General features: G+C 40.6%; 1 protein-coding gene across 1 annotated transcript; it reads right to left on the bottom strand.

Annotated features, from left to right (window-relative positions):
• Positions 1 to 10,336: 10,336 nt before the first annotated feature.
• RAB10 (RAB10, member RAS oncogene family) lies at positions 10,337 to 99,848 on the bottom strand. The gene is made up of 6 exons (XM_035000728.1): positions 99,094 to 99,848; positions 41,348 to 41,408; positions 24,340 to 24,478; positions 18,205 to 18,294; positions 17,587 to 17,688; positions 10,337 to 12,869 (listed from the first exon to the last, which is right to left on the bottom strand). Exons 1-6 carry the CDS (start codon positions 99,218 to 99,220, stop codon positions 12,786 to 12,788), a joined length of 603 nt encoding a protein of 200 aa, XP_034856619.1. The 5' UTR covers positions 99,221 to 99,848; the 3' UTR covers positions 10,337 to 12,785.
• Between the last annotated feature and the right edge of the window lie 26,088 nt (positions 99,849 to 125,936).

Raw genomic sequence — 125,936 nt, 5'->3', positions numbered from 1 at the left:
TTTAATAGCATCCTATTTTTTTAATTCTTTTTAAAAAATATTTATTTATTTGAGAGAGAGAGAGCATGAGCTGAGGGAAGGGCAGAAGGAGAGGGATAAGCAGACTCCCCCCTGAGCAGGAGCCTGATGCGGGACTCAATCCCAGGACCCCAGGATCATGACCTGAGCCGAAGGCAGATGCTTAACCGACTGAGCCACCCAGGTGTCCGGCCCCCTTTTATTTAAGTAGCTTCTACACCCACCACCGGGATAGAACTCGCAACCCCAAGATCAAGAGTTGCGTACTCTACTGATGTAGCCAGTCAGCTGCCCCAGCATCCTATTCTTGCTTTATGAATCCAATATCATGTCGTATCCAAGGATATTCATTAAAGTGTGTTTGAGGTTTCTCTTCGGTTTTTGCAGTTTTTTTTATTTCCTTTGTTTTTTTATTCTCTTTTATGTCACCATGCAGAACTGAATATCTGATTGAATGCAAATATCTGTTCAGTCTGGGTATCAGGTATGTGGATTTTTATTGTCTATGCTTTTTATATGTTTGAATGATTTCATATATGTTTTAGGTAGATTAGAAACTTTACATATGTTCGTCTGCCTTGGTGACTGGAACGGTTCAGCTCAGCACAATCTGCAGGGAGCTGACCTTTTAGTTGGTGTACCTCCAAGTGACACTATTTGTCAGTCTTTTCTCTTGAGCCAGGTTTTCCAGAGACCTTCCTAATCTGCCTGGGTACCTACGTCTGGCTGCCAAAGCTGGGGGAAAGGAGGGGAGAAGGCAGGAAAGAGTCTGAGAAGCCCATCATTTAAGATGCAGCTGTTGGGGCGCCTGGAGGGCTCAGATGGTTAAGCCTCTGCCTTTGGCTCAGGTCATGATCCCGGGGTCCTGGGATCGAGCCCCGCGTCGGGCTCCCTGCTCAGCAGAGAGCCTGCTTCTCCCTCTGCTTCTGCCTCTCCCCCTGCTCATGCGCTCTCTCTCTCTCTCTATCGCTGTGTCTCAAATGAATAAATAAAATCTTAAAAAAAGAGAGAGATGCAGTTGTTCACTGAACCTGCTGCTTTCGATCCTGTGCCTCATCCCCACCTTTCCCTCCGTCCTCCTGGTGCCCTCGAGTCTGGAGCCTCTCTTGTTCCATTTTTGCAGATCATAAACCTTCAGAAGGGGTGGCAGCCACTCCTGGCTGCGAGGGGTGATCAGGGACACCCAGGGCTCCCATTATTTTTTTTTTTTTTAAGATTTTATTTATTTATTTGAGAGAGAGCATGAGAGGGAAGAGGGTCAGAGGAAGAAGCAGACTCCTCGCTGAGCAGGGAGCCCGATGCGGGACTCGATCCCAGGACTCCAGGATCATGACCCGAGCCGAAGGCAGTCGCTTAACCAACTGAGCCACCCAGGCGCCCGCTCCCATTATTTCTTAAAGAGACTTCCTACCGGCCCCATGTTCATCTACTATCTCATGCCTGACATCTCAGTGGTACCCGGCGCTCCTAAATCCTGGAACTCTTGGATTTAGGGCGAACCTGCTCACTTTTTATCGGCGTTCCTCTCGGAAAACAGGGAGGTTGTAACTTCTTCTCTAGGACACTTAGCTCTAGCTGTTCCCCATCTCCCGTTTTTAAAAGATTTAAGTTCAATATTTGCATAAATAAACCTTTTAATTCTCACAGATTGCTTGCCTTTTAACTTTTTTTTTTAGTATAGTTGACACAAAATGTTACATTAGTTTCAGATGGACAACATGGTGATTGGGTGTTATGTTGTGCTCCCCACAGGTGGGCAGCTACGTCCGGTACCAGGAACGCTGTTACGGCATCTCTGACTAGGTTCCCTACGCTGTGTCTTTTATTCCCGTCCATTCCGTAGCTGGAAGCCTGGCTCTCCCACTTAATTTTGTATGGCTGTGTTTACCAAACTCCTACAGGATGGGACCTCAGACTGAAGGGCTCTAGGGGAGTTTCTTGTGACACAATGACGACATGCAGTTCTCAGAAATGGTCACAAGGTGGCTCAGTGACTCTATATTTAATTTAAAGTTACTTTCTCCCTACTCCTGGGCCAACCCACGAGAGTTAAAAGTCTTGAATCTTGGTTAATCCAGCATAGGGTATTTATGCTGGGCGGAGGTTCGGCGTGCTTTCTAGTCCACCTGCTTCTAGAGACAAGGGAATGGAGAGCCATTCGGAGTCACCCAGTCTGTCTTCTATCTGGAGGGGCTCCGTGGGAACAGGCCCTAGGCTTGAATTTTAAAATTCTTTTAAAGTCATATTCAAAGCTGCCTTCAAACTGTAATACTGGGTGAGTGCATGAAGGTGGCAGGGGGCACGAGGAGGCCAGCGCAGCCCCTGCTGCATGGGGTGGCGTGAAAGCAACAGGAGTCCCTGGGTCACTTACCACATGTCCTGAACTCTTGCCTCGTGCCACCAAGCACTGTGAAGACACAAAGGGGTCAAGACAGGGTCCCTGCCCTCCAGAGTTTACAACCTGGTAAGGAGATGAGCCCACAGAAGACACGTGACTGCAACCAAGGAAGTCTGCCACAAATGCCCGGCGGAGGAACCGGAGATCACAAGTGCTCTTCTCGGTGTGGGGATGCGGGAGTCACTCCCCTGCTCCGGAGTGGAATGCCCTTGCTGGGCGATGGGGCTGGCCTTGGAAGAACGGTCTAAGTCAACCCTTCTCAAACTGGAATACGTGCCGTAGGCATCGCCTAGGGCTTTGGTTTAACGGTAGATTCAAATTCAGCAGGACTGTGCATGCGTGCAGAGTCTCACCTGAAATATACTGTGTTAATTGGGCTGGGTGCAACCTCGGCGTTCGGTATTTTTAAAAGCGCTTCCCAGGTGATTCTAACGCACGGGAAGGTTCGAACATCACTGACCTGGGGAACATGCATTACTCCACCCAGCATCTGAACCCCCCAGCTAGAGTGAGAGCCCACCCCACACTATGGAAGCTGCACGCGAGACCCTCTTTCCCCCACTTCCCTAGCGTCTGGGGCTCGAGCATGCACTTCGGGCTTCACCAACCAACTTGACCATCTCAGACTTCGCTCGCAGCAAAAGCTACTGAAAGAAGCCGAAGCTGCTCAGTACCGACCTTAGCAAGGATTTTGGCCTTGGTGGCAGCTCTACTGTTCTCAGAGGCGGCGGTGACCATTCCAGGGGCATGATGTTCAGCCGCAGTCAGGCCTCGGCAGACCAATTCTGCTAAGCCTGACTTTGAGCAGTGGTCTTGGCCGCACAGCCTCTGAAACTGGTCCTATGGTCCTGGAGATTGTGAGCTACCCCAATATATTAAACCCACCCAGAGTCCTTTATGATTAAATATAATACACCCTTTAAAACCCTGTAACACAAATGTGTAGATTAATGAATTGGTTTTTGTTGTTGTTGTTGTTTGTTTGTTTTTTAAGATTTTATTTATTCGACAGAGAGAGACACAGCGAGAGAGGGAACACAAGCAGGGGGAGGGGGAGAGGGAGAAGCAGGCTTCCCGCTGAGCAGGGAGCCCGATGCGGGGCTCGATCCCAGGACCCTGGGATCATGACCTGAGCCGAAGGCAGATGCTTAACGACTGAGCCACCCGGGCGCCCCAGATTAATGAATTGTTATAAGGCAAACACCCTTGTAAACATCCCTGCAAGAAGAGTTTGCTATCCCTGAAATCCTCCATGTGCCCCCTAGCATTTTTTAAAAGATTTATTTATTTATTTTGGGGGCAGGGAAGGGCAGAGAGAGAGGGAGAGACAGAATCTTTTTTTTTTTTTTTAAGATTTTATTTATTTGTCAGAGAGCACAAGCTGGGGGAGCGGCAGGCAGAGGGAGAAACAGGCTCCCTGCTGAGCAAGGGCTTGATCCCAGGGCCCTGGGATCATGACTGGAGCCAAAAGCAGATGCTTATCTGACTGAGCCACCCAGGTATCCCAAGAGACAGAATCTTGAAGAGGACTCCGTGCTGAGCCTGGAGCCAGACACAGGCTCTCGACCCCATGACCAGGAGATCGTGACCTGAGCAGAAACCAAGAGACAGACGCCTAACCGACTGAGCCACCCAGGCGTCCCAACCCCTTACCATTTATAACTCCTCCCTCCCTGCTAAGAATATCCCTACCCTGACTTTTAGAGTAATCATTTCCTTCATTTTCTTTATATTACCTCTGTAGTTCCCTAAATACACTATAGTTTTACCTTTTTTTTTTTTCTTTCAGTCTTTGATTCATTTATAAGCTCTCACTCTCCCTCCATTGAAATTTCATTGTTGAAGAGACTGGATCAGTTGTCCTGTAACATTTACCAATCTGGATTTTGTTGATTGATGTAGTTCATTATGTTCCTCTGTCCTCAGATTTCCTGTAAATTGGTAGTTGGATCTAGACCAAAACTTTGATCTGACTGATGTTTGAGACTTTGTTTGGCATGGCCTCGTCGTAGGAAGTATTGTGTTAGTGGTCAGAGGTACATAGGTGTTTGGCTCTATTTCGTTGGATCTCCCTTTGTGATGTCAGCCTTTGATCATTCCTAGATCCATTAATTCATTAGCAGTTACAAAACAGTTATATTCTATCATTTCTTCTTTCTTCCTCTGGTGGAATACTTCTCCATAGACCCCCTTCACCTTACTATTTATTGGGAAGAAAAACTTTCTCTATCCTCCTAGGTGCAGTGTTTGGAAGCTTGCAAATTAAACTGACAAAAGACAGATTAGTAAGAGAAAAGCAGATTTTTATCCACTATGTATCTGTGCGTTCACAGAAGAATGTGTCTCTTCTAATTTGGGGCTTATATGCCACCTTAATAGGGGGTAGGGAAGGGCAGAGAGGCACTTCTTACACGGGGAGGGGGAGAAAGGGCACTTACGTGACTTTTTGGAGAGATAAACAGACCCTTAGGAGGACGGGAGGTCAAACAGTCCATGTTTGTGACCGTGTTTGGGTGTGTACAAATCTCTCCAAGAGCTTTGAGTTGCTCCTTAGTGACCAGTGAGTTCTTTTGGGAAAAGCTATGCTTTTAAGCAGATAAGGGATTTCAGAAATTTAGAAACCTTCAGTTCAAAATCATTTTTATGCCCCAGTGGCTTATTCTGGCCCCCTTCGCTGTTCAGTCACCCAGTGATATAGTCTATAGAGGGAAGTCAAGGTAAGTTCTTGATTCTTTTATTTACCAGGGAGGGTGTGGTGGGGAAGAGAGCTGTTTCCCAAGCACCTCCCGAGAGTGACCGGTTAGGGGGGCGTGTGCCTGCATGGGTGTATCCCATCATTGTGGAGCCACAGATTTATAAGTATTTGATGTGTTCAAAGTGCCCTCTCTCTAGCCAGAGCAGGTTGGCTCCCAAGCCCTATTGACACACCCTTAGATTTTCAGTACTTCTCTGTCTGATGTGACAAACATGGACTCTGCTATTTCTTCACGAAGCTCTGGTTTCTTCTAGTGGGAAAAAGGAACTTCTTAGGGCAAGGAACTCGCTTGCCGTTGGAACGCGCAAACCCCTCTGAATATCCGCCGCAGCTCTAATGTTGGCTTGCGGTGTGTTTTCAAGTACTTGCAGGTTATTTTGGAGTTCTTCAGTCCACCAGATGGCCCGTTTCCTCCCTACGCTTTCTTCCTCACAGACACTATTATGCAGTTCCTGTTTCTATCAGAAGTTTGCCCCAACCTGCTTGTGTTTGGGAGTGTGTGGGGGTACCCTGTCAACTGCTTTGGCTGCATACACTGCTCATGGGTTTTCCTATCCTACTTGCTGCGTTTTTATGGAGGGATTTGCGGAAAATGAAAAATCAGGCCACCGCCACCACCTTCATATAAAAATGCAACTTTAGGGGCGCCTGGGTGGCTCAGTCGGTTAAGTGTCTGACTCTTGATTTCGGCTCAGGTCAGGATCTCAGCGTTGTGAGATCGAGCCCCGCACTGGGTTCCACCCTCCGCAGGGAGTCTGCTGGAGATTCTTTCTCTCCTTCGCCCTCTTCTCCTCCTCCCCACCCCCGCTCGCACACACTCTCACTCTAAAAATAAATAAATCTTTTTTAAAAATGCAACTTTGGGCGCCTGGGTGGCTGGGTTGGTTAAGCGACTGCCTTCGGCGCAGGTCGTGATCCTGGAGTCCTGGGATCGAGTCCCGCATCGGGCTCCCTGCTCGGCAGGGAGCCTGCTTCTCCCTCTGACCTTCCCCCCTCTCATGTGCTCTCTGTCTCTCTCATTCTCTCTGTCTCAAATAAATAAATAAAATCTTTAAAAAAAATAAAAATAAAAATGCAACTTTAACACCCTTTTACGAAATGTCTTCCACTGTTTAAATGAAGCAAATTTGGTTTTTACTATTTGCCGCTAAGAACTGCACAGAGGGATATTAAGCCAAGGGATGGAAGATGCAATTTGTTGCCCGACCTGTTTTGAGGCCTACAGAGAGCTAAGGAAATTTGTGTAGCACTGTGGGTGGACCATTAAGGCTGTAACGTGGATTGGGGCCTGGAACGTCCTCAACTGTTGGACCAGGTCAACTCACTGTTTTATTTCCCGGGAAGCTTGGATGATGACAAACTATGGTCAAAGCATGACACATCTTTGCTGTAGGCGACAGAGCCACCGTAGATTCTCGAGCAGGACAGTGGGGTGCTCAGAAGACAAACCTTCTGAGTGTGCAAGAGGGACAAGGGGAGTGAGCGGGAGAGCAATACTAGGTGGCGAGTTAGGCAAGTAACGCCTTGGTCTACAAAGAGAGGACGACGTATTGAAACAAGAGCGGTGGGAATGTCAAGGGGAAGACAGGTGACAATGGAGGAAAACTGAACGGTACTAGGTGACCATGAGGGGAAGAGTCATCACTGGGTGAGGTCTCAAAGTTGGGTGACTAGAAACAAGAATAGTAATGTCACCTCCCACATGAGTGACCTAGAGTTGAAACTGGAAAAGTGATCCCTATCCTAGGAATTTATTCTTCACACAATTCTCTTCAAGCATTTATTTCCAAGGTGACACGTAAGTGGCCTGTGTTGATTAAGAGGGGTGGGACGAGTGCCTCGCCCGTGCTCGGGGGTTCTCCCGGCCGCAGGGATGTGGGAGGTGCCCCAGTGAAGGGCACAGCGTAGAGGGACTTCAGAGCCGGCTGGCTCATCCCAGCGTGCTGTCCACTGCAGCATCTGCCTTCAGAACCTGCCAGACCCGTGGCTTCTGTAATTGCCCACGTGACACCGAGGAGGCTTTAAGCACTTCAGAAGGGGCCCAGGTGAACGGCCTCTCCTATGAGTCCGATCATTTCCAAGGCCACATCCACTCTGACCCCTGCACATCTGGTCTAAAGTAAATAGACCTTTTCCACTTACCACTAAAACCCTGCACTTCAAGCACTCACGGGAAAGCTCAATCTTGGACTGACTACACTCAAGCTCCAGTCAAGATGACTGCGATCATTTCAGAATCAAATGAGAATGGTAATTGCCCTTTCTTGAAGAAGCAAATGAACTCTGTCTGTAGCAAGTTATATCACCAGAAAGCTACAAGTCTACACTCATTGCTTCAGCTCCCTGCAGAAATGCCACCACGGGTTTTCAATGTACTTTTCTGTTTTACAGAAATTAGCAAAAATGATAGAGCAAAATGACAAGCAAATTTATGCATTTTATGAACTTGCATTGGAGACATTTTCACTTTGATAGCCAATAAGCCTTAATGGTAGAAATTTCTGAATTTTGTACTGGAGATTTTTTCTTAGCAACCGTTCTAAGGTGCCACAGGATGACACCTCTCTTTATCTTGGTGCTGGAAATCTCAGATCTAAATTGTGTCCCAGAAAAGCTTGAAGTCCTCAGTTCCCCTACAGGACCCTTCAGCTTGCATCAAGTTATACTGTACTAGTCATTTATTACAACCTATCTCAAACCTAAGAATTTGGCATAAACTATATCCAACTGCCTACTTTCCCCTCTCCTGTATTTTGAGTTTTTTCACCATTACTTGTGGTAGTGATTAATAGACAACACAGGTGCCCCTCGAAGTCTAGCTTTAGAAAGCCAATTAAGAGAAATGTGAAAAGCAACTACCTTACTGTTTACTTTCAGCCAAAAGATGGTTTGGAGTAGGGGCGCCTGGGTGGCTCAGTCGTTAAGCGTCTGCCTTCGGCTCAGGTCATGATCCCAGGGCCCTGGGATCAATTCCCACATTGGGCTCCCTGCTCAGCGGGAAGCCTGCTTCTCCCTCTCCCACTCCCCCTGCTTGTGTTCCCTCTCGCTGTGTCTCTGTCAAATAAGCAAAATCTTAAAAAAAAAAAAAAAAAAAGATGGTTTGGAGTAGGAGGAAACAAAATTGTCAGGGTGCGGGGGTGGGGGTGGAATATGGGTTTAAACTAAAACTGTTAACTGGGCTAAGTACTTTCAAGGGCATGACTGTTGGAAGGGGCCAATGTTAAGCTCAATGGTTACATTAACTAGGTAAGACTTCATTCTAGAATTCTTTGTTAGCTCTGGCACAGAGCCCATATTACCTCCATTAAAATCATAACCAAACCTTAAGACCTTATCCTGAGAAACCGTGAGATGGTGAAGGTGAAAACAATGAGCACTGGCGTCAGGCTTGGTTTCAAAATCCAACTCCAGCACCAATGGGATGTGCAACCTTAGGCAAAATACTTAATCTGAGACCGTTTTTTTGTAAATAAACGGTATTTTGGATACCATCTCACCAGGTCGTTGGGGACATAAAGAACACAGAACAGTGTCACAAGTAACTAGTAGGATCCCTAGGAGGCAAAAAATATTCTTTCCCGGGGCACCTGGGTGGCTCAGTTGGCTAAGCGACTGCCTTCAGCTCAGGTCATGATCCTGGAGTCCCTGGATCGAGTCCCGCATCGGGCTCCCTGCTCAGCAGGGAGTCTGCTTCTCCCTCTGACCCTCCTCCCTCTCATGCTGTCTCTCATTCTCTCTCAAATAAATAAATCTTTAAAAAATACATATATTCTTTCCCTTACACATATTTGAGCTTAAAACCCTGGGTTGCCCTCTGCCATCATTTTAGCCTGGTCCTATTCAAATTTCAATTAACCTACTAACTTCCTATGTGATCAATCTCCAGAACCTTCCAGCTTCTCCCTCTTCCAACACATCTAGACTTGTTTTTCCTCACACACACACTGCGCTCACCACTCTTGAGGGCTCACCAGGATTCCCCATTGCCTATCGTTGTCCAGCTGGACTTCTGGTTTCTTACATAAGCAAAGCCTGTTTCGAATTTACCTGTGGTCCCGTCTTACCCTCCCCCTTAGCCAATCAGTCTACTTACCTAAGAACCAATTCATGTCCCTATTCCCTCAAAAAGCCAACTATTCCCATCAACTGAACTTGCTCTTAACTATTAATACAGTACTTAAAATCTGAAACACATCTAGTTGGATCTTTTTTAAGAGTAAGCTCTACGCCCAATGCATGGCTTAAACTACTCCCACCCTGAGATCAAGAGTTTGCATGTTCTATTGACTAAGCTAGCCAGGCACGCCTTGTTGGCTCTTATATACACTTAGCTAATGATCGCTTTTGCTTTCTAAACTAGATCTCAAATTTAAGGGCAGAGACCATGTTCTATTTTCCTATACCAGGTCTCAGAAAGAAAATCATGGGACTCACCTTAGACACACGAAACAAAAAGTTGGAGAGTGATGGGGAAACCCCTCTGCCAAATCAATCAATCTTTAAAAAAACAAAAAACACTCCAGGTGATTCCTATCAACACTGCAGGACCTTGTCCTTCTACACATTATCCTTCCCGCAGAGATAATCTTGTCAACAAATACTTATTTCTGTTGACTAATAATGCCCTAATAGGGGATTAACCTTTTCTTTATATAAAACAAATTTGTCAGGGCACCTGGGTGGCTCAGTCGGTTAATTATCTGTCTTCGTCGCAGGTCATGATCCTGGGGTCCTGGGATCGAGCCCCGCATCACATAAGCTGCCGCTTATGGTTCACAAAAAAAGTAAGAAATACTTTTTTCAGATAAGAGGATAGTCACTGCTAAAACAAGCATTCACTCTCCAGGCTGGGAGCCTACCTTGGAGCCCCTGGGTAATCAGCTGTGTTCAGCTGCAGTTGGCCTTGGCACATTCTAGTGTTGTTGGCTGGGGAGTGACTGACTGGTGTCTCTTTTGACACCAGGATGATTTTGCTGAGATTTCCATTTTTTATGTAGTTTCTTACCAAAGATAGTTCTTGAAATTGCTTTCTGGTTTCCCTAGGCTGAGAAAGTTATTTCCCTTCTATTTCTGCTCCTCTAATATTCAGTTGGCTATTTTGTATTGTCTTCAGAAGTAATCCTCCATCTTCAACTCCATAAATAAATGAAAACCAAGTCACACAGTTGGAAATCAAGTTTTGTTTTTATATGAACAGAAGTAGACCATCTAGAAATATTTCAGTTTATTTAAATTGTTAAGTAGAATATGAAACCGAATTTGTAGCTAGTACCAGAGAATGGACTTAACTGTTTGGTGTTTAATGAGAACAGCTTCTACACAGGATCCCAAGAGACTTACAGAAAAAGGGGCAAAGCCCTAATATTAAGCAAATAAAACTCATGTTTCAAACAGGTTATACAAAAATTGATTTATACTCCATTTCCCTTTTTTTTTTGATATTTAGAAAGTGCAGATTTAACAAAAGGTAGCCATATCCTTTCTATGTACAATGCCGATTATAATTATGCAAACAAAACTGTCAGTCTTTTACCCAAAAATCCCAGTGTTTAGCTCTCAAACCTTAAGTCACTGAATTGAATAAGGATTAAAGAGGGTTAAAAATAAAAAAGCTATTGCCACATTCCAGATGAAGGAAAGCAACACATACATTAAAATTAATCTAACAATAGTAGGTTTAACCTATAACTTTTTGAGAAGCTTAACATCATTTCATTATTATTTTTAGTGGAAAATTAGGGATTATTTGGCAATGCTGCTTTTACTAGTAAACAATGATAAAGTCAAGTGAAGGAAAAACCTAAGAACAACCAGTGAGGCATATAAAACTGTTTTTAGGGCACTATCTGAAAAATTCATGGATGTTTACAGCAGATACGTCCCTATGCTGTGGACGTGAGCCAAGAGGGCATTAAAATGCTATCCACGACACAAGAGAGACTTTTCAATGGAAGCTGCTGTCCTAAACTCAGCCTCTGCTAGAAATGAATCATGCTATTCACAATTATTTCAACAAAGGTATCATCTTAGGATGCTAGCAGCATAGCAAACTTAACTTACCCTATCCTGATGATAAGCAATGAAGCAAAACTAGAAAAATGACGTGAAAAAAGGACAGGGTTAGAGATAGCTGGAGATCTTATCTGTACATGAAAAGCCTTTTGTTGTCCTTTTCCCAAATCCATGGTAATACACATTTTCCAAAGGGATGTGAAGACAGCACTTAAAATTAATAATATTCTAAAGTATTTCTAATCTTAAGGTAAAGACAACTTAACACTGAAAAAGTGTTCTTCAAAGGCCAAATCTCAGGATATTTGGCAAACATGTTAATCAATTTCACTCCTCCTTCCCACCATTTAAAACAAAACCAAAACCAAAAACAACCAAACCTTTACTGGGCTACCAAACTGCGAGAGGAGTTGCCAGAATGGAGACTCAAACTTCGGTTACAAGATTTATTCTAGGAAAGTGAATAGGCTATACACCTAATTAGAAAGACAAACCACAACACCCTCCAAACACTAGTGCATGCAATTAACTCTTCCATTTCATAAACTCAGTGGATAGAAAGGGAACAAAGAGAGAAGGAGAAGAGGAGCATGAAGTAAGAGAGCGAATGGAGGAATCCGGGGCAGAAGTTTTAGGAGAGAGAAAATGAGGGGGAAGACATTTGATAGTAGTAGGCAGTTAGAATTTATCTTTCAGTTTACTTATCAAGGTAAATCAGTACTTTATGTTAAACTTGAAAAACCTACTAGTTTGCCCCTTTCATTTTTAAATAACTCATACCATTGGGTGGTGGGGGAAGGAGAAGCAAATAAAGCAGCATGCAGGAAGACAGACACAAGGAAAAAGTGGCCAAAAAGAAGAACTGGTGGCAGGAATAGTTTTAAATATCAAGGCCACTTAAAATAAGACTCAGCAAACCAAAGCTATCATTTCTGCATTACCCTTTGTCCTCAATTAACTACTTTGAAAATTACAGCCAAGCAAACCACAAACATTTTAATGGTTTATGTTTGGATGATATGTATGTCTCCTGCACATGCTTCCACCAAAACAAACAAACAAAAGGAAAAACCAAAAAAGTTCCTTTCCACATAAGGCACAGGACAAAATTAATCCCATTTACATATTCAAGGCGAAATGAGTGTTTTCCTGGCTTTTGTTTCTTTTGCTATCACATGTCTATAGATTATAGGGACTCAAGCACATTATCCATGACAGAAAATTCCACTGTTGTACAAAATAAAATTGTTAATTCTAACTTTTATTCTCATACAATTTGCAGAATAGAGTTGAAATGATTGCTATAGGTTTTAATGTTGATAAGAACTGGACTATAATACAACTGAAATGCAGTGGTGAGCTGAGCAAGTACATTTAAAAATGAAGTCACAGACATGATTTTTCTATACATTTTCTTGTTTGAAGAAAATTATAAAGTCAGCAAGCAGTCACAGATGAAAGAACAAATAAAACAGGTGGACTGGATAGTTAAGATGAGGAACAAAAATATCTGTTTAGAGTTAAAAATGGACAGAGTGGTTTATTTTGCAGCAAGAGGAGAAAACAGGGTGGTGGATGGCAACTGACGGAACATGAGGACGCTCAGCAACATTTGCTCTTCCAGCCTGTCACGCCGCCTCCACTGCTGATATCTACATTTTCACTGTTGGGCTCTTTTACAGGGGTCTGGAACAAACACACAAGGAAAGTAACTCATGAAAAACATTGCTATGGAGAAATCACGATTCAACAGAAATATTCTCATAAAGGTAACAAAATGTAACTCAAGTCACACGAGATAAGGATTTCTCTCCCATGCACAGTAAAGATTTGGCAGCTTTGTTTTCGATCTACATTTTACCTGCTTACGCCAAGCTGTGAAATGTCTGGAGGCCTCTAGGCATCCCTTTAATAAAGCTTCCAATATCTTTTCTGCTCTCGTTTGCACAGAGGTTTGCTAATAACTCTTAGCTCCGACCTCTGAGTATCTAGTATTTAAGAAGCATTATCGAGCATCTGTATAAAACCAATGTTGGGTCAAGTCTAACCTCAGAGAAGTGAAACAGCCCTTTCTGTATAGTTACTTGCTTTTTGAGACTGAAGTTTGTAATGCTCTACCATAGATTTAAAAAGGCAAGCTCAACAATGATATGCTAACATTAAGTGGAAGAAAAAGGGTAGGGCAGAATGCCAAGTTGTGTAATTCATGTTAAAAATGGATATAGAAAAAAATCAAAAGGAGAGACACCAAATGTTAACAGTAGAAAACCCTTAGGTGGTGGGTTTATGAGTGATTTTATTTTCTTCTATGAATAATCCTGTATTTCCCCAATAACCTAAATATTACTTTTAAAATCAAAAGAATATATTTTCAATGGATAGCCTATACGGTATGTATGAAAGGAACATTTTTTTTTTTTTGAAATTGCTTACATATAGTAAAGTATACAAATCTTAATTGTGCTTGATGGATTTTTAGTATATAAAGTAAAGCTATCAGATCAAAACATAGACTATAATACCCCCAGAAGGCTCCCATGTCCCTTTCCAGCCAGTACTATCCTCCTAAAGGTAACCAGTACTCTCATTTCTGTCACCAGAAATTAATTTTTTTTCTGTTCTTGACATTCAAATACCTGGAACCACGTTTTATATATTCTTTTATGTATGATACCCTTTACTTAGTATCAGTCTGTGAAATTTATCCAGGCTATTGTGTTAACAGTAGGTCATCACGAATGAAATTTTAAAAGCTAGGATGTAACTGGGAACATATTCTCGCATGGAAACAAGAAAAAGTCACGTAGCCCAAGAGAAGCCCTACTTAACTCATACGGAGGTGAAATTTTGACTTGCACTTTGAGCTCACCTACCTACTCTCCACTGCCTTATGGGATTCTTCTCCTCATTTTATGTTAAAGCTACAAGTTTTGCATTAACAAAATCTTTGCGTTTTCCTGAACAACCAACTTTATTCCTATTGCAGATCTTGAGAAAAATGACAGAAGAAGAGAAAGAGCCCTTCAAGTACCTATCTCACAGCAAAAGAATATGGTTACACAGGAAATACTCTTTCTCTGGTAACTTCCAGGTGGTCAGTTAAAAGTACATGGATGTTTAAAAAAAAAACCCAGGGATGTCACTATATTCATTCACTTTAACACCTCACTCACAGTCTATCCTCTTACAATTTAACTTAGATCCTTGAAAGAGACTCTCTGAGGGCGCCTGGGTGGACTCAGTTGGTTAAGCAACTGCCTTCAGCTCAGGTCATGATCCTGGAGTCCCGGGATCGAGTCCCACATCGGGCTCCCGGCTCAGCTGGGGGTCTGCTTCTCCCTCTGGCCCTCTTCCCTCTCGTGCTCTCTGTCTCTCATTCTCTCTCTCTCAAATAAATAAATAAAATCTTTAAAAAAAAAAAAAAAAGAAAGAAAGAGACTCTCTGAAAAAAGGAATTATCCCATGCAGAGTAAAACATTTTAAAGCCAGAAGTATTAATTAAGTTTATTAAATACAACTTTAAGCTATTCCTAGCCAAGAATAAGAAAAGGGCCAATAACTAAAAAAGTGAGCAAAGGAGTAAAACAAGTTTACAGAAAAGGAAATATAAAAGTGATTCTTAGACCTATCTTTAAAAATGCCACCATACTCATAAGAGAGCTGCAAATTCAACCTACTTTTTTTTTTTTTTTAACCTGTCAGGTTGGGAAAGATCTGAAAGTCTTACAATCCATTATGTGGGCCAGAGTGTGAGGAAACAGGCTAGTAGGAGTGGGTACAACCCTCATGCCAGCACGTGGCAACATGTACCAGAATTATAAAAATGTACATATATGCTCTTTGGCCACTTCTAGGAATCTGTCCTTTATATACTTGCACATAATCATATGCTTGCAAAATGATTTAAATATAAGATTATTCACTGCAATACAATTTATGAGATCATAAGGCTGAAAATCACCTGCATGTCCCTCACTGAGAAAACCTGTTTAATTATGACATATCCAAAGGAGTAGCATTCAATTATTTAAAGAGTGGAATTATTTTACTTATTTTAAGTGCCAGAGTACAGCATGTTGCCTTATCTGTTTTAAAAAGGGGGGAGGAATAAAAATATATATTCGTATTTACTCATATATTAATAATTAAGAGGTTAATTACATTGGTTACCTGTGGGGGAGGAATGAGGAGTTGGGAGAATGTGGTGGGAAACTTCTCTGCACTTGCACTCTCCTTATTTTAAATGTTTGAACCATGAGAATGAATTACCTATTCAAATAATTAAGTTAAAAATGTTTTAAATTGCTTTCATTCTGAAGTTAATTTTTCTTTTACTAACTCTGGAGAGAAATCATGGCACAGAGAGCTGCTAGTTAGGAAGCACTCCTGTATTTCCCATACGTCAATGTAAAGTAAGTTTATGTTTGATGTTTTAACTCCTAACTTTACCACATCAAAAAGCATATGTATGTGTATGAGAAAAAAATGGGACCTCACATTGGGGCGTGCCTACATGGGGAAGACTCCAGACTGAGATCTTTATTGGTGTACCCATAATTTTTAACCTTTACTATAACAAGGAAGATCTATCATACTGGGACACAGGTTATAAGACTACATAAGCATTATATTTTTTAAAAAAATGCCAAGATTAGTGAGAAAATCAAGGGATACAGTATGGACAGAAAAAAATCAAAAACAATGGAGAAAACCAAAAAATCCAGAAAGAGAAAGAACACAAGAGACAAGAGTATTTCAACAAGTGTTATGGTAAATTCTGTGGGTAATGAATAATTTTTCACTGTGACCTACGAAACTCTGAAATGCAAAGTATTCCACTAATTAAAAGAGGATTTTTCTATTCCTGTTATTTCCTTCATTTAAAAATACGAACATTTTTCCTTGTCCCTCTAGTACTTTATTTTTCTATTCTTCTATTTTTATTTCTCACAGGAATATTTTCAAATATAAAAATTCCTCAAGGAATTCACGGGGTTTTACCTTTACATACTGTGAAAGAATATTTAAAAAATTTTTAAGTTGTTTTTATAACTTTAAAAAGATACATTAAATTTTCTAAACAAAACTATATAAACGTAAGAGTCATTGTGTAATTCTGTTCTGTGTCTCCTTCCCCTTACCACCGTCACCCACTTGGAATACTCACTATTTAAGTTTGGTATAGACCCTTCCAGATCTTTATTTGCTAAACATAACCAAACATATGTGTGCACATGCATATGCATGTGTTTGGTATCATACATAATTTTTAAAAATAAGATCGTACTACATGTATTATATCCTAACATGCTTTTTATTACTCGATATATTATAGATACCAGGCAGAGGTGGAAGGACACAACTTTTATAGTCACTGTGAATAGCAATATAACTGACCAACTTTTTTCTGGTTTGAACACACAATTATAGTTAACGGATAACATTTCACTATAAAAAATTAAGTTGTTTGATTTCTCCCAAATTTCACTCAATTTATATTTGAGATGCCATCTCTATTACAGCTTATGTTTTATAGATATATATACTTTTTAATTTGGGGATTGGTTTTTGAAAAAATACTGTCATTTCAATCATAAACATAGAAAGGTTACCAGAAGCAATTACATTTTCTCCTATACAATGCCTGCTTCTCCTTTAGGAGCTGTATCAGATTTTTTCTGTTTTTATGTGCATTTAAATGTATCATACAGATTGAACAGACAACTCAGGATTCATAACCAAATCTGCATACTATAGTCATTTGAGGAATCCTATGAGAATCAGATTTCCCAATTTTGCTACAAGTTACTCATTGGTAAGTATGGGGATTCACAAATTAAACCCAGAAAACTAACCCTGAAGTAAAATGAATTCCCTGGGATCATATTTCAGCAATTTTTAAAATACTACAGATTGAAATGACTGGCTAAATGAAATATAGGGATGGATTTATTCACTATATCATATATACACGCTCTTTACTGGCACACCTTAGAAATGACTATATAGTTGGAAGAAAGTGATTCTGTAGCAGTAACTATTATCTTAAATTTTAAAAAACTATCTATGGAAATGCAAAGAATGTGTAAGAGAAGTGAGTCCAAAAGTAAACAGAAGAACCATAAGACCATAGACCAGACAAAAAGCTGAAAAAAGGAGCATGACACTGGGGACTTGAGAGTCAGTGAGGGAGCTCAGAAGAGTGTTACCGTGACCAGACGCTACAGATTTCTAATGGCTCACTGTTCCCCCCAGTTCCTACTTCACTTTAGAGGGTTAGATACTGGTGATAGGTAAACATTTAGGAACAATACCACCAAAATCTAATTTCTGTATGTTAATCCAGTACTTCAAAAAAGAACTGTGACACTGGGCACCTTGGGAAGTAAAAATAGGATCTTACCTTTCGAAGGATATCTTCAGCTAATGTGAGGAAAGCCTTTTCGATGTTTATATTTGCTTTTGCACTAGTCTCAAAAAATCTAATACCATGCTCCCTTGCAATCTAAAATAGAAGCAAAATGTCATCACAAAATTATCAAGCATAGAGTGCCAACTGTTGACTTTAGCACCCTGTAGGAAATAATAATATTCTAAAGGAAGCAGTCCCTACTGGGTTATATAAAGCAGAGTACTTCAATGGGTCACGATTCAAATGGTCAAGTTCTTTCAAAAATAAATAAGTAAACAAAAATAATAATAAAAGAATCCACTCCTCACTTCATGAGTTTACTTCAAATACTCTGAGGTACTTAAAGTCTTAAGTTAAAAAACTGAGGATCACTGATTTGTATTTTTCCCTCTTTGTAGTTTAAATACAGTTGAAAATACTACTACCAAAGGTTTGATTCTCCCACACCTGTTAGATATACACTGAAAAAATTCATTCAAATGATAAACTGTTTCCCACAGCATTTATAAAACAATGTGAATAGTTCAGCACAGTCCATTACCACTACCAAATGCGATACCATCTTCACAAAGAAAGGGCAGCATATTAGTTTCATTCATAGCTTTTTACCTGTTCTCCTTTTCCTTTAGGTACAACTCTTTTATCATCCATATCACATTTGTTTCCTAGTAACATCCTTTCCACATCTTCATTGGCATGCTACAATGGAATGAAGATTTAATTTACATCATATACCATGACTTATAGCTTAATATTCTCTAAAGATGACTTTATTTTTCTCAATTTTCAGTGTCATTTTAGTAATCTGGAAGTTTTAAAGCAATCACCCTGAAATCACCCCATGCTAAAAAGCCTACACAAATTCGTAAATTACTTAGAAAAGGAAACATAATTCCTAAGACATGACGCTGTCAAATATTATTTTACCCCAATAGGAGGCTGTCTAGTTTCTAGATGTATTCTCACCAAAACTGAAGATACAGGCAAAAGATCTGAAATGAAATCTCTTATGCATAATCTCAATCCAAGCTGGATCATGATTTTAGATAATGAGTATTACCCTGTAGAAGCCTTAATTAAAAATTCTACAGAGCTCTTAAAATCTCAAAAAGCTACACTGCTAGGGCACAAGAAGATCCCATGCAGAAAAATCAGTTAAAAACAAATGTTTGCTCTACTGAAATCCTAACAATATCATTTGCACAAATAGAAAAATCCATCCCTGAAATTCATATGCAACCTTGAGGGACTCTGAACAGCCAAAATGATCTTGAAAAAAAAGTACAAAGCTGGAAGATTCATACTTACTCCCTGATTACAAAACTTACTACAAAGCTACAATAATCAAGAGTGTGCTACTGGCATAAAGATATGTACATGAATAAACAGGACAGAGAGCCAAGAAATAATCCCTTGCATGCAGGATTTTCAACAAGAGTGCCAAGCCCATTCAATGGAATAGTCTTTTCAAAAAATGGTCTTGGGCATACCAGATCTCAATATGTGGAAGAATGAAGTTGGACCCTTAACTTACACCATATACAAAAATGAACTCAGAGTGGATCAAAGGCCTAAATGTAAGACCTAAAACTATAAAATTCAGGGGACGCCTGGATGGCTCAGTCACTGAGCGTCTGCCTTCGGCCCAGGTCATGGCCCCCGCATCGGGCTCCCTGCTCGGCAGGAAGCCTGCTTCTCCCTCTCCCTCTCCCCCTGCTTGTGTTCCCTCTCTCGCTGTGTCTCTCTCTGTCAAATAAATAAATAAAATCTAAAAAAAAAAAACAACTATAAAATTCAGAAAGAAAATATAGGAGAAAAATTTTATGACACTGGATTTGGCAATGGTGTCTTGGATATGACACCAAAAGTATAGGCAACAAAAGAAAAAATAGGCAAATTATACTTCATCAAAATTAAAAACTTTGGTGTGTCAAAGGTCACTATCAGAGTGAAAAGACAACCATCCCCTGGAGTAAGAAAAATATTTGCAAATCATCTATCTTTGGCCCAACACTCCTTTCCCTGAATGTATCTACAGTCAAGGTAGTTAAGTTCTCTAGATAACGAAAGTACTTTGAGATTTGTCTTAAATTTGAATCGATTACATTCTTTCCACCAACCCTATCCTTTTCTTTTTTTTTTTTTTTTAAAGATTTTATTTATTTATATGACAGAGAGAGACAGCGAGAACAGGAACACAAGCAGGGGGAGTGGGAGAGGGAGAAGCAGGCTTCCCGCCGAGCAGGGAGCCCGACGTGGGGCTCGATCCCAGGACTCTGGGATCACGACCTGAGCCGAAGTCAGACGCTTAACGACTGAGCCACCCAGGCGCCCACCCTATCCTTTTCTGGGTAACTTTTACTCATTTCTTCAGATCTCAGCTTAAATGTCATTCCTCATATCAAAGCCTGTTTGACTATTCTGGGTCCTATGCCTGCACACCATATAAATTTTAAGATCAGCCTGTCAACCCCCCACCCTACCCCCCAAGATAGCAGCTGGGATTTTGATAGGATTACACCGAGTCTGCACATCACTTTGGCTAGTGCTGCCATCTTAACAGTGTGAAATCTTCCAATTCATAAACATGGGTGTCTTTCCAATTACATGGATCTTTAATTTCTTTTAACACTTTATGGTTATCAGTATGTAAGTTTGTACATCTTTGGTTAAATTTTTCCTAACTAGTTTTTCTTCTTTTTGATGCTACTGTAAATGGAATTATATTCTTAATTTCATTTTTGGATTATTCACTGCTAGGGTATAGAAATACAATTGACTTTTGTATACTGATCTTGTATCCTCCAAGCTTACTGAACTTGCTCATCCATTCTAACAGTTTTATTTTTTGGTGTATATTCCTTGGGATTTTTTCTCTTTCTTTCTTTCTTCCTTTCTTTCCCTTCCTTCCTTCCTTCCCTCCTTCCTTTCCTTTTTTTTTTAAGATCTATTTATTTGATGGGGTGCCTGGATGGCTCAGTCGGTTAAGCATCTGCCTTCGGCTCAGGTCATAATCCCAGGGTCCTCGGATCAAGCCCCACATTGGGGTCCCTGATCAGTAGGGAACCTGCTTCTCCCTCTCTCTCTGCCTGCTACTCCCCCTGCTTATGCTCTGTCTTCAAAAAAAAAAAAAGATTTTATTTGAGTGAGAGAGGGAGAGAGGGAGCACACAAGCAGAGGGAGGGATGGGGGGCGGGGGAAAGCCAGATCCCCACGGAGCAGGAAGCCCAATGTGGGGCTCGATCCCAGGACCCTGTGATCATGACCTGAACCATAGGCAGAGGCTTAACTGACTGAGCCACCCAGGCACCCCTCCTTAGGATTTTCTATATACAAAATCTCATTATTTACATATACAGTTTTCCCTCCCAATATGGATTTCCCCCTTTTCTTCTCTCCCTAACTGCCCTGGCTAGAACCTCCACTACAATTCTGAACAGTACTGGCATACTTCTCATTTTCTTGATTGTAAGGACAGGTACGCTGTTCGCTGTGGGATTTTCACAGATGTCCTTTACTAGGCTAAGGATGTTCTATTTCTAGTTTTCTGAGTGTTTTTATCATGAAAGGATGTTGGATTTTGTCAATTTTTTTTCTGTGTCTGTTGGCATAATAATATGGTTTTTGTCTTTTATCAATATGGTGTATTACACGGGGCACTTGGGTGGCTCAGTCGGTTAAGTGTCTGCCTTCAGTTCAGGTCATGATCCCAGGGTTCTGGGATCAAGCCCCGTGTTGGGCTCCCTGCTCAGCGGGGAACCTGCTTCTCTCACCTTCTCTGTCTGCTGCTCTGCCTGCTTGTGCTCGTGCACGCTCTCGGTCAGATAAATAAATAAATAAAATCTTTAATTAAAAAAAAAAAAGATGGTGTATTACAAGGACACCTGGGTGGCTCAGTCAGTTAAGTGTCTACCTTTGGCTTAGGTTGTGATCTTGGCGTCCTGGGATCGAACCCCAAGTCGGGCTCCCTGCTCAGCAAGGAGTCTGCTTCTCCCTCTCCCTCTGCCCCTCCCCACTGCTCATTCCCTCTCTCTCTCTCTCAAATAAATAAAATCTTAAAAAATAAAATAAAATAAAAAGACAGTGTATCAGACTGATTTGACTTCTTATATTGAACCACCCTTGCATTCCTAAGTAAATTCCTCTTGACCATGATATATAATCCTTTTAAAATGTTGCTGGATCAATTCAGCTTTTTTTCAGTTAAAGCTTTAATTTCTACAACAAAGTGAAAATTAGGCAACACCAATCTCTTATATGTCAGAAAAACAGATTTTCTTTTTAATGGCTGAGTTTTCTGTATCTTAATTCTCATGTTGGGAAACTGAAGCCATCCGGCCTACGAAGTGCATAAGGCTATAATATAAATAAAAAAACGTATTTGGCCTTGGTGCCCTGGCACAGAACTCCTAATTTCCTGAGTGACAGAGTGTCTTCTGTTGTTCTTAACAGGGCCCTTTCTACCTACCTAAGTTTATGGTAATGAAGAACTAGGGCAGAGGGGTGGCCTACAGAGCTTCACAATGGAAGCTGGTCACTAGAGGAACCAAACATGATTAAAGAATTGGAACTTTCAAGGGGCACCTGGGTGGCTCAGTCTATTAAGGGTCTAAAGGGGTCTGCCTTCAGCTCAGGTCATGATCTCCAGGTCCTAGGATCAAGCCCAGCATCAGGCTCCTTGCTCAGTGGGGAGTCTGCTTCTCCCTCTCCCTGCTCATGCTCTCTCTCTCTCTCCCTCCTCGCAAATAAAAAATAAAAATAAAAAAAAGATTTGGAACTTTCAGCCACTCCCCTACGTCCCATGAGGTGAAGGGGGCTAGAGATTAAGTTTAATCACCAGAGGCCAATGATTTAACTAACCATACCTATGCAGTAAAACCTGAATCAAAATTCTGAAACAATGAAGTGAGGGGACCTCTTCCAGGTTGGTGATGAACACATCAAAATGCCCAGAGGGTGGCATGTCCAGAGATGGCATGGGCGCTCTCTGTTCCCCAACTCCCACACCTTGCCTGTTCATCTCTTCCATTTAGCTGTTCCTGCACTGTATCCTTTATAATAAAATTATAAATGTAAATAAAAACACTTTCCTGAATTCTAGGAGTCATTCTAGCCAACTATTGAACCCGAAAGTGGGTCCTGGGAACCCCCAAATGTGTAGCCAAGTCAGACAGAAGTATGGGTGGCTGAGGGGACCTAGGACTTAACATTTGAAGGAAGGGTAGTCCTTAAACTTGGGGAATCTGACACTAAGGCTAGGCAGTTAGCGTCAGAATAGGACTGAATTGTAGGATATCCAGTTCACGTCACAGATTCTGGAAAGCTGTTGGAAAAACAATGCACAGTCTCTTTATCAATTGCTCCTACTATACGTGCTACTTGGCTAAATCATAAAATAAAGGCTAAGAAAATCCAAAATGGAGCCTTTTTTGTTTAAAAAAATCTGTGTATTGTTGGGGCGCCTGGATGGCTCAGTCATTAAGCGCCTGCCTTCGGCTCAGGTCGTGATCCTGGGGCCCTGGGATCGAGCCCCGCATTAGGATCCCTGCTCAGCGGGAAGCCTGTTTCTCCCTCTCCCACTCCCTCTGCTTGTGTTCCCTCTCTGTGTCTCTGTCTAATAAATAAATAAAATCTTAAAAAAAAAAAAATCTGTGTATCATTAACTGATTATTAAATACTAACAGGCATCTCTTTGAAGATTTTTTTAAAAAGATTTTATTTATTTGACAGAGAGAGGGAGTAAAAGCAGGCAGAGCGAGAGGGAGAAGCAGGCTTCCCACTGAGCAGGGAGCCCGATGCGGGGCTCGATCCCAGGACCCTGGGATCATGACCTGAGCCGAAGGCAGACACTTAACCAACTGAGCCACCCAGGCACCCCTCTCTTTGAAGATTTATTGCAGCGATGGAAAAGTTAGTAATGAGTTGTCAGGATTGCTACCAATGAGATATCATTATCATGAGTCTAATACTGGCTTAACACTTGGTCTTCTAGCCAAAAGTGCTTTAAGGTGTTAGCCTTAAGGAAATCCAAAGCCCAGCAGGCTGCAATAAGACATGAAAAATAATTTCAACAAGAAGCTACCTATATTGCAGAACAGAAACAAACTGGCTTTGACACACATTTTACCTTATAAAAACTGACATCTTCACATGCAATATGGCACTATTTTCTTGGTTAGGTTTTTACCGCATTACTACTCTGTATCTTTCAAAATGTCTAGAAATGATCTGACGTTTCTGTTGTTTTAAATTACTACTGAAAAATTTAGTTAATTCATTCATTCAATAAAAATTCACTGAGAAAGAATTCATTTAGGGGCGCCTGGGTGGCTCAGTTGTTAAGTGTCTGCCTTCGGCTCAGGTCATGATCCCAGGGTCCTGGGATCAAGTCCCACATCGGGCCCTTGCTCCATGGGAAGTCTGCTTCTTCCTCTCCCACTCCCCCTGCTTGTGTTTAGAGAGAGGTGTGTAAAACCACTGGTAGCTTCTACATGGGACCATCTTATAAGATGGCTGTATATAAAGTTTTTTGGGTAAGTTAGTAATTGCCTTGGATGGGGTTCTAGATAGACTTACCCAAATATTTAAGGGAAAGGTAGATAAAATATAACATTAACCTTTAAGAAGTAGAAATAACTCAATAATAATAACAGTACATTATATCCTAAACATCATTTAGAATTATTCTTAACTAAACACAAAAAATGGTCTTTATAAAGGGTTTATACAATTTCTAGGTCTTACCTCATCTATGTTTCTAAGCCATTTGCTGATGTTTTCAAAACTTTTACCATTGGTGATGTCATATACTAGCATGATACCCATTGCCCCTCTGTAGTAGGAGGTTGTGATGGTGTGAAATCGTTCCTGGCCTGCCGTATCCCTGAAATAAACAGCAATAATCTGTATTGAGCATTTTGATATTATGACATTCGAGATAAAGGGCAAAACAGTAGAATGGTTTGGTAAGATTAACATTAAATCCACTATATGCTACAAAGCAAAACAGTACCACCACTCACTTAATTCTTAAATGGAAAATAATTATGGTTTATTCATACAAATATATATGTGTGTGTGCGTGTGTGTGTGTGTGTGTGTGTAACTTTTTTTAGTCAAAGGAAATTCATGACCTACCTATAGTGGATGAAAATCTGGGAGGGAAACCCACAGAAAAATGACACATAAAACTCTTTTAAGTTATTTTAAAATGAACACCAGCAAGTGTGATAAAAACTCCTGAAATTCCATTTTATTCAGTGATCTAGTTCCATAACATAACACAAAAGCACGTGGAATGTTTAGAACATTAAAGCGTTAAACCATAGCACAGCCACATTTACCTTTAGGATCATTTACAAAATGCTGTAAAGATAACCTCATTTTTAAGTAACAAGATGGAAATATGTAAATAGTATTTTTCAATTCCTTCATGCCAAAGATCCGAGACATGTATTTTGCTCCTGTAATTTCCCCCTCTTGTTTGCATCACCAATTTCTTCCTTTTATGGATCATTCTCATCAGCATACATACATGTTTCAGTATCCCCTTTTCTAAAAAAGCAAAATTAAAACAAAAAACCCCACTCTCAGCCCTACACCCCTCCAACTAACATCACATTTCTCTGTTCCCCTCCCTAGCAAACTTTTTTTTTAACTTTTATTTTAAAATAATTATAGTCTCACAGGAAGTTACAAAAATAGGACAAAGAAGTCTTGCGTATCCTTTACCCAGTTCTCCCCAATGGTAATATCTTACACCATAGTACAAAAGCAAAACGAGGAAATTTACATTGGTACAATCAAAAGACCTTATTTAAAGTCTACTTTTCTTTTTTAACATACACTCGTATGTGTGTGTGGGCACACATGCATGCATGTATGTAGTTCTCTGCAATTTTATCAGATGTATAGATTTGTGTTGTCACCACCACAAACACTGACAGAAAACTGCTGCATCACCCCTCTATCTCCTTTAGTCCCTACATCCTAGCCAATAATGTGTTGTCCATATCTATGATTTTGTCATTTCCAGAATGCTATATAAATGGAATCATGCTATATACAACCTTTCGAAATGGTCATCTTCCACTTTTTTCACCATGATCTCCTTGAGATCCATCCAAGTTGTTGCATGTAACACTAGTCTGTTCCATTTTACTGCTGAATAGTATTCCATTGTATGGACATACCACAATTTGTTTAATTACTCACCCGTGGAAGGACATTGGGTTGTTTCCAGTCTTTGGCCCATTACAAATAAAGCTGCTATGAATAATTATGTACAAGTTCCTGTGTGTACATAAGTTTTCATTTCTTTGGGATGAATACCCAGGAATGTTACTGCTAAGTCATATGATATGTTTACATTTATAAGAAACTACGAAACTTTTCTAGAATGGCTGTACCACCTTACATTCCAACTAGCAAGGTAACAGATCCAGTTTCCCCGCATCCATTAGCATTTGGTGTTGTCACTATTTTTTATTTTAATCTAATAAATAAGGCATGTAGTGATATCATCATTTAAATTTGTATTTCTCTATGGCTAATGATGGTGAACATTTTTTCATGTAATTATTTGCCATCCATATATCCTCTCTGGTGAAATGGCTGTTCTTTTCTGTCCATTTTCTAATTGGATTGTTTGCCGTCTTTTTTTTGGTTTTTTTTTTTAAACACTGCTACATGTTGAGAGTTTTGTACCTAGTTTTTTAATTTCTTGACAGGGTCTTCTGGGAGTGAAAGTTTTAAATACTGAAATCCAAATTACTGATTTTTAAAAAATCTTTTATGGATCATGGTTTTAGTGTTATACCTAAGAACTCTTCACCTAGTCTTAGGTCCCAAAGATTTTCTATGTTTTCTTCTAAAAGTCTATGGTTTTATATTTTATATTTAAACTGATGATACAGGGGCACCTGGGTGGCTCAGTCGGTTAAACATCTGCCTTCGGCTCAGGTCATGATCCCAGGGTCTTGGGATCGAGCCCCACGTTGGGCGCCCTGCTCAGTGCGAAGCCCGCTTCTCCCTCTCCCTCTGCCCGCCGCTCCCCCTGCTTGTGCTTTCTCTGTCTAGATAGATAGATAGATAGATAGATAGATAGATAGATAGATAGATAGATGATACATTTTGAGTTAATTTTTGTACATGTGTGAATTTTAAGTAGAGGTTCATGTTTTTACTTATGGATGTCAACTACTCTAGCACCATTTGTTGAAAATGTTGAGGAAATAGCCTTTCTTCATTGAATTGCTTTTGCACCTGTGACAAAAAATCAATCAACCATAACCCAGTCTATTTCTGGGTTTTTCTTTTTGTTCCAATGACCTATGTGTCTATGCGGCCCCAAATGCCATACTGTCTTGATTACTGTAGCTAAATAAAGTCTTAAAACCAGATAGATTCCTCCCACTTATTTTTGCCAGAGTTGTTTTAGCTGATCTAGCATTTGCATATAAGTTGTTGTTGTTTTTATGTGGGCTCCATGCCTGGTGTGCAGCCCAGTGTGAGGCTTGAACTCACAATCCTCATATCAAGACCCAGCTGAGATCAAGAGTCAGATGCCTAACTGAGACACCCAGGCAACCCTCCATATAAATTTTAAAACCAGTTTGTCTATATCTACAAAAAAATCTCCCCAACAAACTTCTTTAAAGAGTTCTCTAATTTCTGTCTTCCCAAGTTCATTTCTCAACCAATTCTAATATGACTACTGCTACTACTATTCTACCAAACTGCTCTTCTTCAAAGGGTCTCCAAAAACCTCTGCTAGCTAAATCCAGGATTTAGTTCCTTTTTATATATTTTATTTTATTTTATTTTTTTAAAGATTTTATTTATTTATTTGAGAGAGCGAGAATGAGAGAGAGTACATGAGAGGGTCAGAGGGAGAAGCAGGCTCCCCGCCGAGCAGGGAGCCCGATGCGGGACTCAATCCCGAGACTCCAGGATCATGACCTGAGCCGAAGGCAGTCGCTCAACCAACTGAGCCACCCAGGCGCCCTCCTTTTTATATATTTTAATCATTCATCAGGATGCCATAAAATTGACCACATTCTCTTCTCGAAACATTTTATTCTCATGCTTTTCTGACACCACATGTTTCTGCTCTTAGTTCTACGGCACTAACTGCTCATTCTCAGTAGCTTTTGCTGGCATTCTAACATTCAGAGATATAGGGGCTGACATTCTCCATATAGTAGCCAGAGTGATCTTCTTTAAATATGTGTCTGAGCATACCATTTTTGCTTAAAACTTCCAATAGCTTCAATGGGGAAAGAGTTAGCTTTTCAACAAATGGTGCTAAAACAACTGGTTATCTCCATGCAAAAGAATGAAGTTGGACCCCTACCTCATACCATATATAAAAATTCATTCGGGGCACCTGGGTGGCTCGGTTGTTAAGCATATGCCTTCGGCTCAGGTCATGAAGGATCGAGCCCCACACCGGGCTCCCTGCTCAGTGGGAAGCCTGCTTCTCACTTTCCCATTCCCCCTGTTTGTGTTCCCTCTCTCACTGAGTCTCTCTCTGTCAAAGAAATAAATAAAATCTTAAAAATTCATTCAAAACAGATCTAAGACCCGAATATAAGAGCTAAAACTATAAAACTCTTAGAAGAAAATATGAGAAGGATGTTCAACATCATTAGTCATTAGGGAACTGTTAATCAAAATCACTTCATACACCCTAGGATGGCTATAATCAAAAAAGCAAACAATAAAGGATATAGAGAAATTGGAACCCTCATACCTTGTTGGTATAAATGTAAACTGATGCTGCCACTGTGGAAAATAGTCTGGCAGTTCCTCAAAATGTTAAACATACAGCTACCATATGATCCTGCAATTCTACTTCTTGGTATATAACCAAGAGAAATGAAAACATATGCCCACACAAAGACTCACATATGAATGTTCATAACAACATTATTCATAATAGCCAAAAAGTATAAACAACCTAAATGTCCATCAACTGATGAATGGATAAATAAAATGTGGTATAGTCATATAATGGAATATTATTCAGTGATAAAACGGACTGAAGTACTGATATCTGCTACAACATGGGTGAGCCTTGATAACATTAAGTGAGAGAAATCAGACAGAAAAGATCAAATAATGTATGATTCCATTTATATGAAATGTCCAGAATAGGAAAATCTACATAGGCAGAAAGTATATTAGTGGCTGCCCTGGCTAAGGGGTTCGGTCAGGATGGGGAGTGGCTGCTAAAGAGGACAGTTTCAAAAAAAGAGTATGGAGTTTCTTTTGGGGAATATAAGCATGTTCTAAAATTGTGATAATGGTGAATATATATACCTTGTAAATACACTAAAAAATTAGTTTTATACTTAAATGGGTGAATTATGGTATATGAGTTATGTCTCATCTCAATAAAGTCATCACAAAACAAACACCAAGGATTACTAGGCTTAAAAAACACAATTTCCGGGGAGGAGGATGGGGGCATGGGTTAGCCTGGTGATGGGTATTAAAGAGGGCACGTTCTGCATGGAGCACTGGGTGTTATGCACAAACAATGAATCATGGAACACTACATCAAAAACTAATGATGTAATGTATGGTGATTAACATAACATAAAAAAAAATTTCCAATTCATTATAACCAGAACCAATTCCAAAATCCTTATGTTGAGGTTTACAAGTGTTACAGGACTTGTTCTTTTCTCCAGCCCCCCAAATTTTGAGGCATTCCTTTCCCTGACAACTAGAGTCATGTGTTGTTGTTGTTGTTGTTGTTTTTTAAAGATTTTATTTATTTATTTGAGACAGAGAGAATGAGAGAGAGAAAGAGAAAGAGAGCACATGAGAGGGGGGAGGGTCAGAGGCAGAAGCAGGCTCCCCGCCGAGCAGGGAGCCCGATGCGGGACTCAATCCAGGGACCCCAGGATCATGACCTGAGCTGAAGGCAGTCGCTTAACCAACTGAGCCACCCAGGCGCCCCTGTTGTTGTTTTTTTAATGTCCCCAAATTCACAAGCTTGTTTTCACTTGACAGCCTCTACACTAGCTGTTCCTACAGTCTGCCTATACATGATTGGCTCCTCATGTTCACATTTTAACCATCACCTTAACACTGAAGCCTTCTCTGACCACCCAATTTAAATAGTCATCCAGTCTCTCTTCATTCTATATCCCTGCTTAACTTCTCTGTATAACACTTATTACAGATTTATTTACTGTTTGTCTCCCACGCTCTCTAAAATTAAAGTTCCATCAGAGATCTGTCTTATTCATTACAGAATCCATTCTATCTACAAGACGAATAAGCATTCAAATGTTAATGAGTCAGTATTTCAGAATATTACCTTGCAGATTCTGTATTATTTTACATATCAATCTGCCCCAATTCAGTTACATGACCCTTAAAAATGTATTTTAAAAATAATGCTTATATGCCTAAAAATATATGTAGCCAGAAATAAGAGAACTACCAGTACATCAATATTCCTTACATTCAATCCTGGTGTACAATTACCATGTTCATACATCTGCCCTCTATCCATCTAACCATCAATTCAAATAGTGTGCTAGGCATATACAAGAACACACACAGAACATGGGTTTGGAGTCAGATCCAAGTTTATCCTCAGATTCCAATCCTTCCAGGTGGGTGACCTTAAAGGTATGTAATCTCTCTGAATCTTTGTTTTTTCATTCACAGCTAGAAGAAATAACTAAAGTAAAATTCCATAATTTATTTGTGTGTGTTATAAATAAGCCAAAAGCAATCTGTAGTATAAAAATATGCAAAGATGCAATAACGTCATTTTGAGATTCAAAATTTGTTTTCAATTTGTCCTAAGTCAAAACCATCTCTGCAGATGCTCTTTCAAGTTGGTACCTGTCTGTGTTTAAGCTGTACTCAAAGCTGCTGTTTCACAAGGAAATCCCTGGCTTTGCCTAAAGCCTATTTCAGAATAAATGTAAAATAAAATGATTTTTTATTTAGCCAAGATGATCTGGCTGGATTTTTCAACTTTTGTAAGAGAATTTCAGCCCTGTCACTTGCCCATCTCATCTCAAAGTATATGGATCTGCCCTTTAAAATAATGTAAAATCCCATTTATTCATTCTGCAAGTATTTACTGAACAAATAGTACATGCCAGACACTATTCTAGGCACCGGAGAGAAAGCTGTAAACAGAAAAAAACTCCTGCCTTAATCAAGTTTTATATCCTACTGGGGGTAGACGACAACCAAATAAATCATAATTTCTAAACTATACACCTTCAGAGGGTGAAAAGTACCAAGAACACAAAAAGTTAAAGAAACTAGGGGCTGATGTTGGGGATGGTGCAAGCAAGGAAAATTTTAAACAGGGAGGTGAGGGAAGGCCTCAATGAGAAGAGAAAGGGAGTAAGGAAGTATCTGGGGGTAACAATGTTCCAAGAATAGGGAAGTATAAAGTATAAAAGTATAAAGTATAAAAACAAGTATAAAGGTCCTGACCCATGGTTGAGGAATAATAAGGTGGTCAGTAGGATTTCAGCTTTTCCTCTGAGTGAAATGAGAAGTCTGTTGCAGGGTTTTACAAAAAGAAGTAACTTAGCCTGGGTTTAAAAAGCATCATTCTATTTACTGTGTTGAAAATGGGTGTGTGTGGAGAAGCAGAGTTAGGAGGTAATGCAATACCAAAAACTGCCAACAGAACTGTCATTTAAGAAAAACCATCAAAAAGGGCGCCTGGGTGGCTCAGTTGGTTAAGCATCTGCCTTCGGCTCAGGTCATGATCCCAGGGACCTAGGATCGAGTCCCAAATCGGACTCCCTGCTCAGCAGGAGTCTGCTTCTCCCTCTGACCCTCCCCCCTTCTCAAGCTCTCTCTTAAAATAAATAAATCTTTAAAAAAAAAAAACAAAAAAAAACCGTGTAAGAGACAGGCTATCAGTTCTTCCAGATTGTATCCTTAAATCAAGTTAGATCAGTAAAGGCTACACACACAGGCACACATACATATTTCTATCTGTATATTTATTTACATTCTTAGACCACAATTTTTATATCATTACCTTTAGTATGTTAATTTATTAAAAATCACAAGAAGGAGCTTTATGAAAATGTATTCTGTATTTGTGATGATCTGTTTTCTCCCCCATTCTTTACATTATTTTTGAAAAGAGTAATGTAATCTACTGTGCGTAGCCCTCCTTCTTGGTTCTTTTTTACCTTGGCCCCCAAAGAAATTTCTAGGTAAGTTTTACAAATTAAGCATAGCAAATAAGTTGTCCTTCAGAAATAGTGTATTTACATCTTCCATTTTCCTCAATTCCAAATTCTTGTTCTATCTTGTATTAATCTTCTCTATTTAGTCACAAGGTACCTATAATTACATGTAATTTATGATTTCATGAAAGAACAACAAAAATTTTGTCTCATCACAGTTGAAATAGTTTAGTTCTTTTTTTTTTTTTTTAAAGATTTTATTTATTTATTTGAGAGAGAGAGAGAGCACATGAGAGGGGGGAGGGTCAGAGGGAGAAGCAGACTCCCCGCCGAGCAGGGAGCCCGATGCGGGACTCGATCCAGGGACTCCAGGATCATGACCTGAGCCGAAGGCAGTAGCTTAACCAAATGCGCCACCCAGGCACCCTAGTTTAGTTCTTTTCTAAATAGGTAAAAAGTATAAATCAACTAATAATTCTATACCCTTAGAGAGGGGTTAAAGTTTCCTAGCTAAAATCCAGGATGGAAATGTACTTACTCAGGACAGAGTATATAGCACCTGGGCTTCCAGAAGTGCCTACTGGTTAGAGTGCAGGAGGCATAAAACTTGTACTTTATTTTTTGTCATTAGTAAAAACAATTTAAAGAGATCTTCCACAGCACTTACCTATGAACAACCACCCCCAACACTGTCTAGCTATGATATGCTTTCTTCTTTCCCATTCATTCACATTACAAAATTAGCAAATTATATGCCCATTTCGATGTCAAATCTATGACTAAATTCTCTACCAACAAAGAATACACTGCAAAAGAAACTACTTAGTTAAATCTAAATCAACAGCACTTAGGAGGTTTTATAATACTGGTTATATATGAAATGTCAATATAAAAGATACTGAACTATTAAGGGCCCCTCTGAAAGGAAAGTAATCACTATTTAGTTAAGTTTCTGTTTTGATTCATGACATTCTACTCCATCTTTTAGTCTCTTCCACTTCCAAAATCTCTTACACCCAACTACCTTCCTTCTTCTTATATGCTTTCCCTGCTAAGTTTTTTAAAGGCTTTCTACATCCCATTTTCATTTACACATGTCATACATTTATACCTTCCAACATGACTGTATCCACCCCACAAGATGATCTGGCTCCTTGACTCCTTGATCTCAAATTACCCTTTTCCTGAGTCCTGTGTAGATACTTAAATCAGCCCCTACCAATTGTTTTTTTTTTTTTTAAAGATAGTTTTGTTTTTTTTTTTTTTAAAGATTTTTATTTATTTATTCATGAGAGACAGAGAGAGAGAGGCAGAGGGAGAAGCAGGCTCCCAAGGAGCAGAGAGCCCGATGCGGGACTCGATCCCAGGACCCTGGGATCATGACCTGAGCCGAAGGCAGACGCTTAACCATCTGAGCCACCCAGGCGCCCAGCCCCTACCAAATGTTAAGGCAATCAACCATTTATTTCGAACCAGAAACAGAGTTCTTGCTCAATACCTCTAAGCTAATTGATGATCCTTTGCCCAGGGCTAAAAATAGCCACAGCTGCTTATTCATTGCCCAAATTATTTTTAGGTTTGCATGCACATATATACCCAAGATTAAAGACAGTGGGTTGACCCCAATAAGCAAACCAGGTATTAAATATTTGAAGAGCAATTAAACACTGTATGTACTCACAATATATTTCTATGTACCATAATACAGGTTTGAAGCCTGTTTCAAAATCACTCAACTTGGTTTTCCTTTCTTACAATTTTTTTCTTCTCAGCCTACGTTTAAGGTTTCTGAAATTACAACCCAGTGGCAACAGAACTTTCCTTACATAAAGTAATAGACACACAGCTAAGAGAATGTTGTGAAATCCTATTTTTTTCCCCACTGACATATTATAAAAGGAGTGATATGTTCCTAGGAACTAAAATAGCTTATTTCCTTACTTGTTAGTCCCACATGCAGGGTCAAGGAAGCTGTGTGCCCTGGCTGCTATTATGACAGCTATTTTTAGTCTGGGCACTGACAGCACCAGAACAGTTCAGAGACAACATCAATCTGCTCTACAAAGCAGAGACCCCAAATTTCGTAACTCTGTGTTTTTGGTAACATAATGAAGTTATTTCTTACTTTATAAATTAGGATGTCAAATTTTGCCCTGAGGTGGGTTTTTTTTTTTTAAGATTTTATTTTATTTTATTTTTTTAAGATTTTATTTATTTATTTGACAGAGAGATAGTGAGAGCAGGAACACAAGCAGGGGGAGTGGGAGAGGGAGAAGCAGGCTTCCTGCCGAGCAAGGAGCCCGATGTGGGACTCGATCCCAGGACCCTGGGATCATGACCTGAGCCGAAGGCAGACGCTTAACGACTGAGCCACTCAGGCGCCCTTTATTATTTTTTTTTAAAGATTTTATTTATTTATTTGAGAGAGAGAGAATGAGAGAGAACACATGAGAGGGAGGAGGGTCAGAGGGAGAAGCAGACTCCCTGCCGAGTAGGGAGCCCGATGTGGGACTCGATCCAGGGACTCCAGGATCATGACCTGAGCCAAAGGCAGTCGCTTAACCAACTGAGCCACCCAGGCGCCCTTAAGATTTTATTTTTAAGTAATCTCTACACCCAACGTGGAGCTCGAACTTATAACATGGAGATCAAGAGTTACACACTCCACTGAACTGAGCCAGTCAGGGGCCCCACACTGAGTTTTATTTTATTTTTATTTTTTTTAACAGTTGTAGCTCTATGGTTTTTTGCTTTGTTTTGTTTTTATTTTATTATGTTAATCACCATACATTACATCATTAGTTTTTGATGCAGTGTTCCATGCTTTATTGTTTGCATATAACACCCAGTGCTCCATTCAGTACGTGCCCTCTTTAATACCCATCACCAGGCTAACCCATCCCCCTACCCCCTCCCCTCTAGAACCCTCAGTTTGTTTCTCAGAGTCCATAGTCTCTCATGGTTTGTCTCCCCCTCCGATTCCCCCCCTTCATTTTTCCCTTCCTGCTATCTTTTTTTTTTTAAACATATAATGTATTACTTGTTTCGGAGGTACAGGTCTGTGATTCAACAGTCTCACACAATTCACAGCGCTCACCACAGCACATACCCTCCCCAATGTCTATCACCCAGCCACCCCATCCCTCCCACCCCCCACCACTCCAGCAGCCCTCAGTTTGTTTCCTGAGATTAAGAATTCCTCATCAGGGGCGCCTGAGTGGCTCAGATGGTTAAGCGTCTGCCTTCGGCTCAGGTCATGATCCCGGGGTCCTGGGATCGAGCCCCGCATTGAGCTCCCTGCTTGGCGGGGAGCCTGCTTCTCCCTCTCCCTCTACTGTTCCCCCTGCTTGTGCTCTATCACTCTATCAAATAAGTAAATAAAATCTTTAAAAAAAAAAAAAGAATTCTTCATCAGTGAACTGAGTTTTATTTTAACAAGACCTTGATTTCCTCATAGATATGCAATTTCGCTACTTCAAAATATCATTTAACTCCGCTTATCTTAAAAAAAAGAAAAAAGGCAGTCTGAAACCCACTCTTGCAAAGCTTATATTCCAGTGGGGAAAGGAACAAGCAAATAAATAAATAAATATATAATCCCAAACTGTGTAAACAGGATGGAGTGATGAAGAATGGGGTAAGGGGAAGGAAAAACATAATCTAGACAGGATGATCAGGGAGGTCCCTGATACTTTTGGTGAGAAGTATAAACAGAAATCAAACAAGGTCATTTAGGCAACAAATATTTACTGAGCATCTGTATTTGCCAAGTTCTGTTCTAGGTGATCATTATAATAACCACATATCAGACAGATAGGATCCCCCAGCCTAGGAAGGGGAGGAATAATGGACACTTTTAAAAAAATATGGTAACTTTATTTTTTTAAAGTGTATTTATTTAATAGAGATAGAAAGAGCACATGTGTGAACAGGGGGAGGGGCAGAGGGAGAGACAAGGGAGCCTGATGTGGGGCTCAATCCCTCAACCCTGAGATCACAACCTGAGCAGAAATCAAGAGTCGGACACTCAACCAACTGAGCCACCCAGGAGCCCCCAAAATATGGTAACTTTAGATACAAAAAAAATATTATGATAAAGATCAACTAGAATAAATGTGACAGTGCCTGAAGGACTGGGCTGCTTTAGCTTGAAATCATGCAAGGCCTCCCTCAGAGGATAATGTGGAATTAAGATCTGAATGAAAAGGCAGCAGGACAAAGATGTGATGAGAAGCATTCCAAGCAGAGTAACAGTTGAAGTACAAAGGCCCTGAGATAGGAACATGCTTGGCATGCTCAAGGGAGAGAAAATGGTCACAACAACTGGAGCAAAACTGGTGAGAGAGGAGGTCAGAAGGGGCAGTAGCCACAACCTGACATTTTCAAATTTTATTTCTGATGAAATGGGAAGCTTCTGGAATGAAGTGGTACTTCAGAATGTTCAGTCTAGCCACAGTTGGGGTTGAGGGGAATGGGGGTGTCTGAGGAAGGTCTATGGAGCACGTACAGAGGTCCCAAATTGGAAAAGAGCTTGCCATGTTCATGTTCATCAGCTGCACGAGACCACAAAATGAGGTTGAGGCCACTCTGTTAACTGGGGTAAGGAATTTGGATGTGAAATTTGGACTTTCATTTGAAATGCAATGGAACTCAAATGGTTATAAATGGGGAAGGAATGACAACATGATCTATACTTGATTTATATTTGAAAAAAGATTACTCTGTTATGTGGGAAAAGGCAGAAAGGAAGAAGGCAAAGGGAAAATAAGGACCTGTTAGGATATTAAGAGCCTACCTACTGGCTCAAAGAAGCAGTACTGGTGGCTTGGACTGGGGGGGTAACAAAGGAGACGGCAAATTGTATATGGATTCTCGAAATATAAGACTGAATCAACAGGGCTTACCAAAGAGGATGTTGGGATTAAGGGAATGGGAAGAATCAAAGATGACTCCCCAAGACTCTGGCACCTTATGTAGATAAATGGTTAATTCCTCTACAATGTGACACTATTGATTCCTGGTTGACTGTGCTGATGTTAAATTTGCTGCTGGCTGAGGCACTTGGGTAGCACAGTTGGTTAAGCGGCTGTCTTTGGCTCAGGCAGGTCATGAGCCCAGGGTCCTGGGATCTAGCCCCATGTCAGGCCCCCTGCTCAGTGGGGAGTCTCCTCCTCCTGCTGCTTGTGCTCTCTTGCTCATGCTCTCTCTCTAATAAATAAATAAAATCTCAAAAAAAAAAAAATTGCTGCTGGTACAAGATACAGATGCCAACAGTAACAAACATTTCTGACCACCATCCCTTAAAAAAACAAACAAAAAACAACAAGAAAAGGCAAACTTGAAGTAACTCACTATGGCTTTTTTCCTGGCAGGACCCACAACACTATAGAAAATGTAGATAGATACTGTGATGGAAACTTCTAGAGATCTGGGATTTAAAAAGCCACAGCTGCTTCTCTATCAGCCAAACAAGCTAATTTTAGGCCTACACACATTTGCCTTGGCCAGGGTGAGACCCATTGCCACCCTTATGCAACAGATAGCCTACAAGACCCCTGGAAAAAAGATAAGAAGTGAAGATCATTCAAGTAAAGAAAAATGACACAAATCTTTAGCACAGACTTTAGAAAAGTTTCCCAAACCAATATTCAATCACAGAACAGAGTTTTTCATGCTGAAACAGGAATCTGAATATATTCATTCAAACTAGAGACAGATAAAAAAAAAAAAATCACTGTGCTTTTTTTAGTAGCAATTGGAAGCAAAACACTTAATGTTGAGTAAGGATAGCATTTTGAATTTATGAGTAACGGGTTTTTCATGCTAAAAGCCTTCTTCAATTATTGTGGCATATTCCAGATCTCTTAACTTGGATCTGCATGGTTTCCTTCTCCCTGGATTGTTAGCATGCGAACCTTCAAAAGCGAAGAAAGAAAATCAGCTAGCACAATGCTAACCTCTTAAAAACTATCAATCACAAATTTTCACCACTCATTCCTAACAACCTTTATAGGAAAATGGATATTTCAAATTAAAAGCAGTTTAATATATGAAAACCTACACTAAAAAATTTCTTTCTAAAGAGTTTTTACCCAAAAGAGGTAAAAATCAAACAATTCTAAATTAGAGATGTTACCATTTCTATGCTATACTTGAGATTTAGAAGTACAGTAGAAATCTTTTCTATTAATCTTGAAGGCCACACTGGAGGACTTACTGTTACAAAAGAACATCTTTTGGGAAGGCTCTCTTTTTCAAAAACAAGTGTTAGTTGTTACTGTTTACTTCTAGAAGCTACAGAAACTAAAATGAGAGGGAGAAAAAAATACTTAAAGCCACAGGACAAGAAACAAAAGGAGAAGTCTGCGGGGGGCCTGGGTGGCTCAGTGGGTTAAGTGTCCGACTCTTGATTTTGGCTCAGGTCATGATCTCAGGATTGTGAGATCAGGTCCCAGGTCCAGCTCACGTACTGGGCATGGAGCCTGCTTAAGATTTTCTCTCTCCCTCTCCCTCTGTCCCTCTACCCATCTCTAAAAAAAAAAAAAAGGTGGGGGAAGTCTGTGGAAGAACAGGACAAATTTAGTAGGGCAAAGGTTTTATGTGTCATATAAATAAAAATATGTCTTAAAGTTTTTTGCACTTTTGTTTCTGTTGTATACACTCACATATAAATGTACGTATATATTGAGTCACAGAGTTACAATGTAGAATGTGACTCTCACCATCAAAAAAGCCTGAACATTACTAGTGTAAAGTGCGCACAGAGGGGATGCAGTTGAGAGGCAAGAATCAGTGTGGCAGAGCCTAAGAGAGACTTGGAACACAGACTAACCGGTAGGGCCAACGCTGGGATAAGGCGTGGGGCTAAAAAAGGGCAGAGGGGAGAGCTGGCTGAAGTTCAGAATAAAGAGTTGACGTCCATTCCCTTGAGATCAGCTTTAATTATAATGAAACAGAATTTAGGCACAGGTCACTTGCTGAGTTCTCTCCCAGTTAAAGCAAGGAAAACTCAATGACCATCGAGTGGACTGTGCTTCAAGGGGAATCATTAAATTTAGGAAATACTTTAAAATGTCTACATTTCAAGTGTGTATTACATTTTAAAGATGTTACAAAGATTATACCTCTCGTTACATGGTCAGGTAATGGCACTCTGGTTAAACATACCCTACTCTTCCAATTACTAGCTCCCTTTGGCCCCTGGGTGGCTCAGTCAGTGAAGCGCCCAACTCTTAGTTTCAGCTCAGTCATGATCTCAGGGTTGTGAGACTGAGCCCCAATCTGGGCACAGAGCCTGCCTCAGACTCTCTCTCTCGGAGCGCCTGGGGGGCTCCGTCGGTTAAGCGTCTGCCTTCGGCTCAGGTCATGATCCCGGGGTGCTGGAGATCAAGTGGGGAGTCTGCATCTCCCTCTCCCTCTGACCCTTCTTCCTGCTTATGCTCGCTCTCAAGTAAATAAATAAAATCTTTTTTTTAAGATTTTTTTTTTTTAATTTGACAGAGAGAGACACAGTGAGAGAAGAACACAAGCAGGGGGAGTGGGAGAAGGAGAAGCAGGCTCCCCGCAGAGCAGGGAGCCCAATGTGGGGCTCGATCCCAGGACCCCGGGACCATGACCTGAGCCGAAGGCAGACGCTTAACGACTGAGCCACCCAGGCGCCCGTAAATAAATAAAATCTTAAAAAAAATTATCTCTCCCTCTGCCCCTCCCCAACCCCCTGCTCACTTGCATTCTCTCTAATAATATAAATATTAAATAGTATAAATAATAATGATTATTATTATTATTTGCAGCTCTCTTTCAAAGGGAATACCTAACTTTTTGAAACTGTCTTTGGATTCTGGGACACTGTTCTCCCCTAATTCTCTAAATCTCCTCTGCAATCTCCTTTGCTAACTTCCGCCTCTGCTCATATCCTAAAATAAAATGTTCTTATTCTTAGGGTTCTAGCCTCTTAATGGGAGATAGCCAAATAATAATAGCTATGATTTATTAAACATTAATTACGTATCAGACACTGCTCTTAGTGCTTTACATGTACCACTCATTCTCATAACCATTCTATGACAGGTCCTTTTATAGTGAAACCCAAGGTAACAATGAATTCAAAATCAGCACAATTACTGATTGGTCATAAAGAAATGACAGCACTGGAAAGAGCAGGAAAATCAACTATCAAACTGCACTATTTATAGGAAGCAGTAGAGTAATGAACAGTTTTACTCTCAACTCTACAATCTGAGCATGTAATGCATCCCTGCTCTACCATTTACATGCCAAAGACCTTAGTTATTTCAAAATGCATCCATTTCATTATCTATAAAACAGGGATAATCCAAGAGAAAGGAAAATATATACCTACACAAAGATTTATAGCAGCTTTATGGTGAATAACCAAGTTGTGATGTATCTTAACAATAGAATACTACTCAGCAATAAAAAGTAATGAACTTATTGATACACACAAAAAGCAGTGATAATTTTCAAAATAATTACACTGAAAGAAGCCAGACCCTGCCCCCCAAAAAAGACCAAAAAAAAAAAAAAGAAGACACTATATGATTGTATTTATATACAGTACTAGAAAATGGAAACTAGTCTACAGTGACAGAAAGCAGAAGAATGGTTGCTTGGGGACCAGGAATAGGAAGGAGGGAAGGAAGGAGAGATTACAAAGAGGCTTCAAGGATGAATACGTTCATTATCTTGACTGTGGTGATGGTTTCACAGGTTTATATATGTGTGTAAACTCACCAAATTGTATACTTTAAATACATACAGTTATTGTATGTCAGTTATACCTCAACAAGGCTGTTAACATATCCCACGGGGTCATTTTGAGTATTTAATAGGTTAATATATATATATATGTAAAACAGTATTTACTATAAAATACTGCTATTCTAATTTTAAAGTCTATGATTCATACTTGAATACAAATTTAAAGAATTTCATTTTACTTCTATGGGGCAAATCCTATACACACTAATAAAAATAATGCCTATAAAAAGTTATAAACACATTAAAGGAAACAAGTGTTTTAGCTTAAGACTCTCAAAGCAATGAACTTTTTATACTGAGTGTTTGTAAAGTATGGTGCTAACGGTTCTACATAGATTATCTCAGGTAATCCTTAGAACGATCTTTTGAGATAAGTGGTATTATCTCTATTTTACATATGAAGATACAGCCTCACAGTGTTACGCAGCTTGCTCAAGTTCATAGAGTAAGTAGAAAAGGTAAAACACTCAGCCAGATCTCATGGACTGAAAATAAATAAAGCCCATGTCAATATTTATTTATTTATTTTTAAAGTAATCTCTCCACCCAACATGGGGCTTGAGCTCACAACCCCGAGACCAAGAGTCACATGTTCTACCAACTGAACCATCAGGTGCTCTATGTCCATAATTTTTTCTTCACTGTAAGAAGGTGACTTGACTGCTGGCTTTACAAAGGAAAGTCTCACAGAATCTAAACTTGTGACAAGGAAGGATTTCACTGCCAAATCTTCAAGAGCTTGGCAATCTACTATATAAAGTAGGTAAATCAGCATCACTTACCATATCTGTAGTTTGATCTTCTTCCCTTGCAATTCAACTGTTTTGATCTTAAAGTCTATTCCTACAACACAGAAAAAAAAAAAAAAAAGGTAAATTGTATCTATGGCTCTGAACTTAGCTCTCCTAAAATTAACTGGAGTAAAAATAAAAACACACTTTTAAAATCTGTGTTTGTTTGGCTCGACAGTCACTAGGTATGCAAATTCCGAGCAAATTATTCAATTTTAAACTCAAGTAATAGATCCAACATGGCAGAAGAAACAGCTATATAGAAAGAGTTTTTACAATTAGGAAACGAAAAGGTAAACTTTAAAATGTCTAAATTTTTTTTAAAGTAAGCTCCACACCCAATGTGGAGCTTGAACTCATGAACCCAAGATCAGGAGTCGCATGCTCTACCAACTGAGCCAGCGAGGTGCCCCTAAAATATCTAATATTTTAATGCAGAAGAATAAAAATGTTTCCTAGTAGGAAAAAAATATAGCCTTTACTAGCTTGCAAAGTAAAAAGACTCCAGGGATAAAGAGGGTTATTTCTTTTTTTTTTTTTTTTAAGATTTTATTTATTTGAGATCGAGAGCGAGAGAGCGAGAGAGCAAGAGAGCAAGAGAGAGCCTGCACGCACGCACTCGCAAGGCGGGGGAGGAGGAGAGGGAGAAGCAAACTCCCTGCTGAGCAGGGAGCTCAACACGGAACTAGATCCCAGGACCTGAGCCGAAGACAGATGTTTAATGACTGAGCCACCCAGGCGCCCAAGAGGGTCACTTCATAATGATAAAAGGGTGAATTAAGAAGGCATAAAAATACTAAATGTTTATTCATCTAATAACACAGAGCTTCGAAAGACATGAAGTGAAAGTACTGTAACCAACCAAAATCTTCAGCTTGGGTTGAGTTTCCCATACCCAAATAAAAAGAAGAAAAAGGCGATGTGCCTGGCATTTATAAACCTCAGACTTTACCCACAGCCCATATTTTTGTTTCTCTAGGAATTACTGAGAAAATCATCCTACAGTGACTTAGCTGTCAAGACCAACTCTGAACAAGACTAACAATTCCAATTAGGCATACAATTTGTTAATTAATCTTAATGACAAACCTGACAACCAATACTATTTCAGAAAACTTCCCTGAAGGGAGGTGAAATTAGGACACGGTCTGAAAGTTCCATACCTTTTGAGATAGAAACCAGGTACAAATGGAAAATAAGATTTTAGGCTGTTTTAAGCTAACTACCACCATCCCAGACTCCTTGAGTTTCTCTCTCAATCAATGTTGTCTATCCTCAAACTAATTAGCAGTGGTTAAAGCAGTTCTTCATTCTTTTCTGCACAAAAACTCTCCTTGTCTACCTCGGCCATTCATTCTTCAACCTTCATTACTGGTTTCTCCTTATCTCTCTGAACTTTTCCAAAGCTTGGAGTGAACTTTTCTAACTTCACTCATTCCCTTGGTGATTTTCCCTAATTTCATGGCTTTAAATTCCACAAACACACTGATAACTCTCAAATTTATATCAAAGCCCAGACCACTCTCTTGAACTCCAAACTTGAGATAACCATTTATTGTCTATCTACAAATCCCATGTTTCACAAAGACAGAAGCAAAAGTTCTTAAAATGGTTCATAAGGCCCTACCCATTCTGCCCACCTCCCCATTTTCCACCCTGTCCTCATAATTCTCTGTATCTTTTTCTGATCTAGCTAAGTGTATCAGCCTGTTTACTATTCCACACACAGGTCAGGAAGATTCCCACCTCAAGACCTTTGCATATAACTGTTCTCCCAACTTGGAATATCTCTTCTCCATCCATTATGGCTCCCTCCCCTCACTATCCTTTCCTAAGTAACAACATTTCCCCATGTCCCCCACCCCATGTCCATTGTCTGTTAATAATCCCTACCCCTCTTCCTTACTCTTCATCTTTAACATCCCTCAAATATACTGTATACATTTACTTGTTCCTGTTATTGTCTGTCTCCCTAAGCCAAAATATAAGGTCCAAGGGAAGGAATTTTTATCTTTTTAATTCAGTTAAATTCCCAGCACCTAGAGCTATGCCTGACATAAAAGCAGACATTCAAAAAGTATTTGAATAAACAGATAAATGATGTTTTCTAGAGAAAGTGAAATGGTACCTGAGAAAAGATATATAGATATTTCACCCTTAGGGTGAATATCACCACTTGACAAGCTCCACACTTGTCCACGCAGCATCCACAATCATATTTTTAGAGCCTCAGGCCAAAATATGAACAACAAAAGTTCCAATGAGATACCAGAACCAAAACAAACCAAAAAAGAGAACCTGAAGGAAAAAGGGGCAATGCAGAGAAAGAGAAAAGACAGCTCCTTTTATCTTCTAAAAACAAGATGGGGAAAAAAAGAGAGAGAGAAAGGAAGGAAAATCAACCTGAACCAGAAAACTCTTGGAAATTAAAAAAGGGGGGGGATTAATATATTCAACAGAAAGACTAAGAGAAAATTGAGATCTCCCAGAAAATATAACAAAATGACAAAGAATGGAATTTATGTGATATTTGACACATCAGAAGATCAACCTGGGAAGTCCGACATCTAACTAACAGAAGTTAAAGAAAGAACAGAAAAAACGACATGTAGAAAATAATAATTTATAAACTGTACAAGAAATCTGCACAGCAAGGGAAACAATCAATAAGGAAACCTACAGAAAAGGAGACGATATTTGCAAATGACATATCTGATAAAGGGTTAGTATCCTAAATAAAGAACTTATAAAATTCAACCCCCAAAAAACTAATAATCCCATTAAAAGATGGGCAGAAGACATGAATACACATTTTTCCAAAGAAGAAATAGAGATGGCCAACAGACACATGAAAAGATGCTCAACATCACCTATCATCAGGGAAACACAAATCAAAACTACAATGAGATTATCACCGTACACATGTCAGAATGGCTAAAATCAACAACACAAGAAACAACAGGTGTTGGCTAGGATGTGGAGAAGGGGGAACCCTCTTGCACTGCAGGTGGGAATATAAACTGGTGCACCCACTCTGAAAAACAATTTGGAGGTTCCTCAAAAAGTTACAGAACTACCCTACGATCTAGCAATTGCACTACTAGGTATTTACCCAAAAATACAAAAATACTAATTCACAGGGATACTGCACCCCGATGTTTATAGCAGCATTATCTACAATAGCCAAATTATGGAAACAGCCCAAGTGCCCACTGATTCATGAATGGATAAAGACGATAAGGGAGCCTGAGTGGCTCAGTCGGTTAAGCGTCTGCCTTCGGCTCAGGTCATGATCCCAGGGTCCTGGGATCGAGCCCCACATGGGGCTCCCTGCTCAGCCACAAGCCAGCTTTTCCCTCTCCCACTCCCCCTGCTTGTGTTCCCTCTCTCTCTATCAAATAAATAAGATCTTTGGGGAAAAAAAAAAAAAGAAGAAGATGATAAAGACAGTGCCTGGATGGCTCAGTCAGTTAAACGTCTGCCTTCGGCTCAGGTCCTGATCCCCCAGTCCCAGGATCGAGCCCCATGCTCCCTCTCCCTCTGACCTTCAACCCCACTCACACTCTTGCACTCTCTTATAAATAAATAAAATCTAAAAAAAAAGAAGACACCCACACACTGGAATATTTCTCAGCCATAAAAAAGAATGAAATCTTGCAACAACACAGATGGAGTTAGAGAGTATTATTAAGTGAAAGAAGTTGGTCAAAGATAAATACCATACGATTTCACTCATATGTGGAATTTAAGAAACAAAGCAAATGAGCAAAGGGGGAAAAAATTAAAGGAGAGAGAGAGGCAAACCAAGAAACAAAGCTCTTAACTATAGAGAACAAACCAATGGTTACCAGAATGGAGGTGGGTGGGGAGGGATGGGTTAAATAGGTGATGGGGATTAAAGAGTGCACTTGCTGTGATGAGCACCTGGGGTATGAAGTGTTGAATCACTATATTGTACACCTGAAACTAGTATTATGCCGTATGTTAACCGGAATTTAAATTAAAACTTTAAAAAAATTGTGCAAGAAAACAGAACCAAAGGAATCTATTTTAGACTGACTCACCAAATGCCTAGCATAATGAATAAAATAAGGTCTATACATTATAGTAGTAGCACCATGAAATTTCAAGACAGCAGGAATAAAGATATTACAAAAGCTTGCAGAAACAAACTAGGCTCCATATTAAAAATCAAAAGTGACCACTCTGAACTTGTACTTTTCAACAGCAAAACTAGAATACAGTAAGATAATGTTTTGGGTTTTTTTTTTTTTTTTTTTAAGATTTTATTTATTTGACAGACAGCTCAAAAGAGCACAAGCAGGGGGAGGAGGGGGGGGGGGGGGGGGAGACAGGGCTGACACAGGGCTCGATCCCAGGACTCTGGGATCATGACCCAAGCTGAAGGCAGACACTTAACTGATTGAGCCACCCAGGTGCCCCAATAAGATAATGTCTTTAAAAAATACTTTCAACCTGGGGCACCTGGCTGGCTCAGCCTGTAGAGAGCATGCAACTCAATCTCACGGACATGAGTTTAAGCCCCACATTGAGTGTAGTGTGCTTACTTTAAAAATATATATATTTTCAACCCATATCCAGCCCCAAATCAAATGAAGGTAAAATAAATGCATTTCTAGACATGAAAAAATCTCAAAATAGTTAGTTCCCATGCATCTTTTCTAAGACAACTACCAGGAGATTGCTTTGCCAAAAACAAGAAGAAATCGAGCCAAGAGTGAGGTAAATGGCAGCTCAAACTGGCTAGAGAGCAACCAGTTCAGAAGCGAATGAGGACAGAAAAGGACAGAACAAAATGAGAGGAAAGTTCCAAGAAGTATGCCTACTAAGAGAGGGAGGGGAAGAAATGGTATTAATGTAATCTGTATAAAAAACTGAAATTCAGGGGCGCCTGGGTGGCTCAGTCAGTTAAGTATCTGCCTTTGGCTCAGGTCACGATCCCAGGATCCTGGGATGGAGTCCCGCATCGGGGTCCTAGGATGGAGTCCCACATCGGGCTCCCTGCCTGCTTCTCCCTCTGCCTGCCTCTCATGAATAAACAAAATCTTAAAAAAAAAAAAGAAAAGAAAAACAGAAATTCAGAGAATTTGGCAATTCTGTTGCAGAGTTTGGGATAAAGTATGAATAGTGTCTTGAAATCTAAGGGAATGTAACAATGAAGGAACTGTAAATTACAATAAAAAGAGAAAGTCATCCAAGAAAAGAAAAGTGATTATAGTATACTACTTGGTTTAACAGCTAATAAAAACGTGTTATAACTATTTGAGAAGATGAAGAGAAAGGCACCAGGAGTGTCCAGTGTTATCAGAGTAATCGATTCTTATTTCCCATAACAACAAGAGAGAATTTCTAAAGTTAAGTTTTTGGGGTTTATTTTAAGTTAAAAGCTATGACTAAGGAATATGGTGTTGAGGAACAGAGAAAAAGGCCAAAAAGTGTTTGGCAAAGGAAACACACAGGTAGGCACAGGGCAAAGATTTGTTGTTGCTGCTGTCCTCACAGGCCTTGAAATACTACGTGACTTCTGAAATTCTGGTCTATTTCATTAACAGAAATAAAAATCGGTTAACAAAGGAAGAGTTATGTTTACAAATATGTTCTCTCCACTATTTAAAGACTTCAATTTGATCATATTTTAGCATGGCCCTAAGCCACCCCTGCAGTCTCATTCCCCCTCCAGTCTTCCTCTTGTAACTTCAAACACAACTTCTGTAGCTGTGTGCTTTTTCCAAGTAAATACCTTTGTCACTCCAGCATGTACTTTCTACATTCCCCAAAACACCTAAGTATGGGAAAACTTATACTTAGGATACAGTAGAAAAGGGGTGGGGGGATGGGTTAGCCTGGTGGTGGGTATTAAAGAGGGCACGTATTGAATGGAGCACTGGGTGTTATATGCAAACAATGAATCATGGAACACTACAGCAAAAACTAATTATGTAATGTATGGCGATTAACATAATAAAATAAAATTTAAAAAAAGTAGAAAAGCTTTTGATAAAATTTAGGAATTAGAGCAAAATCAATAGCTCAACTGCCAAGAGAAGCTAGGAAAATCTATCACCCTTTAAGATTCTGCCAGGAGAAATAATGAGATTCTCCTGCAACACTATCATTTCCTAAATTACCACAGACTACAGCAATCATAGGGTTTGCTCCAACCAGTGATTCTCTTTTAGGTTTTGCTTATTTAAAAACACTCTAAAGGAAATCTCTGTTTTTTTACAGATTCCTGGGACTCAGCTCACATGAATATTTCAATTTACTGCAATCTAACTTTTACCAATTTTCAGCTGCTCAGGAAAGTAAGAAACAGTATCAGCCAAAATACCTGCCTTAATAATACTGCAGAAGCACCACCCAGCGGCAAGAGGAGTAACTGCAACTTCTAGCCACTATAAATATCAGTTTAGCTTCTGATGACACAACACATAGGCAGAAATATAATAAACTCCAGACAGCCAAAGTTTAACAACTCATAGGTAAATAATACCTGCGATTTTTAACAAGTGAAAATAAAGTATTTTTACTACATCAGGAAAGGAAATAAAAATCCTATACCCACAATCCTTTGACTGCAGCTTTGTCTGGAATTTAAGAAACATTCTAATCCTAGCTCTAGCTCTGTCATAATAGCACAAATTTTGAAAAGACCACTTTTCAATACAGACATTCAGTTTCTTTATCTAGATGCAGATGTGAAAATGCAGAATGCAAAAGCTTCCTGTGAAGATTCTTTCATGCACAATGTGCTTGGCACTGTTTTAAGCAGATTAATGCATTAAATCCTCAGAACAATCCTAACCCATACTTTTATTTCCATTCTACAAATGAAAAATAAAAACCAATAGCAGGAGGGAAAAAAAAGCAGTAACACCAATAATATTTACTGGATAACTACTAAGTGTTCTAAGCATTCCACATATACTATCTCATTTAATATCCAAAAATATCCTCCGCAAAAGTACTAATATGCCTATTTACAGAAGAGGAAATTTTATTTTTTTTAACTTAAATTTTAGTTACCATACAGTGCAATATTGGTTTCAGGAGTAGAATTCGGTGGTTCATCACTTACATACAACACCCAGTGATCATCACAAGTGCCCTCTTTAATACCCATCACCCATCTGGCCGATCCCCCACCTCCCTCCCTGCATCGACTCTCAGTTTGTTCTCTCTTATGGTTTGTTTCTCTCTCCTTTTCTTCTTTTCCCCCTTCTCATACGTTCATCTGTTTTCTTTCTTAAATTCCCCATGAGTGAGATCATATGGTATTTGTCTTTCTCTGACTTATTTCACTTAGCATAATACATTCTAGCTCTATCTACATCGTTGCAAATGGCAAGATTTCATTCTTTTTGATGGCTGAGTAATATCCCACTGTGTGTGTGTGTGTGTGTGTATACACACATACCACATCTTCTTTATCCATTCATCAGTTGATGGACATTTGGACTCTCTCCATAGTTTGGCTATTGTTAATAATGCTGCTATAAACACTGGAGTGCAGGTACCCCTTCAAATCTGTATTTTTGTATCCTTTGGGTAAATACCTAGTAATGCAAATGCTGGATCATAGTGTAGTTCTATTTTTAATGTTCTGAGAAACCTCCATACTGTTCTACGGAGTGGCTGCGCCAGTTTGCATTCCCACCAACAGGGCAAGAGGGTTCCCCTTTCCAGAAGAGGAAACTTTAATTTACCCAAGGTCAGAGAACTAACAGGTAGCAGAACCAGAAATCAATTCCATGTGTTTTTTCAGACCATACAAGCTCTTAACTTACATTAAGTTCCCAACTCCATTTTTAAAATTTATTTTTATTATTTTTGAGAGAGAGAACACATAGGCGTGCAGGGGTGGGGCGAGGGGAGAAGGAGAGAGATAATCTTAAATTAAGCGGGCTCCACATCCAGCGTGGAGCCCAATGCGGGGCTCGATCTCACAACCCAGAGATCACGACCTAGGCCAAAATCAAGAGTTGGACGCTTAACTGAGTCACCCAGGTGCCCCCATAACTCCATTTTTTTATTTACCTATTTTCTATTGAGGTAAAATTCACATAAGATGCACCATTTTAAGGGCGCCTGGGTGGCTCAGTTGGTTAAGCGACTGCCTTCGGCTCAGGTCATGATCCTGGAGTCCCGGGATCGAGTCCCGCATCGGGCTCCCTGCTCGGCAGGGAGTCTGCTTCTCCCTCTGACCCTCCCCCCTCTCATGTACTCACTCTCTCTCATTCTCTCTCTCTCAAATAAATAAATAAAATCTTTAAAAAAAAAAAAAAAGATGCACCATTTTAAAATGAACAATTTAGTACATTCAAATGTTGTGCTACCAGCACCTCTATCTAGTTCCAAAATGTTTTCATCACCTCAAAAGGAAATTCCATACCCACGAAGCGGCTGCTTTCCATTATCTCCTCCCATGACTCCCTGGAAACCATGTCTGCATTCTGTCTCTATAGATTTACCTATTCTGGATATTTTATATAAATAGAAGCACACAACATGTGACCTTTTGTCTCTAGCTTCTTTTACTTAGCATAATGTTTTCAAGGCCTATCCACATTGTAGCATTTATCATACTTCATTCTTTTATGAATGAAAATTCCCTTATATGTATATACACCATAACTTGTTTATCCACTTATTTTTTTAAGATTTTATTTATTTTCACGCATGAGAGAGAGAGAACAAGCAGGAGTGGGGTGGGGAGCAGCAGAGGAAGAAGCAGACTCCCCGATGAACAGGGAGCCCCATGCAGCACTCGATCCCAGGACCCTGGAGTCATGACCTGGCTAAAGGAAGCTGCCCAACCGACTGAGCAACCCAGGCGCCCCATCCACTTCTTTCTTGATGAAAATCTGGGAGGTTTCCAACTTTTGGCTTTTGTGAATAGCACTGCTATGAACACACACAGACATGTATTTACGTGAGCACGTGTTTTTCAATTCTTTGGGGAATACGAAGAATAGAATTGCTGGGTCATATGGTCAAATTAAACATAATTTTATGTTTAACTGCTTGAGGAACCACTGTTTTCCACATCAGCTACACCATTTTACATTCCCACTAGCAACATATGAGGGTTCAATTTTCTACATCCTTGCCAATGTTTATTATTTTCCTTTTTAAATTTTAAGTCATCCTAGTGGTTGCATATGAAGTAGTACCTCATTGTGGTTTGTTTGGTTTTTTTTAAGATTTTATTTATTTATTTGACAGAGAGAGACACAGCAAGAGAGGGAACACAAGCAGGGGGAGTGGGAGAGGGAGAAGCAGGCTTCCCGCGGAGCAGGGAGCCCGATGCGGGGCTCAATCCCAGGACCCTGAGATCATGACCTGAGCCGAAGGCAGACGTTTAATGACTGAGCCACCCAGGCGCCCCACTCATTGTGGTTTTGATTTGTGTTTCCCAAAGGACTAATGATGTTGAGCATCAATTCATCTGCTTCTTGGCCATCTGTATATCTTCTTTGAAGAAACGTGTATTCAAGTCCTTTGCCTATTTTTTAATCAAGGTTTTGTTGTTGAGTTGTAGGATTCTTTTTACATTTTGGGTACCAGACCCTTATCAGATATATGATTTGCAAATATTTCCTACATTCTGTAGGCTGTCTTTTCACTTTAATTTCCACTGACACTATAAAAGCTTTTAATTTTAATGAAGTCCAATTAAATTATCTATTTTTTTATTTTGTTGCATGCTATATAACTTCATTGATTTTAATTTTTGAAATGCATGAGATAGGAGAAGTTCCTGGGAATTAAAAAATTACTGATGGGGCGCCTGGGGGGCTCAGCCGTTAAGCATCTATCTGTCTTCAGCTCAGGTCATGATCCCAGAGTCCTGGGATCAAGCCCCGCATCGGGCTCCTTGCTCGGCAGGAGGTCTGCTTCTCCCTCTCCCGCTCCCCCGGCTTGTGTTCCCTCTCTTACGGTCTCTGTCAAATAAATAAATAAAATCTTAAAAAAAAAAAAATTACTGACAGGAAATTTACAGTCCAGAGAGAGGAAACAGTAAAATTTTAAAAATTGTTTTCAAGATTTATTTATTTCTGGGGCTCCTAGGTGGCTCAGTTGGTGGCTCAGTTGGCTCAGCAGGGAGCCTGCTTCTCCCTCTCCCACTCCCCCTGCTTGTGTTTCCTCTCTCACTGTCTCTGTCAAAAAAAAAAAAAAAAAAAGATTTTATTTATTTATTTGGCAGAGAGAGATAGAGGGAGAGAGCACAAGCAGGGGGAGCTGCAAGCAGGAGAGGGAGAGAAGCAGGTTCCCCTAGGAGCAGGGAGCCGGATGTGGGGCTCGATCCCAGGACCCCCCCGGATCATGACCTGAGCCCAAGGCAGCCGCTTCACCGACTGAGCTACCAACGTGCCCCTCAAATAAATAAAATCTTTAAAAAAAATTTTTTTTAAAGATTTATTTGAGAGAGAGCGTGCGCACACAAGGTGGGGAGAGGGAGAGAAGGAGAGTCTTAAGCAGACCCTGCACTGAGCACACAGCCCGACCTGGGCCTTGATCTCAAGACCCTGAGAGATCACGACCTGAGCCAAAACCAAGAGCCGGATGCTTAACTGACCATGCCACCCAGGCACCACAATAAAACAAGATTTTTAATGTTAGTAATCACAAATGCTATGAACAGGAATGGGGAGAGAGCTATTTTATACAAGAAAATCAGGGAATGCTTTACTGAAAGACCTTTGAGCAAAGACCTCAAGGAGGTCTGGAAACAAAGCCATGTGAATATCTAAGGAGAGTGTTGCAGGCAGAAACACTAAGAGCAAAGGATCTGAAGTAAAAATATGCCTGGCGTGTTCAAGAAACATAGACAGGGGTTTGAATATAGTGATATAAGCCTTCTAAACCATGAACACGGTAAAGTTCTCCATTTATTTGGATCTTCTTTAAGTTCTCTCAACAGTATTTTGTAGTCTTCAGTGCCTATGTCTTACACTTATTTTGTTAGTTATTCCTATTTCCTTTTTAGGATGCTATTATCAATAATACTTTTAAAGGTTTCATTTTCCAATTGTTTGTTGCTAAATGCAGAATACAACTTATTTTTGTATATGGACCTTATCCTGCAACTTTACTACAGTCACTTCTTAATTCTAGCTGCTCTTTTTTGGGGGGTGGTGCTTAGGGTTTTCTAAGAATGTAATCATAATCAGATAGTCTACAAAAAGGCACTTTTTTATCATCTTCCTTTTGAACCTCTGATTTCTTTCTCTTGCCTTATTGTTGCCAGCTAGGACCTCTAATAAAATGTTGTTTTGTACTTGATCCTTAAGAGAAAGCTCAGACTGAAAGCTTCACCATTAAAGTATCATGTTAACTGTACATCATTTAGTAGGTTGAAGAAATGTCCTTCTACTCCTAGTTTGCTCTGGTATCATGTGCAAATAAGGCTGCATTTTGTCAAATGCTTTTTCTATACCTATTAAAATGATCATGACTTCTCTTCTTTATCCCATCAAGTCAGCTAATTAAAATTGATTTTAAATGTGAAATCAACATTGGATTCTGGAAATAAAGCCTACTTGGTCACGATGTATTATTCTTTTTGTAAGTTCCCAGAATTGCTTTGCAATTATTTAGATAAGGATTCTTATGTACATGTTCATGAAGGACATGTCAATGTTCATTAGAGATATCTTTGGTTTTAGTATCTAGGATAAGGCTGGTCAAATAAATGATTTGAAAAGTGTGCCCTCCTCTGCCATCTACTAAAATAAAATTTTCTTCCTTAAATTAAATCTGATAAAACTCACCAGTGAAGCCATCTGGGCCTTAAAGTTTCTTTCAGAAAAACTTAAATTAAGATTCTATTTCTTGGGGCGCCTGGGTGGCTCAGTTGGTTAAGCGACTGCCTTCAGCTCAGGTCATGATCCTGGAGTCCCAGGTTTGAGTCCTGCATCGGGCTCCCGCCTCAGCAGGGAGTCTGCTTCTCCCTCTGACCCTCCTCCCTCTCATGCTCTCGGTCTCTCATTCTCTGTCTCAAATAAATAAATAAAATCTTTTAAAAAAAAAAAAAGATTCTATTTCTTTAATATAGGTCTCTTTACTCTATCAATCACTACAGAGGAATGGTGAATATACAATTATAAGTGTATATTTCTATTTCTCCTTCCAATTCTGTTGATTTTTGCTTCAAGTATTTTGAAACCTTGTTATTAGGCATACAAATATGATAAACTGACACCTTTATCATTACAAAAAAAAAATTCTCTTTATTCCTGGAAGGATATTTGCTCTGAAATCTACTTTGTCTAATGTTAATATAGCTACCTGAGCTTTTTTTTTTATACTTAGTAGCTTATTAGATAGTCGTAATATATTTTTAGTGGTTGCACTAGAGTTTATAATATACGTTCTTAACTAAGCACAATTCACCTGCAAACAGCATTATACCATTTCTCCTATTAATACCTTATAGCAGTAAACTCCCACTTTCTTCCTCCCATTATTGGACTATTATTTTTTTCACTTTTTACTTCTACTTGTACTTCTGAATTTTACTTGTAAATTGTCTTTGAAATAAATTTAAATCTGAGAAAAAAGTATTTTATATTTCCCCACATTTCTTATCTTCTCCATTCCTCTGTGTATATCTGGGTTTCCACCTAGAATGACTTTCTTCAGCCTCAAAAACTTCCTTTAGCATTTTTAATAGTGCAAGATGGTCGACAAGAAATTCTCTCAGCTTTTGTCTGGAAAATGTCTTTATTTTGCCTTCATTTTTGAAAGTTGTTTTTTTTTTTTAAGATTTTATTTATTTGACAGAGAGAGAGAAAGAGAGGAGTACAAGCAGGCAGAGTGAGAGGGAGAAGCAGGCTCCCCGCTGTGCAGGGAGCCCAATGTGGGGCTCAATCCCAGAACCCTGGGATCTTGACCTGAGCCGAAGGCAGACGTTTAACTGACTGAGCCACCCAGGCGCCCCTGAAAGTTATTTTTGTTAGGATTAAATTCTAACTTGATAGTATTCTGCCTTCGAACTGTTTTTTAATATTTTATTTTTAAATAATCTCTACAACCAAAGTGAGGCTTGAACTTACAACCCTGAGATCAATAGTCGCATGCCCTACTGACTGAGCCAGCTAGGCGCCCCTCCCTTCAGAACTTTAAAAGTGTTACTCCATTGTCTTCTGGCTTGCACTGCCTCACACACACCCCTTTTGGTAGAAATGTGTATTTAAGAAATTTATTATTATTACATGATATTAAAGAAAAGTTGCAAAAACAGAGTCCACATATACCTCTCATTCAGCTTCTTCTAATGTTAACACTTACATAACCATTTATCAGAAACAAGAAAGTAACAATGGTACAATGTGATTAACTATAGATGTAATCTACCAGTTTTTTCACTAATGTCTTTTTCTGTTTCAGGATCCAATCTAATTCCCACACTGCATTTAGTTGACAAGCCTCCTGAAATCTGTAACAGTTACTCAGTATGTTCTTGTCTTGCATGACCCTGATAATTCTGAAGAATACTAGTCAGGTATTTTGTAGAATCTCCCTCCATTTGGGTTTGTCTGAGGTCTTCTCATAATTAGAGCAAAGCTTCACATTTTTTGGTAAGAACACCACAGATACAGTATTTTGCCTTTCTTAGCTCATTATCAGGGAGTATATATTGCAAATATCTTACTGCTGTGATATTAACCTTGATAACTTGGTTATGGTGGTATCTACTATATACATACATATATATATATTATCTCCACTATAAATTCACTGTTTTTCCCTTTGTAACTAGTAAGATTTTTGGAGAAAATACTCTAAGACTATGCAAATATCATGCTTCTCATCATACCTTCACCCACTGATTTTACCTTCCATCATTAATTTGTTCCTGTGACAACTGTTACTGTAAAATTTGCCTAATGGTGATGTTATGTTTCAGTCACTGCTTTACACTTAATAACTGGAATTCCATTATTTATTATTGCCAATACGGACTCATAGAAATCTTATTCTACTGCTTATAATGCAATACTATAATTATTTGATTCCAGCTTTGGTCATTAGAAGCTCTTTCAGGTTGGCTCCTATGTCCTTTTGATATGTCCCACCCTTTTCTAGCACTTCTTTGTTTTCTGGCACCAAAGATGTCCCAGGATCATCTTCTACTGCCCCTATCCCAGCTCTTTGCTCAAAGAGCACTGGTTCCTCTTATTGAAGAATTGTAGAGTCCAAGATCTGGGCACAAGGTATGCTCATTGCTACTGGGATGTAACTGCTTGTAGACGTTCCCAAAGGACAGAGTGAGGAAATACATTTATGTAAAATAACCCATGCATATACATATATCTATATTTCTTTAACTACCTATCTGTATGTATAAGATATATAAAACCGTAAGTTAATATTGAGACCTCTGACACCTCCAATTCAACACCAGAAAGTTCATTCTAGTCTTTTTCCTTTCCTTACTTGTAACCTCTTCATTTAACAATTAGATACCTGGCTGTCATTACCTAAAATATATTTACTTATATATTCAATCCCAGTATATACATAAAGTAGTTTATACACAAAGCAGTTTCAGACTTACTAACCCATATCCTTATAAGAAAGAGTAGATTTACTAACTAGAATACTTGTATATAGTTCTTTTTATCTTTAGTCTTACAGTATATCTAGTCAACATACTGTGGTTTTTTTGTTTTGTTTTGAGAGACAGATTAGGGGAGAGGGGTACAGGAAGAGGGGGAGAGAGAGAATCTTAAGCAGGCTCCACACTGAGCGCAGAGGCCGAGGAGCTCTATCTCACAACCCTGAGATAACGACCTGAGCCAAAATCAAGAGCTGGACAAAACTGACTAAGCCACCCAGACACACCACAAAATACTGTTTTCTAAAGTTACTCTGATTATCCTCTTCGTCCCCCTCAGTGTGGTTATGTTATTCAATTGTAATAAAGTGAGGTTCATTTGTTGGCTTACATTATTTTCCTGAAAAGTCAACAGCTGTTACCCTGTGTATATATAATGTGGTCTGTCTTTCCTCTAGCTTCTCTTAAGACTTCTCTTTATAACTGGTTTTCAGAAACTGGATTAGGCTGTGCCTTGGTGTGACTCTTTTTATCCTATCTGGTTTCATTAAGTCTAAGGGATTATAGCTTTCATCATATGTGGAAATTTTTCAGCTATTATTTCTTCAAATACTTGGGCAACTGCAGCCCCTCCCCTGAATTCCAAATGCAAATGTATTACACTATCTGATAATGTCCCATACATCACTGAGGCTCTTTTTTTTCCCCCAGCCTTTTTTCCCTTGTGCTTCATTTTGGACAGTTTCTATTACCCATGATATTTTCTTCCATATATCTAATCTGTTGTTAAGCCCCATCGACTGGATTTATCATTTCAGATACTGTATTTTTCAGTTCTAGAAGTTCCAGTGGGTCTTTTTTACATCTTATATTTCTTTCATCTTCATGCTTTCCTTTAACTGCTTCAATATATCTCTGTTTTCTAAAACTATCATCTCTGTCATTTCCGGGTCTGTTTCCATCAACTGATTTTTCTCCTGGTTAAGGATTACATTTTCTTATTTCTTCATATGTCTAATAATTTCAGATTAGGTGCATCTTACATATTTTTATTATATATCTTATATAATCTTATATATTTTGTTATATATATTTTGCATCTTATCTATTTTGTTAATGTATAGATTTTTTTTTTTAATATTTATTTGTCAGAGAAAGAGGGAGCACAAGCAGGGGGAGCAGCAAGCAGGAGAAGCAGGCTCCCCGCTGAGCAGGGCTCAATCCCAGGACCCTGGGATCATGACCTGAGCCGAAGGCAGACGCTTTACTGACTGAGCCACCCAGGCATCCCTAATGAATAGATTTTTTAAATATTGAGTTTTGTTCAGATGAGCAGCTAAATTAGTTGAAAATCTGCTTAATCCTTTAGAGATGTTTTTGAGCAGGTTTTTTTTTTTTTTTTTAAGATTTTATTTATTTGAGTGTGAGAGAGAGAGCATGCACACAAGTAGGGGGAAGGGCAGAGGGAGAAGCCGACTCACCGCTGAGCAAGGAGTTGGATGTGGAACTCGATCCCAGGTCTCCAGGATCATGACTTGAGCTGAAGGAAGACGCTTAACCAACTGAGCCACCCAGGCGCCCATTTCAGCACAGTTTTAAGGTAGGGTGAGAGCGGCCTTTTCTCCAGAATTACTTTAGCCCTACTCCTAATGAGTACCATTTCTGGGGTCTCCCCCAAATGGCCCTGATTGTCAGTGAGTTCTCTCTATTCAGGGTGGTCAGAACTAGAATGTATCCCAACCCATTTTAAGTCTCAATACTTCTACCAGCTATCTGGTAGTTGTTCTTCCCCTAATAGTTGTTTTCTGCCCAGCCGTGGAGTCCCACACATCTTACTATACAGGCAAAGATTCAAAGGGACTCCTTTCTGGATCTGTCTATAGAACCCCATCTTCTTTATTATTATTATTTTTTTTTACAAGAAAAGTTTTAAAATAGGCTCCACGCCCAAAGTGGGGCTTGAACTCATAACCCTGAGATCAAGAGTCGCATGCTCTACCAACTGAGCCAGCCAGGCGCCCCCATAACTCCATCGTCTATGATAAACAATCCTGCAAATTCCAGCCTCCCTGGTCTCTCTCTACTCTGATTTCTATCACCTTGGCCCAACAAGATTGCCTTGCCCTGCTTAGATCCTGCACTGGAATCCAGTTTCAGACAGAAAGCCAGGGTGATCAGGTTGGGTTCAATTTCTTTGTTTTCCTTCTCTCAAGGATTGCATTTCTGCCCCAGCTGTTACCAAATATTTAAAAACAGTTGTTTCATGTTTTGTCCGGTTTTCTAGCAGTTTATAGCCAGAAGGCTATACTGGTACCTGTTACTCTGTAATGTCCAGAAGTTCTCAACAAGCTTTATTGTCTTTTAAAGATTAAGTAATCCTTGATCTTTGTTGGAATATGTTTCAAATCATTTGAGAACCTAATGAAAATCATGGATCCTTTGCCCATACCCTTACACCAAACTGCACATATACAAAATTTGGAGTACAATTTCAAGGAGTTTATAGCCTCTGCCAAGTCCCCCACCTTCTATTGTACCAGAGGGTTGTGGTCTACAGTATTAGCGCACTATCATTCCTTCAAAGCTTTAGAGCCAATTTTTATTCACTGAAAACTTGCTGGGCTACAATTTAAGTATTTGAATGACAGAAGTTTGTTGTTGTTTTTTTTAATCAAAGAAGACACTTTAAAACAAGTATAATTCAAAGTTCAGAAATAATACAGCTATTATTGTTTCTTCATGTGTGACAGATAGTATTTCTCACATATCTTCATGATGATACACTGGCAGTTTGATATTACAGACTGAAGAAACAAAGCTGAAGTAACCTGGATTTTGTACCTAATTAGCTTTCTTTTGTTATATAATTATTAAAAAGCAAATTATTTTTTTACTATGCTGATCCAGCCACCAACAAGAGTAACACTGATACTGAATTATAAATATATACACTTCATATACATATTCATTCTTCATTAACTGCTATTAAAAACTGGATTCTCTTAGGTTACTAGTCCTACAGTAGCACAAGCCAGCTCTGTCAGGCCAGATGGATGTGAATAAATAACATCTCAGAATTCACCCTAATCCTTTATGTTCAGCAATAAAGACTTGTTGATTTAAGTAATGGAAGGAAGTTGAGAAAGTAAAGACAGAAAGGTAAATGAAAGGATAGCATATAAGAATGCTTAATATTTAATTATCAAAACTCAGTTGATCAGAATGTAAGGGTTTATTTCTGGACTCTCAATTCTATTCCACTGATCTGTAATGTTTACCTTTACGCTAGAACCACACGGTCTTCATTACTGTAGCTTTGCTTTAACTTTTGAAATCAGGTAGTGTGTCTCCCAACATTGTGCTTTGTTTTCAAGATTATTTTGGCTATTCTGGATCCTCTGCATTTCTCTATTAATCTTAGCCACCTGTCAATTTCTGCAAACAAGACTGCTAGTATTTTGACAGGAAATGCATTGAATCTGTAGACCAATTTGGTTAGTACTGCCACCTTACTATTGTCTTCTGATCCATGAACAATGGGTATCTTTCCATTTATTTAGATCTTTAGTCTCTTTCAACAGTTTTCATGTACAAGTCCTGTACTTCTTTTGTTAAATTTGTTCCTAAATGATTCTTTTTGATGACAGTATAAATAAAATGAATGTCTTAATTTCATTTTTAGATGTTTCATTACCACAGAGATACATTCAATTTCTGTATATTGATCTTGTATTCTATTTAGACTTTTAAAAAGCAAAGTAGCTATTCTAAAGTACCTGTACATTATATTACATTAAAATTATATTACAGGGGCGCCTGGGTGGCTCAGATGGTTAAGCATCTGCCTTCGGCTCAGGTCGTGATCCCAGGGTCCTGGGATCAAGCCCCGCATCGGGCTCCCTGCTTGGCAGGGAGCCTGCTTCTCCCCCTCCCTGTGCTGTTCCCCCTGCTTGTGCTCTCTCGCTCTGTCAAATAAATAAAATCTTTAAAAATAAAATTATATTACAAATAACAAAAGTCATTCTAACAAAAAATAACTTCATCCAACAAAAGCAGCTGATGTTACAAAGTAGTATATAATAAGGCCCAAGAACTGGGCACCTGGGTGGCTCGGTCGTTAAGCGTCTGCCTTCGGCTCAGGTCATGATCCTGGGGTCCTGGGATGGAGTCCCACATTGGCTCCCTGCTGAGCTGGGAAGCCTGCTTCTCCCTCTCCCACTCCCCCTGCTTCTGTTCTTGCTCTCACTATCTCTGTCTCTGTCAAATAAATAAGTAAAATCTTAAAAAAAAAAAAGCCCAAGAATTGCCAAATCTATAGGTGTTAACTCAGGATGAAGAAAGTCTTATTTGTTATGCACTAATTTTAGAGACACTCCCCTAGTTCATTAAGATTCTCAGAAGTAATATAGTTAAGAAAAGACAACTGGGAAATCTAATAAATTCCATAATACCAGTTAATAGAGCATAAAATAAAAGAGAAGCAACACCTCAAAAACAGAAAATTAACATATTTGTCTATGCACAAAAGATGTATTATCTTTATTCACTCTGCTAGAATAAGTTACATTTTCTTATTTGAAAATTTAAAATATAATATATATATACACATATACACACACACACACACACATATATATGTATTTTTTTTTAAAGATTTTATTTTTAAGTAATCTCTACACCCAATGTGGGGCTCAACCTCACAACCCGGAGATCAAGAGTCACATGGTCTACTGAGAGCCAGTCAGACACCCCTAATACCTATTTTGTAATACCCATGTAGCATTTTAAGTATTATCTGGCATTTTGCCTTTTACCACCTACCCAATTTGGCAAAAATGAAAAACAATAACCAATTTACACTTGTACCTTAACAAGATTTCTGAAAAATCAAAAGCTCTGAAAAAGTAAAACACAACCACACTTACTGTTTCTTAATTATTTTGAATTCAAAATTAGTATAGCAGAAGTTAATAAGCTTTCTGCTTTCATATAAGCCATAAGATTTATTTCACTGGAGTCATATATTTCCAAAAGTAGTTTTAAATTTGGCATGTGTAGTTAATTCCTCAAGTCCCTAATGAATTTCCTTCATTTCCTTTATTCCTAAGCTCTTTATAAGCTCCTTTGACACTTTTCTAAAAAAGGAAGGAGAGACTTTTTCATGTCAAAGAACTGAGCAAGTAAATTCTGTGATGAAACACTATTTTGCTGCTTTTGCTGTCACTTCCACTACCCAAAACTTTGGAGGCACCTTCCAGAAGTTGTTCTCCAGAACATGGCAGTATCTTATTTTCTTAAACAGGTACCACAGCATCAAGAGTAACGCTGCCTCAAAAATCTATCTTGATCCTTATACAAAGCTACTCCAATCATATTTTTATGATCTATTAGGTTATAAACTACACCTCAACAAGCAAATACAAGTATGGTGTTGACAGTGAATTAAGAAAGGCTGTATGTAGCATAATGATTAAGAGTATGCAGATAAACATGGTCTCCTGGCTCTGCCACATATTAGCTATGTCGCATTGGGTGAAACTTTAACCTTTCTAGACCTTTTCTTGTTGCCTCTCCATCTACAGTAGGAATTATAATTTCCATCTCCAAGATGTTGAAAGGATTAGATAAGATCATGTGCAGAAAGTCTAGGAGGGTACATAACAAGCTTTCAGTTAAGCTATTCTTAAGGCGGTCCTGACTATTCTAACTACTTAATTTCAGGCTTCTCCCAGTCTAATGTTTTGCCACTTGTGAGTCGAACTGTCTATCCTCTTTTTGGCCTGCCCTTATCTTACTCTTCTGACACAGCTCCTTGATCCAGCCCCAACTGTATCCCATGCAGCAGCATAACTGTTAGGTTAGTAACTCTTCTCAACTTCCCCAGCACTTGCTCACTTATCTCCTAACCCTTTGCTTAAATTTCTACCTTTAATCCTTTTCTGTGGCTCTTTAAAACTTTTCACATATGAAAGGTTTTCTTGGATCATTATGAGTTCATATATGATCTCCAAAGGCCACCAAATCTTCAGAATCTAGGACTTAATTAACTGTTTCAAATTTATTAATGAATAATGCTGATCTCCACATAGTATGACAACTTGTCATTTGGCCATTATACTCTCACATCAGAATAATACTTTGCAATGCCATTTGTTTATTCTGTATTAGATAAAACATTACCACTTTAAAAGATTTTATTTATCTATTTGACAGAGACAGAGATAGCGACAGCAGGAACACAAGCAGGGGGAATGGGAGAGGGAGAAGCAGGCTTCCCGCGAAGCAGGGAGCCCGATGCGGGGCTCGATCCCAGGACCCTGGGATCATGACCGGAGCCGAAGGCAGACGCTTAACGACTGAGCCACCCAGGCGCCCCAAAACATTACCACTTTAAATTCCTAATTTACTTGACTCCTCCTCTCTTCCCCTCTTACTTTCAGCTCAGGTTTTAATGTTTTCTTTTTTTTTGGTCTTAAAAAAGAAAGAAGAAAAAAAAAACCTGAGGTGCCTGGATGGCACAATAGGTTAGGCATCCGACTGTTTCGGCTAAGGTCAAGATCTCAGGGTCAAGAGATCGAGCCCCGTGTCAGGCTCTGTGCTCAGTGGGAAGTCTGTTTAAGTTTCTCTCTCTCCTTCTTCCTCTGCCCCTCCCCCGCCCACACTCCCACACATGTGTGCGTGCACTGTCTCTCTCTCTCAAATAAACAAATCTTTTAAAAAAAAAAGCCTTTTAAAAGCCTCTTCCCAAGCTTATTTATGAGAGAGACAAAACATCTGCTTAAACAAGTTAAATCTGCACTGATCCATTTAGGACACCAGCCAAAGCACAAAACCATTCTATTCCATAGAGAAGTGGGAGGAGGTGATGGGGAGGATCTTCAAATGGGATCAGGCAATAAATGACTTAATGGAGGAAATGAGGACCATTTTCCCTACTGGAAAACGAAGGACAGTTCTTTTGGCACTAAAGAATTTAGAAGGCACTGGCTTGTTAAGAATGTTTGATGTGGGAGGAAAAAAGGAGATACTAATAAAATTTGAGCATAATATTCTCTAATTTCTTACCAATATTCCAATCTTCAATTATTTCATCTCGACATTTTCTTCAATTCTCCAGGAAGACTGTACTCTCATACTGTTTAAACTAGCTGCTCTAAAATTGAGAACCAGGCGGCTCTCCTCAAGAGCTCCAAATTAAGTTCAGTCTCTACTCTCAACAAATGAAAAAAGAACACCACTTCCTTTTCCCCCAAACTTCTTATCCCTCTCTGAGGTCCCTGGCTTTTGTTACTGTTTTTGTTTTAACAAACATTTATATAGTGCTTACTATGTGCCGGACATGTTCCAAGCATTTTACAAACATTAACCAGGGTTTTGGGGATGAGAAAATCAAAGGCACATGGAGGATAAGTAATTTACCCAAAGGTACATGGCTACTAAGTGGCAGGACTGGCATTTCAACTCCATCAGTTTGACTCCAAAGTCCATGGCTCTTAACTATGAATGCTATCTTTTCTAAGCTTAAAAAAAAAAACCCGTAACTTACAAAATGTCCGTGTAAGAAATCAGAGCAAGCAAGAGTTCTCCCTTCCTTTATAATCCAAGCTTAGGTTTTATCCACAGATGCCGGATGAGAAAGAAAAAGGTGGAAAGATTTAAAGGAAGAGGCAAGGAGTCCTCAGGACCCAAAATAACACTACCAATCTTACCACAGTAGTATGTTATTTTGCACATCATTTAAGTCACTTTTCTTCCAAATGTCTCAATGTAATGTTGCTTCATTTTCTGCCAAAGGCCTTACTGCTGGTACACTATTTCCCCATACATAGGAAACCATCTCTTCAACTGTGCTAGTAACTACAAATACAATCCATATAAACCACTTAGTACAGTTCCTGGCATATAGTTAGCCTAAGAGTTAGATCATATTACTTTTATTATAAACAGAAAACTAAGGCCAAGAGATGAAATCATTTGCCTATTTAAAAAAAATTATTGTTGACAAAGCTAGTTTTCGGTCTCCAATAAAAGGTTCCATCTACTACCTACACTACCAAAAGATTACTACAGAACAGAACAAAGAAAGTATTCCAGTATTCCAGTTTATAGCCTCTGGAACTTGTTTAAAAATCCAATGATTCGGGGTATCTGGGTGGCTAAATCTGTTAAGTGTCTGACTTTGGCTCAGGTCATGATCTCAGGATCAGCAGGGAGTCTGCTTCTCCCTCTCCCTCTGCTCCTCCCCCTGTTCATGCTCGCTAGCACGCTCTCCCTCTCTAAAATAAAATCTTAAAAAAAAAAAAAAAAAAAAAAAAACACTAAAATTCCAGTGATTCATTCAATTATTCAATGCTCAATCTCCCACCCATAACTTTCACCAAGTGCTCTTCTTCTACTCTGTGCTACAAAATGATGACGGAAGGCACAAATCTAAGAAGTTCAAACCCATTTCTAACTCCCATTGGTTTACATCAACCTCCCATTAGGGGTGCCTGGCTGGCTCAGTCAGTAGAGCATACAACTCTTGATCTCCGGGTTGTAAGTTTGAGCCCCGCGGTGGATTTAGAGATTACCTTTTTTTTTTTAAAGATTTTATTTATTTATTTGACAGAGAGAGAGATAGCTAAAGCAGGAACACAAGCAGGGGGAGTGGGAGAGGGAGAAGCAGGCTTCCTGCCGAGCAGGGAGCCCAATGTGGGACTCGATCCCAGGACCCTGGGATCATGACCTGAGCCGACGGCAGACGCTTAACAACTGAGCCACCCAGGCGCCCTAGAGATTACTTAAAAATAAAATCTTGGGGCGCCTGGGTGGCTCAGTTAGTTAAACGGCTGCCTTCGGTTCAGGTCCTGTCCTGGGATCCAGCCCTGCATCCGGCTCCTTGCTCAGCAGAGAGCCTGCTTCTCCCTCTCCCTCTGCCTGCCTGCCGCTCCCTCTGCTTGCTCTCTCTCACTCTCTCTCTCTCTGTCAAATAAATAAAATCTTTAAAAAAAAAAGATAAAAATAAAATAAAATCTTAAAACAAAACAAAACCTCCCATTAACTGGTTATGCACATTATCTTTCCACTGCAAACCTAGAACAAATAAAGAATTGTTTTTCCAGTTGAGGGGTCCTAGACTGCTAAAAACAAAGCATTCTACTTATAAACGTTTAAAATTAATTCTATTCCTAAATCAAAGAGAAATTAAAAATTGCTTTAGCGATATAGAAAGCATTAATTCCAGATAGTCTCAAAGGGTATTTGCCCTTTATAGTTCCAGAAACACCCCATCTGCAATCTACACAACCTGCTGCACTAAATGCTTCTACTTAGTGATTCCACAGCCCCCCTACAGAACTCTTCCTTATCTATACTCCCAAGTCGCAAGTTTGCAAAAAAAGTAGAAGTTATAACAACATGAAAATACTAATAAATAGACACCAGCATCTATCCCTCACCTGTCACATGGACATTGTTAGAATGTCTCTTACCAGACAGTCCAATAACACAGTGTAAAACTTAATTACAAAGAGACTGTGAATGCAGTGAAAAATGTTAGACTAGAACTGTTAAGCCATTGACAAATGAGGAACAGAGTTAACAGATGAACAGAAATAGTTAAGGATGACAGCACAAGTGGGTTTAAAATTTAAATTATATGAAAAGGACTAAAAGAGTCACTTAAGGAAACAGGTAAGACTTTTAAATATATTTTTAATAACTTTTATGTTCATAATATAAAAGTCAAAAGATTAAAGATGTTACCTACACAATTCTGTCCGAAAAGGTATGCCAATCCTTCCAACATAACAACTTTTATGTTCATAATATAAAAGTCAAAAGTAAGATTAAAAATCTTACCTACACAATTTGTCCGAAAAGGTATGCGAACCCCCCTCTCAGCAGTAAATAGTAACCAATAATTAAAATTATAATCCAATTTTGCCAAATACAAGATAAAACAAACTTGCTTTCATAAGTTTTAATTTCATTTCTGAAGTTCCCAATATTTTTGTTTTCCATTATTTGCTAGGAAAATTTGTTTACTGTTTTGAATGGACTCCTTTTGAAGTAACTTTTCTCAGTACCATTGTTTCATACATTATTTTATCATTTCACTTTTCATTTTATGTCAGTTTCCTGTATTAGATTATAAACAGAATTAGGAGGGACTGTAGAAGCAATGAAAGAGGTACACCACCAGTTCTCAAACTTTTTGTTCTGAGGACTCGTTTATGCTCCTAAAATTACTGAGGATCCCAAAAGTCTTTAGTTTATGTAGGTTATGTCAATTTATATTTACCATACTAGAAATTAAAACTAAGAAAACTTTTAACTATTAATGTATTTTTTTTTTTAATTTGAGAGAGAGAGCATGAGAGGGGGGAGGGTCAGAGGAAGAAGCAGACTCCCTGCCGAGCAGGGAGCCCGATGCGGGACTCGATCCCGGGACTCCAGGATCATGACCTGAGCCGAAGGCAGTCGCTTAACCAACTGAGCCACCCACGCGCCCGCTATTAATGTATTTTAAAATAATAAACCCAGGGACGCCTGAGTGGCCCAGTCAGTTAAATGTCTGCCTTTGGCTCGGGTCATGATCCTGGAGTCCTGGGATCAAGTATCGAGTCAGGCTCCTTGCTCAGCGGGGAGCCTGCTTCTCTCTCTCCCTCTGCCTGCTGCTCCCCTGCTTGTGCTCTCTCGCTCTCTCTCTCTGGCAAATAAATAAGTAAAATCTTTAAAAAATAATAATAAACCCATAAATAAAATTTTTATGAAAATAACTATTTTCTAAAAACGAAAGTAAACTTGGTGAGAAGAGTGGCATGATTTTATAGTTTTGTAACTGTAACGTCCAGCTTAATAGACAGCAAATGGATTTTCAATCTGCTTCTGCATTCAATCTGTTATAATATGCTGTTAGGCTTTCATATGAAGACTATGAAGTATATGAAGTCTAGTTGCATACAAATATACAGCTGAAAAAGGAATGTGTATTTTAAGAACATATTCAGATAATTCTAAATATTCTTCTTTGACGCTACATAACTCAACAAGTGGTACTTTCTCAAAAATTTGTTGCAATGTGGAATCTGAAACCATATGAACGAACTGTTCATATTCAACTGCATTAAATCCGTTACTTTCATATTTTTAGTGGATTTTTTTATACATGCACGATTTTATAACATCACATATGGGTCATTTGGAAAATTCGGGTTCACTAAGCTACACAGTTCTTCCAGATGTTTGACACATCTCAGCACACAATATGAAAAAAAAAAATCATGTTTGTTAACATCACCGTGGACCTCAGCAGGACAATCTCTAAGTACTGGAAAACTGTCAAGCTCATTAAGGGAGACACAAGTTTTCCAAAATTCTAATTTTCAGGGGTGCCTGGGTGGCTCAGTCAGTTAAGCATCTGTCTTCGGCTTAGATCATGATCCCACGGTCCTGGGATGGAGCCCCGCATGGAGCCTGCTTCTCTCTCTCTCTCTCTGTTGCTCCCCTTGCTTGTATTCTCTCTGTCAAAAAAATAAAATCTTTTTAAAAAATAAATAAATAGGGGCGCCTGGGTGGCTCAGTTGGTTAAGCGACTGCCTTCAGCTCAGGTCATGATCCTGGAGTCCCGGGATCGAGTCCCACATCGGGCTACCTGCTCAGCAGGGAGTCTGCTTCTCCCTCTCCCGCTCCCCCCTCTTGTGCTCTCTCTCTCTCTCTCTCACTCTCTCTCTCAAATAAATAAAATCTTTAAAAAAAAAAATAAAAAATAAAAAATATATAAATAAACAAATAAATAAAACTGCCACAATGGTCTGCTGATTCCATCTAGAAAAATTACAGGTGTAATCATAAAAAAAAAAAACCCACAAAATTCTAATTTTCATTTAAAAGCATGAATTTTATCATCGGCAACAAATACTATCATTTCATTGAGAGAGCGTCTGCCAAATACTCAAGGTAGAATAACCATAGTGTGCCAGTTATTCTTTCAAGGATAAACGGTGTTCCATGAAAAAGGTGGCTAATTTGAACAATTTCACTGGTGCTTTTCCTTGAGACAACCATCACTGCTTCAGAATAAGGCAGAAGTATTTTACAGTTACTTCCCATTTTGTCACACAGAAAAAAAGATGGGTGCTGAGGGTCAAGTTTTAGTAAAAATAAAAATTACTTCTGCTTCTTCGAGGAAATTAAGCTTTGTTTTTCTCCTGTTGAGTCCTTGGTGGTGAAGAAAACAATGACTAATTAGTCCAGCTTGATGCCACTGTCTTGATTAATGGTAAGGCCAGCAATTTTACACACAACTGCTTCTGAACAGTTTAAGCATCAACATGGTGAAAAATGGGAAACATCTTAGAATATGAAATAGTTTTGACCTTCTGGTCATAAAAGATCCCCATGTGGGATCTGTGGAGATTCAAATTTTGGGGATCTGTGGAGATCCAAATTTTGAAAATCCCAGAGGTAACACTACCATTTGTTGAGAATTTACATGTCATACCATGTATTAAATGCTTCCATTATGTATTTCATCTGCTCCTTCCAACAATCTTGAAGGAGTTTTTTTTAAACAGAGGAGGAAATTCCAGTGGAGTCAAAAAACAAATCCAACTGTTTCTAATCCCAAAGCTTTCCATCACCATATTTAAGACCAGACTCTGATATATTTGACATATTATCAAAGGCAGGTCATTAAATTCTGCTTCCTCGTTTGTGAAATGATAATAACTACCTACTTTGCCCTCTTCACAGCATTGTGCAAGACTCATAAGAAGGAAAGTAGTACTCTAAAATTCTTCCTAAACTATATTAAGTATTATGAAACAAACAAAAGTCAATTCCAAGAAGGGGAAAAAAAAATCTTTGAGATTCAAAAAGATGTAGTCACTTTATTAAGTGATTGTAAAAACTTACATACCTGTTTTCAAACAGGTAAAAACAAAATATGTCACCATTGACATATCTCAAGAAATCTACATCACCATCATCGATGCCCCAGGTCACCGTGACTTCATTGAGAACATGATCACAGGTACCTCACAGGCTGACTGAGCTGCACTGACTGTGGCAAGTGGTGTAGGTGAGTTTGAGTCTATTTTGCTCCAATCACAACTTCTTGATATAATCTACTCTTTCCCATCATTTCCTATTGAGCTCTCCAGACTATCCCTCTGAACAAGATCTAATTTCTGAATTTCCCAGAAGAACCAAAAGTAAGCCCTCTACTCTCTGTGGAAAAGCCAGGAAACCAAAAACACAAAAAGAGAAATAAGACGCCAAGAAAACAAACTCCCATGAGAAAGCCAAGGATGCTAAACTTCAAATCCAAGGAGCTTGATCCTTAAAACCAAGGAGCTCAAGTAGAATACTTACAGCTGTACACCCATTACAGCTCAATATAACAGTGCAGAATAAAGATAAATCTAAGGGGATGCCTGGGTGGCTCAGTTGGTTAAGCAGCTGATCCCAGGGTCCTGGGATCAAGTCCCACATCGGGCTCCCTGCTCAGCAGGAAGCCTGCTTCTCCCTCTGCCTGCCACTCCTCCTGCTTGTGCTCTCTCTCTCTCTCTCTCTGAAAAATAAATAAAATGTTCAAAAAAAAAAAAAAAAAAAAAGATAGATCTAAGACTGACACACACAGAATTACACTGCCCCAAAACCAAAACTGTTACCGTAAAACTATCTGAGCGGTTGGAAGTTTTTTAAATGCTTTGCTATTTAAAAAGCATTAATATTGGGTGCCTGGGTGGCTCAGTTGGTTAAGTGACTGCCTTCGGCTCAGGTCATGATCCTGGAGTCCCAGGATCGAGTCCTGCATCGGGCTCCCTGCTCAGCGAGGAGCCTGCTTCTCCCTCTGACCCTCCCCCCTCTCATGTGCTCTCTCTCTCTCATTCTCTCTGTCTCAAATAAATAAATAAATAAATCTTTAAAAAGCATTAATATCTTCAAGATATGCCTCAAAAAGTTTAAATTGTGCGGGCACCTGGGGGGCTCAGTCGGTTAAGGGTCTGCCTTCGGCTCAAGTTATAATCCCAGGGTCCTGGTATGGAGCCCCGCATCGGGCTCCCTGCTCAGTTGGGGGAGCCCGCTTCTCCCCCTCCCTCTTCCCTGCTCATGCTCGCAATCTCTCTAATAAGTAAATAAAATCTTTTATTTTATTTTATTTATTTGAGAGAGAGAGAGAAAGAGAGAGAGCAAGAGCACGAGAGAGCAGAGGAAGAGGGAGAAGGAGGCTCCCCGCTGAGCAGGACCCTGGGATCATGAGCTGAGCCGAAGGCAGACACTTAACTGACTGATCCACCCAGGCTCCCCAACAGATAAAATCTTTAAAAAAAAAAAAAGTCTAAATTGTGGGAAAACATAAATCTATAAATCCTGAGGAACACTGCAATCTAGCATTATTCTTGGGACAGTTGAAATTTTTAAAGAATATATGAAATTACAGGGGCACCTGGATGGCTCAGTCGGGTAAGCATCCAACTCTTAATTTCAGTCCAGGTCATGATCTCAGGGTCGTGAGATCAAGACCCATGTCGGGCTCTGCACTGGGCATGGAGCCTGCTTAAGACTTTCTCTCTCTTTAAAAAAAAAAAAATTAGAATAGGGGCTCCTGGTTGGCACAGTGGTTGAGCATCCGATTCTTGGTTCCCGCCCAGGTTGTGATCTCAAAGTCACTAGACTGAGCCCCACATGGGGCTCCACGCTCAGCATGGAGTATGCTTGACTACAGAAGCATAAGGAATTTAAAAATTCTTAAATTCAAACTGCCACTAAAACACAACAAAGTCTATCAGTCTTGTCCCCTAGCTCCCGTGTACCATATTCTCACTCCTAAATGAAAAATCTGCATGAATCCACTAACTGCTCTGCAAAAAACTTTTATTTAAAAAACAATAAACAGGGGCGCCTGGGTGGCTCAGTCGGTTAAACGTCTGCCTTCGGCTCAGGTCATGATCCCAGGGTCCTGGGATCGAGCCCCGCATCGGGCTCCCTGCTCAGCGGGAAGCCTGCTTCTCTCTCTCCCACTCCCCCTGCTTGTGTTCCCTCTCTCGCTGTCTCTCTCTCTCTGTCAAATAAATAAAATCTTAAAAAAAATAAAATTAAAGGGCGCCTGGGTGGCTCAGTTGGTTGGGCGGCTGCCTTCGGCTCAGGTCATGATCCTGGAGTCCCAGGACTGAGTCCCGCATCGGGCTCCCCGCTCAGCAGGGAGTCTGCTTCTCCCTCTGACCCTCCCCTGTCTCATGCTCTCTCTCTCTATCTCATTCTCTCTCTCAAATAAATAAACAAATCTTTAAAAAAAAAATAAAAAATTTTTAAAAAGTAAATAAAATTAAAAAAATAAAAAATAAATAAAACATCCATAAAACAACAACTTCTTTCCTCTGACTTCTACACAACAGATATGAGATGTCATGAAGTTGGCTAAGCTGACTTTAATTAAGCCTTGCCCACATAGTCTAAGAAAATGACTCAGCAAGACTAAGCCCATATGTTAACTACAGTTAAGCGATTAACACAATTAAGTTAAACACCTATTTCTCTAACATGCCCAATTTACAAATAAGAAAAGAGGCTCAGAGGTTAGATGACTTGCTCAAACTCACAAAGCAAATTGATGATTAGAACGTTGTTCCCTGGCTCAATATTCTAATACATTTGGCACTAAAAGGATAATTTCCAAAAATCAGATCATTCCAAAAAAAGAAATATTCTTTGTGTCATATCTAGATATCTTTATTAGTCATGTCCCTTGTATTCCTCTTAAGAATGTGGGCGTTTTTTTAGTATGGCTGTATTTTTTAATAGAGTTTTCTATAGTCCCCTAAGTTGTATTTAAAGATTGATGTATTGAAAATTGTTGACACTTTCATTTGGCATTTGCCTGTATGCAATATTTTATTTTCAATAACTGCAATTTGCCAAAAACTTCAAAACCTGAACTTTTTTGGCATTTCAATTCATTGATTAAAAAAATGCAACCAAGAGGTGCCTGGCTGGCTCAGTGGAGCATGTGACTCTTGATCTCAGGGTGGTGAGTTCAAGCCCCACGTTGGGCACAGAGCCTACCTTATATATATACATAAATACATAAATAAATGCAACCAAAATTTCTAAGACTCATTTATAAAAAATTATTCAGTGCCACTGTAGCACACTCAGGTAGATTTATGAAGTAGTTCTTTAAAAGTTCAAACACAGGGCACTAAGTCATTAAGCGTCTGCCTTCAGCTCAGGTCATGATCCCAGGGTCCTAGGATCGAGCCCCAGGCTCCCTGCTCTGCGGGAAGCCTGCTTCTCCCTCTCCCACTCCCCCTGCTTGTGTTCCCTCTCTCGATGTGTCTCTCTTTGTCAAATTAATTAATTAATTTAAAAGTTCAAACATTTCCAAAATATGATGACATGTAACAGAGAGAAATCACATGTCGCCATTAATGTGTATGTATACAGAAATCAGCACAACAGCTTGATCACAAATTGTATACTTCAGTCATTGTGTGTTTCTAAATTTTAACATCTAAATTGGGGTGCCTGGGTGGCTCAGTCCGTTAAGCATCTGCCTTTTCAGCTCAGGTCATGATCTCCGGGTCCTGGGATCCTGGTATTGAGCCCCATATCAGGCTTCCTGCTAAGCAGGGAGTCTGCTTCTCTCTCTCTCTCCCCCTCTGCTCCTCCCCACTGCTCATTCTCTCTCAAATAAATTTTAAAAACCTAATATATATATATATATATATATATATATATATAATGAGATATATATATATATATATATAATGTTATCTTTCAAATGGTAGAATATTGTAGCCTTCCCACTCTCCCCCTTTCTACTTATTTTTGTGAGTATAACTGACATACCATGTGACATCAGTTTCAGGTATACAACATAAATTCAACAATTCTATACCTTATGCTATGCTCACCATAGTAGAGCTACCATCTGTCACCAAATGATGCTATTACAATACCATTGCCTATATTCCCTATCTTGTACATCATTTATTTATTTATTTATTTATTTATTTATTTACGACTGAGCCACCCAGGCGCCCCTCTTGTATATCTTTTATTCCCATGAATTATTCATTACATAACTGGAAAACTGGAAGTCTGCTATCGCCCACTCCCCTTAACCCATTGTGCTCACCTTCAAATCCCCAATTGTCGCCTTTTTGTATGCAGTTAGAACAATGTGTATTCCAGTCATTCCAAGTATATTTTTTTGTTCTATAGTACTTTTTAGTTTAATAGGAACATTTCTGCAATAACACTTTTACTCCACCCAAATTTGTATTCTTACCATCACTAACAGAAAAACCTTTCGGGTGCCTGGGTGGCTCAGATGGTTAAGCATCTGCCTTCGGCTCAGGTCATGATCACAGGGTCCTGGGATCGAGCCCTGCATCAGGCTCCCTACTCAGTGGGGAGCCTGCTTCTCCCTCTCCCTCTGCCATTCCCTCCACTGTGCTCTCTGGCTCTATCTCTCTGTCAAATAAATAAATAAAATCTTAAAAAAAAAAAAAAAAAAACCCTTTCCAATAGGGTTTATATAGATTGATAGAGACCTCACATAAATGAACTCACAAATAAGATGGAATGAGATTCCCCATCCTCCTCCTGCATCTGTCACCTACCACTATTTCACTTAAAGATAGTTATCAGTTAGGGGTGCCTCAGTGGCACAGTGGGTTGAGCGTCTGACGGTTTCGGCTCAGGTCATAATCTCGGGGTCATGAGATTGAGCCCTGCATCAGAGTCTGTGCTCAGCAGCAGAGTTCACTTGAGATTTTCTCTCCCTCTCCCTTTGCCCCACCCCCCACTCTCTCTCTCCAAAAAAAAAAAAAAAAAGAATTAAGGAGACATACATGGCAAATAAAAGACCCAGCTACATCTCTAAAACAGAATATTCACCTCTTATAAGACAAATCAGCAGCATGGATTCTGGAGCCAGTATGTCTGGGCTGAAACTCTCATATTCCACAAAAGGAAATCAACAGATAATGTCTAAAACTGATAAACAGCAATATAATATTATTTAGAAATATGATGGTAAATACAGGAGAATTAGTGAAAAGTCAAGATGGTTGTCATAGGGAAAAAGGACTCAGTGGAAACAGTATTACAGGGAACTCCTATCTTTCACAGTAAGTCATACAGTACTGTTTAACTTTTTTTTTTAAAGATTTATTTATTTATTTGAGATAGATAGTGAGAGAGCAGCAGGAGGGGAGCAGAGGGAGAGGGAGAAGCAGGCTCCCCGCTGAGCAGGGAGCCTGACGTGGGGCTCAATCCCAAGACCCTGCGATCATGACCTGAGCTGAAGGCAGACGCTTTACCAACTTAGCCACCCAGGCGCCCCCTGTTTAATTTTTTTTAAACTACAAATCATTATTACTTTGATTAAAATTTTTTGAAATTTGTTTAAAGAAAAAAAGGCTGGAAAGACTAGATCAAGGAACTCTATTATGGCTGTGTATGGAGTTGGTTTTTGTTTTTTTTTTTAAAGTCAGGATAATGCTCATTTAATTATGTACATGTTAACACAGTTCTGGCTAATGAAAAGTGAAAGTAAGCTGGCCAAAGGACTCTGGTCAGAGTTTCTATGCTCTGAAAAGAAGATAAAAAGGAATGAGAGAAAGATAAGTAATTTTTTTTGAAACCCCAAATGTAATCACTGATTCATTCATGGATCAAACCAGTGGGTAAAATGTTATTAGAGAATACAATAGTCACACAGCCTCAAAGCATCATCGTACCTAAAAATTACAAATGGGAAAGATACCTTAGCAATTTGGCAGATTATATCTTACACAAGGGCTCAAATTTATTATCTCCAATAATAGACAAAATGACATTATGCACACTTCCTGATGTGATGAATTGAAAAAGACAGATACCTAGGTAATATATTTGCCAAAAATAGTTTAATTTGAATCTGTCATGAAGAAACAAATCCAAAATGTGGGGCATTCTATTAACAAAATATACTCATTCAAGAATGTCAATGTCATGGGGTGCCTGCGTGGCTCAGTCATTAAGTGTCTGCCTTCAGCTCAGGTCATGATCCCAGGGTCCTCGGATCGAGCCCCGCACTGGGCTCCGTGCATCGGGCTCCCTGCTCTGCAGGAAGCCTGCTTCTCCCTCCCCCACTCCCCCTGCTTGTGTTCCCTCTCTCTCTGTGTCTCTCTCTGTCAAATAAATAAAATTAAAAACAAAAAACAAAAAACCTAATCTTTAAAAAAAAAAAAGTCAATGTAATGATCAGTTTTGTTCTCAATTAAGGAAAGTAAAGAGACATGACAACTAAATTCAATGCAATATCCTGAACTGGACTCTGGACACTACCCTCCAAAAAAAGTCAAAGGAGTTGAGAAAGTTTAAATAAGGACTATAAAACATATAACTGACTAATATTAATTTTCTTGAGTGTAATTATAATATTGTAGTTATATAAGTTATATAAGAGAACATTCTTGTTTTGAGCTGATATATACTGGAGTATTTGGGGATAAAGTGTCATATCTGCAGCTTACTTTCAAATTTTCAAATGGCCTAGAGCAAATAAAATACAAACACAAAGTGTGTGAGTGCACAAACACAGCAAAATGTTATTAGAAAACCCACATGAAGGGTATATATGTGAATAGTGGTACTATTCCTCCAAATTTTCAGTAGGTTTGAAAGTTTTCAAAATAAAAAGCCAGAAGGGAAAAGAGAGACACAAGGAAGAAATGGTCCTTTTTCTTCAGGATGATGTTATGTCTCAGTATGTCTGGAGCCTAAAACTGCTGCAGCTATCTCCACACGATGACAAAAGCTAGCTAGGGAAACACTACGGACTGAGTGGCAGGATGGAAAATAACTGGGGCTCTTGTTGAAATTGCTAAGCCACTTAGTAAATGGACCCTTGAAATGGCACAGCTTCAAGCTTCTTATTGTTTAAGCCAGTCTGTGGGATTTCTTGGGAGGCAAGGGGCTGTCACTTCCTCATACACAAATGTATTGAAAAGAAGTACTGCCACCAAAAAGACATTGAGGCTGTAGAGCCAAGGACAGGCAGCAAGGAAGAAAGGTACCACAATACTTATCCGTTCTGTGTTACACATTTTAATACTGTATTTTTAAAATAATAGGCATTACTTTTTAAAATTAAATTTTCAATGAATATAATTCAAATAAAAACAAATGCACCTATTACTGGAAATCACTTTCCTGACCCAGGGGTAAGGACACTGACTACAGTAATTTACCACAGAATAAAAATATTCTAAACCAAGAAAATGTCACATATAGAAACTCCAACTCCACCCTTTTTCTGAAAGCTCCTAGAACTATAAGCTGTTGGTGGTTAGAGCTTTAGCAGTTTCAGTGGGTTCCATTTAAAGAGGTATGATGTTTATGTGAAGAAAGATGGCTGCTTAAAATTATCAATAGAAGAGATCAATGATAAAAAAAAAATTTTTCAGCTAAATATCAGCTTTTTCAACGTAAAAATATGAATAGCACAAATTATCTATAAACTATATCTAATCTGTTTATAACCATCCCCAAATTACATATCCAAAGAAATCACTCATGTAAAAGATTATTTTTTTTTTGGGCGCCTGGGTGGCTCAGTTGGTTAAGTGACTGCCTTCAGCTCAGGTCATGATCCTGGAGTCCCGGGATCGAGTCCCGCATCGGGCTCCCTGCTTGGCAAGGGAGTCTGCTTCTCCCTCTGACCCTCCTCCCTCTCATGCTCTCTGTCTCTCATTCTCTGTCTCAAATAAATAAATAAAATCTTTAAAAAAAAAAAAAAGATTTTTTTTTTTTTTTTTTTTTTTTTTAATTTTACAGAGAGAGAGAGCTTGCGCAAGCGGGTGTAGGGGCAGAGGGAGAGGAAGAGAATCTCAAGCAGCCTAGTCTACGCTGAGTGCAGAGCCAGAGGCAGGGCTCAATCCCAGGACCAGAGTTGAAACCAAGAGTCAAACGCTCAACCAAATGAGCCACCCTGGTGCCCCTAAAAGATATTTTTCAATAAAGTCTTTTTAAGTCACAAAATGGTCCCACCCTGTACTGTCTTATCATTCCATTTAATCCAATCAGGTTTACAAGGTAGGCATTATTAGCCCCTGTCTAAAAAGAGTCCAAAAGATTTTAAAACCTGCCTGAAATTAAACAGTGGCAACAAAGATATTAATTAATCCATGTTCTTTTCATTACACGATCCCTCCCTTACCACTCTAGCCACTACTTCTTCATTCCTTGCTGGATTCCTATCCTGTCTACACTCGAATGTTGGTATGCCTTGCAGTTTCTAGGGGTCTTCTCTTCTTACTCCACCATGACTTCAACTGCTTTTATTTCTCCGGACCAGATTCCACTCCTTACTTCCCAGACATGATATACAAAATATCTACTGTCTACTGGATACCCTATAGGCACATAACCCAACTTAAAAACTTATCATGCCTCCGACCTGCTCTTTCTCACATATTTCCTGTTAATGATACCAATTCACCCAACCAGTGGCAGCATCAGAAATACGTGGTACAGGGCATCTGGGTGGCTCAGTTGGTTAAGCATCCAACTCCTAATTTTGGCTCAGGTCATGATCTCAGGGTCACAACGGGCTCTCAGCTGCGCATAGAGCCTGGTTAAGATTCTCTCTCCCTCTCCCCACTGTGTACTCTATTTTTTTTTTTTTAAAGATTTTATTTATTTTTTGACAGAGAGAGACAGTGAGAGAGGGAACACAAGCAGGGGGAGTGGGAGAGGGAGAAGCAGGCCTCCCGCGGAGCAGGGAGCCAGACGCGGGGCTTGATCCCAGCACCCCAGGACCACGACCTGAGCCAAAGGCAGACACCTAACGACTGAGCCACCCAGGCGCCCCTCTCTCTCTCTTAAAAAAAAAAAAAAAAAAAAAAGTGGCACGGGGGCATCTGGCTGGCTCAGCCTGTGGAGCATGCAACTCTTGTTGATCTCAGGGTTGTGGGTTTGAGACCCACGTTGGGTTTAGAAATTACTTAAAAATTAAAAAAAATAAATAAATACGTGGCTCGGCTTTAACCCTGCCACTCACTACCCCATCTACAGGGTGAAGTATAAGTTCACTGCCAGATCATACAAAGCCCCTTCACAGCTGGCACCACATGTTTCTAAACACCTGACACCCCAGACCCAAGATGCCAATAAATACAGGACGGACGGGCTGAATGTGATACATCTAATGGAACACTATGCAGCAGTTTAAAAAATGAAGAAACTAACAATGATGAGGAATGATCTCCAAGATACAGTACAGGAGAAGGGGGGGAAATACAACTATTTCTGAGATGTATTTATTTAATAATACAGTTGACCCCTGAACAACATGGGTTTGAACTGCACTGGTCCAATTACATGCAGATTTTTTTTTTTTTTTTTAATAAACACACGCTGCAAGTGTATTTTCTCTTCCTTAGAATTTTCTCAATAACATTTTCTTTCCTCCAGCTTTCCTTATTGTAAGAATATAGTATGTAACATATAACATAAAATTATGTGTTAATTAACTGTTTATATTATTGGTAAGGCTTCTAGTCAACAGTAGGCTATTAGCAGTTGAGTTTGGGGGGAGTCAAAAGTTATACACAGATTTTCGACAGCACAGGGAGGTTGGCACCCCTGACCCCCACATTGTTCAAGGGTCAACTGTACAACCTTGGTTCTCAAACTTTAGGCTGTATCCAATCATCTGAGGTGGAACATGAGAACTTGCATTTCCAGCAAGTTTCCTGGTGATGCTGGTGCTGCTGTTAAGGGAACCACACTTTGGAACCACAGCCTTTACAGACACTGCACATTTCAAAAAAAAAAAATCCATTTTTATAATCTTTAAAGAAAATCAACCCATCACAGACTGTCCAAATTTTACAATGGTAAAGGAAGGCCAAATATTGCCTAAAAGCAAATCATCCAATGAAGCAGATTCATGGCAATTATAGGAGAAAATTTAACTGACAAATAGCAAAAAAGATGAGTCAAGCTATAATACTATTCCACAGTGCATGTCAAAATCTACAAACAACATACAATCATGCAATACCAAGCAAGCACACACAAGCACCACTGCTTTCAGGAAGATGAGTTTCAGAGTAAAAGAGTCAAGGACAAATTAACAAAAAATTTATTTACTCTTGAAATTGTTAGCTATAATGTGTTCTTTAAAATTAATGTTTAAGACTTCCAATTCTTGATGCGCCTGGGTGGCTCAGTCAGTTAAGCATCTGCCTTTGGCTCAGGTCATGATCCCAGCGTCCTGGGATCAAGCCCGGCACTGGGCTCTGTGCTCAGCAGGGAGCCTGCTTCTCCCTCTCCCTCTGCCTGCCTGCCTGGGTACTTGTGATCTCTCTCTCTCTCTGTCAAATAAATAAATAAAATCTTTGAAAAAAGAAAAGACTTCCAATTCTTTTGTTGTAACCACTCGTTCCCATCAATCAACAAACTCACTTAACAGATAATAAAACAAACTGTATTTGAGAATACAGTTCCCTAAAAAATTCTCATTCAACTGAGCAGTTTTAAACTCAGTAATTTACTAAAATTCATTAAGATACCAGGAAAAAATGTTAGAAGAACCCCTTCAGCAGGAACGTAGGAGCTAAAGTATTCCAAGGGTAGACCATGTCCAATGTCAAGCATGGAGATGTTCCCCAAGACTGAAGAAAATGTTGAAAGAGCAAACTGTGCCTAACTAGATCACTACTGGAGTTGGAAATCATCATTAAATAGGAAGTTCATAACCCAGGGAAAAGGGAAGAGTATTCATATAAATATATTGCCTTGTCACCAACAACCCAATAAACAATGCCTGTAACATAGCATAACCTAAAAAATAGTGGAAATCAGCTCAAGAAAATATATGTTGGGCGCTAAAGAAAGTTTAAAATGTCCTGTGTTAAAAAGAAAAAAAGTCCTGGGGCGCCTGGGTGGCTTAGTCGGTTAAGCGGCTGCCTTCAGCTCAGGTCATGATCCCAGCGTCCTGGGATCGAGCCCCGCATTGGGCTCCCTGCTCGACGGAGAGCCTGCTTCTCCCTCTCCCTCTGTCTGCCGCTCTGCCTACTTGTGCTCTCTCTCTCTCTGTTAAATAAATAAATACATAAATAAATACATACATAAATAGATAGATAAATAGATAGAAAAAGAAAAAAAGTCCTGTTGATAGATAGATAGACAGACAGACAGAAAAAGAAAAAAGTCCTGTTAAGTTGTGGCACCTAAACATAAAAACATCTTAATAAGGAAAAATTTTCGGGGCGCCAGGGTGGCTCAGTCGTTAAGCGTCTGCCTTTGACTCGGATCATGATCCCAGGGTCCTGGGATCGAGCCCCACATCGGGCTCCCTGCTCAGTGGGAAGCCTGCTTCTCCCTCTCCCACTCCCCCTGCTTGTGTTCCCCCTCTCACTGTCTCTCTCTCTCTCTGTCAAAATAAATAAATATTTAAAAATAAATAAATAAGGAAAATTTTTCAGAAGATAAAGTGAGGGGGCACCTGGGTGGCTCAGTCATTAAGTGTCTGCCTTCGGCTCAGGTCATGATCCCAGGGTCCTGGGATCGAGCCCCGCATCAGGCTCCCCACTCAGCGGGAAGCCTGCTTCTCCCTCTCCTACTCTCCCTGCTTGTGTTCCCTCTCTCGCTGTGTCTCTCTCTGTCAAATAAATAAATAAAATCTTAACAAAAAAAAAGAGAGAGGATAAAGTGAGGGGAAGTCATAGTGTAAAACTTAGTTACACTGGAGTTTATCAGGTTAATACTGAATTTATTTTTATTCCCTTAAGTATGCATTAACTAATAGTAACAAACAACCTCAAAGTACAGTCCCTATATTGCTTAATTTATAGTCACCTGTGTTATATAAGATATTACTATTTTAATACTTTTATTAGAATATTTTATTGTACAGAGAAATACAAACTATCAAATCCTCTCCAACTTACGATCCACAAGTCCACTATTCTTGAGGGAGGCATATAAAGATAAGAACATGGCTGACCTCCTAGAAATCGATCTTAAAGGTTAGGTATAAGCTGGTTGTTGTTTTTTTTTTTAAAGATTTTATTTATTTATTTGACAGAGAGAGACACAGCGAGAGAGGGAACATAAGCAGGGGGAGTGGGAGATGGAGAAGCAGGCTTCCCACTGAGCAGGGAGCCCAATGTGGGGCTCGATCCCAGAACCCTGGGATCATGACCAGAGCCGAGGGCAGACACTCAACGACTGAGCCACCCAGGCGCCCCAGATATAAGCTAGTTTCACTAAGATGCTATTTATGCCTCTGACATTCATTCACACATCTGTGCAGACCCTCTTTGAGTCCATTTAAAACAGAGAAATTATTTCTCTTAATGTATCATTCAATATGCCAAAAAATCCTTATATTTACCCCCCAAACTGCTTCACTCACATGTCAAAGGATAATCTTCCAACAAATCCTAGAACTTGAGAAGTAGTAAATAAATACTAAGTTTACCTTAGCCAGGCTCATAATTTTCTCTTTGAATTACATGCACCCTCAGGCCTCACTTTTCCAATGATCATCCCAATTTTTTTTAATCTTTTTGAATGTAAGAAATGTTTTATTATGTTTTGATAAATAATTTATTCAGCATCTTGTAGAAAAAATAGTCCACAAAAGTTAAACTCTGATTATTATGTAACAAGGTACCAAAACTTAATCATTTTATGTCTGCAAAATATACCAAACTTTCTACCTTGACAGAAACTACTAAAGAATTTCTTCTCACTAATAATCATCAGTTCACAAATCTGTAACTGTATGGTATAGTAATACAACCTTTAATCTTCATTTTAGTTTTCAGGTTTCCTCCCTACATGTCTACTTGGTCTCATTTTTTCTGGCTAGACATGTTACCTGCATAACAGCAAAAGTCTGCTGCTTCTTGGGGCGCCTACGTGGCTCAGTCGTTAAGCGTCTGCCTTCAGCTCAGGTCATGGTCCCAGGGTCCTGGGATCGAGTTCCGCATCGGGCTCCCTGCTCCGCGGGAAGCCTGCCTCTCCCTCTCCCACTCGCCCTGCTTGTGTTCCCTCTCTCGCTGTCTCTGTCAAATAAATAAATAAAATCTTAAAAAAAAAAAAAAGTCTGCTGCTTCTTAATTGCTTTGGGCTTAATAAAATGGGGTTAAAAATCAAAGTCAGTAAGACACTGAGAAAACACCAAGTACTGCGGTGCTGGAAGACTAATCCCTAGATAAATGCAGTGTTACTAGTTGATTGTTAAAATTCTCCATCTTAAAAGAACTCTACATCTTTCTAAAAGCAACTATAATTATGTAAAAAAATAAAATAGAAAAATAAGGTATCTTAAAAGGCATAAAGTTTATATTTCTCAAAACACAAAATGTCTTAGAAGAAGAGCCAAGAAAAAAAATAGCAAAGGTACTGTGAATCAGATTCTAACTTCAGGTGCTGAGAAAGTAGTAGTTATTTTGGTACTTTTCAACCACTCCCTCCCCCGTAAAGCTGAAACTCCACAAGAGCAGTCACCAAGTCTTTACCACTCACCACTACATCCCTGATACTCATACAAGATGCCTAACACATTTTGTAAAATCTCTATTTTTTTTTAATAAACAGTAACTGTAAAGGCTTATAGCTTAATTTCTTAGTTTATTATTTTTTTTAAAATGACTATGGGGGCGCCTGGGTGGCTCAGTCGGTTAAACGTCTGTCTTCAGCAGGGGTCATGATCCCAGGGTCCTGGAATCGAGCCCCACATCATCACATCATCGGGCTCCTTGCTCCGTGGGGAGCCTGCTTCTGTCTCCCTCTGCCTGCTGCTCTCCCTGCTTGTGTTCTCACCTTCTGTCAAATAAATCTTTAAAAAAATTTTTTTAAATAAATATGTTCCCCTTGAAATATGTATCTTTAAACTATTTTAAATCAGACACTATATCATACACAAAATAAACTCTCTTTAGAGACGTAAAAGGAAATGTAGCAAAATACCGGCTATTGGCAAATCGGGGATTCACTGTGTAAGTATTTTAACTTTTCTGTAGGTTTTAAATTTTTCAAAAGAAAAAAGTTTGGGGGCGCCTGTGTGGCTCAGTCAGTTAAGCATCTGCCTTCCGCTCAGGTCATGATCCCAGGGTCCTGGGATCGAGCCCCATGTCAGGATCTCTGCTCAACGGGAGCCTGCTTCTCCCTCTCCCTGTCACCCCCCTGCTTGTGCTGTCAAATAAATAAATAAAATCTTAAAAAAAAAAAGTTTTTAAAACTCTTACTCACTTAGGCAAAGAGCTAATGTTTGAACAATTATTTTGATATTATATTTACCTTCTATAACACTCTTGCCCCTTTACTATGCTGAGAATATATCCCCACAAATACATGCAAAAAGATACTACTGGATTTTTTTTTTAATTCTTATTTATCTGCTAACTTCTGATTTAAGGAAGACAAAGGTATTTTTTAATAAGACTAAGAATATATAAAGAGGTAGAATAACTTAATAATTATACTTGGTAAGGATAAATGTTTACTAGGAGGTCTCAAACCAGCAAAATCATGAGTGAGATACTTTATCTCATTCAATGCCAAGTGCTGTAATATATGGGACACACTGCAATCTTCTAACAGATTACGAATTTGCTGAATCATCTGTTGTTCAGTATTTTATAAAATAGTATACATCAAAAGCAGAAGACTGAAATTATAGACTCAGTCATACTTTGTTCAAAAAGCAGAAATACTCTTTTTCCCCCAAGTAAATCAACCAAGAATTATATATCTAAACTAAAACTGTTTCCTCTAAATAACACTTTCTGAACAGAACTAGTCTGATTCTCCACCACATTCATCTGATTATCCTAAGTAACAAAAACAAAAATATTTTGAGGATGGGCTGGATATTTAAAAAACAGTAGCAAAATATTATTCATCCTAACTCTACTGGATGTTCTGAGTTAAAAAGTAGAGTCAATATCATTTTGATTCAAAAATTACTTCAAATTCCAGGGGTGCCTGGCTGGCTCAGTTGGAAGAGCATGCAACTCTTGATCTCAGGGTCATGAGTTTGAGCCCCACATCGAGGGGTAGAGATTACTTAAATAAATAAATTTTTTCTTAATTACTTCAAGTTCCAGCTAAGGTAGTATAGAAAGATCTTTCTGACCCATTCTCTCCAAAATCACACCAAAACAGCAAGGAAAACAAGAAATATTAAATAAATAAATAGACAAACATCATAACTCTAATCTCAACACATAAGACAAAATCTTATGACCCAGGGTCCACTGAAGACACTGAGGAGGAGCAAGCCAATTCATGTCTCTGAACCCTGGAAAGGTTTTGCAACAGAAGGTACCAGGCACCAGGCAGAAAAGGAAGGCCTGATTAAAGGTTTACATAAGGACACCCCCAAGACCAAGGCTCCATCTCACCTAACCAGATTTTACCACTCAAGGCTAAAGCAGGAATCTAACGATTTATTCTCTAGAAAATATAAAACAGATACACTTCGAATTCAAGAACAAGAGACTCAATGCAGTGTGGAAAGGACACAAAAAAGGGAGATTAAAAAGCCCCACCCATGCTTACAGAGCTTGCAAACATCTTTTTAATGATCCATTCTTCATTCTTAATTATGAACATACACCCTGAAATTACCAATCATTTGAGAAAGGCCTCTAAATACAGAATAAATTGGGGCGCCTGGGTGGCTCAGTCATTAAGCGTCTGCCTTCAGCTCAGGTCATGATCCCAGGGTCCTGGGATCGAGCCCCCTGCTTGGCAGGAAGCCTGCTTCTCCCTCTCCCACTCCCCCTGCTTGTGTTCCCTCTCTTGCTGTGTGTGTCTCTCTCTCAAATAAATAAAATCTTAAAATAAAATAAAATAAAATTTTAAGATTTTATTTATTTGAGAGACAGAGCAGGGGCAAGATAAGGGGCAGAGGGAGAGGAAGCAGACTCCCTGCTGAGCAAGAGGCTCAATCCCAGGACCCTGAGATCATGACCTGAGCTCAAGTCAGGTGCTTAACCAACTGAGCCACCCAGGAGCCCCCAAAATAAAATCTTTGAAAAGAAAAAAGTTTGGGGCGCCTGGGTGGCTCAGTCGTTAAGCGTCTGCCTTCGGCTCAGGTCATGATCCCATGGTCCTGGGATCGAGCCCCGCATTGGGCTCCCTGCTTCCTGCTTCGCGGGAAGCCTGCTTCTCCCTCTCCCACTTGCCCTGCTTGTGTTCCCTCTCTCGCTGTCTCTCTCTGTCAAATAAATAAAATAAAATCTTAAATAAATAAATAAATACAGAATAAATCTTGTGATCTCCTTATTTGTTGCAAATACAAAATAAATAAAAAATAAAAAAATAAGGGCACCTGGGTGGCTCAGTTGGTTTAAGCATCTGCCTTCGGCTCAGGGCATAATCCCGAGGTTCTGGGATCAAGCCCCACATCAGGCTCCCTGCTCCTCCCTCTCCCTCTGACACTCCCCCTGCCTGTGCGCGCACGTTCTCTTTATCCAATAAATAAAATCTTTTAAAAAATTAAATAAAAAAAATAAAATGCAGAATAAAACAAATGTGGGGAGAACACAGAAAACTTGAAGGAAAAAAACAGCCAAGTAGTAGAGGAAAATGTCAAAGCTATCTTCCAAGAAAAAAAAACCGTATTTATGAAAAGAACACTTTAAAAGACAAATTTCAAGGGTAAACAAGAAAAAACTACTAGAAATTTTAAAATATGACAGCTGAAATAAAACCTTCAATAAAAAAGTTAGAAGATAAAATCGAGGAAATCTTCCAGAAATTAAAACAAATGAACAAAGCTGGAAAATAGGAAACTACACAATCAATCCAGGAAGTCCAAAAACCAATTAAAACAGAAAAAAGGGAAGAAAATTATAGGGGGTAAAAATGCAAGAAAAACCTGGAAAGATCCACCAAATATTTAGAAAAATGGGTCCATTAAGAAAAGATCCCACCCACTAAGATACATCACTGTGAAATTTGTCACCAGGAATTCAAAAATTTTTTAAACCTAAAAACTTCCAGAGACAAACTAGGCCACAAATAATGGATAAAGTATCAGAGTGGTACTGGACTTGCTAGCAACATCAAAAGCAACAAAACCATAGACTACTACTTTCAAAATCAAGAAAAATTATTTTCAACCTAGAATCCGAATCCCTGTCAACCTTTGTTGAGTGAAAAGAATTAAGACATTGTCAAATGTGTAAAGTCTCAAAAAACTTCCTTTGCCATGCACCCTTTTTTCAAGAAGCTACTAAACCACGAAACGATCCAAGGCCATAAACCAAAAAGAAAAAAAACAAAAAACAGTATCGCACAGAAGAGGCGGCTAAGGGAATTCCCAAGGCAATAGCTGTACAACAGGCCTAGTTAATGACCAATCCATTATTGAAGCAGGAAGGAGAAAAGATCTAGAAGAGATGTGTCCAGGAAAAAAAAAAAATGACTGATGATGTGACTGTATAGATAATCATTCTGAGAGATTGTTGGAGAAGGTAAGAAGACAATGGGGTAAAAGGAAATTAATCAAATAGAAACTTTTAACTTCAGAGGAAAGGAGAGTCAAAAACTATTTGGCTTGACAAGGTGTATTTACAAGGACATATTAATGGAACCACTAGAAACCAATTTAACAAAAAGGAGAAACAGTGGGATGAGATTATAAGATGTTAAAATTCTCATTTAATATTAATGACTCAAGAGATGACTATATAGGCCTATCATTCAAAAAGAGGTAGGTAGGGGCGCCTGACTGGCTCAGTCAGTAGAGTATGAGACTCTTGATCTTGGGGTCATGAGTCTGAGCCCCACATTGGGCGTAGAGCTTACATAATAATAATAATAATAATAATAATAATAATAATAATAATAATAATAATAATAATAAATATGAAAAAAAGAAAATAGAAGTAGGTAACAGAAGAGCCAGAGGATGCCTCTCAAGAGCAGGACCAGGGATGGAGAGGGATGGGACAAGAGATTCCTTTTTTTTGTTACTATAAATCTTTTATTTTTTTAATCTTTTTTTAAAGATTTTATTTATTTGAGAGAGAGAAAGAGAGCATGCACACACACGAATGCATCTGTGCACAAGTGGGGTGGGAGGAGGGCAGAGGAGGGAGAAGCAGGCTCCCTGTGGACAGGCACCTCAGTTACTATAAATCTTTTAGCAGTGTTTTATTTCAAATACTATGTATCACTGATAAAAATTTTAAAAACCTTTCAGAAAGCACAGTATAAACTGCTATTATAAAAGAGTCAATCAGGCACCTGGGTGGCTCAGTTGGTTAAGCATCTGACTTTGGCTCAGGTCATGATCTCAGGGTCCTGGGACTGAGGCCCAGATTGGGCTCCTCGCTCAGTGGGGAACCTGCTTCTCCCTCTGCCTCTCCCCCTGCTCACGCAGGTGCTCCTCCCTCTCTCTAAAATAAATAAAATCTTTTTAAAAAATGGAAGAAAATCTTCAGGACCTAGGACTAACGAAGTTCTTAGACACCAAAAGCATGATCCATTAAAAGAAAAATTAGACTTCAGCAAAATTAAAACTGTTTGCTCTTAAGTGTCCACATGAAGAAGAGACAAGCTACAGACTAGGAGATATTTGCAAAGCACATGTCCAACAAAGGACTAGCATCTAAAATATATAAGAACTCTCAAAACTCAACAGTAAAAACAATCCAAGAAAATGGGCAACTGACATGAACAGACATTTCATCAGAAGATATACAGATGGTAAATAAGGACATAAAAAGATTTTTCAACACCTCTGGCCAGCAGGGAAATGCAAATTAAAACCACAATGAGAGTATCACTACACATATACCAGAATAGCAAAATACAAAATAGTAACACCATCAAATGCTGGTAAGGATGCAGAGAAACTAGATCACTCACACAGTGCTGGTAGGAATGTAAAACAGAACAGCCTCTCTGGAAACGTGAAATTATCATATGACTCACTAATTATACTATTGGGCATTTATCCCAGAGAAATGAAAACTTATGATCATATAAAAACCTATACACAAATATTCATATCAGCTTTATTTATAACAGCCAAAAACTGGAATCAGCCATGATATTCCTCAACAGGTGAATGGTTAAACAAACAGTGGTGAATGCATACCATGTAATACTACACAATAAAAAAGAACTACTGATAGGGCGCCTGGGTGGCTCAGTCGTTAAGTGTCTGCCTTCGGCTCAGGTCATGATCCTGGAGTCCCAGGATCGAGTCCCGCATCAGGCTCCCTGCGCGGCAGGGAGTCTGCTTCTCCCTCTGACCCTCCCCGCTCTCATGCTCTCTCTCTCTCATTGTCTCTCTCAAATAAATAAATAAAATCTTTAAAAAAAAAAAAAATGGGGCGCCTGGGTAGCTCAGTCGTTAAGCGTCTGCCTTCGGCTCAGGTCATGATCTCAGAGTCCTGGGATAGAGCCCGGCATTGGGCTCCCTGCTTCGGGGGAAGCCTGCTGCTCCCTCTCCCACTCCCCCTGCTTGTGTTCCCTCTCTCGCTGTGTCTATCTCTGTCAAATGAATAAATAAAATCTTTTAAAAAAAAGAACTACTGATATACACAACTTGGATGAATCTCCAGAGAATTACGCTAAGTGAATAAAAGCCAATCCCAAAGGTTACATCCAATATAATTCCATTTATATAATATTTATGAAATGACAAAACTTTATAAATGAAAAACAAATTTCTGGAGGAGATAAATGGGGGTAGGAGTATAGTTAAAATAATACTAGGGATCCCTACACCTTGGAACGGTTCATCATCTTGATAGTGGTGGTGACTACATTAACCTACACAAGTGATAAAAACTGGAGAGAATTTAATACATATACACACAAATGAAAATAAAACTGGGAAATGTAAATAAGATTGGTGTACCATGCCAGATGTCAATATCCTGGTTGTGATATACTATAGTATCAAAAAATGTTTTCATAGGGAGAAACTGGGTAAAGTGTACAAGGGATCCCTCTGTAACTGCATGTGAATCTACAACTGCCTTAATAAAAACCTCCATTAAAAAAAGTTTACATAAGCATTTCTATTGATATGAAAGAAACAAATCAACACAGTCCTTCTGTTATGATTTTGATACGTTGTACTTTTTGGGTCTCCAGAATACTGGTTTTTCCATTTTCTAATGATTTACAACCTTGGATGCTCTGTTTCTGGGTCATACTGGAAACTCAGTGTTCCATCACCAGTTGCTGTTTACCTCAAAAAACAAATTTTTCATTTCTGGAAAGAAGGATAAACATCAAGTAATCATTTTTGCTTATAATCCAAAACACTGTTTTCAAAGAAATTTTTTTCTCATTTCAGATTTCCCTTCAGGTGAGTTTTCTTCACCAAAATTTTATTCTAACCATCTTTTCAAATTCTTTATCTTATAATTCAGATTTTAAAAACTTATTCCAGGGGTACCTGGCTCAGTAGGTAGAGCATGCAATTTTTTTTTTTTTTAAGATTTTTTATTTATTTGACAGAGAGAGAGAGAGCATAAGCAGGCAGAGTAGCAGGTAGAGAGAAAGGGAGAAGCAGGCTCCCCGCTGAGCAAGGAGCCCAAACCGGGGCTCGATCCCAGGATCCTGGGATCATGACCTGAGCCAAAGGCAGTCACTTAAACAACTGAGCCACCCAGGCGCCGCTGAGCATGCGACTCTTGATTTCAGGATTGAAAATTCAAGCAATTGGGTGTAGGGATTACCTAAAAATAGTATCTTAAAAAAAATTTTTTTTCTATTAACCCCCAATATTCATCATTTGAAGGAAGTAAATCTATGACCTTTACAAGACTTTTATCAGTCTTTCGGGTTCAGAAAATGTTCTATTAACATGCTCTGTAGCTTTAAACTGTTCATTTATGACCGAACCATCTCCATAAGCAATTTTCGCATGCAGATCTCTAGTCACACAATTTATATTTTATGCTAAATAGCAGCTTCTAATTTGTAAATCAACACTCAAGCAGCTCTTACACTTTTCTATTAATCACAGCTCCTACCACAGCACTGACTGGGGAAACTAGTACTGTTAAAACTTGACAGATTACCAGTACTTCTCCTATCGTTCTTTCTTTTTTACAAACCAAACAGGAGTATCACTATTTCCTTTGCCACATCTCATACGCCATGATTCTGGAAATGAAAGTAATTATCCCTAACATTATCCGCTTAGCTCTGCTCTGGTATGCTCTAAGTTTGCAAAGGACAAGTAACCTGAACAAACTTTTTGATATTTGGTGCTGATACTTGTTACTCTTCCTCACTTCTTCCAAAACAAAAACAAAAACAAAGCAGAAAACCACTGCAACTCCACTTTTCAAATAGAAATTGATGAGTAGGAAGAATTATCCATCATTAATTTTTTTTTCAAACAAAACAATGAAATTCTCTGAATGAGAAACATGGCCATGACAGAATATAGACAGAACTGGATCTAGATTCTAGTCAAAACTTTCAGGGCATGTGGGTGTCAGTCAGTTAAGTGTCTGACTCTTGGTTTTGGCTCATGTCATGATCTTGTGGTGGTGAAATAGAGCCCTGCCTTGGGTGCCACACTCAGGGGTGAGTCTGCTTGTCCCTCTCCCTCTGCTCCTCCCCCCAAGCCTTGCACTGTGCGGCTCTCTCTCTTAAAATAAATATAATCTTTAAAAAAAAAAAAAAACAGGGCGCCTGGGTGGCTCAGTTGGTTAAGCGACTGCCTTTGGCTCAGGTCATGATCCTGGAGTCCTGGGATCGAGGCCCGCATCGGGCTCCCTGCTCAGCAGGGAGTCTGCTTCTCCCTCTGACCCTCCCCCCTCTCATGCTCTCTATCTCATTCTCTCTCTCAAATAAATAAATAAAATCTTTAAAAAATAAAATAAAATAAATAAATAAATAAATAAATAAATAAATAAATAAATAAATAAAAACTCTTTCACTAATCAGCCATACAACCTATTGGAACTTCCTTCACCTCACCAGTCTGTTTCCTGACTCTTTAATATTAATTGGAGGGTTCTTTCCTGCATTAATACTTCATGATTCTAACATTCCAAGGAGTTCTACGTAGATACACACAACAAAAAGACAAACCTGTCTTCAGTATCTAAAAGTACAGACCAATGACACTCAAGTGTGGTAAGATACCATAAAGGATCGATCCTCTTGACTGAATGACCACTGGTTAATAGTAGCTATCACATGGAACAGTGAGGGGCTGTCTGTGATCAAATGCCCTTACAGGGAACTGGGTCAAGTGTTGGGTAGTTCTGCTTGTTTTTTGGATTCTTAGTAAAATATACATAACATAAAATTTACCTTTTTAAATTATGGTAAAAATACACTTAAGACTTACCACGTTAACAAGTTTTAAGTGTAAAATGCAGTAGCATTAAATATATTCACACTGTTCTGCAACAGATCTCCAGTACTTTTTCATCTTACAAAACTGAAACTCTATACCCATTAAACAACTCCCTATTTCCCTCCTTCCCCCACTCCCTGGGGGACTATCACTTACCTTTCACCATTCTACTTTCTGTTTCTATGAATCTGAATTTAGATACCTCATGTAAGTACAATCATACAGTGAATATTTGCCTTTTTGTGCATTTTAACCATTTTTAAGCATACAATTCAGTGGCATTTTATTCTAATTGTTATACAAGCACCACCACTATCCATCTCCCCAAGCTGAAACTCTGTACCCATTAAGCAATAATTCCCCCATTAACTGAAAATCTGTACACATTAAGCAATAATTCCCCATTACCCAGTCCCCAGGCCCTGGTAACCACTATTCTACTTTCTCTATGAATCTGCCTATTCTAGGTACCTCATATAAATGATTTCACACAATATTTGTCCCTTTTTTTTTTGGTCTGGCTTGTTTCACTTAGCAGTGTTTTCAAGGTCCAGCCATGTTGTAGCATATATCAGAATTTCATTCCTTTTTAAGGCTGAGTGATATTCCACTCTATGTATACAATACTACATTTTGTGTGGCCATTCATGTGGACATTTGGGTTGTTTCCACCATTTGGCTATTACAAATAATGCCGCTAAATAGGTAAGTGTTGGTGAAGATGTGGAGAAACTGGAACACTGGTGCAGTGATAGTGGGAATGTAAAACAGTGCAGCCACTGTGGAAAATATGGTAGTTTCTCAAAAACTTAAAAATAGAATTACCACATGATCCAGTAATTCCACTTCTGGGTCTACACCCAAAGGAACTGAAAGAACTTAAAACAGGTAATGATGTAACAAAGTGCATTTGTGAGAAGTCAGTCATCCGAATGGGTGTGAGGTAACATCTCACAGTGGTTGTGACTAGCATTTCCCTAACGATTAGTGATGTTGAACATCTTTTCATGTGCTAACTGGCCATTTGTAGATCTTCCTTGGGAAAAATGTCTGGATAGTTTTTAATCAATCCTAAAAATACCGTGTTCAAACGAATGATCCATTAGGCATTCTGGAATTCCTGTAGCATGAGCTGCTGAATGAAAATCACAGCAAAGTCCAGCCACATTTAATATGTCAGAGGTTTTTTTCATTTCTCTAAAAAGCAGCCTCCCCATATAAATGGGCTCAATTCAACTTCATCAACCAATTCTTAAATGCAGGCTAGTGGAACCATCCTCCTCTTCCAAAGCTTAGCAAAATCACTCAGAAAGACAACAAAAGGGTGCATTCATAATACCTCTCCCAGGGGCAAGAGTCTTTACCAATTTAACTTCTTGCATGGAGCCCAGATGCTCCATTTCCCAATGAAAGAAATTCCCTATGGAAAAGGTAATAATAAGTCTAGGCGTGGAGGGAGGATTAACACCACCAAAAAGTGGGGTGCCTGAGTGGCTCAGTCGGTTAAGCGTCTGCCTTCGGCTCAGGTCATGATCCCAGGGTCCTGGGATCGAGCCCCACATCGGGCTCCCTGCTCTGCGGGAAGCCTGCTTCTCTCTCTCCCACTCCCCCTGCTTGTGTTCCCTCTCTCATTGTGTCTCTCTCTATCAAAAAAATAAATAAAATCTTTATAAAAAAAAAAAAAAAAAAACACCAAAAAGTAGCACATTCAGTAAGACAGTCCACTAAAAATTCCTGCCTTGGGACAAGTACATGTAACTACTGTATCACTAAAGGGTAATGTTTTCCTGACCTCATACTGCCAAGAGGGTTATAACCAAATCAACCACTAAAATTTGCTCTTCCAAAACCAGTCACTCTCTTCTAGCAAATACTTCTCAAACAATCTTTGAATTTCCAAGGCCAGTTTCACCCTAAAATTACTCTATTAGCCAAACAGCTAATATCTTTAGGCAAAGATCCCAATCTATTTGACATATATAATGCTCAGAAAGGAGGTAGAAAGGAAAATACTAAAATAAACTGGTCCCTATTCTATATTAGAGGATCCTGACTCTGTACTACTTGTCTGTCTGCCTCTCTTCATTCATTCATTATTTATCATGCACCCATTAAATGAAGAGACTCTTCTAGGTGCTTAGCATCTATCAGCAAAAACAAAAACAAAAACAAACAACCCACCTCTGCCCTTGTGTAGCTGATAGTCTAGTGCTCTTGGATTCTCTTTGATAATGTTGTGTGAAACATACCAGTAATTTATTTTGGCAACTCTATCTGCAATAAATTTGACCATAAATATCATACATAATTTCTGATGTAAATATGTGGGAATTAAAAGGACACAGAAAAATTTAAATACAGTAGTCTTTGAGTGTACTATAAGCACAATAAGCCTGTAAAAATTCTTCCAAGAATCAATGCCCAATGAACAACTAAAATGATTCTGACTGAAATAATGAGGGCCTGCCTAATATTGACAGTTTGGCCCTTCTGAATACCTACTTCTATTTATTTCTGAATACTCACCTAGCAAGATAACTACCTATCCAAACCTCAGGAGGTTTTAACTATCAAGTAACAACTCAAATTTCACTATCATTATAATTAGAGAATGCTCCACATTTTTTAAAAACTCAAAGAGAAAAAAAACAACCCTAGTCTACTGATAAAATTTAAAATTTTTTAAAAGTAGTATACATCCAAAGTCATTTCTAGTCATCTGCACATTAGCCAACTAGCTAGTTCAGACTGTTTAGACATACACGGTCCAATATGGTAGCCACCAGCGCGACTATTGAGCACTTGAAATGTGTCCAATCTAAACTGAAATTAGCTGTAAGTATAACATACACACTGGAAAAAAAATATAAAATATATCAACATTTTCTTAATTTTGATAACATAATAAAATGATAACATTTGGGATAAAAACGAGTTAAAATTTATCATTAAATTCTTCTTTGGGGTGCCTAGGTGGCTCAGTTGGTTAAGTGTCTGACTCCTGACTTTAGCTCAGGGCATGATCTCAAGTCTGTGGATAGAGCCCCTGCTTGAGATTCTCTCTCTCTCTCTCTCTTTCTCTCTCTGCCCCTCCCCCTCCCCACACGCACACACTCTAAAATAAATAAATCTTTTAAAAAATAAAAATAAAAAATAGGGGCGCCTGGGTGGCTCAGTCGTTAAGCGTCTGCCTTCTGCTCAGGTCATGATCCCAGGATCCTGGGATCAAGTCCTGCATCGGGCTCCCTGCTCAGCAGAAAGCCCGCTTCTCCCTCTACCACTCCCCCTGCTTGTGTTCCCTCTCGTCTCTCTCTGTCAAATAAGTAAATAAAATCTTTTTAAATCAATCAATCAATCAATCAATCAATCTTCTTTTATTTTTTTTTAAGATTTATTTTCTCTGGGGCGCCTGGGTGGCTCAGTCAGTTGGGTGTCTGCCTTCTGCTCAGGTCATGATCTCAGGGCCTGGGATCAAGCCCCAAATAAGGCTTCCTGCTCAGCAAGGAGTCAGCTTCTTCCTCTCCCTCTGCCCCTCCCCCTACCTGTGCTCCCGCTCTCCCGCTCTCTCCCTCCCTCAAATAAATAAATAAAATCTAAAAAAAAAAGATTTATTTTTTCTTAAAGATTTTATTTATTTTGGGCACCTGGGTGGCTCAGTCAGTTAAGCATCTGCCTTCGGCTCAGGTCATGATCCCAGGGTCCTGGGATCAAGCCCTGCAACAGGCTCCCTGCTCAGCAGGGAGTCTGCTTCTCCTTTTGCCCCCTCCCCGCCCACCCCCATCCTCACCCCCACTTATTCTCTACCCCCCTCACAAAAATAAATAAAATCTTAAAAAAGAAAAAAAAGATTTGATTTATTTTGAGAGAGCACAAACACAAGAGCACAGGGGAAGGAACAGAGGGAGAGAGAGAATCTCAAAATATATTCCATGCTGAGCCCAGAGCCCAACACGGCCCAATCTCACAACCGACCTGAGCCAAAACCAAGAGTTAAACACTTAAACAACTGAACCATCCAGGAACCCTAAGTTTTATTTATTTATTTAGAGAGAGCACGCACATGCGCGCGCGCACACACACACACACACACACAGGGGAATGGGGGCATAGGGAGAGGATCTCAAGTTGACTCCCCGCTAAGCACATAATCCAAAGCAGGGCTCAATCTCACAACCCCAAGATCATGACCTGAGCCAAAATCAAGAGTCAGATGCTCAACCAACTGAGCCACCCAGGCGCCTCATTTTTTTACTTCTTTTAATATAAAATATATTTTTTACGTTTTTTTTTTTTAAAGATTTTATTTATTTATTTGACAGAGAGATAGACAGAAGAGCACAAGCAGAGGGAGCGGCAGAGGGAGAGGGAGAAGCAGGCTCTGCACTGAGCAGGGAACCCGATGCGGGACTCCATCCCAGGACCCTGAGATCATGACCTGAGCCGAAGGCAGACGCTTAACCATCTGAGCCACCCAGGTGCCCTATTTTTTACGTTTTTTAATACCAAAAAATATCCACGTGACTGGCTCACATTATATATATATATTTTTTTAAGATTTTATTCATTTATTTGACAGAAACACAGGGAGAGCAGGAACACAAGCAGGGGGAGTGAGAGAGGGAGAAGCAGGCTTTCTGCTGAGCAGGGAGCCCAATGCAGGGCTCGATCCCAGGATCCTGGGACCATGACCTCAGCCAAAGGCAGATGCTTAACTGACTGAGCCACCCAGGCGCCCCACATTATATTTGTTTTAAACAGCACTGGTTTAAGACAACACACTTCTAAACCTGCACACAGAGTAACACATGCAATATACATTGGAGCTATGTTCAGAATTTTACACTTATGTATTTATTCATTTCTCAGTTCACACTCTTCAACCTATTTTCTTTATCAAAATGCCAACATCGAGGGGCGCCTGGGTGGCTCAGCCGGTTAAGCGGCTGCCTTCGGCTCAGGTCATGATCCCAGGGTCCTGGGATCGAGCCCCGCATCCGGCTCCCTGCTCAGCGGGGAGCCTGCTTCTCCCTCTCCCTCTGCCTGCCTATCTGCCTACTTGCTTGTTCTCTCTCTCTCTGTCAAATAAATAAAAATCTAAAAAAAAAAAAATGCCAACATCAGATATTTTTATATCAAAATATGAAAGTTTCAGAGTCTAATGTGAAATTGGTCAGCAGAGCACTAACAAATATTTGAGTGACCACTGTACACAGGGTATTCAATCCATAACGTAACTTGTTCTGCTGCACTTCAACAGCCAAAGGGACACACATTCTGTATCTAGCTAATATGCACTCTGCTCCTACAGTGTGCCTGTTATCATGCTAGATGCTTTACTCTCACTGACCCATAAAACCCTCACAACTGCCCTACGTAGCAGGTCCTATTTAAAGAAAAAACTTGGGGGCGCCTGGGTGGCTCAGTTGGTTAAGCGGCTGCCTTCACTTCAGATCATGGTCCCAGGGTCCTGGGATCGAGCCCCGCATCGGGCTCCCTGCTTCGCGGGAAGCCTGCTTCTCCCTCTCCCACGCCCCCTGCTTGCGTTCCCTCTCTTGCTGTGTCTCTCTGTCAAATAAATAAATAAAATCTTTAAAAAATAAAAAGAAATAAAAAGAAAAAACTGAAGCACACAGAGGTTAAGTAACCTGCCAAAGCCCACAGCCTGTGTAAGTAGGATTCCAATCCAGCAGGCTCAAACCAAAACCACCGCACATTTTCCCTAATAAAAGGACTACACAAGGGGTACCTGGCTGGTTCAACTGGAAGAGCATGAGACTCCTGATCTCAGGATTTTGAGTTCAAGCCCCATGATGGGTATAAAGATTACTAAAAAAATAAATAAAACTTTTAAAAAAAAAAGGACTATACAAGATTGTGTCATTATCTTCCAGGATTGAGTTCTAGTTGTGGGTTATGTACCCATTACAAAAAAACTGGAATAGATGGGGTGTAATGCATTGCTTCCTACTCTCCACCACCCTTCTCAATGGCAGGTTAAAGCTGCCCACACGAATTAAATCCCTGATCTTACTACAAGTTTATACTGTGCTCCCTTTTCCAGAATTTCTAGATCCTATGCCATCCCTCTGGTCCAATTCCTATGTCCTTCAGGCTTCATTTCAGACATCATCTCCATGCAAGCCTACTCAAGACTCCCCATGATTTAGGCTAGTCACCCCTCCTCCCTGCGCTCATCCCTATTGTAGCACTTCCCACACTCTGATTGTCCTCGCTAGGCTGCTCGAGGGGTCTACTGTGTTCACCACGGTTTAGTACCTAAAACCGTGCCTAACATTAGGTGCTCAATAAATATTTGCTGAACTATCTAACCACCCGACCCACCCAGCTACAGTTAAAAGTGGAGTATTAAAAGCAAACAGTGGTAGAAGGTGCTAATCCACAAGCAGAGAACAAGTTCTAAATTTCATGAAATTTATGACAGGTGAAAAGAATAATATCGTATACAGGAAATCATGATTGCAAGGACTCCTACCCACCCCAAAAAAAGGAAGAGTAAAATTAAAATCTATTTTAAATGATCACTTGCCCAATTTAGTTTCAGCATAATTTGTAAGAATGAATTAAGTAGCTGACAAAAATTCTGTCATGAGAAATCCAAATCAACCATTCCATTCCATCGCTTCTCGGCCTTTTGGCTAAGATCAAGTGCAAATCAACCATTCCAGTAATGCTATAAACTGAAATCAGCTTAATTCGGACAATTTTCAGAGTTCCGAAAAGACTGCAGTTGCTTTTTAAAATCGTCTCAAACATAAAACTAGTTACACTTATAATTGGGTTTCACTCCCCAACGCTCAGTGCTGGGATCCAAATGACAGGAGCAACTATGTATTCTTTAAGATACTTATGGGGGGCAGGGGGACGGTTTTCACATACAATTCATTTAACAAAAGTCGTGTTAATTCCACTAAATTTTCTAACCAGAGTCCGAAGGGACTTTCCTAGAGCCTTCCCCTTTCTTTTCCAAAATGGGAAACCGACTAAAAAGGTCAATCTTTAGTTCTTACTTCCACACTAAGTAATTCTGAAACATGAGGTGAAAGTACATGAGAAGTTCTAGGGCTAGGACTGGCCAAATGTTTTCCTGTAAACTGCAGCGTAAAGTCAAATAGGAGAGAACTTCATTCTTTCGGATTTGAGGACAGAAACTGATCATCTCTTTTAGATTACTGCTTCTGTTGATGTCTGCAAAAGCACTGTGAGGCAAACATGCCACTGAGTCCCACCCCAAGCACGAAGAGCCTCCGATTGTTTGACACATCAGTGGATTAGTCAACGCGGGGGAACTCACTTTTCCCCTCTAATTTGCTTTAATTATTCCTCACACAAACCCTCAAGTTCACTCTAAGTTATGACCATATGGAATCTTCTCTTTGCCCTGAAGTATAAATTCAGGCCTTTACCAAATGACTACTACGGCTTCGATCCAAACCACTAAAATAAATCCCTTACAAGTACCGTACATCTACTAACGCCACACAAATATGGAAAAAGCCAGTCCAGTCGCTTAAAGAAACACCATTCTGGGACGTGGTTAATGCTGCCTATTTTGCAACAGAGGCAATGAACAGAGTAGGAGACTTGAAAGCAAAAGACCAGATGGAAAGCATGGGAAGACCCCGCCCCAGTAAGCTCGATGTCGATTCAAACAGTAACTTGGATCTGTCGCTTGGAATCGGAATCACTGAAACAAAGGCGTTTATTACGGGAAGCAAGATGTCTGGAGTAAAAGAAACGGTTTGCAGCTACCCAGACCGTACACCATCTTCCCACAGGTCTTACCTATGGTGGAAATAAAGGTGGTATTGAAGGCATCATCCGAAAAGCGAAAAAGGACGCAGGTCTTCCCTACTCCCGAGTCTCCGATCAGGAGCAGCTTGAAAAGCAGGTCGTACGTCTTCTTCGCCATTGGGAGGAGCGGCTCAGGCTCTCGCCGCCGGGGGCCCCAAGGGATCGGTCCCTCTCACTACGGCCAACTCCTCACTTGGGCGTTCTCAGGCCGGAGTACCGGGGAAGCGTGGGAAAAAGCGAGGAGAAGCGAGGGCTCGAGAGGGCGCGGGCGACCTACGAACGGCCTCGTCGAGGAAGCCCCGACGGTGGCGGCGTCCGGTGCCTCCGAGGGCGGCGACCGCGGCTCCACAGCCTCTCCCAGCCGCTCCGCCCGGTTCCGGGGAGTCGGTCGGGACAAAATGGCCTCCCCTCCCCCCTCAGGGCTGCTCGGCCGGGACGCTCCCACGGACGAGCGAGCAAGCTCTGCCGTCGAGGAAGCGCGACGGACGTGAGGACGGTCTCTCTCCCGAGCAGAAACTCCGCGCCAGGACGCGGCGGTGGCAGCGAGGAAGGACCCCGAGCCAACGAGCTCAGCTACATAGCCACAGGAAGCCGAGCCGCCCCGGCCAGAGCCACCTTTTCCCCGTGCCCTCTGACGCCGGCGTGCGCGCTGCCTGAGACGCACGCAAGGACGTACGCCCGCCCTTCCCTCGCGCCCTCGCCCTGCGGATCGCCTCTGCGCACGCGCGCCGGAGGGTGCAGGGGCATGCGGGGGCGGAGAGTGGCGCGCCGGGTCTCCGAGCCCCAGTCTAAGGCCCCGCGGAGAAGAGGGAGGGGAGGGGCGAGAGAGGGCGAGGCCGCGGGCGCGCTCCCTGCGGCCGTCTGATAGGGTGCGCAGCGTTACGAGCACGCCCCGCGGGGAGGCGCTGCCTGGTGACTGCGCAGGCGCCGCACGCTGGAGTAGCCCCTTGGAAACCCCCCCCCCCCTTCGTCCTGGGGTCGCCCTCCCAGCTACGCTGAGGATGCTCTCGGTCGTGTTTGTGGCGTGTGTCGAGCTGAAGGTCTTGGCGCAGTGACTGGCTTGGATGGCCGTGTGTTCCTGTGTAGCTGCAGTTCGTAAACGCGAGAAAAAGTGGCGCCCTGGGTCATTAATAGGTTCTTTGCTAAAATGAGACGCATCCTGGAGTGCCCTCCCTCGTGGCTAATCGTGACAGGAGAAACACTAGAGCTCCATCCTGGTTTTACTTAAGGAGCGAGAGTTGACGTTCCAGAGAGCAGGAGTCTGACACGGAAAAACTGGCCGGGCTGCTCAGATTGGGATGATGTAATCCGCCTTTCAGGGCGAGGAGAGGAGGGTTGAGGAACACCTGGGCGCAGGGAGAACCTCCCGGCAAAGTGGGAGCTTCGGTGCTGTGCTCTACGGCGAGAACCCACTGCAGGCCTTGCGGTCCTTTTGGAATACGGGAGAGCCCAGAGCTCCATACAGAAGAAGCAGGGCCCCTCCCTGCCGCCAAAATCGAACCACCGGTGTCCAAAATTGAAGGATGGTGAAGCCAACCCCAACCCTACGCTGCCTCTTCCTTGCACTTTCTTTTCATATGCCTTACACCCTTCTGTCTCTCCCCATCAGCCTTTATGCTCCCCTCTTCCTCTTCTTCTCTGTAGTTTAGTCATCCTCCTGCCCTGCCATTCTCAGTTTGTTTCACCAGGCAAAGCACACCTAGGATGTCATGGCTGGTTAGTTGAACCTGGTAGGCTGGTTAAACCTAATACTGGAGAAAACCCTGATCCATCTGGAAACAGGGATTAAGAGAGAAGTAAAAACTACATTTTTATATCCTGCCACCACCCCCAAAATGTTTGTGTATATAATATGTGATTAAAATAGGTCTTTGAGGGGCGCCTGGGTGGCTCAGATGGTTAAGCGTCTGCCTTCGGCTCAGGTCATGATCCCAGGGTCCTGGGATAGAGCCCCATATGGGGCTCCTGGCTCAACGGGGAGCCTGCTTCTCCCTCTCCCTCTGCCTCTACCTCTGCTCATGCTCTCTCTCTCTCTCTCTGTATCTCTGTGTCTCAAATGAATAAAAAATTTTTAAAAATAAAATAAAATAGGTCTTTGAGGCAGTTAGGGTCATCATATTTCAGTCTCTCATTTTTTAGAGGCGTGGCTTGCATTTTTCCTCCCCAACCACCCTTAAAGCTTCCCTACTGAAAATGCTTGTCTTCTCTAATACACCTCGCCCTTCAGTTTGTTTCTATGATTGTTCTTGTCACTTAAACCTTATCCTCTAGTTGGGAGTGTCTTAAGATAATACCAACAATTTTAATATAGGCTAGCTATGCAAATCAAAATGAGCTATGGTCAGTGCTACACAGGTTTGTCATCAATTGCATTACATTGAGCTCCTCAGGGAATCTTCAGTGTTAGCGTGATTCTCCCTTTCAAAATAAGTTTGATTATGGGGTACCTGGGTGGCTCAGTCTTTAAGGGTCTGCCTTCAGCTCAGGTCATGATCCCAGAGTCCTGGGATCAAGCTACCATGGCTGCTTCTCCCTCTGCCCCTGCCCCTGCCCCTGCTTGTGCTCTCTTGCTCACTCTCTCAAATAAATAAAAATTTTGGGGACACCTCGGTGGCTCAATGGGTTAAGCGTCTGCCTTCGGCTCAGGTCATGATCCCAGGGTCCTGGGATCGAGTCCCGCATCGGGCTCCCTGCTCAGCGGGGAGCCTGCTTCTCCCTCTGTCTGTTGCTCCCTCTGCTTGTGTTCTCTCTGACAAATAAATAAATAATATCTTAAATCAAATAAATAAAATTTTTTTAAATAACAAAAAAATAAGTTTGATTAACTCAAGCCCCAATATTGTAAAGCATTTTCAAATGTTATGATTTTTATTTTTATTTTTTTTAAGATTTTTATTTATTTATTTGACAGAGAGAGACACAGTGAGAGAGGGAACACAAGCAGGGGGAGTGGGAGAGGGAGGAGCAGGCCTCCTGCTGAGCAGGGAGCCCAATGCAGGGGCCCCATCCCAGGATCCTAGGATTATGACCTGAGCCGAAGGCAGATGACGCCCAACGACTGAGCCACCCAGGCACCCCTCAAATGTTATGATTTTTAAATGTAAAAAGCCTAATTAATTCCACTACATAAATTTTGGGAATTGGGGCGCCTGGGTGGCTCAGTTGGTTAAGCGACTGCCTTCGGCTCAGGTCATGATCCTGGAGTCCCTGGATCGAGTCCCGCATCGGGCTCCCTGCTCAGCAGGGAGTCTGCTTCTCCCTCTGACCCTACCCCCTCTCATGTACTCTCTCTCATTCTCTCTCTCACAAATAAATAAATAAAATCTTTAAAAAAAAAATTGGGGAAATTAGGGTAGCTAAATATGGAAAATAAATGTTAAAACTATGCTTTATCCCAGTTATTTCGAGCAGTTCCATCAATTAGAGCCTTTCCTCCATGGGCTCCATATTCTGAAAACTTAGGAGTTAATTACACTTATTAACAAATTTTATTTATTATTGGGTCAAAATCATAGAATTTCAGAGCTTTATATCTTTTTTTTTTTTTTGAAGATTTACTTATTTGAGAGAGAGAAAGAGAGCACGTGGCAGGCTGGGAATCCCAAGCAGACTCTGTGCTGAGCTCAGAGCACAGCCCGACGAGGGGCTCTATCCCACAACCCTGAGATCATGACCTGACCCAAAACCAAGAGTCAGATGCCCAGCCAGCTGTGCCACCCAGGTGCCCCAAGGTTTCATATCTTTAAATCATAATTCAACTCCTGCACGTAATTTACAGATAAGTCTAAGGCTTAGAGACGTTAGGGACTTGCCAGAGGTCACACTGTTAGTAGCAGAGCTAGCACTATGTGCAAGGGAAAAGGGAAGAAAACCTCGACAGGACATCACACTGCATGGAGGTGGGAATTGGGAGGCTCAGCCAGTACTTAATGTTTGGCTTCCCTAAAGTTAATTAAAAGTTTTGCTGGAGTGGGCGCCTGGGTGGCTCAGTTGGTTAAGTGACTGCCTTCGGCTCAGGTCATGATCCTGGAGTCCCGGGATCGAGTCCCGCATCGAGCTCCCTGCTCGGTGGGGAGCCTGCTTCTCCCTCTGACCCTCCCCCCTCTCATGTGCTCTCTCTCATTCTCTCTCTCAAATAAATAAATAAAATCTTTAAAAAAAAAAAGTTTTGCTGGAGTAAGACATAAGCATCAAGCTGTATCTACCACTGAAGGTGGCGGGAATGATCAAAGCATGAAAGGTCTCTGACCCTAGAAAAAAAAAGAATAAAATGGGGGTCTATGTAGGCCTAAAAGGTAAACCCAGCATCATGAAGTAATATTTGATAAATGCTAAAACTTAGTGAAAGAAAATGCCAATTTAGTACTAGCTTAGGATTTATGCCTTTTAAAACATTGCTCTGTAAAGACTCTAGTTCAAATATTTGCAAAGCCAAGAAAGAAAATGGGTATATTTATATATTCATATTATTAGTTAAGGAATTATTTGTATATTTTTCTAGAGAACACACAGCTGACTGAAGTCATGTTTCCAGTCCTCAGCTTCAACTTTCAGGACCTGCCTCAGGGCGCCTGGCTGGCTTAGTCTGAGGAACGTGCGACTCTTTATCTTGGAGTCATGAGTTTGAGCCCCATGTTGAATGTAAGGATTATTTAAATACATAAATACATAAACTTTTTTAAAAAATCCCTACTTCAAAAAATACTGACTCAGGATCATCTTTACTCCTCTTCCTCCATATGTTTTCCATTCTCTCTACCTAATTTCTTCCTCTAATTTCTCCGCCCCTTGCTCTCTCTGTTCTCCTCAAAAATGGGAGTTCTTCCCTTGAATGGCAGTCCCACTGCTATGTCATCACCTTGCTGTCAAACCTACCACTCCAACCTCAGGGATTTTGCCCATTTGCTACCGCCTATCTCCTCTGTTCACATTCCCAATCTCCAGCAGGGACATCCCTGAGGAAGGTCTGTGTGAGTCATCCCTGATGCTGAGTACCGATTGCCCAGAGGCTGCCGCTGTCCTGATCACCATCACCTGCCAATATTCTGCCCTGCCTACATATCTTGACTTAGTCCTACCTCATGTTAGAGAATGATTGCCCCATGAGCCTTCCCCAGCCCCTTGGATGTGTTTGTTCTAATCTTCTCCAGGGATACCTCAGTTCTGAAATATGGGGCTCCTGAGCTAGCACTTAAGGGCAAGCCCTAGCCAGTGAGTTATATTTCCTATCCTAGCTTCCACAGACTCATCTCCAGATGAACTGAACTAGTCATCTTTTCTGCAGTTACTATGCATCTTCTTGATTTCATGCTTAGTTTAATGCGGTTCTCTCCATGTGAAATGCACCCTCTCCTCATCTCCCCCCCAATATTCCTTCAGCATTCAGCTTAAATATCCTCACTATAGTGAGGATATTATAGTGAGGATATTTAAGTTCTAAGTTTAGAAACTTAGAACTGCACATAAGCAAAACAAAAAATATTAATTATCAAAAATTCTACCTCCAGGGGTGCCTGGCTGGCTCAGTTCATAGAACATGTGAATAGTGGAATAAACAAAGTGGAATAAACACTAAACTTGGAGTCAGATAATGTAGACTCAGGGACAGCTCAGCTACTGACTAGCTCTGTCAGCTCACTGGCTAGGGCTTGCCCTTAAGTCTTCCCCAACACTTGCTGGGAGAAACTTGTTTCTCTTTTGAACTCCCATAGCACTTTTTTTTTTTTTTCTATTTTATCTGCCGGAGAGAGAGAGAGAGGGAGAGAGGGAACACAAGCAGGGGGAGTGGCACGCAGAAGGAGAAGCAGGCTTCCCACTGAGCAAGGACCCCGATGCAGGATTCGATCCTAGGACCCTGGGATCATGACCCGAGCCAAAGGCAGACACTTGACCCACTGAGCCACCCAGGTGTCCCTCCCATAGCACTTTTAAAAATCAACTGTTTCCCCTTTCTTATTTCATAGTAACACATATTTATTTTTAGAAACTTAGAACTGCACATAAGCAAAACAAAAAATATTAATTATCAAAAATTCTACCTCCAGGGGGTGCCTGGCTGGCTCAGTTCATAGAACATGCGACTCTTGATCTCAGGGTTGTGAGTTTGAGCCCCATGTTGGGCATAGACTTACTTAAAAAGAAAAAAATCTGGGTGCTTGGCTGGCTCAGTCAGTAGAGCATGCGACCCTTGATTTCAGGATTGTAAGTTCAAGTCCCACGTTGGGTATGGAGATTACTTAAAAATAAAAATCTTTCTGGGGCGCCTGGGTGGCTCAGTCAGTTAAGCGTCTGCTTTCGGCTTAGGTCGTGATCCCAGGGTCCGGGGATCGAGTCCCGCATCGGGCTTCCTGCTCGGTGAGGAGCCTGCTTCTCCCTCCCCCTCTGCCTGCCCCTCCCCCTGCTTCTGCTCTCTCTCTTTCTCTCTGTCAAATAAATAAAAAATAAATAAATAAAAATCTTTCAAATAGGGGCGCCTGGGTGGCTCAGTTGGTTGGGCGACTGCCTTCCGCTCAGGTCATGATCCTGGAGTCCCGGGATCGAGTCCCGCATCGGGCTTCCTCCTCGGCAGGGAGTCTGCTTCTCCCTCTGACCCTCCTCCTTCTCATGCTCTTTGTCTCTCATTCTCTCTCTCTCAAATAAAAAAAAAAAAATCTTTCAAATAGAAAAAAGTCTACCCCCAAGGATGACCATTATTAGTACTTTGGTGAATAACCATGTCTCCTTCCCATAGCTCTTTATTTAAACATTTCTTATGATACATTTTCCACATTTTATAGAGGTATTTATGTACATATCTTATTTTCTCCAATTAAACTCTCCTTGAGAGATGTGACTATTATATACATCACTTTGCACAGTCTTAAATATATCAGAAAGTCAAAACATGTTTACAAAGGAAAAAGAAAATGAAATTCAGAGGTTCACTTTTTTCCCCCTAGAAAACAATACTAATTTGGAGAAATTTTCAGTGTTGGGAAAAAAATTGAAAACTTAAAAGAAGTAAATGCAAAGATAATACCTTTGCAGCAGATTTTATTAATTTTAGAAACTACGTGAAGAACTCACCTAACTCCAGTATAGAATTTATTTCTTTTTTATATATATATATTTTTATTCTTATGTTAATCCCCATACATTACATCATTAGTAGAATTTATTTCTGTAAACAAGAAATACTATTAAGGCTAAAAGAGCAACTGTCATGTGGACAGTGGAATAAACACTAAACTTGGAGTCAGATAATGTAGACTCAGGGACAGCTCAGCTACTGACTAGCTCTGTGACAATGAATTCATTTAACCTCATGCCTATTTTCCCCATATGTCAAAAGGGTGTGGTACTTCATAAGATTGTTTCAAAAATTAAATAAAAGGATGCAAATAAATGTACTTTGTATAGTATAAAACACCATGTAAATATAAGTTATTACTATTATTCATAAGAAGTAAGTGTGATGAATTACACCATAAGGAAAAAAAAAAGAAAAATTACAAGTGAAGTTAGAATACTTAGAAATGATCAAAGCAATAAGCTATCATGTTAGAAATATGGTGTTAAAAGAAATTGAACTAAGGGCGCCTGGGTGGCTCAGTCGGTTAAGCGTCTGCCTTCGGCTCAGGTCATGATCCCGGAATCCTGGGATCGAGTCCCGCATCCGGCTCCCTGCTCAATGGAAAGTCTGCTTCTCCCTCTGCCCCCCCCCCCCCCCCCCCCCCCCCCCCCCCCCCCCCGCTCATGTGCTTGCTCTCCCTCTCTCTCTCTCTCTCTCTCTCTCTCTCTCTCTCTCTCGTGCGCACGCGCACAAAAATAAATAAATAAAATCTTAAAAAGAAATTGAACCAAGAACAGAAATAGGTCAGAAGAGAGGCGCCTGAGTGGCTCAGTCGGTTAAGCGTCTGCCTTTAGCTCAGGTCATGATCCCAAGGCCCTGGGATCGAGCCCCGCATTAGGCTTTCTGTTCAGCAGAGAGCCTGCTTCTCCCTCTGCCTGCCACTCTGCCTATCTGTGCTCTCTATCTCTCTGTCAAATAAATAATAAAATTTTTTTTAAATTTTTTATTTATTCATTTGAGAGAGAATGAGATAGAGAGAGCATGAGAGGGGGGAGGGTCAGAGGGAGAAGCAGGCTCCCTGCCAAGCAGGGAGCCCGATGCGGGACTCGATCCCGGGACTCCAGGATCATGACCTGAGCCGAAGGCAGTCACCCAACCAACTGAGCCACCCAGGCGCCCAATAAATAAAATCTTTAAAAAAAAAAAAATAGGTCAGAAGAGGGAGAAATGAAGGACTAAAATTGGGAGAAGCAAGAATCAGAACTGACTTGAGTTGCAAAGTTTCAATGATATCATCAAAAGGAATTATGGGACAAGAAAGAAAGGAGAAGGAAAGGAAGGAGAAGAAATAAAGAAAGAGAAAGGGAGAAAGAAAAGGGAGGGAGGGAGGAAGGAAGAAAGGAAGGAAAGAAGAAGAAGGGAGGGAGGGAGAAAGGAAGGAAGGAAGGAAAGAAAGAAAAAGAAAGAAAGAAAGAAAGAAAGAAAGAAAGAAAGAAAGAAAATCTAATGGCTGAAGGCAGCAGATTCCTCCCTCCCTCCATCCCAGCTTAAAAAAAAAACAACACACCATCAACTCCAGGAGGTGAACCCAAAACAATCCATGTTGGAACAATTGGTCCAGCACAGTGATTTAAAAAAAATGGACCTTGAGTTGGCTAGATCTAAGGTTCTACATCTGTCCCTTTGTTAAAAAGAGACCTTGGGTAAGTTACCATCTCTAAACCTGTTTTCTCATCTGTAAAGTGAGAATAAGATAGAAACTACCATACGGTTGTGTGAGGATTAAATGAGGCGCAGTGTTTGGTTTTCATTTAAGCCTCAGCAGTGTTATTACCACCACAAGAACTGAGAAAACTTTTTCCATTTGAGGATCATTGGCTCGTAGAAAAACGCAAACCTAGAGAGACATAAATCTTAACAAATCACACATTTTGAGACATGAAACCCGTTCTGTTAATCCATGGGGACATCCTAGAAGGGAAGGGATTTCCCCTAAATCCATCTTTGCAACTTTATGCCTCTTCTAAAGTGATTATGGATCCAGTGGGAACCCTAACCAGTCTAGGGGTTGTATATTCACAAATAAAAATGTAAATATGTGAGTTAACCTTCTTTTGATGTTTAAACAAAAACAAAAAAATCATCCAAGGCAAACAATGATTTTCAAATAATTGGCTATTCAACTAGGTACTAAAGTAATAACTGCTCAATTCACACTACTAGAAAATGAGAGCAGCAAGAAATAAACAAACATAGTGGTTCTCTTTTAACATGAAGACATATAGAGTAACCCCCTGGATGGATCAATGCAAAATAGGGCTCTAAGGCACACTTCGTCTATCACAGGAACTAGAATTTTTATAACAGCAAAAGTCAGAGCTCTGAAGAGCAAAGAAGGCTTCAGATAAATTGAGAGAGAGACAGGAGGGGAGAGCACAGGGTGTGACAACTTGACCTGCATAAAATGGTGGGAAAACTCATAGAAGCATCAAAAGTCAGAAGAGAACAGAGTTAGAGAAAAAAGGCACTTTCGAGAGGCAGAGCCAGGGCACTTGAATGCTTTAACCCTTTTCGAAGCCAAAAAATTTGCAGCTACACTGTGACTCACAAATTCATAGACTCATGGCATGATACGATGGAGTCACAGTGATCTGATTTTGAATCCCTGTTCTATCTCATTTAGCTGGGTCATCTTAGACAATTACTAATCATCCTGAGCTTCAGTTTCTTCATCTGGATAGTGGGGTTATCAGCTGCCAAACCAAGCTATTGTGAAGATTAAAATAATCCACATAGGGCGCCTGGGTGGCTCAGTTGGTTAAGCGACTGCCTTCGGCTCAGGTCATGATCCTGGAGTCCCTGGATCGAGTCCCGCATTGGGCTCCCTGCTCAGCAGGGGATCTGCTTCTCCCTCTGACCCTCCCCCCTCTCATGTGCTCTCTCTCTAATAAATAAATAAAATCTTACAAAAATAAAAAATAAATAAAATAATCCACATAAAGAACCTAGCAATGGGACTAGCAGTCCCTTAAACATTGATTCTCTTCCCCCTGAAAGATGTAAACCATCTAAGGAAACACTGTTGTATCTTCTGTAATACTTAAACCAGTGTCTTGCATGTAGTAGGGGCTCAATACACAGAAATGAGATTGAATCACATCTGCATTAGAGGAAATCTTGGAAAGGATCTAAACTAATTTCCTGCTCCATGCAACAATGCCCTAAGCAACCAATGGCCTGTCCAGTGTCTGAATACTCCCAGTGAGTTTGCTGATGCCAAAAGGACCGATTCCAGTACTGGGTATTTCTGACAGAAAAGTGTTCCCCATACTGAGTCTAAGTGTTTCCCTGAAACATCATCCGTTTGTTTTAATTCTGTACTCTGGAGCAACACAGAATGAACTTTTCCTCACATTCACATGACAGCTCTTCAACTATTTGAAGATAGCATTGGTATTTTCCTTTAAGTTGCTCCAAGCTAACTGTCTTCAGTAAGATGACTCTCGGATAGCTATCAGCACTACCATTTTGGTTTGCATACGTCCCTCCAGTGGAATGTGGCACCCATAACTGAACATTATTTGAGTCGAGGATCTAACTCTATGGAAATGCCCAGATCAGGCTACCACTGGCAGGTTATAGAAATCAGGGCCAATTGGGATACTCGCTAAGACTGAGGTGATTTGGTACTTGATGGAGAAGAAACCCCCTTCCAGATGAACCTGGCCTTGTAACCATTCTTTAAATTACTAAAGCTATTCAATAAATTACGATAAAAATTACCTCTTATAGGACGAACCATGAGAGACGATGGACTCTGAAAAACAAACAGGGTTCTAGAGGGGAGGGGGGTGGGAGGATGGGTTAGCCTGGTGGTGGGTATTGAGGAGGGCACATTCTGCATGGAGCACTGGGTGTTGTGCACAAACAATGAATCATGGAACACTTCATCTAAAACTAATGATGTAATGTATGGGGATTAACATAAGAATAAAAAATAAAAAAATAAATTACCTCTTATATATACAAACTTAAACAAAGGAGAGAAATGGTAATTCACAGGAATATAAGAAGAATGTATGAAGAAATGTTCAAATTCACTTGTAATCAGAGAAGTTCAAACAACAAGATAGTATTTTCTGCCAATCAGAATGACAAAAATTAAAAAGATGGATAATGCCAAGTGTTGGTGAGGATATGGAGGGACAAGAACTCTTATGCATAGCTGGTGGGAGCGCAGTCTGGTCTAGCCATTCTGGAAGGCAATGAGGCAATATATAATAAATGATGTACATTCTGGAAGGCAATGAGGCAATATATAATAAATGATACCAATAATACCACTCCTGGGTGTGTCCATGAGAAATCCTCCCATAGGTTCATCATGGCTTTGTTTGTGGCTGCTAGGTGGAATCAATCTAAGCATCTGTTACTAGAGGAATGAGTGAATAAAATGTGGAGGATGCATATTGAGTTAGTCCAGATCACAAAGGGTCAGCCTGGGGATGAAAATTGGCCAATATTGGGTGCCTGGGTAACTCACTTGGCTAAACGTCTGCCTTCAGCTCAGGTCATGATCCCAGGGTCCTGGAATTGAGTCCTATGTCGTTGGGCTCCCTGGTCAGCGGGAGGCCTGCTTCTCCCTCTCCCTCTGCCCCTCCCCCAGCTTGTGCTCTCTCTTGCTCACTCTCTCTCTCAAATAAATAAATAATTTTTTTAAAAAAATTGGCTAATATTGGGGTGCCTGAGTGGCTTAGTCAGTTAAGCATCTGACTCTTTTTTTTTTTTTAAAGATTTTATTCATTTATTTGTGAGAGAGAATGAGAGACAGAGAGCACACGAGGGAGGAGGGTCAGAGGGGGAAGCAGACTCCCCGCTGAGCAGGGAGCCCGATGCGGGACTCAATCCCGGAACTCCAGGATCATGACCTGAGCCAAAGGCAGTCGCTTAACCGACTGAGCCACCCAGGAGCCCTAAGCATCTGACTCTTGATTTTGACTCGGGTGATGATCTCAGTGTTGTGGGATCGGGTCCCCCGTTGGGCTCCGTGCTCAGCACAGATCTGCTTGTACCTCTCCCTCTGCTTCTCTCCGTGCTCACTTGCTTATGCACGCTCTCTTTCAAATAAATAAATAAAATCTTACAAAAAAGAAAAGAAAATTGGCTAACATGACAACTCAGACCCAAGGCTACATTGTTATCACTTTAGTTTGCTAATACACTGGCAACCAAGTAAAGCAAAGAACAAGGCCATACACATGCCCAAATTCTCATGATCAGTGCAGGCCATGTAGAGGGAAAAAGATGGGTCTAATGAGTTCAGAGTAGGGACTAAGTTTTTATAGGATTAGGTTTGATGAGAGGCTGGGTCAGCATTCAAGGGCCTATCATCTACCATGTAAGAAAATTCTTCCTTTTGTACTATTGGGCCAATAGCAGGCCTGAGCATGGCCTACCCCACACGCTATAAAATACTGTGTAGCAATATTAAGCTAGTAACAAGCTGCATGTTCAGCAACTGGAACAAAGGAAACAAAATGATATACAGTACAGTGCCATTCCTGTAAATTAAAAACATACAAAACGATATTGCATGAGGTTTCACATATATTTAATAATGTACATCAAACATATTACAGAGGGAACCTGTGGAAAGGGAGAGCAATGAGAGGGGACGAAGGGAAAAATATGAAATAAAATAAAATGAGAAGGACCTTGCACAGATTAAAAATGTCAGTCGTCAGTGTGCAGATAAGTGAGGAAGGTGGTTAACTCAGTACTCAGCCTCCCAGACCTAAATTTTTATTTTTATTTTTATTTTTACTTATTTATTTTTAGAGAGGGGTGAGCAGAAGAAGAGGGAAATAGAGAACCAGATCTAAATTTTTAAACAAAACAGAAATGAGGAGGGGATTCAATTGTACCTGGAGATAGGGCTGCCTGGGTGGCTCTGCGGGTTAAGCATCTGCCTTCCGCTCAGGTCATGATACCAGGGTCCTGGGATCGAGCCCCTCATAGGGCTCCCTGCTCAGCAGGGAACCTGGCCCGCCTTCTGACCCTCCTCCCCCTGCTTGTGCTCACATGCTTGCACATGCTCTCTCTCTCAAATAAATAAGTAAAATCTTAAAAAAAAAAAAAGATTTTATTTATTTATTTGAGAGAGAGAGAATGAGAGAGAGAAAGAGAAAGAGAGCACATGAGAGGGGGGAGGGAAGAGGGAGAAGCAGACTCCCTGCTAAGCAGGGAGCCCAATGCGGGACTCGATCCTGAGACTCCAGGATCATGACCTGAGCCGAAGGCAGGCGCCTAACCAACTGAACCACCCAGGCGCCCCAATAAATAAAATCTTTAAAAAAAAATTGTACCTGGAGGGCGCCTGGGTGGCTCAGTCATTAAGCGTCTGCCTTTGGCTCAGGTCATGATCCTGGGGTCCTGGGATCGAGCCCCACATCAGGCTCCCTGCTCCGCAGGAAGCCTGCTTCTCCCTCTCCCACTCCCCCGGCTTGTGTTCCCTCTCTCGCTATCTCTCTCTCTGTCAAATAAATAAATTTTTAAAAATCTTAAAAAAAAATTTTTTTTTTAATTGTACCTGGAGATAGAGGAAATCAATACTGATACTCCTCGTACATATGAGTGATAGCAAAGTGAGAAAAAAAAAAAAAAAACCCTAAATACTTGGTTTGGCTTGAACAAAAGAATAGATTCTGGCTGTTTTTTTATACCTAATTACCTCATAACATAACAATAGTTATGCAAATTTTAAAATTTGTGACAGATTTATTTGATCACGTCGATTGATTACAGAAGCTCAGACTTCATGGAATTGTCCATTCATGAAGCTGGGAGCTCAGCTCTCAGCTGTCACCTGTCAGCCCTTACCCAGTTCTGCTTCCAGCGCTTTGGACTAAGCACCCAGTTATTTGCAGGCTGTCCCACCTCTTTCCTGGAGCCCGAGAGAGGGTGGAAGCACGGGGTATCAAAAGCCTCCACACTACATACCAGTTGAGTTGGACACTGCCAAGAGAGTATCTGAGGACAGCCATCTCGACTGTCCAGACTATTCCGGGAGGAAACCAGGCCTTTGCCACATAACGTGTACATCCAGCATGCCACTACCTTTTGCCCTGCTCGGGGCAGCCACGTGGAAATCCTACAGGGATTTCTCTGCCTCGTTCCCTCCGCTGCCAGTCCCCCAGCGCTCACTCATATTCCCACTCCCTTCCTGGTGGAACAGACACTTGTCAGGTCTTTGGCTGCCCGCCATTGAACCCCCTTCCTTTGACAAGCCAACCCCCCACCGCAAGCTGCCAGGATGCAGAGCCCTCCTCCCACTGTGTTTCCCTTCCCCAGCACCCACCCCCACAAACACACATCTAGGCCGTGGGAACATGAGCTGGGCTCTACCGGCCCGAAGTACCAGCCTAAAGCTTTGGTGCAGGGGCGGATGACACAAAGCAACAGGCACAGGGGGGCAAGTCCTGGGGAGGTAGTGGGGTGCAGCAACGGGACCTGGTTCCCAGGGCACGTGCGAGCCCCAGAGCCGGATAGCACCCCAGGCCCAGGGCGGCCCACCCTAGCACTGCAGGCTGCGTCCCTTCGGTGTGCACGGGGCAGTGAGGGCTCACGCACCCTCTGCAAGTGCAGCCTGCTTGTGCCCCAACTCCTCAGTCTGGTTCTCCAGACTCAGTCATTCTGACAGCTTCCCAGTAACCTTTCAACAACCTTATTTTCTGCTTCTGTTTGCCAAAATCAGTTGGTGTTGCAACCAAGATCCCTGATATTTTCTGCTTCTATTTGCCAAAATCAGTTGGTGTTGCAACCAAGATGCCTGACTATCACACTTACTTCTGGTAGAACTCCCACAGTGACTCCACTTTTGCCCGACGTTCCCGCCACGTTTACTTTACTTTTCTCATTTTCTGCTGACCTTGCTGCGTGGACCTGCCACACCCCTGCTCACACTTGGCCTCTGTCTGCCAGTCTTTCTCATAAGGCTGTTGTACCTTTGATCTCTCTTTCCTATGACTCCGTGGCCTCCCTCTAGCCTCCGCCCTAGGACTCAGGCACCCTGTGCTCCCAGCCCATTCTGAGGCCTGGACAGCTGGGTGGTCATCCTAACCCTGTTGCAATGTCAGCAGCAGACCTAGTGCTGAGAGGGGAGAGAGTCCTTAGATGCTACAAGGAGGGGCCTTTAGGAGGAAAGAGGGGCACATGCAGAGAGATGGGAGGGTAGCAAGACTTTTCCTATTTTTATTATTTTATTTAATAATACAAGTTGTCATTTACCCGGTTCTTGCACCATGCTGGCCTTTTATATGCATGACCTCACATTAATACTTTAAGGTAGGGATGATTATAATCCCCATTTTCAGATGAGGAAACAAGAGTTTGAAGAAGTTGGGGTGCCTGGCTGGCTCCGTCGGTGGAGTGTGCAACTCCTGGTCTTGGGGTTTTAAGCTCAAGACCCATGTTGGGTGTAGAGCTTACTTTAAAAAAAAAAAAAGTTTGAAGAAGTTAAGAGGGATGGAATAGGTGATGCCTGGGATCTCCTTCAAAATAATTGGAAGGAGGGGAGACAAAACAAGGAGTGATGAAACAAGATAGGCCAGGGTTGGTAATTGTTCAAGCTGGATAATAGATATTTGGAAATTTATCATACTATTATGTCTAATTTCTCTATATTCGAAATTTTAATATGTGTTGTTTTAAGTTAAGAAACTTGATTAAAGTGATAAAAATAATAAATGATAAAGTTGGGTTTTGATTCCAGAACCTCCAGACTTCAAAACCTGCTCTCTTAACCTCTTACACTGGATTCTTGACAAGGTACCTAAAAAAGATCTAAGAGGAAAATCTTGGTGATTTTCAGAGGATTCAAAGGGGATTCAGTGGCCTCTTGGCTAATTTCTGCTCCTGTTTTCCAGGTAAATTTTGGCAAGGATCAACAGAGTATGGCCAGATATTAATTCCCCATGCCTAGAGCTTATTATAAAGATGTCCTCGTTTTCTCTGCCTGTTTCTGAGGAGATGCAGAAGCAGCCCATGCGTCTTTGGCAGCCAAAGTTTTCTAAAAACACCCAGGCAACAGCTGTCCTTGGACTGTCACCTGACTTGCCAGGCCCTGACTCAGCGCCACTCCCCCGGCCCAGCCCCCACTGCTGAGCCAGATCTGACTTGTCGTTTCCTGGCTGAGCTGAACCGGTTGGGCCAGCCCTGCCCTGCCCTGTCCCAGCATCCTCCTCAGTGGGTGGTTTCTTGCTCCCTTACTCTCACTTGGGGTTCCCACCTTTGCACCTCTCTTGTCATCCAGAGCAGCAAACTCATGCCTGGAACTTGAACTCTGAAGGGAGCCAAAAGACAACCTCCCAGATGTTGGAGACATGGACAGGGTCCTGGAATCTGTCCTTGGACAGAAAAAATGGACTGGGTACCAGCATCTCTTACTATCTGCAAAGGAAGTCTTCCTTCTCTGGGTGACTCCAGCATTAGCTTTAGGAGAAAAGCAGAAATAAAAATACAAAGACACTGCATCTCTCCCGTAGAGGAGGATTCCACCCCTAGGCTCAAGCCCAGAAGAGACTGGGTCTGGGGAAATATGGAGACCATATTTTTGGTCTGTGGTTTTTTTTTTTTTTTAAGATTTTTATTTATTTATTTGACAGAGAGAGAGAGAGAGCAAGAGAGGGAACACAAGCAGGGGGAGTGGGAGAGGGAGAAGCAGGCTTCCCGCCGAGCAGGGGGCCTGATGCGGGGCTTGATCCTAGGACCCTGGAATCATGACCTGCACCTAAGGCAGACGCTTAACGACTAAGCCACCCAGGTGCCCCTTAAATTAAGAGTTTTGATGGATTTGCCCATGTCAATTAATGTTGGTTCCAGGTACCTATCTTTTTTTTTTCCAAACACCCAAAGGTCATTTATTTTAAATAACCCAATTTTGAAATGTATAGCATCAACAATAACTCACTATAATTTGTCCCCTACCATAAAGCTGGGCCAATCACACTCCATGGCCACACACATGACCCAGGCCATGACAGTCAAAATCTAATCCGGAATTTTAGTTGGAAAGGCAAAACTTGCTACCTTGGAAAGTTGTAATCCTGTAGACATTGGTAGCCATTTGCCACCACTTGGGGAGAGTCTGCCTGAGAATGAAACCAACATGGGATAGCAGAGCTGAGAGATGGAAAGAAAGGGGTTCTTGGATGACATCATTTGAGCCTCTAGACTTAGCTTTGCCTGAAGCTAACCAACCCCTGTAATTTTTGGCTATGTGAGCCAATACCCTGTATTCTTTTTATAAACCGGTTTAAGCTGGATTTCTATTGCTTGCAAAAGAAGTCCTGACTAATACACTATGAGTGTTGTTGGTTGAGCAATAGAATATATCATCTAAAATGTTGTGTTTTAAAGTTTCATCTTTGTTTTTTGTTTTTTGAAGTAGGCTCCACGCCCGGCATGGAGCCCAACACAGGGCTTGAACTCACAACCCTGAGATCAAGACCTGAGCTGAGATCAAGAGTTGGATGCTCTGGGGTGCCTGGATGGCTCAGTGGTTAAGCGTCTGCCTTCGGCTCAGGTCATGATCCCAGGGTCCTGGGATCGAGTATCCCATGTTGGGCTCCCTGCTTGCCAGGAGGCCTGCTTCTCCCTCTCCCACTGCCCCTGCTTGTGTTCCCTCTCTCGCTGGCTCTCTCTGTCAAATAAGTAAATAAAATCTTAAAAAAAAAAAAAAGAGTCAGATGCTCCACCGACTGAGCTACTCAGGCGCCCCTAAAATGTTGTGTTTTATGTAAAATTTTTGTATAATCATATTGTGTATGCAACATTATTTTTATAACAACTTTATTGAGATATAATTCACATACCGTAACATCCTCCTATTAAAGTATATAATCCAATGATTTTTATTTTATTTTTTTAAAGATTTTATTTATTTGACAGAGAGAGATAGCGAGAGCAGGAACACAAGCAGGGGGAGTGGGAGAGGGAGAAGCAGGCTTCCTGCCGAGCAGGGAGCCCGATGCAGGACTGGATCCCGGGACCCCAGGAACATGACCTGAGCTGAAGGCAGACGCCCAACGACTGAGCCACCCAGGCGCCCTTATTTATTTTTTTTAAAGATTTTATTTATTTATTTATTTGAGACAGAGAGAATGAGAGAGAGCACATGAGAGCGGGGAGGGTCAGAGGGAGAAGCAGACTCCCTGCCAAGCAGGGAGCCTGATGCGGGACTCGATCCAGGGACTCCAGGATCATGACCCGAGCCGAAGGCAGTCGCCCAACCAACTGAGCCACCCAGGCGCCCCTAATCCAATGATTTTTAGTGTAGTAACAGAGTTGTGCAACTACTACAATTATATTTTAGAACATTTTCATCACCCCCAAAAGAAACTGTATCCATTAGCAGTGACTCCCAACACCCACCTCCCGACGTTCCTTTAACCCCTACCAACCACTAACGTAGTTTCTGTCTCTATGAACTTGCCTGTTCTGGACATTTAATATAAATGAGATCATACAGTATGTGACCTTTTGTGATTGACCTCTTTCACTTAGCGTAATGTTTTCAAGCATCATGCATGTTGTAACATGAATCAGTGCTTTATTCCTTTTATGGATAAATAACATTATATGCTATGGATATATCACGTTTTCTTCATACATTCATCATGGATGTACATTTGTGTTGTTTCTAACTTTTGGGTTATTATGAATTATGCTGCTATGAACATTTATGTACAAGTTTTTGTGTGGATGTATGTTTCAGTTCTCTTGGGTACATACCCAGGAATGGAATTGCTGAGCCATATGGTAACTTCATGTTTAACTTTTTGAGGAATTGCCAAACTATTTTTTCAGAGTAGCTGAATGAGCCATATTTAATTCCTACTAGCAATGTCTTAGGCTTCTAGTTTCTCTACATCCTCAAGAATACATGCTATTGTCTGTTTTTTGTTTTTTGTTTTTTATTTTAGTTATCCCAATAGGAGGTGAAATGGTATCTCATTGTAGTTTTGATTTGCATTTCCCTAATGATTAATGATGTTGAGCATCTTTTCATGTGCTTATTGGCCATTCCTATAGCTTCTCTGGAAAAATGTATATTCAAATCCTTTGCCCAGTTTTGAATTGGGTTGTCTTTTTATTTTTTTTATTTTTTTTAAGATTTTATTTATTTATTTGACAGACACATAGCCAAGCAGGGGGAGTGGGAGAAGGAGAAGCAGGCTTCCCACTGAGCAGGGAGCCCGATGTGGGGCTCAATCCCAGGACCCTGGGACCATGACCTGAGCCGAAGGCAGACACTTAATGACTGAGCCACCCAGGCACCCCTATTTTTTTTTTTTTAAGGTAAGCTCTACACCTAACATGGGGCTTGAACTCAGGACCTTGAGATCAAGAGTCACATGCTGAACCCACTGGGCCCTCCAGGCACCCCTGGGTTGTCTTTTTAATTTGTACAAGTTACTTTTAAGTTCTGGATACAAGTCCCTTTTCAGATATATGATCTGCAAATATTTTCTCCCATTCTGTGTGTTTTCTTTTCACTTTCTTGATGGTGTCTCCTAAAGCCCAACAGTTTAAAATTTTGACAGTCTAATTTATCTTTTGTTTTTTCTCTCACTCCTGCTTTTGGTATCATATCTTTCTTCTTCTTCTTTTTTTTTTAAATAACCTCTACACCCAACGTGGGGCTTGAACTTACCACCCCAAGATCAAGAGTCACACACTACCGACTGAGCCTTCCAGGCACCCCGATGTCTTAAAAACCATTGCCTAATACAAGGTCAAGAAGATTTACTCATGGGGTCCCTGGGTGGCTCAGTGGGTTAGGTGTCTGCCTTCAGCTCGGGTCGTGGTCCCTGGGTCCAGGGGTCAAGCCCTGAGATCAAGCCCCTTGTCCATGTCTAGCTTCCTGCTTGACAGGGAGCCTGCTTCTCCCTCTCCCTCTGCTGGTGCTCTCTCTCTCTCCCTCCCTCTCCCTCGCTCTCCCTCGCTCAAATCAAAAAAACAAAATCTTTTTTTTTTTTTAAACAAAATCTTTAAAAAAAAAAAAAAGATTTACTCATACATTGCCTTTTAAGAATTTTATAGTTGTAGCTCCTACATTTAGGCCTATGATCCATCTTGAGCTTTTTTTTTTTTTTTAATATGGTATGAGGTAGGGGTCCAAATTCATTTTTTTTGCATGTGGACATCCTGTTTTTTCAGCACCATTTGTTGTATTTTTCCCCCACTGATACAACATTTTTTTTTTTTAAAGATTTTATTTATTTGAGACAGAATGAGATAGAGAGCATGAGGGGGGGAGGGTCAGAGGGCGAAGCAGACCCCCCACTGAGCAGGGAGCCCGATGCGGGACTCGATCTCAGGACTCCAGGATCATGACCTGAGCCGAAGGCAGTCGCTTAACCAACTGAGCCACCCAGGCGCCCACAACATTATTTTTGTAAGCATGTTTTACTCAGAAAAATATTAATGTGAATTTACCTTCTCTGAACATACCCTAGTTGCATCTGTCAGTAATGTTGCATAGGAGGGACCGGGAGAAGGGTGATTTCTGTGGGCAATTAAACATTTGGTCACAGAATATGATGAGTATGTGTACAATGATGCCCAAAGTTTGGTGTACCTCACTATCATCTAGGGAAATTTTTTTTAATGGGAATCCCCAATGCGCACCCTAACCTACTGCATCAGAATTTCCTGGAAGCAGGGTGGAGAAATAGGCAAAATAGGTGAAGGGGATTAAGAGGTACATACTTCTTGGGGCACCTGGCTCGCTCAGTCAGAGAGCATGAAATTCTTGATCTTGGGGTCGTGAGTTCAAGCCCCCCATTGGGTGTAAAGCTTATATTAAAAAAAAAAAAAGGAAAGAAAGAAAAAGGAGAGAGAGAGAGATATGCACTTCCAGTTATAAAATAAATAAGTCATGGGGATGAAAAGTATAGGATGGGGAATATAGTCAATAATATTGTAATAACTGCGTGGTGACAGGTGCTAAGTACACTTATCATGGTAAGCACATTATAATGTATGTAATTGTCAAATCACTGTGTTGCACACCTGAAAGTACACATTATATGTCAACTCTACTGTAATCAACTTCCTTTAATTTTTAAAAAGAAGTTTAAAAAGTCAGTTAATAAAACCTGAAAAGATTGTAGTTCAGAAATAAATAAATAAATAAATAAATAAAAAAGAATTTCCTGGCAACAGTCTATTCCATATATTGAATCATAAAATACTAGGGCTGGAAGACTCCATAAGACTACATAATTCACCTCTTCATTTTTAAATTGATGATATAACTGGAAGATGATTGGCTTTTGCCCTCACTCCTTGTACACATCATCCACATCAAAGCCAGACTAAGCACTCTGTTTGCATCCCCCTAATACATTCCAGTTCCAAAGTATTTAGGACTAATGAGATTTTACTGAAGACTTCATGGGAAGATGGAGAGCAGGATTACACTGCATACCACAAAGTAAAACTTAATTAGATCTCTCCATTTGACCAGCTAGACCTGTTCTTCCTTCAGAAGGTTTCTCCAGGGGCACCTGGGGTGGCTCAGTTGGTTAAGCAACTGCCTTCAGCTTGGGTCATGATCCCAGGGTCCTGGGATTGAGCCCCACATTGGGCTCCTGCTCAGCAGGGAGCCTGCTTCTCCCTCTCACACTCCCCCTGCTTGTGTTCCTGCTCTCGCTGTGTCTCTCTCTGTCAAATAAATAAATAAAATCTTAAAAAATAAAAGTTTTCTCCTTTGCCAGGTCTTTTCTCTCCATCTGTCCTACTCCATAGCTTCTGAAATTCCCTCTTTTTCCCCAAACCATTTAGCTAGCTGTGGTATCAAGTTCTTTTAAGTGTGTTTGTTTGTTTGTTTTTAATAATCTGTACACCCAACATGGGGCTCAAACTCACAACCGTGAGATCAAGAGTCACATGCTCTTCAGGACGGAGCCAGCCAGGCAGCCCTGATTTCTTTTTTTCTTTTTTAAAGATTTTATTTATTTATTCATGAGAGACAGAGAGAAAGAGAGAGGCAGAGGCAGAGGGAGAAGCAGGGTCCCTGCGGAGCAGGGAGCCCGATGCGGGACTCGATCCCAGGACGCTGAGATCATGACCTGAGCCGAAGGCAGACGCTTAACCGACTGAGCCACCCAGGCATCCCCAGGCAGCCCTGATTTCAAGTTTATATACCACACTCAACAAAGTAAAAGCACACTAGTTGCCTAAAAAGCAACCAACTGTCTTTTTTTTTTTTAACTTTTTTTTAAATTTTATTTATTTATTCATGACAGACAGAGAGAGAGAGAGAGAGAGAGGCAGAGGGAGAAGCAGGCTCCCCGCAGAGCAGGGAGCCCCAACCAACTGTCTTTCCTCAAGCATGGTCCTTGGAAAGTGGGAAGGTGTCTCAGGTCATTCTAAGGTCATAGAACCATATCAAGATTTCCTGCTTATTAAGAACAAGATGCTGGGCTAAGTATCAGACAAAATGGCTTACTTAATGTCATTGTAGCTCACTAGTGGCAAATTGGGTATGGAATGTTCATTATAGGGGTTGAAGCACAACCTCTGAACCCTCCCATATTCATTGTCTTCAGTTTCTTTTGCTTAATAGCCTGTGGGACACATGGAAAAGGTGTTATTACTTCATTTTCTAAAGAGAGAGAAATTGAGGTAGAGTGACAATGAGTGACTTTGCAACTCAGATAGTAGAAGGTCTCAGTCTGAGGTCTAGGATTGTTGATCTTTAGCAGGATATATGAATTGCAGCTGAAATCTCACTGGGAAGCCACAGTGGGAAATGTAACCAGTAAGGGACACTGTGTAATCCTGGGCACAGTAATGTGAGGGAAAGTCTAAAAAAACCAGAGCATTAGGGCTGATAAGGCACACTGACAAAGGGGAATGGGGGGAGACTGTCAGTGTTTCTCCCACAGTGACAGGAAAGAGAGGGCAGCGTTGGGCAAGGCAGGATCCTGTTTGGCAAGGAACATCTGTCCTCATGTAGGAAAGCATGACTCATCAGGGTGCCCCAGCTCAGTGACACAGTCTCTTAAGATCTTCCAAGTCCCCGTAGTCCAACTCTGTATTTACCAAGCAACTCTCAGCTCTACTTTTGGCTTCTGCAGCACGCCTTCCCACAGAGTAAAGAATGTGCTGACTGGGGTTTCTTCAGGGCCTATTGTCAATTATGTTTTACAGGATGAATGAATAATGCTGCATCTGGGCTCTCTCTCATGGGTCTGGTGGAGAGTGAGTTTATTCATTCCACATTAATTCAACAAATATTTATTGAGTGCCATCCACGTGATGGGGGCATTGGTCTGTGCCCTTGTGATACAAGATAAGGACCTATCCTCACCAAGTGCACCGGCTAATGAGGAGGGACACGTAACAAAACAAACAAATCAATAGATAATTTCAGACTGTGATACTCCACACCTACGGTTATTGAATTCCTTCCAACAGGCTCTGCTGTACCACAGGTTCTGCAACCCTCCCCCCCCATCTTCCCCAGAATGACTTAAGAAGTTTTAGCCCAATCTCAGAGGACTCAGCATGAAATTTCCCCTCTAGTCTGGCCTGGACCCTGAGAAACTGTTTCAGTAACTACACTTAAGACCCACGGTGTTCTTCACCACCACAGCTCTAGCCAGCTGGGCCTCCGTCTTGTTTCCTACCCATGACTTGATAACCTCATCCAACAGACACTTCTAAGCTCTTACTGAACACCAAGCATTGTGCTTGGGGCTGGAGATACAGGAATGAATAAGACATGGTTCCCGCCTTCTAGTCCACAGTCCAAGGAAAGAAATACACAGTAATGTATAATGTAATGGTTCCTGCTTCTCCTCTGGAAATGCAGGGTAACTATGTGGACAGAAGAGGGATCCCCGGGCGCCTGGGTGGCTCAGTTGGTTAAGCGACTGCCTTCGGCTCAGGTCATGATCCTGGAGTCCCGGGATCGAGTCCCGCATCGGGCTCCCTGCTCGGCGGGGAGTCTGCTTCTCCCTCTGACCCTCTCCCCTCTCATGTGCGCTCTCTCTCTCTCATTCTCTCTGTCTCAAATAAATAAATAAAATCTTTAAAAAAAAAAAAAAAAGAAGAGGGATCCCGGAGTCACACTGGAGAGTGGTGTGGCCAGGGAAACTTTCCCTGAGGAGAGGATCTTTAAATTGAGGTTTTGGGGGGTTTTTTCCTAAGTAACTTCTGTTTTCTTTAAAAAAATAACAAATGTTGAAACTTCAGAAAATACAGAAAACAAAGGGCATTTAAAGCCACCCATAGGGGCACCTGGGTGGCTCAGTCGTTGGGCGTCTGCCTTCGGCTCAGGTCATGATCCCAGGGTCCTGGGATCGAGCCCCACATCGGGCTCCCTACTCGGCGGGAAGCCTGCTTCTCCCTCTCCCACTCCCCCTACTTGTGTTCCCTCTCTCGCTGTGTCTTTCTCTGTCAAATAAAATCTTTTAAAAAAATAATAAAGTCACACATAACCACCATTGATAACACTTTGGTAGCATGGACCTAAGGGTCTCTTCACTATTTGAGCCTCGTTTTCTGTTTTGTTTTGTTTTCAAAGATGCATTTATTTATTTTTAGAGAGAGAGTGCCTGCATGGGGAAGAGGGACAGAGGGAGAGCGAGAGAGAGAGAATCTTGAGCAGACTCCCTACTGAGCAGATTCCGTACTGAGTGTGGAGCCTGATATGGGGCTCAATCTCACAACCCTGAGATCATGACCTGAGCCAAAATCAAGAGTCAGATGCTCAAGTCACTGAACCACCCAGTCGGCCCATATTTGAGTTTAGTTTGGAAGTGCAAAACTTTGAAGGCAGGGAGGAGAAAGTATATAGTAAAGGCAACTGTCTAAGAACCAGATGTAATAGATAAAAGACAAGAAATATATATATTTGCTTTGTTCACTGAAATATTGTTGGCACCTAGCCAGTACAGGGCAGATAGTATTTGCTCAACATATATTGATTAGTTTAAAAAAAAAAAAAAAGGAACAAGATATAATGGAAAGATGAGCCTTTGAATATTAAAGCATAAGAATGTAATTCCTTTGGGATGCCTGGGTGGCTCCGTCTGTTAAGCATCTGCCTTTGGCTCAGGTCATGATCCCGGGGTCCTGGGATCAAGTCCCATACATCAGGCTCCTTGTCAGCAGGGAGTCTGCTTTTCTCTCTGCCTGCCGCTCCCCCTGCTTGTGCTCGCTCTCTCATTCTCTCTCTGACAAATAAACAAATAAATAAATTCTTGGGTGCCTGGGTGGCTCAGTTGGTTAAGCGACTGCCTTCGGCTCAGGTCATGATCCTGGAGTCCCTGGATAGAGTCCCGCATCAGGCTCCCTGCTCGCAGGGAGCCTGCTTCTCCCTCTGACCCTCCCCCCTCTCATGTGCTCTCTGTCTCTCTCATTCTCTCTGTCTCAAATAAATAAATAAAATCTTTAAAATAAATAAATAAATTATTTAAAAAAAAAGAATGTAATTGCTTCTCTGAGGCCCAACATCCCCAAAATTTAAAAGAGAGGGTCCTGGGGCACCTCACTGGCTCAGTCGGTAGAGCATGTGACTCTTTTTTTTTTAATTTTTAAAATTTTTTATTGTGATGTTAATCCCCATACATTACATCATTGGTTTTAGATATAGTGTTCCATGATTCATTGTTTGTGCATAACAGCCAGTGCTCCATGCAGAACGTGCCCTCCTCAATACCCATCACCAGGCTAACCCATTCTCCCACCCCTTTCCCCTCTAGAACCCTCAGTTTGTTTCTCAGAGTCCATCGTCTCTCATGGTTTGTCTACCCCTCCGATTTCCCCCCCTTCATTCTTCCCATCCCGCTATCTTTTTTTTTTTCTCCTTAACATATATTGCATTATTTGTTTCAGAGGTACAGATCTGAGATTCAACAGTCTTGCACAATTCACAGAGCTTACCAGAGCACATAACCTCCCCAGTGTCTATCACCCAGCCACCCCATCCCTCCCACCCCCCACCACTCCAGCAACCCTCAGTTTGTTTCCTGAGATTAAGAATTCCTCATATCAGTGAGGTCATATGATACATGTCTTTCTCTGTTTGACTTATTTTGCTCAGCATAATACCCTCCAGTTCCATCCACGTCATTGCAAATGGCAAGATCTCATTCCTTTTGATGGCTACATAATATTCCACTATATATATATACCACATCTTCTTTATCCATTCATCTATCGATGGACATCTTGGCTCTTTCCACAGTTTGGCTATTGTGGACATTGCTGCTATAAACATCGGGGTGCACGTACCCTTTCGGATCCCTACTTTTGGATCTTTGGGGTAAATACCCAGTAGTGCAATTGCTGGGTCATATGGTAGCTCTATTTTCAACTGTTTGAGGAACCCCCATACTGTTTTCCAGAGTGGCTGCACCAGCTTGCATTCCCACCAACAGTGTAGGAGGGTTCCCCTTTCTCCGCATCCCTGCCAACATCTGTCATTTCCTGACTTGTTAATTTTAGCCATTCTAACTGGTGTGAGGTGGTATCTCACTGAGGTTTTGATTTGGATTTCCCTGATGCCGAGCAATATTGAGCACTTTTTCATGTGTCTGTGGGCCATTTGGATGTCTTCTTTGGAAAAATTTCTGTTGAGCATGTGACTCTTGATCTTGGGGTTGTAAGTTCCAGCTACACGTCGGGTGTAGAGATTACTTAAAAATAAAAAAATTAGGGGTGCCTGGGTGGCTTAGTCAGTTAAGTGTCTGACTCTTGATTTTGGCTC

Source organism: Mirounga leonina, unplaced genomic scaffold, assembly GCF_011800145.1.
Source record: "Mirounga leonina isolate KUSES-001 unplaced genomic scaffold, KU_Mleo_1.0 Mir_125, whole genome shotgun sequence".
Classification (NCBI taxonomy): domain Eukaryota; kingdom Metazoa; phylum Chordata; class Mammalia; order Carnivora; family Phocidae; genus Mirounga; species Mirounga leonina.
This window is presented reverse-complemented; position numbering and strand designations above follow the sequence as displayed.

Excerpts from the sequence above, each read along its gene's own strand:
- RAB10 (XM_035000728.1), bottom strand. The coding sequence starts at position 99,220 with ATGGCGAAGAAGACGTACGACCTGCTTTTCAAGCTGCTCCTGATCGGA. Across the intron at positions 18,295-24,339 it reads GGCTTAGAAACATAGATGAG|CATGCCAATGAAGATGTGGA; the intron begins GTAAGACCTAGA and ends ATTCCATTGTAG. Across the intron at positions 17,689-18,204 it reads CTAAAGGAAAAGGAGAACAG|ATTGCAAGGGAGCATGGTAT; the intron begins GTAAAAAGCTAT and ends CTTCTATTTTAG.